This window comes from Barbus barbus, assembly GCF_936440315.1.
Source record: "Barbus barbus genome assembly, chromosome: 33".
NCBI lineage: Eukaryota > Metazoa > Chordata > Actinopteri > Cypriniformes > Cyprinidae > Barbus > Barbus barbus.
Window position 1 is genome coordinate 28,460,870 of NC_136761.1, and position 121,331 is coordinate 28,582,200.

General features: G+C 37.3%; 1 protein-coding gene across 1 annotated transcript; it reads left to right on the forward strand.

Annotated features, from left to right (window-relative positions):
* The first annotated feature begins 6,143 nt into the window (after window positions 1-6,143).
* On the forward strand, window positions 6,144-106,136 carry fat4 (FAT atypical cadherin 4). The gene is made up of 17 exons (XM_079390216.1): window positions 6,144-11,349; window positions 47,167-47,298; window positions 52,369-52,630; window positions 53,257-53,607; window positions 59,318-60,240; window positions 64,710-64,884; window positions 84,902-85,082; window positions 86,417-86,667; window positions 86,757-91,112; window positions 92,383-92,487; window positions 92,746-93,053; window positions 94,977-95,062; window positions 95,967-96,146; window positions 96,445-96,569; window positions 98,681-98,898; window positions 99,963-100,224; window positions 102,447-106,136. Exons 1-17 carry the CDS (start codon window positions 6,244-6,246, stop codon window positions 104,336-104,338), a joined length of 14,913 nt encoding a protein of 4,970 aa, XP_079246342.1. The 5' UTR covers window positions 6,144-6,243; the 3' UTR covers window positions 104,339-106,136.
* The last annotated feature ends 15,195 nt before the right edge of the window (window positions 106,137-121,331 follow it).

The following is a 121,331-nucleotide window of genomic DNA, read 5'->3' on the forward strand; positions in this document are numbered from 1 at the left end:
GCAAGAGATACGACACAATGCAATAACCATCTTGACTAGCGTCTGAGAAATTGTGAATTTGCGCAGTGTTTGTGAGCCCAAAGGCAGGGGGTTTGAAACATCTGTTCAGAAGGAGTTCTGAAAGTTTGTCTAAGTCTGTCAGCCACTTCATCCATGTCCGACATTCCTTTTCATGGATCTCTTCGTCCCAATCTTTCTTCTCTTGGCAGAGATCTCTTAAAATGAACTTGATGGGTAGTAGGAGTGGTGCCAAAGAACCCACTGGGTCATACACCGAACTGACTACAGATAAAATGCCCCGTCTTGTGCATGGCTTGTCCGGCAGATTTATTTTGAACCTGAAGCTGTCAGAACTTGTGCACCACTACATGCCTAATGCCCGTTCCACTGGTAACTCATCATGCTCCAAAACGAGATCTTTGACTTTAGCTGCTCGTTTAGCTGCCTTCAAACTGTCGTCCACATAGAAGTTCTTGAGGACTGTCTGTGTGGCTTCTGGGGTACTCTTTGACGCTGCATCTTCCGCTGTTCTTCTTAAAGCATATGACGCGCAACTAGGAGATGATGTAGCACCGAACAAATGCACACACATTCTGTACACTTCTGCTTCCACATTCAGATTACCACCTGGCCACCAGAGAAAGCGTAGCATATCCGCGTCCGTGTCTGGAATCCACACCTGGTAAAACATGGACTCTATATCTGCCATCAGGGCTACAGGCTCCTGTCTCAATCTCAACAATACTCCGATGAGGGTGTTAGTTAAGTCAGGCCCTTGCAACAACTGGTCATTTAGCGACACACCTTGGTAAGTTGCCGCACAGTCAAAAACGACTCTGAGTTTCCTCTTTTTTTGGATGGTAAACCCCACGGTGTGGAATGAACCATACTCTTCCATCACTGCGAATCAACTGTTCCTCTGGAATCCTTACTGCGTAGCCCTTTTCCAGTATGTTGTCCATAAAAGCCTTGTACTCTTGAAAGAAAGCTGAACTTCCTCTTCAAAGAGTTAAGCCTCTGTTCAGCAATAACACGGTTGCATGGCATCTTCACCTTGTCATCCTTCAAAGACAACTTAATGCAGAAGTGACCATCCACGAGTTGAGCTGATGTTGTCACCGTATGAATGAACTGTTTGTCATGTTGCGACTGTTCTCGTCTGTCTTCACATCTTCTTTCTGGAAAATCCGCATTGTAGTGCTTCATCAGCATGTCTTCGACGCTTATTACAGAAACACGATTGACAAGGAAACTTTGTCTTTTGTCATCATCTGATTCCTTTTCTTGGCATCTGCTGATTGGCCCATTGACAACCCAGCCAAGAGCTGTCTTCACAGCATATGGTCCGTTGTTCTGGCTATTAATAATCTCCCATGGCTCCATAGCTTTGTACGCGTTGACACCGATGAGCAGACCAACTTCTGATTCAAGTGTTTGGAGATGGACTCGTCTCAGGTAAGACCACCTCTCCATATCTTTTTTCTGTGTGATGTTGGCCTTTTTTGCAGGTGTATCTGGCTAAGTATACACATTGGGAAGCTGAATGTAATCTTGCTCCTCTAAGCCACACACCTCCAGATCTGTAAGATCATAGCTATTCACTTTCTGTTCTTGCGATAGAGTACGAAGCAGGAACTCTGTCTTTCTGCCCCATATATTCAACTTCTTCGCCAATTCTTCAGTGCAGAAAGTCGCTGTACTTCCTTGATCCATGAAAGCATAGGTCTTGATTATCTTTGTGTCTTTCTTGTGTTTTATCTGCACAGGTACGATGGGAAGAATACACTCATTGTTCCCGGCCCCAGTATGGTTACCTTTTCTGCACCCTGCAGACACAAGAGCACTTGTAACTTCACTCGTACTTTGTGACCTGTCGTCCGCACTGTTGTTCTTTGATGAAGCATCTTCCTTAACAACATGCAAGATAGCTGGGTGCTTGAATGAACAATCTGGACAAGAGCCCCTAAAACAAAGGCCATTCTTTTTCAAGAACTGAATTCTTTCTTTCATAGGCTGCTCTCCAATCTTGTTGCATGCATTCAGTGCACGATTCTTCTGACAGTAAAGACAAGGACTTTGAAATACACTTGTTGACTTGGATGCAAAAGGTTTCTTCTCAAGTTGTCTTTTACTGACATTATTTTCAGTAGCAGACACATTCACAGCAAAGCTGCTTCTTTTAGACTCACTTTTTCTAATGCTTGGTTGCCTTTTTGAGTTGTTCTGACTACTTGAAGTGGAGTCCAGGATATCTCCAAACAGCGGGTCATTGGCAACCTTTGCTTGTCGGTACACATATTCCACTAAATCAGGAAACCTGGCTCTTTTACTTGTTCTTTCTTGAATGTCATAAGCATAACTTCTCCATCTTTCTTTCAGTTTGAATGGAAGTTTAGATAAAATGGACTTCATGTTGGTAGGATTGTTCATTTCGTCCATGTAATCCACATCATTTATTGTGTTACAACATCCAACCAAGAACAAAGCAAAAGTATTCAATCCTTTTCTGTCTTCCGGCCTTATCTGAGGCCATTCCATAACCTTCTGGATATAAGCTGTAGCGATGGTCATTTCATCTCCACGATCAAGCAGTTCTCTGGCTTCTTTATAAGCTCTGTCGGGTTTCATGTGCTCACAGCTTCGAATGAGATCAAGTGGCTCTCCACTCGTGAACTGTTCGAGGTAGTACAGCCGGTCCTGATGACTGTCTGTTTTACTGTCGATAGCATGCTCGAATGCCCTTATAAAAGATCTATAAGTCAGAGGATCTCCTGTAAATGTGGATATGTCTTTTTGTGGGAGTTGAGACAAATTCTGTTGTTTAATGAGCATCTCAGTAACTTTGTTTTGATGCTGTAACACTTCGTGCAGGCTATCTGCAGAAAAATCAGTGCGATCATGATGATTAAGATGTGGCGTGCTGCTGACAGCATCAAATCTTGCCGATGACTTTCTTCTAACTGAAGCACCAACTTCAGTGACTGGCTTTGGATTGTATGTAAGGGATGTCTTACCAGCTCCACGACGCACATGATCATCTACACTGTTGGCTTCTTGTCTACACATCAGGGGTTCAAATCTGGGTCCTGAAGGTAGCTCTGATACATCACGTTTAAATTAATGAAAATCTTCAAATTCTTCGTACACCTTCAGTTTGGCGTCTTGAAGCAGCAAGCTCAGTTTCAAGCTCCAATTGCTCTTTTCTTATTCTCAAGCGAGTTTCTTCTTGTTCTAGTCAAATGCAAAGGGTTTATGTAGTTAATTAAGCTGAATTATTCTAGGCTGATCTGTCTTCTATTGGTTTTAGACATGTACACTTATGTACTTATATATATGAGCTGTAGAAAAACACTGGAGAACCACATGGAGCTGATTCTGAGTGACGGATCATTCCTGTCTCTGTGAACAAAGTCTCACTGTAGTTCTGTACAGTAAGTGTTTTATTCAGCATCATGTCAATATATCAGCAGATCAGACTCTCTCACACGTACTGACCAAACTGTGTTTCCTCACACAGAAGAGCTCAACCCCTGAGAAACACAGGAGAACATTCACAGAGAAAGACAGGGGGGAAATCCAGGGGAAATTAAATGGACAATTTAAAGGCTGAACGTATGTTAACCAAACACAGGCACTCATATATCACACTCCTCACACACAGCACTGGATCTGTGTTTCACAGACTGAGGACTCTGAGCGAGTTTGGTTAAACTCTGAACTAAACATGGGAGACCGGGGCATGTTGTCACACTTTACACTGCAGTGAACATTTCTCAGGATGGGTTTAGATCTGAAAGTCACTTTCTTTTGAGAAAAAAATATATAATAAAATAAAATATTATTATTAATAATAATAGTAATATTCTAATAATTATATTATTGCATATTTCAGAATAAGTAAATAAATAACTAAATAAATACGTAAGAAAAAAATCTGTTTGGCTAAATAAATAAATATAGCTTCCATAATAAATAACGAAATAAATAAGTAAATGAAAAACAAATAAACAAGGAAATAAAAATAGTTTTCATAAATAAACACATAATAGTAATAATAATAATTATTATGATCAATAATAATAATAATATCATATTATTCGAATATTATATTTTAGAATAAATGTATAAAAAGGTCTAAATAAAATAAATAAAAAATATATTTGTATAAATAAAGTTGTCATAATAAATAAATTAAATAATAATTTCTTTGGCTTTTCAGCAAAATCAGTAGCCTATAAACCTTATTGCAGAACAAAAACAAACAAACAAACAACATCAAAAATATTGTATTTAACCCATTGAACCAGCAATTACAGCATAAATACATAAAAACGTGACATCTTACCCTAATACAATTCTGCATTTGTGTATAACCTGACAATAATTAACCTGAGAAAAGTTGAACCTGGGTTTATTCGGTTCCCTTATGGTTCAAGCAGACTTTATATTAATGTTTTGTTTGGGACAACAGACAGAGAAGTTCATTAAGTTAGTATATCACAGATTTGAACTAGATAACATGGAAAACACTGCTAGAGAAAACACACTTTTAAGTAAAACCTTACAGATACTAGCCCCGGCAAGAAAGACAGAACATTTCTTTCAGCAGGTTTGCATGAGAGGTTAGTTAGTTCTTCCCAAAGCGGCCTAATTTCTTATTTTAAATCAATTAAAAGTTCTCCAGCCATCGTCTTCAGATCAGTGGTGAAGTCTCGAAGTCTTGTGTACTTGTTTGTTCCTGAAGTAGGTCAGTGGAGCATCAATGCTGCATTAATGCGCTAAAATTAGGCTCATCAGACCCAGCAGACGCTTTTAATTAAAGAGGAAACAAACATCCAGGCATCGGGCCCAATTAAAAGATCAGCACAAACAGAATAACGCCAGTGGATTGAACTCAGAGATTAGTGCAGATCCGGTTATACCACATCTACAGAGGACAGATCAGCGCCTGCTCTCCGGGGAGATGGGTCATGTGAAGGGGAAGGCTTGTTTCACCAATTAATAAAGGAAATAAAGCCAGTTTGACCGCTGGACTTCATCAGATAACTACTTTATATGACCGCTAGATGGCGCTATGCACTTGTGAATCTGCTTATGAGCTTTCCATTGATAAACTGTTGCATCTGAAACATGTTAATAAACTAATAAAACTCAAGACATTTCCCAACAGAGCATGAGAAACTTCAGACACACTGCAAATAAATAAATAATTATTTTAGTCAAATATTGAAACATTGAAACACACAAGTGATACAGGATAAGATTTACTTAATTTTAGAAAATTAATTAACTCACTTAATGTTTGTTTATTAATTGATCAATTTATTTATCTATCAGAAAACAAGACATAATATGCTAAATAATCAAATCAAAGCAAATGTACCTTGATTTAAAAATGTTTAGATATTTCGGACCGTAAAACAAGTCACAAATAATTGCAATCATTTTTCTACATCTATTATTTATATAATTATTTATTTTTACAAATATACTGAAAAACACATTCATGTATTTAAACTCTTATAAAGACCGATACTAAAGAAGGTAGGCATGTAAATGAGGGGTTGGTGTTATTGTGGCACATAACGGTACATTCAATACCTGCAGCGCAGCTCTGGTATAATATTCAGTGTACGCGATGATTGACAGCCGCCTCAGCCAATCAGCACCCGAGGAGATGACTTTACAATAGAACTGGGAGCCAGAGAGGGGCGGGGTCACGCACGGAGAGCCAACAGCAGGACAGGAGGGCGGGAGTTTTCTCATCTCGGGCTTTTGTTCTCTGTCAGGACAGTAAAGTGAAGTTTGGTCACCGTTATTCCGCGGGACATCCCGTATCAGAATCACAGGGATAACATTAGAGCTGCTTTATTTCCTTGAGGAAAAACTCTCAGGAGGATTTAATCGTAGCGAACTTTCCTTTTCCTCACAATGGAAACTCCATCATCATCTTCATCATCATCATCATCATCATAATGATCCTGAGAGGAAGGCGAAGTTTTGCTGGATGAATTCTGACAGGATTTTACAGCGAATGAACCCTTTCTCCTCCCTAAAACGGATATTTAAGGATACCCCCGCGGATCTACAACTCTCTTTAGGAACTCTTTACCTCAAGTTTGTTTGAAACGGCAAGCGCGCTTTGGATACATTTCCTTTGATCGCCGCTTTTTTTTGGATACAATGTTGCAAATCTGAGGTGAATGTATCAGGTTCGGAAAAACCCTGACTGGATCTGTGATCATGGCGCTTTCAGGTAGATCTCTAGACACTTTGCACCTCATTTTGTTCGTTTTCTGGACTTTATCGCGCTACTCTTTATCCAGTCAAGTTCGGCAGGAGTTTGAGGTTCTGGAGGAGCAGCCGGTGGGCACATATGTGGGCACCATCGACACCAAACCCTCTTTTACGTACAGATTCAGCGAACACCACAAACTTTTTTCCATCAACGCCACGACGGGCGTCATCTACACGTCCTCCGTGATCGACAGAGAAGTTCTGCCTGGTAACATCATTAATGTGGTGGTTCTGTCCAGCCAGCCCACTTACCCCACCGAGGTGCGCATCGTGGTTTTGGATATTAACGACAACGCGCCGGTGTTTCCTGACGCGTCGATCGTGGTGTCGTTCAAAGAGGACGCGAGCAGCGGGCGTCAGGTGATTCTGGACACCGCAACAGACGCGGACATCGGGACCAACGGAGTGGATCACACCACCTACAGAATCATCAGCGGGAACGAACAGCGAAAGTTTCGCCTGGATATCACCGTCAACCCGAGCGGAGAGGGCGCTTTTCTGCACTTGGTCTCCACAGGAGGGCTGGACAGAGAATTAACCCCCTTCTATCAGCTCCTCATTCAAGTGGAAGACAAAGGAGAGCCTAAAAAGTTTGGGTATCTGCAGGTAAACGTCACCATTCAGGATATAAACGACAACCCACCTGCTTTTGACCAGGATCATTACCAGACCAGTGTGTTTGAGGACACTGCCATTGGCTCTAGTGTTTTGCAAATAACAGCCACAGATCTGGACGAGGGTGCAAATGCTGATATAACATATGTTTTAGATGAAGGAACTCCTTTTCAGATAGACCCTAAGGCTGGGACTGTGATTATAAAGGAGGGGTTGGATTATGAGACAAGGAAGGAGTATTCCCTCACTATCCATGCAGTAGACAACGGCGTCCCTTCTCTCTCAGGCAGGTCAGAAGCGACTATAAAACTGCTTGATGTGAATGACAATGACCCCATAGTTAAATTTCGATACTTCCCTACCACAGCCAAATTCGCTTCGGTGGATGAGAATGCACAGGTGGGCACTGTAGTGGCACTATTAACGGTTTCTGATTCAGATTCATCTACAGCTAATGGTAATATTTCAGTTTCTATACTTGGTGGAAACGAACAGAGACACTTTGAAGTCCACAGTTCACCCGTCCCCAATCTGAGCCTAATCAAAGTAGCCAGTGTGCTCGATCGAGAGCGGATCTCCTCCTACAACCTCACCGTTTCAGTGTCAGATAACGGCAGGCCTGTCGCTCGCTCATCTTTTGCAAGTCTGGTTATATTTGTGAACGATATTAACGACCATCCGCCCATATTTCAGGAAGCTGTGTATAGGGTAGACATAAGGGAGGACATTCCTAAAGGCAGCTACATTAAAGGGGTCTCAGCCACAGATGGAGACTCCGGGCAGAACGCCAATCTCCGCTACTCACTGGTGTCTGGAAACAGTTTGGGCTGGTTTGCCATCAGTGAAAACAGCGGTTTGGTTACCAGCGCAGCAGAGCTCGATAGGGAAATAGCTTCTCAAATAGTGTTAAATATCAGTGCCAAAGACCAAGGCCTGCAGCCGAAAATTTCCTACACTAAATTAATAGTGAACATCACCGACGTTAACGATCAAGTCCCCACTTTCACTCAAAGCACATATCACATTTCATTAGTCGAGCATTCGCCGGCCGGATCCGAGCTTGTGGTTCTGTCTGCCACAGATTCGGATCTTGGTGCCAATGGCACGGTCCGGTTCTCATTTGACCCTGAAACCCCCGTGAGCATTCAAAATAAGTTCAGGTTAGATGCAATATCAGGCCGGTTGAGTACAGCCACAGAGTTAGACAGAGAAGAAGAGAGCTCCTATCTGCTGCACATCAAAGCCACAGATGCAGGAACGCCCCCCCTTTACTCCATCTGCAAAGTCAACATCACACTGAAGGACGTTAATGATAACAGCCCAGTGTTTTACCCCGTGCAGTATTTTGCCAATATTAAAGAAAACGAGCCTTTGGGATCATTTGTGACTAGTGTAACAGCTTCCGACCCTGACCTTGGCCGTAATGGCACTGTAAAATATGCCATCTCTGCTGGTGATTCATACAAATTTCACATCAACAGCAACTCTGGTAAAATCACGACTTTAGTGCCACTCGACAGAGAGGAGAAAACCGCTTATCAGCTGCAGGTCACCGCAACGGACGAAGGCGGTTTGCGCTCAAACACACAAGCTATAGTCACAGTCACTGTTGTAGACACGCAAGATAACCCTCCCGTGTTCAGTCAGAAAGAGTACAGCTTTGTTATGTTTGAGAACGTGGCCGTTGACGCCATTATTGGCAGCGTGTCGGCCACCACGGTAGATGTGATCACAAACATCACTTATTTGATCGCATCGGGGGATCAGCGCGGTCTGTTTGCTATCAAAGGCAGCACAGGGCAGATCACAGCTTCAGGTCTGATAGACAGAGAAGAGCAGGCGTTTTACCAGCTCAGGGTGATTGCTAGGGGTGGGGAGGTCACTGGGGAAGCGTTAGTAAATATCACAGTGAAGGATTTGAACGATAACGCCCCTCATTTCATTCACAACGTCGAGCATGTCAGCGCTGTCGAAAACTGGGCCACTGGACATCAAATATTCCAAGCTAAAGCTTCGGATCCTGATGAGGGGACCAATGGTATGGTCATATACAGCCTTAAACAGAACCCCAAAGGCTTATTTCATATCCACGAGAGACATGGATTGATCACCCTCACTGGCCCCTTAGAAGTCACCACTAGCTCCTACCAGGTGGAGGTCATGGCCTCTGACCTTGGCGTTCCTCAGCGCACCTCCAGCCTCATTCTCACCATCAGCGTGTACGACGTTAATGACAACGCACCAGTTTTTGACCAGCTTTCTTATGAAGTCACCATTCTAGAATCTGAGCCGGTTAATAGTCGCTTTTTTAAAGTGGAGGCCAGCGATAAAGACTCTGGACTCAATGGGGAAATTGTGTATGACATCGTAAGCGGAAACATAAATGACATTTTTGGGATTTTCCCTGATGGGCAGTTGTATATTAAAGCAGATTTGGATAGAGAAGTTCAAGATCGGTATAGTTTATTAGTGGTGGCCAAAGATAGAGCCGTTGAGCCGCTGAGCGCTAGTGTTAATGTGACGATTCTTCTCGACGATGTCAACGACAACCGTCCGCTTTTCAACAGCACAAATTATGTGTTCCACTTCGAGGAAGAGCAGGAGCGAGGCTCTTTCGTCGGGCTGGTTTTCGCTGAGGATAAAGACTTTGGGCCGAACAGCGAGGTTCGTTACTCCTTTGAAACGCCGCAGCCAAATTTTGAGCTGAACGCTATTTCGGGCGCATTGACTAGCACGCTGCAGCTTGACCGCGAATCTCTTATGAGACAGAGAGGTGCCGCAGTGTTCAGTTTCACCGTCGTATCCTCCGATCAGGGCCTTCCCAAACCTCTCAAAGACCAGGCAAAAGTTCAAGTGTACATACAGGACATCAACGACAACCCACCCAAATTCACCAAAGACATTTACCAGGCCTCAATCTCAGAATCCGCCCAGAACTTGATGCAGCTGCTCCGAGTCTCGGCCTCAGACATAGACGAGAATAAAAACGGCCTTGTTCACTACGACATCATGGAGGGAAATGAGGAGAAACAGTTCAGCATTGACAGCACTTCTGGTCAAGTTACTCTAGTGGGAAAACTAGATTACGAGACAACACCCTTATACTCCCTCAAAATCATGGCGGAGGACTCTGGGATTGTGCCTCTTTCATCCACTTGTGTATTGAGCATCAGTGTTCTGGATGATAACGATAACTCTCCATTGTTTCACAAAACAACTCTCACAGTGGATGTGCTCGAGAACATGCGGATTGGAGAGCTGGTCGCCTCCATAACCGCCACAGACTCTGACTCTGGATCCAATGCCGACATCACATACAGCATTTCTGCCACCAATAACCACGGCACTTTTAGCATCAGTCCCAACACTGGCAGCGTTTTCCTGGTAAAAAAACTGGATTATGAAACGCAGTCCCTATACAAACTCAACGTCACAGCCAAAGACAGCGGGAGGCCATCCAGGTCTTCCTCTATTCCGGTCATCATTCACGTGAGAGATTTTAATGACAACCCTCCTGTTTTTACACCGGGTGACATTTTCAAATCCATCCCTGAAAACCTCCCTCTGTCCACTTCTGTCATGACTATAACCGCTCACGACACCGATGCCGACATCAATGGCCAGCTGGAGTACTCCATCGTCATTCAGACTCCTAGGGGTGCGCATTTCCGCATCGACCCTGCATCTGGAGTGATATTTACGAACAAGGAGATCGACCGAGAGTTCTCCAACCTCTTTGAGCTGACCATCAAAGCGACCGACCAAGCCGTGCCGGTCGAGTTCCGCCGTTTTGCTCTGAAAAACATTACCATATGGGTGACGGACCAAAATGACAACGTGCCCATATTTATCTCCCAGAATGCCCTAGTGGCAGAATCCAACATAGTAATCGGTTCTATTCTGACAACAGTAGTGGCTTTCGACCCCGACGAGGGTGCCAATGGAGAGGTGGAGTACGAACTCGTGAGGGGAGATTCAGATACGTTTATCATGGACCGCTACAGTGGAGATATCAGACTCGCCTCTCAACTCGTTCCCTCAAAGCTCATCTACAGTCTGACTGTGTCGGCTACGGATCACGGCACAGATCGCAAGACCTCAAGGACGGAGCTGACCATCATCCTTCAGGGTACGGATGGCCCGGTCTTCTCCCAACCCAAATACATCACTATTCTAAAGGAGGGCCAACCGCCTGGAACCAGCGTCATCTCTTTGGATGCCTCCAGTCCTCGTGGCATCGGCACCAAGGTGGAGTTTTTTATTGTTTCAGTCAGGAGCGGAGGGAAAGCCGCAGGCCGGCTTTTCACCATTGGCCGCCACTCCGGGGTGATCCAGACAGCTGCAGAACTGGACCGGGAGCAAGGCTCGGACCTCTACTTGATAGACGTGTACGCCATTGAGGCCGACGCCAGCCGGCCCAGAACGCAACATGCAGAGGTGAGTAATCACGTTTCTTTTTACTTGGGGGGGGGGGGGGGTGAAGGGAGGTGTCAGTGATTTTGATGGCTCTTGCATATTGTGCGAAAGGAAATCTATGGGAACATATTCTGAAACATGTGCTTAAGTCATTTGTGTGAATGTGGTGGAAAAACCTGAACGAGTATATGAGCGAGTGTTGGATAACCGTATGTGCATTACTAAAGTTCCTGCTTGTTTTTTTCCCCCCTGTTCTTTTTTAGACGATCTGGGTTGTATTAAGTATAAATTGCTTTGCACTTGAGAATGTGGGCTTTGTTTTTTGGCAGGCTAGCTGTATTGTTTCAGCTCGGAGAGAGTGCAGGCCTTAATCTTAGAGCAGAGCGCTCGCTGTGCAAAGAGAGGGGAACCCTGGGTAAAATGCGCAGCTTTACGTTCCTGATGCGAATGAACTAATCTCTCTTATCAGCAGCGACAAATTCAACAAATCAGACGCCCAGACAGCATGATTGCAGATATTAATAACATGAAACCACAGGATGGAATTGTTTGTTTCTTTCTTATTGTAATCGTTTTCTGGCCAAGGAAAGGCAGGGTGAAAGGGAAATGAGTGGTGGAGATCTGCGTGTGGGTCTCAGATACCTGTCCCCCGCCGAGTAAGCGGAGGAATTAACCGGGGTTTGAACGCCCCGGGCGATGTCGGTGCAGGGTGGTCCATGAGACCCTGCTTTGTGCCACCAGCTTTGCCTGAACAGGCAATAAGTGACCATTTAATTCAGCTGACCCTCTAAGTCTCAGTGAATAGAAATTTCCTTTCAGAGGGGGTTGAGTGGAGTAAGAGGAGGAATCTCTAAAAGTGAAACTTAATCCGCACGTTCAGTTGGTACATTGCGACACATCTGCGTTGCTCCCGCTAAACTCTCCCTCGAGGGATAGAGTTAAACTCTCGGCTGCAGGAACCAGATGAAATTCTACACTGGGCTTGTGGGTTTGTGTGCGCAGGCCTCTGCTCAAATGAAAAACAAATGTGATTCTATATATGTGTGTGTTTTGGAAATTTCAACTGGAACCAAAAATTTTATATTATTACAGGCTTGATGATTCGCGTTTATAAAGTGGATTTTTTTTTTCGTTCTCTGCTGTTGTGATGAAATGTGCTTTGTGTTAGAGTCTTGAAAATAGCTTCCCGAGAGGCGTTGCTCTCCATTCCGAGAGAAAGAGAGTGAGCGTAATTGAAGCCAAAACGGTTTGGGTATGCTTTGCTTTGTTTTGTGAGGGGTGTCATCGTTTGTGTCAGCTAACGGTGTGCTGAAGTAACTCATCTGAGGCTGTGTGAAAGTGTCCATGTGAAGTGAAGATCAAACTGTACAGCAGTGACAATGAAAGCAGATGTGGGTGACATTAGAGCTGCTCTAACTCTATGTGTGTGTGTGCGTGTGTGTATGTGTGTGTGTGTGTGTGTGTGTGTACCAACTTAACCACATTTTGGGGAAAAATTAGGTCCTCGATTGTAAGTTTTTTTAGAAATGTAAAAATGCAAGACATTTTCTGTTAGGGTTGCTTTGCAGAATGTATAATTAGCTGTATATAACATTAGAAGTCTATGCAATGTCCCATTTGGAAGTAAATGTGTGTGTTTGTGTGATTGTTTGGCTTCACAGTTTCAATGCAAAATAACAAGGAAAACATACTGATCATCCCATTTGGAAATGAAATATATTGCCTTGTATCAAGAGTATTATGTTACATATAGATATACATTTCTAATAGGTTTCAAGTATGTTCATATGATAATATATTTCATACATGGGAATTTAATATATGTATATTTTGTTTGCATCTGACATAAACTAACCTGTTCTATAGTGACCCCACAGTGCTTTTCTGATGCTCTCTCTCTCTTTCTCTTATTTCTGTCTGTCTGTCTGCTGCTGTAATGTATGTGTGGTTTCTCTAAAATGACTGATTTAGGGCTTATTACTCGTCTCTCTCTTCTTCCTCTTTACTCCCTTTCTCTCTTTTCTCGTTGAGCGGTGGGAGGATGGATGTACGCATCCAGATTCCTCTCTGAACCATCTCTCTCTCTCTAAATGTTGTGTATTATTCTAACTCCATTAGCACATTTTTAACCCTAGTTTTAAGCATAAATCCATTTCAGAAAATAAATCTTAAATTATTTAAATTGTGTATTTTTCCTACCTCAAAGGCAAATTGTTTTATGTATAAATCTAACAACACTTTGTTAGATTTATACCTAAAACAATTTGCCATTGATGTAAGAAAAACACACATAATTTAAGATTTATTTTCTGAAAACATGTCTTATGCAATTAATCTTTCCTTTAAAAACAAATACATATTTAACGGCAAAACAAGACAAAAACACTGATTTAGTGATACAAGCATCTGCTAAATGCATAGATGTTAGTCACATCTTTATGGTTTTATCTGTAATTTCCTTTTTTCATCAACAATTTCTGTTGTTCTGAAAGAGTCTTTGATTCATTTGTGTGTCTGTTTATAGTGAAGATATAAATTACTAAAATATAATAGCCAATAATTAATGCACAAAGTATGAGGAGCATAAATGTCCCCCATAAAACATCCAGACAGAGTTTAGAGCAGCTCAGGTCATTTGATGAGAAATCTTTGAGACTTTGGTATCTGGAGAAAAACTGAGCACAGAATTGTCTTACCTTCAGTTCATGAGTTGGAATTTGAATTGAATAGGCCACAATCCACAGGAAGTTGAGATGACAGGAAGCCTCGCACAGCTGATGCATTCTGGGAAATGAAGTGTTTTTCCACCCTGCTCCACTAAAGTTTTCTTTTTTAATTTTTTAAAACTTTCAAACAAGGCATTGTTGTCTCGAGATTTATAGTTTGTCTTGATAAATTTAGCTTTTTAGTTAAAAATAACAGTTGCATGAATTTCTTTGATTTTCAGTTCATTTTAATTCTGCTTTTGAATTGCAGTCCCATCCATTTAAATTCAACAGTATGTATTAAACTTATCTGAAGTGTTAGAGATTTGATCACATCACTATGAGTATTAAAACAAATGATGTATTTTTGTCTTGTTTTCCAGTTCAAACATCAAAAGATTCTTAAATCAAGAAGCATTAAGTGAGAAAACTAAGAGAGAATGAAGTGAGTTTATGAATAAATCAAGAACAAGTTTCTGTCAGTGGTGTCAGAAAGATAAACTTTATTCAAATCAAGATGCATTTTACTGGAGATGCACAACGACTTGAGATATTTAGCCTGGTTTTCTGAAAACTGTATTAAAATCAACTGAAAAATGCATCAAAATGAAGTGTGTTTATGCTTAAAACAAGAACAAATATCTGTCAGTGGAGTCAGAAAATTAAACTTAATTCAAGGACAAAACTAGATTATTTTTCTGGCCTCATTGAAAGATATTTGATCTCGTTTTAGGCCAAAACTGACTCAGTTTTGATCAGTTTCTCAGAAAACAAGACTTGATATCTCAAGTCATTTTGCATCTTTAGTAAATGTATGCGGATTTAGGAAGGTTCAGATATTTGTACTGGAAATCAAGACAGAAATCCTGCGGAAGAACATGATGTTTTGCCGTGCAGTGATGGTTGACTTCACTAACGGCAGTAAATCTAATATTGTCTGGATCTTTCTTACATGTGAACTGAGAAATGAATTAGTTTGTTTGCGCTCATAGAAACGGATGTTTGCTGTAAGAGTCTGATTTTAAAGAGTTGGAGAATGGTGGTCGTATGCAGACAGCAGCGGCAGCCGCATGTGTTTGTGTGTTTGGCTGCGTAATTGAAAACAGCTGCGTGTGTTTTTGAGTTTTTGTGCTACACTTTTACAAACTCAGCATGACTGTGTCTTTCTGCCTGTCTGTCTGAGTGTGTGTGTGTGTGTGTGTGTGTGTGTGTTGACGGCTGACAGTGATTTATGGGTGTGTTTGTGGCACTAATTGTGGGTCAGGCTTCAGGAAGTGCCTTTGTGAGTAAATTCAGTCGATTGAGTTGATTTGAGTTTAAGGGACTCAAAAGCTTCATTGACACAATATGAAATAGGAAAGCGCTTGAGGAAGAGATGAACGTGTTGCACCGCGACACAGACCCGTGCAGGTGAAGAGACAAAGATCACATGATCAGAATACAACTACTTCATAAGTGACATTTTAGTACTGTTTAGAATACTATTATGGTGTGTTTTAATATTTAAATTAGCTTTGATTTTAATATTTTCATTTTAAGTTTTAGTAATTTTGTGACATGCTTTGTGCTGTCATTTTGATCTTTTTTTATTATTTTTTATTTCAGTTACTGTTTTTGTATTGTTTTTAATTAGTCGCAAATGCAACATTTCTGATTTTCGTTTCAGTTTTTAAGTTTCAGTTTTGTATCGAGGGTAAACGTGCCTGTTAAGCTCACCAAAATCTACGTTGAGACATTTTTAGTGCTCAAGATATTGGTTTCGGTACAAAAAGTTATGTTAAAATAAAATATTAATCTCTCACAAAAAACTATATAATTTTATTTTAAATGACAAAATAATTTTGATTACGATATACATCATTAAATGCAAAAAGTCTGGCTGTGCTTAATGGTTAGATTTGTGTATCCTCTAAACACATCATGTTTTATTTAAAAAAAAAAAACCTTTTGAAGAATAATTGAAAAATGTTTTATTTGAAGGTACAAAGTCAAAAAAATAAATAAATACACTAAACACTAAAATCAAGCGAACAGGGCATTCGATTTGATCAGATATATATTCATAGTGAGGTGTCATCTGAGCACTCTGCAACATCTAGACTAGTCCACGTTCAGCTTAGTAACACATATTCAAAAAATAGATAAAACACACCAATAACACATTTCCTTCATGGGGATGAACACAAACAAAGAGCACATTTCTGTGTCTGCACTAGCAGTCGTTTAGTGTGTGATGCCCAGTTTTACAGGAGGTCTATAGCAACTAACACATCAACTGGTTAATATATTAAATAAATAACACATATTTGTTTCTTTTTATAATCTGAGCTCAAAAATGGAAGTGAGCTGAATAGGTATGTTTACCCTAATATTTATATTTAATTTAATTTTATTTTAATTAACAAAATCTAATTTTATTAGTGTTAGTTAATAACAACAACACTATCATAATCATTATTCCATATTTTGAATCTGAACTAGGGTTGAAAGAAAAAGAAAATCTAATTACAGTTTTTCTGATAAAAATAGAAATTGTCTGCAGAATTCAACTTTCCACAAATCATATTGCATATTTAATGCATAATTGTTTGCAAATGTAATGCATATTTGTATAATTAAATAAAAGTATTAAATAAGAATGTTTATTATTGCAATAATGCTTTTGTACTGTACAATAAAACAATGAGTATTTAATAATAATTAAACATTTTATTTTGATTAAAAGTTTTATTTCAATGAACAAAATAAATTTTGTTATTCTAATTTGATTATGTATCATTATACATAGTTTATTTAATATTTGTAATTAATTATAAAAATAAGTAATAAATATTACTTTTTCAATGATACTTTTGTAGTATTCCATTTAAAAAAAAAGATTTAATAATAATAATAATTACTATAATTATTATTATGATGGGTGACCTTTGTGTAATAAAGCCAGATTCACTGTAGATGCATCCTTGAGCCCTGGAAATTATTATTATTATTATTATTACTATGACCTGAGACACAGAAAACACCAGATCATGAGCCGCTCACGTGTAAATGAACACAGCACTGAAACACAGCGTGCATATGTTTCTTTCACTATATTTCAGCCATATTGCAATTTCTGTTTTATTTTGATCAGTTGCTCAGCCCTAATATGAGCTTGTGTTCAGTCGGTCCTTCGAGTTTATGAATTATGAATTGACAGGCGTTTGTGTGGTTCACAGTGAGACGGCCGGGAGTGTTTGTGAACTCTGTGTGTGTGTGTGTGTGCATGTGTGTCGTCTCTGCGTGTCGCCTTTGTGTGTGTGTGACAACTGACAGCCATGTGACTCCAATCATGACATGCTTATTATTTCCCATCATGCCTCTCTGCAGGCAGAGCCACGGCTACCAGATGCATGCTAACGTCTCCTCCTGAGGTCAGACGATTATTTATTTATTTTTTTACATCGTTCTCATGTTTCCATTCACTGACATATGAAGTGTGTCTGTCAGGTTTAATCATAACACATTTGGATACATAAAAATGTCTAATAAATACGTCGTTTTTAGTAAGAGAATGGCACCTTGTAAATACTGTCAAAATACACATTATTTATTTATATTTCCAGATGTTTTACATTTATTTTTAGATATTTTGACCTAGGAATGTACGGAGTCCCATTAGGTGTATATTTATATATAAATATATTTAGCCTTTTTCTCATATCACTCACACTTTTGGGACTGAATTTTGTTGATGAACCATTGCAGGATGAAAAATTATCACTTTTTTCATCTGAAAGTGGACGTTTAAGCAAGTTTAAGCAAGTAAAATGAATTTATTTTGTTTGAAAACTTTTCAGAGTAATATTATGTTGTTTTGTTAGAAATATGTAGGTTTCATGAATTGTGACTGTTTTTGAGCAATCATGAGTTAAATTCCATTCATTCCAGTGGAGTTAAAACTGGTAATCCTCAGATTATATGCTCTTATACATTTAAAACAATGATATAATCAATTAAAACGTCTCAAAGAAATATATAAATATTTTGCATCATAGTTGTTTTTTGGTGTTCATGTGTAATTGTAAATTTCAAGGAATTTCTCTTTTTTTAATTGAAAATAATGGGTAAGTGCAGTAATAACAGCAATAAAAACTTTACTAAAAAAATAAATAAAAATGTAACTTTTACTAATAAAAACTTTTCTCACATTCACTCACTCAATTTGCTGATTAGATACAATATGGTTTTAGTTGAAAAATATGAAGTTGTTTTGTAAAATAACGATTCTTGGGGTTCAAACACACAGATTATGAATGCATTATCAGGTTTAAGCACTTAAATTAATCTGATTTGTGAGTGGTAACGTGAGACGCCTCCATCGTAACGCTAGCTTTTCATCCTCGCGTCCGGATCGGTTTACACGTGACGCTTGCTGAACCTGATCTCAGACCTGCTTCAGGTGTTTTAGGTGTGTGTCGGCTGTTATTGCTCATCTGGAGCTGATCTGTCGCCTGACCCGTCTGCCCCGAGCATTACGTGTGTGTGTGACTGTATTAGCCGCTAATGTTATTTCAGCGTTTGCATAGTCGCCAGGATTGTGTGTCTCTAAATCCTTCAAACAGCCTCGAAAAATTAGAGCTGGAGCGAAAGAAACCTGCTTACAGATGCTAATGTCTTCCATATGGCTCTTGGATGTTGAATATGAATTCTCAGGCGGCTCGCTCAGATAACTTAATATCGCTGCATGGCTACAGCTCTGTTTGGAGGGTTACTTCAGCCCAAATGGAAATTCAGTCATTATTTTCTCACCCTCGTGTCGTTTCAAACCTGCATGAGTTTCGTTCTTAAGTCAATAGCAGAGGGAGATCTCTGAGGTGCTTTCGTCAATCAAAGATTCATTATTAAAGCCTCAACAGTAGTTTTTATGACTCTGCACTAAATCCCTACTTACACTTTTATGTTGTTATTCACTGAAAATCTTGCCTTCTGTTCATGAAATAATTGTGGAGATGCGTCACGACAGTTTTGATGATACATGCATATAAGATTTTCAACTACAGCGTATAAGGAAAGATGAGTGCGTAATGACATTTCCACACAAAACTAGTAGTTTTTTGCGTGATGGTAATGAGAATTTTACTTAATTGAAATGATTTCTTGAAAATAATGCACTGTAAAACATGATTTTTTGAAGTTGTAAATAAAACAAAGATGATTGGAGTATGCTTTACAATTCAGTGTGCAACTTGCCATTTCTTTGTAATTGTTTGTGAAATTTACTAGAAATTTCTGAATTAATTTCTTTCAGTGTGTCATTATGCAATAAAACAATATTTTGTAGAGTCTCAGCAGACTTTACTTTGTTAATAAATAGGTTTATATTCTTTTTCCTTTTCACTTACATTCAGCTAAACATCTTATATGGACATTATAACCCAGGGTTATAGTTAACTAATAAAGTCTTATCTTCCGGCCCGAGCATTTAGCAATTATTAATTATGTTTTATTTTCATTACGTCTTATTGCTTTCTTTCTTTTTTATCTTGTATCTTAGTTTTATTCTCTGTAAAGAACAGTGGGCAACTCCTGTTGTGTTTATTTGTGCTATATAAATAAATTAAATGAAATAAACTAAAACTAAAACCATAAAAGAAAAAATAATCGTTAACCAAAATAAAATATTTACAAAAAATATAACTTATTCTTTTTAGCTGCTTGCCAAGACAATGCTTCTCATTTTCATTCAGTTTAACTTACTAAAATAACTTAAAATAAATTTAAAACAATAATAATAATAATATTAATGACAAAACCACAACAACATTATTCAAACCTTAACTAAAATTTAAATGTAAATAGAAATAGAATAATACACAATACATAAAAAATATTAAAATATACATTTATGCATTTTAGAAATATAAAAACTAATTCTAGAATATCAATACAATATTTTACAATATTAATAAAATGTAAATAATCTAATAGTATGTAATTGCACTTACAGTAAGTAACACTGTTCTGAACAACATGAGGGTAAGAAAATGATGAGAGGCTTTTGGTTTCTGAGTGAATTATTCCTTTAAATGTTGACTGGAGCGTTTGTTCTCAGCAAACATTAGTGTTGGACGTTGTTCCCGTGGTCTGTGTGTGTTTGTATGAGAGGCTCTGATATTGAATAGGGAGTTTCTGTGTGAGATGTAGATTTAGACGTGTTTATTTGTATCATTGTGCTGTTGAAGCTGAATGGCTGGAACAGAATTAGTTTGTGTTGAGAAGCAGCTGCCAGAATGTGTTTTCTGGTTTTAGTGAAATCGTCCCTCTGTCTTTGGGTTTATGGAGCAGTCGCCTTTAATCACGTCTCATCATAAACAACAATATAAAGTTAAAGACTGAAGGCATCTTTCATATTTCATAATTCCAGAGATGTTGATGCGTTTCATCTGTTTTTCCGGCTCGTTACGACTCTCTTTGGGGTAATTATGACGAGCTTCATTAGAGATGCTTTTTATTTATGATGTTGTTTGTTGTTAGTTATGTGCATAAATCAGAAACTCATTAATTACACAAAGCCGATGGAGAGCGGAGAAACCCCAGGACGTCCTGCAAAGAGTTTGATCTTCATCCTCACAAGATATTCTCAATCCCCTTTCTCGCTCTTTCTCTTTGCGTGAAGGGTTATTGTGTGGGGTTGTTATCCCGTTTTACGGATCCTCAGATGTCCATTCATTCTGTCCATGGCGTTTTCACGTAACACATTTAGAAGAGAAAACAATGAGTTGTTGGGTGGGAAAGAGTCTATACTTTAAATGTTATTTTCTAAATGTTCTTGACTTTCTTTGATATTTAGGACAACTTAATGTATATAGTGACCATAAAGCTCCATATTAGTACTATAAACTTGCAGTAGTTATATGATAGTTTGTGCAAATAATCTTTCAATCTTTACAAAGCTGATGCATGTAAGAACTAATGAAGTTTCCTTCGCTCTTCCTTTTTACATAAAACATATGAAATATTATAGTATGAAATAAACAATTACAATAAAACCTCTACATTGCAAAAAAAATGATGTTCTTCCTCAGTATTTTTGTCTTGTTTTCCTGTACAAATATCTAAACATCTTTAAATCAAGATACATTTACTGAAGTAAAATGACTTAAAATATTAAACCTTGCTTTCTGACAAATTAGGTGAGTTTCTGCTTAAAACAAGAACAAATATATGCCAATGTGCTCAGAAAAATAAACTTAATTCAAAAGGAAAACAAGATTATTTATTATTACCCCATTGGAATATATTTGTTCTTTTCTTAAGCATAAAGTCAATACATTTTGATATTTTTTAAATCAAAATTAAGTGAGTTTATAATTAAAGCAAGATACAAAATATCTGCCAATTTGGTCAGAAAAACCCCAATTGACATGCTTGTTTGGTATTTTTTATTTCTATTTTTTTGACGATTTCCCCCAAAAAATAAAAACAATAATAATCTTATTTTGCTTCTCACGTAAATTTCTCCTAATTATAAAATTTTTAGATATTTTACTCAAAAATAAGACAAACATATGTTCAGAAATTTTTGTTTGCGTGTTATGTGAACCACAAAGTTATTGTGTATAAGATTTGATCAAATAGCAACTAACATTTCAATCTATTTATCAATTGCATACAGTGTCATTTTAGTATCATTGCTATACTATTATATTTTGTGTTAATAATTTAAATCAGAATATCTTTTAATATTTTCTGATTTCATGTTCATTTTAAAGTTTTAGTAATTTTGTTGTGTGTTTTAGTCATTTGTATACATTTTTGTTGTATAGTTTTTATTAATTTTTATTTCAGTTATTTTAGTACATCCAGTTAAACTAAATGAAAATGAGAAACTAGCAGAAATAAAGTTTCTTAGATTTTGTGTCAGATTCACATTTCTTATTTCAAATAACGAAAACATGTTTTCAGTTTTAGTTAACTAAAATAACTCTGATTGTGTATAAACAGTAATGCATTAATCATGATTGTCTTTAATATTCAGAAAGGCTAGATGTGTTTAATTGGAACGAATCCAATTAATTGAACGGGAGCAGCGTTCGTGAGGCGCGTAGCATCTAAAACTTCCCACTGGCTCTTCCAGCACAAAAGCTCTTGCGTTTCAGTCAAATTCCTGCAATTTTCAGCAAATTAATCTTTTTTTTAAGGCGAGAGCATCGAATCTCCGTCAACAAGTCTTTAGAAAGTAATGCTCTTAGCAGGTCATTAAGCTTTTTGAGTGTGTAACGGCGGTTCGGGGCGAACACTGAGCGCTTCTGTGTCCGCTCTCTGATCACTGACACTTTAATAAAGTCGTTTTAAGTTCAGCCGACTGAATTTTGCACCTTTTCTGCCGTTGCCATGGCTCCGGGGAAGCGAGGAGCATTCAGCGCCGTCCGCGAGCTTTTACATGCAAATGCGGAGAGAAATGCGCGCAGAGAAAGAGCTTTCAGTCGCTCGGCTTTTCTCTCAATCGTCTCCGTCTGACAGCAGCGAACTAAAGGAGCTCTTAAAGCGTGAAAAACGCCTTACATCTCCTGTCCATCTCTGGCTCTCTCTCTCCTCTGGGTCAGAAAGTTGCTCTTGATGTTTGCTCTTTAACTTTCCTCGCATTCCCGCCATATTCACTTCCTCTTCTGGGCAGCCAGATAAAGAGGGAATGCGAGAGGAGAACTATGTCAAATCGACCACAATCACATCATTTACAAGTGAACTCGCTCTGAAGGAAGGCGTTTCGTACGGGAGAGAGAGGTGAGGAGAGGTGTCAGGCCGCTCCGGACGGGTCAGAGAGAAGAGCATGATGGGAAAAAGATGGACTACTGGGAACTGAATGGGGAGAGAATGAGGGACCAAATATATACGCTTCATTCTACAATAAATGCTTGCAGAGCAAATTTTCATTAATTATTCCATAAATAAACATAAAACTTAAAAGGCAATATTAATGGAAATGTATTTGATTTCAGATCAGACCATTAAAAAAATGTCAACATAATAATGTCAACATTATTAAAAAATCTATTTTGTTGGTTAAGACATTTCAACTTAAATTATATTGAACCTTATAAAATCAACGTTATTATAGTAAACTAAAATCATGAATAAACATTTTTGTTACTTGAAATGAAATAAATGTTACCTGAAATAAAATAAAATATAAAAAACAAACTTTTCTTTTATTTCAGCTAGTTTCCAAGACACCATTTCTCGTTTTTTATTTAGTTTACTACTAAAATAACAAAACAAAAGAGAGAAAATAACTGAAACTGAAACTAAAACATAAATTAATAAAAAAAATAATATAACATATTTAAAAACAACAAAAATTCTAAAAATTCTAAAAACAAACTGCACAATTTCTAAAATTTTTACTAAAATTAATATTAATATAAATTATATTATCTCATACTAAAATAACACTGGTTAAAGTAATAGAGAAACATATGCTGATTTATTGATCACATCATGTAACCATATTTATTTAAATACAAAAAAACAAATTCTGACCCCATTAGCAGATTTTTGTTAGTTGTTTTATGCTTAAACTCACTAAATTTCGATACATTTATTCAGAAGACGAGACTTAATATCTTATGACATTTTGCTTGTTTAAAGCTGCAGTCCATAACTTTTGGCACTCTATTGGTTAATAAACAGAACTGTGTGCATCTTGTAGAAGAACATTGTAGCCGGAGCTACTTCTCTCTGTTTATGTCTATGACGAATCACGCAGGTACCGGACTACTCTGCAGCAGTTCCACCAGTACCAGTCTGAAATAGTCAGAATATACAAACTTATTATAGGTGTACTGTAGTGACTCAGGATAAGCCAAAAACACGGTTTGGAAAATGGACTCATGATGTACTCGCTTATTAATTTGGGAAATTTTGAACACAATAAAGTTACAGACTGCAGCTTTAAATAAATGTATCTTGATTTTAGAATGTTTAGATATTTGTACTGGAAAACAAGACAAAAATAGTGAGGAATAAAATACATTTTTGCAGTGAATTGCTCAAATTCCTCAAAGTTCTGATTATTTAGAGGTTTAAAATGGAATTAAATGTCCCAGATTCAGACTTTTGGACCCGCTGTATGTAGCCTGTAGTGTGTGTGTGTGAGAGAGAGAGAGGCATGTATGGAGGGCTGATGTGTGTCTGTGTGAATGGAGGGGGACACGAGAGGGTGCAAACAAAGGCGTTGAGCTGAACACAGGCCCCAGTGTGCTGCTGCATGTATGTGTTTCTCTTGTAAAGTTTAAGTGCCACTTCCCCCGGTCAGCGCTGAGAGTGTGTGAGTGTGTTTCTGTGTTTGTTCTCAGAGGGTCGGAGTGTCGCCGGGGCGACCGACTCCACCTCGACAGACACTTTATCTATTTGCATCTGTAGATTTCAATTCCAATGCATATCTTTAAAAGTTTTTTCTGAACTTCAGCAGCACTTTCAAACACCAAACTTTACAATTTTATTCCCATCTATATTCTGAAGGTTTTTACTGAGGGGTTTGTTCATATTTCATTCACACTGATATATACAACATTTTATTCCTAAAAACACTGTGAAAATGCGTATCTTTAAAGGCTGTGAATTTGTTTCTCCACTTTAGCAGCACTTACATACACAAAAATCTTACAGTTTTATTCCTATTTATATTCTGAAGGATTTTACTGAAGGGTTTGTTCATATATCATTCACCTTGTTTTATTTGAACACTTTATCTATTTGCTTCAGTAGATTCAGGACGTTTTATCAAAATTATTTTTTTCTCCACTTCAGCACCACTTACATACACCAAAACTTAGAGTTTTATTCCTCTCTATATTCTGAAGGTTTTTACTGTTCATATTTTATTCACACTGATTTATATAACATTTTACTCTTAAAAACATGGTGAAAATGTGTTTGTTTTCTGTCTGTTGACAGTATTTTCTGATTTATGGAGTGATAAAGAGAGGAATCCAAAATCCCCTCTGTAAAAAACTTTAACTCTAACATATCAACAAAATCAACCAAGAATTTGGAACCTTTATTTATCCAAAGTTGTTAAAATTCTAAAAATGTATTCAAATTAGCGTATTTTAATTGGCATATTTAAACGTAACATTTCATAAAACTTGTAATACAAAACAATTGTCTTAATGTACTGTGATTAATCAACTAGGGAACATTAAGTTAGTTATTTTTTACCCTATTCCCCTCTAGTGTCTTGTCTTATTAAAAGGTAAAGCAATGATTTTTAAAAATAAATATTTACCACTTTTTTTTTTTTTTTTTACAACTCAACCTAGAAATTTGCACAACTTTGTGAAGGTGAAAGGAACTTTGGTACAACATTTGGACAAGTTTAAACCAATACTTGAGTGTCTAAATAAGGTTAACTAAACAACTTTTGTTAGAAATGTGTTTAGAGTATTAGAGTTCAGTTCTAACAAAATAATAAATTGACTCTTCTTGCTATTAAAAAAAAATCTGTCTACAAACTACCTTTTTCCAATTGTGTGAATATTTTTTGCAAGTTCTTTACAGAGCAAATGATCTGAGCTGCTGTCCACATTCATTATAGCTCTTACTGTGACTCGTTTGTGCGTTTTAATTTCTCCAAGGGAGTTTTAGGAGAAACAATTTACAATTTTGACACTCTGCCGTCATAACCCCACTAGACCTCTTGGGACGCTTCTTGACCTCTGAACTCCTGGGGTTGGAGCAGGAAGCCACCCTGACCTTTGACCTCTGAGCGAGAGTGGGCTGCGTCCTGACGTTGAATAAGTTATGGCTCTCAGAAGAGCAGCTTGAACTCCAGCAGCGTGTGTGTGTACGCATGTGACTGTAAATCGCTGCGAGGGTGTTTGATCTCCACTGGAGCACCAGGGAACCTGTGGGACAAACGCGACGCTCGTATCAGGGACGGACCCACGCTGGAATGTGCTGATCCGACCAAGAATCAATCACATTAACACCAGCAGAAATGGGTCAGATGTCCTGAGAGAGCCAGACCATTTCCAGGTGGAGGATTCGTTTCATTTGCACACATTTGTTCAGAGATATATTAGTCTAGGGAAGAAAAATAAATCTAAATATTTATCTATGTGCCGCAGGGTTATTAATGTTAACTAAAACTAAAATAATAATAATAAAAAAAACATAAAATAAACGTTAAATGAAATAAATTCTAATATAAAAACACATTTTATTTCAGCTAGTCAAGGCAACATTTTTATTCAGTGTAATTTGATGTACTAAAATAAACTAAAACTTAAAAAGTATTTAAAAAAGGCATTAAAAATGAATAAAATTACAAAAACGCAGCAAAATTTTGACTAAAATTCAAATGGAAACCAAAAATATAAAAATAAAAACGAATTCAAAATTTATTAAAAACTATAATAGTAACTCAGTTAATAGTAACTAAAATGACTTAAAAGGATGTTAATATGAACTTCATTTCAACCTTACAGTCATATTGAAAACATTTCCATTTCATTTATTCAGAATTTTGAATCGTTGTATGAATCAGAATTCATTGGAATCAACCGTTCGAACTGATTCACTCTTTTGCGGCAATTTTGGTTGCATGGTCAAATGCGCAAAAAAGTTAAATTAGCAACTTTGATCTTATTTGTAATAACAAAGCTAAAATAAGATAATAAAAATATCTATATGTTTATTGTTATCATAAAATAATATAAAGCAGCCCTATAGAAATGAATCAAACTCACCAACTCTAACAGTATTTTTGCTTGTGATGTGTAAATCACGTCTGATTTATGTTCTTATACTTGTGTGTCACGAAACGAGGAAGCATCACAAAATTAGTCGACTAATGACATGCAATCAGAGCAAAATTGTAGGCCAGATAAAAAGTGCATGTCACAGTACTGTTCAACAGAATGCGCAGTATATCTCCCTGCAGTCGTAAAGATCACTGAGACGGTTAAACTAAAGGCCTGCAAGTACCATAAATCCATCCAGCGGTGGAATGAATTCAGTTTTAAGACTTGCTGTAAATTGTTTCAGTGTTGCACAAGCATCAATTGTAAAAAACTCAAACTAAACTAAACTAAACTCGATTCAAAGCAGTGGCTGCAATTCTGTTCACTCTACAGCTGCTTTCACCTCATTAAACTCTCTTGTGTGTGTGTGTGTGTGTGTGTGTGCGTGTGTGTATGTGTGTGTATGTGTGTGTGTGTGCGTGTGTGTGTGTGTATGTGTGCGCATGTGTGTGTGTTTCTCTTGAAGAACAAGGGAAGAGGAAACAAAGGAGGAGGGAACAATGTGAAAGGATTCCTCTTGAATGGACGGGTCTTTCACAGCGTTTGGCTCTCTGAGAGCGAGTCTGATCCAGACGTGAACTATCACTCACACAAACCGAAATAAGACGAAACAAGACATGAATATGCCTGTGCTGTCATTTAAGGAAGTGTTTTGTATAAACAGTTATCAGCGTTAGCCTCGTGGCAGCAGCTGCACGTATGATTTTTCTGTGAGGTTATGTTTGATTCATCATTATGAGACGTTTGGATTACACTGCAAACAATGATGTCGTCATGTTTTATATTGTTTTCTAGTATAAATATCTAAACATTCTTAAATCAAGATTTTCTTGAGATATACAATGGCGTGTGATTTTAAGTTATGCTTTCTGAGAATTTTATTAAAATGAAATGAGTTTGTGCTTAATTCAAAGGGAAAACAAGTTTTGTAGTTTTACTCTTGTTTTACGCATACACACTTCATTTTGATGTATTTTTCAGAAAGTAAGACTTATCTTGCCGTTTTGCATCTTAACTCTTTCTCCACCAGCGTTTTAAAAAAAAAGTTGCCGGCCACCGCCAGCATTTTTGATTATTTTCACCTAAATTTGACGGCCCTCTGAATATTTTTACAATATGTAATCATCCTTAAATCAGATATATTTACTGGAGATGGAAAATCACAGAGATATTAAATCTTGTTTTCTGAGAAATTAAATTGAGTTATTATTTAAAACAAGAACAAATATCTGCCAGTGGGGTCAGAAAAATAAACTTAACTCAAATAGAAAACAAGTAGATTTTCTTATATTTGTCCTGTCTGCTGTCTGTGATGTCACATGACATGTGCAGCGCAGCTGATTGGCTGAAAACCCTGCAGTGAAGCAGATGAGCACTGACTGTATTACATCATTCTGAAAGGATTCGTTTTCTCTGGGAAACGTCAAGAAGAGAGCAGCAGAAGAAAGACAGATTTGGGGCCTTTCAGCATGCATTAGTGTTAGTTTTGCACAGAAACTATTAGCACTGGTTGTGTGTCAGTGGAGTTTCGTGCGTTCGCTTTCGGCGAGTGTTTGGACTCAGAGCGTAAACACACGACGCATTTGAGAAGATCTCATTCCTGCCAGATCCTAAACTGATGGAAACCACTCGCAGCTGAGATGACGTCAGGATTTATACGACTGTATCTGTGATGAAACACAAACACGCACGTTTAGCTCACGCTGTTGATCTGCTGGAGTTCATTGCTCTTTTATCAGATCTGTTATAAACAGATCAGTGTTTTACTGTAGTACAAGTGCGGTAAATTGAATACAGTATGGCTGAAGTACTGAAAACCTCTGTTTACTCCATTACAGATGTGAAAGCGGCCCTCAAAAAATATTTGGACAAGCGTTGTGGATTAGAAAGACAGCGCAAGTGAACTTTTAACACAAAACATTAGACGAAAAGTTTGAAATAAGCTGTAAAAAATGTAGTCTTTGTCTTGTTTTCCAGTACAAATATTGAAAGACACTTAAAGCAAGATACATTTACTGGAGAAGCATTAGGTGAGAAAATGAATAAATCAAGACCTGTCTGTCAGTGGTGTCAGATAGATAAACTTCATTCAAAGGGAAAACAAGATTATTTTTCTCACCCTGCTGATAGATATTTGTTCTTGTTTTAAGCATAAATTAAATTCATTTTGATACATTTTTCACAAAAAAAAAAACAATCTGGTCACTTTGCTTCTCCAGTAAATGTATCTTGATTTAGTAATGTTTGGATATTTGTACTGAAAAACAATATAGATATACTGAGGAAAAACATATTATATATGTTTGGCTTGAAATGCACTGCAAAAAAAATAAAAAAAAATCGAAGTTGTAATATGTGAATATAACAGGTGGATATGTTGTCATTCTCACACTATAATACTGAACTGATTTCAGTGATTATGAGATGGACACTTGCTTCTTGCACTCTGTTGCACTTTTGCTTTAAAAAAGAAATTTGGATTTCATTTGGTTTAATAAAATATTCTTTAGTAAAATGTTGATTTTTTTTGCGTGAAATGAGTCGTTTAGATTAATCGATTAATCAAAAAATGAGTCGTTAGATTAATCGAAATAAAAATAGTCGTTAGTGTCCGCCCTAAACTTAAGTGTTCTACCAGTATACTCTACTGAAATAGCTGTACTGCAGTGTTCTTCTTAAAAGAGGACAATACTCTCCCTCGTATCATTCCAAACCTCCATGACTGTCTCCTGTGAAACACAAAAGAAGATATTTTGAAGAACGCTGAGGTTTAAACAACAATGGACTTTAATTGTACGGTATGGACAGAAAACACTGAAATATTTCTCAGAATATCATCTGTGTCATCAGGGTTTGAACAGCGTGAGGGAGACTATTTTCATATTTAGCTGAACTGTCCCTTTAAGAAGCAGTAGAAAACACTTTGGTCTGATTGTCATGTGATTGTTGAATGTCTTAAGTGCAAGTAAATGCTTCTCATTTATGGGTGAACTATCACCTTAAGTACTAAAGATAAAATGAAGCAAGTGCTTTTAATGTTAGGTTTTTATCGTGCGCATTTAAACTGCATGGAGTCAACCCATAATCATGACTTTATTTTTTGTCAAAATGTTTGACTTTTTATTTAAAGGAATGAAAGGATTTAAAGAGAATAAATAAAGTGAAAAAGAAAGAAAAATAGTTGTAGGAGATTTCAAATCTATTGTTAAGTAATGCATTTGAACAATTAGCAAATTATGTTTTTTATTTAAAACAAAAATCATGCAAAACTTTTATATGTGTGCCTAATATGCAAAAAATGGCTCTTTAAATGTTTTTTTTGTCTCGTTGCATTAAATGATATGAGCTGTTTTTGGATAATGGCACTAACTTTGCAATATTTGCAGTTATTGAAGTGAATTAAATCAACATGGAACTGATTGAAGCTGCTTTGAATCGATCGGTGCTTTATAAAGCGCTGTAGAAATAAATGACTTGATTTCAACTCAAAACAGTGTCAGAAAAATCAAGTAATTTGCAAAAATATAAACATCGCTGGATTTTACTGTCAGTTGTTTAACATTTCTGTCATAAAACAGGCGAATATTAAATGCCTGCCTTACATCTCCACTCTTTCTCCATCTTTGATTGGTCATCTCAGTGATTCTGACGCTGACGTGTGTTGTTGTTATCATCCTAACAGCAAGCAGAGACGTGTGTAATCAGGAATATCAGACTCTGAGGGTCAGTTTGTCCAGATCTGATGATGTTTTCTGTAGTTTATCGTTATGAAGGACATGAGTGAGACCTCTGAGAGAGACAGACGCTCCTTTATGAGGTGTGCCGCGTCTCCGGTGGTCCCTGAGAGACCATTATTCCAGCCATTAGAAGAGACATCGGTAATTACAGCTCACTGTCCTGAGAAAGAGCGCCGGGGTTAATAACACACACACAGAATAGAGATTCACCCCAATCACACACACTCACCCCGTCTCTGTGTTTCCAGTCTGTCTTTGTGTCAGGATTTGCTGCGTATGAAGTTAGACTCTGGGTTTCATTCTTTGGCTGTAATTACAGGGTTTATTTGAGCAACAGGATCAGAGCGTCGCATGCTTCAGATGCATTTCACCGCCACATTCATGAATCAAACATAAACGCAGTCAAAAATCTCATATATGTGAGCAGCTGCTGCTTTCATGAGACGCAAAACCATCAGAATCTGTTCCAGAGATCAGACCATTTATACCGACCGTGTCCTTAAAGGGACAGTCCATCCAAAAAAACATTTCATCATTTAACAGATGATTTAGAGCTGGTAGAAAGTACTTTTCAACTGTTTTTTGTTTTGTTTTGTTTTGTACTCAAACTTTCAGAAGTTTGGGGCTGGTGAGATTTTGTAATGTTTATATAAGAAGTCTCTTCTGTTCACCGAGGCTGCATTTATTTGATCAAAAATACCGTAAAAATTGTGAGATATTTTTAGAATGTAAAATTGTTAAACTGTAATGCATTTCTGTGATCTGCAGCTGTATTTTCAGCATCATTACTGCAGTCTTCAGTGCCACATGATCTTCAGAAATCATAATAATATACTGATTTACTGATCAACAAACATTTCTGATTATCATCAATGTTGAAAACAGTTGTGCTGCTCAATATTTTTGTGGAAACTGATATATTTCATTTTTCAGGATTCACAGATGAATAGAAAGTTCAAACGAACAGCATTTATTTGACTTAGAAAATCTTTTGTAACGTTATAAATGTCTTTACTGGCACTTCTCATCAATGTAATGTGTCCTTGATGAAAAAATCGATTAATTTCTTTAAAAAGAACAACAACAAACTTTTAAAAGCATGTGCGTGTCCATTTGTTTGTGAAGAGTGACTGAATCACTGTGCTTCTTTTCTCTCTTTATGACAGTGACTTTCAGTCTTTCTGAATCTTACGGATGAGCACGGCTATCTCTCTCTGATGCCGGAGTGTGTGAATGGAGGTCTGATGGATGGAAACACACACACACACACACACGTAGAGCTGTTAAATACTGTGCATTAATGAAGTCTCCTCTCTGAGAATGTCCCATCATTCCTCCCCCGTCCGACAGCAAACGAACGGGAATAAAGTGGAGAAAAGAAGGGCCACTTCTTTGCATTTCTATAGGCCTGCCTCGCTTTCATCAGCCGTCTCTCTCGCGCTTTAATCTGGAGGATTTATGCGTGAAGTAAAGACTGATAACTTGTGTGTGTGTTTGTGTGTGTGTGTGTGCAAGTGTGTGTGTGTGTGTGTGCGTGTGTGTGCGTGTGCGTGTGAGTGTGTGTGTGTGTGTGTGTGTGCAAGTGTGTCTGTGTGTGTGTGTGTGTGTGCGTGTGTGTGCGTGTGTGTGCGTGTGTGTGCGTGTGTGTGTGTGTGTGTGTGTGCGAGTGTGTGTGTGTGTGTGTGTGTGTGTGTGTGTGTGCGAGTGTGTGTGTGTGTGTGTGTGTGTGTGTGTGTGTGTGTGTGTGTTTCCCCATCACTGAACCCAGACTCTGTTTTAAAGTTCAGACTTGGGTTTCTGTTCCAGATCAGACTGAACTCTTCTAAGCGTTTTTCATGCAGACTCACAGATGAAGTTTTTGCCAGACCAGCTGAACTCCTTAGGCTGGTTTTAGTTATTTTTCATAAAAAAATATTTTAGTTTTCATTAGTTTTTGTCTTGCTAACACTTCTTGTTGTTTGAACCTCTAATAATCCAACTTTAAATATGTGTATCTGTATTTTTATTCAGAGGAACCTGCATTAATTTATTTCCATTATTAAGATTTATATTTATTAATGTGCATATATCAATTGTTTAATACATATATATATATATATATATATATATATACGATAACATTTCAGGTATTTTTTATTTATATTAGATTATTATTTAATATTTATTATTATTGATGAAATATATCAATACATAAACTTATTTTAACAGATTTATCAGAGCACTGTGTGTGTGTGTGTGTGTGTGTGTGTGTGTGTGTTTTAAATTTCAGATGAATTTTGTTTTGAAAATTATTGTGAAATTGTGATTGGTGCATGAAAACATTTATACATAGATTGCATGCACAAATTTGGGCATACACATAGTTAGTGTATTAAATGAGACACAAGGTTTTGTTGTTGTTTGTTTGTTTTAATTAGCAGGCAAAATCTACTGTTTACTTTCATAATCTTTAATTGGAATGGAATGATTTTCCATTTCTGCTGACAGCCCCTGAGCCATGCAAATTAGAATGCAATCTTAACCAATAATCCTACATATTTAGGCTGTTTTTAATAAACTCATATTCAGATCTGACTCTATTCTGATCTGTAATGCTCACTTTTAACTATTTACATGCATGCATTTGGCAGTTTACGTTGCATTCAATGCATGCCTTCGATCAGTTCATGCATTCTCTAGGAATCAAACCCCTGACGGTGGTGATGCATGCAAGATCTACTGTTTGAACTCCTTGCATTTTCCTGTTTTGAGTCTAAAGTACATCATTTTATGGAAGTAAAATGGGTTTTGAGCGTGCTGCGTGTTGACTCTCTATAGATGCATGGATCGTGAAGCAGATGTGAGCGTCAGATCTGGAGATTCTCTCTGGTTTGGTGCCAGACTGTAATGCGACTCGAGTGTGTTTTACTTGCGCTGTTCTCAGCGCTGGAGTGAGTTTCGTGCGACTGACCAGACTGATTCAAAACATTAATAATCAGGGCACAGATGATCGACGCCCCGCTGGAAGCGACCGTAACAAAGTGGAGCTTTATCTTTGGCGACGGAGGTCAGACTGATGACGAGGTGTGATACTGACAGAGCCGTGCTGCCGCCTCTCTGGAAATACAGCCATTTAGAAAGCGTTTGCTTTATTAGCCCAACACATGGCTCACATGCTGCTATTTGTTTGGCATTTCAGAAATGTCTATCTCAAGCTGTTTTCCTCTATTCTCGTCTCTTGCTCTCCCATAGGAAGTCACTTTAACATCTCAGATGTTTCTCCTAGACAGCAGGGAGCAAAAGGAGAATTTGCTGAACTCAGAGTTTTAGAAGAGATCTCAAACATTTCTCAAACTCTGCTCTTGTGTGATTAACAAATTAGCAAAGGCTGACATTTATTAACAAAAGAAAAGCTTTGGGTATATAAAATTTTTATTATTAGTAGTAGTAGTACTCAATTACGTAATTATAATATTGTTGCAATGTTTATTTTGTTTTTTATTTCATAATTGTAATTTTTATTTAGTCATTAATAATAATAATAATATTTTAATCATAATATTGGTAATCATAATATTCTTATTTTGTTTTTATTTATTTATTTATTTTTATTTTTAGTGATGATAATATTAATAATATTAGTAGTAGTATTAATATAAATATATATATTTTTTTTAAATACTCAATTTTGTAATCATAATGTTTTGCAATAACATTTATTTAGTTTTATTTAGTAATTTTTATAATTTGATTTAGTAATAATAATGTATTATTATTATTATTTATATTAATAACCATCACATTGTGGCCAAATTATGCAGCCCTACAAACAAGCACAGCAAACCTGAACCTTTTGAAATGTTTTTTTGTTGTTGTTGTATTTTTTCCCTGCAGAAAAATTGCAGATTTTTTCCTATGCTTTCTATACTCTTACTGGATGATAACTAGGGACTCATTTTTGTGCATTCTATGTTTAAAGAGAATCATCTGAGACAAAGTTGACACGCAGATTAAACACACTGCAGAATTATGGTGTTTCCTGAGTCTTCCTGAGCTTTGAGAGCAGCGTGTGAGCGTCTCTCTCTCTGATATATAACAGGCTCGTGGAAGTTTCTGGGCCGCTTGATTCTTCATTCCTCTGAGTCTTTATTCAAATCCACGAGCAGCTGCCTACTGAGGGAGCGTCCCAAACCAGTCTGGATCACACTCCACTCAAAGAATCTGTAAGAAACTATCAGTAGCGTTAAGACAATGAAGATACACTCATGAGATTGTAATGCTGTCTAGGTTTATGAATCTGCAGTGATTGTCGAGCACTGGCCAGCGTCACAGAAAACAGACGAGGAGCCGTGGTTTGAGCAGAAGGAAAGCAGAGGGTAAAAGCATGCATTCGGCCGCCGCTGCCAAACACAACAGCAGAGGAAGGTTCAGCATAAACAAACCTTCCCGTTTTTCCTCCAACACTCTTTTCTTTCTTTTCCTGCTTTATTCTGCGTTCTTTTCGTGCTCTGTCGAACCCAACAACAAACACACACACACACAGCGATGAGTTTTACTGCCATAGTTTGTGTTGAAAATCCTCAGTCTTGCTGTTTATGACTGCGATCGCAATCATGCATGAACAAAAATGGCCATCGTGCAATGATATGCATGTAAATTACTATAGTACACTGCAAAAAATCTTGTTCTTCCTCAGTATTTCTGTCTTGTTTTCCAGTACAAATATATAAACAATCTTAAATCAACATACATTTACTGGAGAAGCAAAATGACTGAAGATATAGTGAGTTTTTGCTTACAACGAACAACTGTCTGCTAATGGAGTCAGTAAAATAAACTTAATTAGATGCAAAGACAATTTGTCTGACCCCACTGGCAGATATTTTTCTTATTTTAAGCATAAACTCACTCAATGTTTTGAGGATAATGTGGTCTGACTTGGAGTTACTCAAACTCAAGTAGAAATGAGGCACATGCAGCGAAATCTGTGTGTTTGGATTGAGCTGTAGGTTTAGTGCAAGCTGCAGTTAGCCGTGATTATTACCTGTGTGTGTGTGTGTGTGTGTGTGTGTGTGTGTGTGTGTGTGTGTGTGTGTTTGTGTGTGTGTGTGTAATTGTTGGTTATTCAGTTGTGTTAATTTTCTCGTTGTCATGGCAACAGTTACAGAAACACACAAGCACTCACACACACACACACACACACAAACAAACACACAAACACAAACAGCCTCTTTGTTGGGAAACACAGACTAATGTCACAGGAAGTGTGAGTTTAAAGCCTCTTTCCCACCGTCAGACGTCTGAAACTCAGAGTGGATTTATATTAATGGAGAATCAGAAGGTAAGCTTATTTTTAGTCACTGTGTTCAAAACACACACTGCTCATTTGCAATTCAGAATAAAGACTTAAATCTTAAGTGATGTAAATAAATATAGTCATGTCATTTATTTACAGCTATATATAGATTTGTGCATTGATCAATGAATCAGCAATAATAATAATAATAATAATACAAAATGCCTGTTTAATTCAAAATTCAGACTTCAGTTTTATGGGAATTAAAATGAACAATACTTAATGAAATTGCTGTCCTACACACATTTATGCATTTCTTTAAAAATGTATTTGTTTTAATTACAAAAATGCATGTCTAATTCAAAATGTATGCGTAAATGTTTAGGGGAAGTAACAATTTAAAATAGTTAATCAAAGAGCATTTATGTAAAGGTATGTATAAATGTGTGCATTTCTAAAGTAAGTAAGCAAATCAATCAATCAATAAATCATGCAGGTGTCTAATTCAGAATTCAGGTTTAAATGTTAGAGGAAGTAAGTATTAAAATATGTATGCATTTATGCACAGGTATATGTCCATTTCTATGAAAGAAAAAAAAAGCAAAATAAAATAATTACATAATAATAAAATAATTAATAAAAGTAAAATAACTACAAAAATATGTAACAAATTAAGTTAAACTATTTTCATAAATAAATCACAAATGGGATTGCATTGGAATAATCATGTGCTCATTTTGAATTGAATTGTGTTTTCAGCAAGAGATTTTTCTTTATTAGAAACTAAAGCAGCGTCTCTGAGCTGCCGTCTGATGCAGAGGAACTCAAAGAAAGACGTCAAAGCCACATTACAGGTCAAATAACGGATGACAGCACTGCACTGAGGTCAGGTCACGACCCCGGGGTCACGAGCGCTTCCACACCGTCACCTCTGACACGACAAATCACCGGCTTCTGACCTCCTGACCGACCCCACATCCAGAGAGAGAGAGACACAGAGAGAGAGAGTTATAATGTTATAATGTCAATGTGCAGATGTTCTAAACCATTTTCTTTGTTGTCTCAATGCATTTGGCAATACAAAATTAATTTTTGTCATGCCAATAAAGCTATTTGAATTGAATTGAGAGCCACATGCACACAAACAGAGAGAGAGAGAGAGAGAGAGAGAGAGAGAGAGAGGCGGGTTTTTATGGCTGACTCTGAAAGAGGTTCACACAGATTGTTCTTCCTCATTCACTTTCACTGAAGCAAACGTGAGAAAGACGGGAAGAGACTCACATCTATGGCTTACTAATGATCTTCAGATGATGAAGACACAATGAGAACAAAACCTCTCTTTCTGAGCTGATTTGAGTTCTGACCCGGTCGCAGGAGGAACACACTCCACACATCTGATTCAACATTTAAGTTTTAAGTTATAAAAACATTGAAAATAAATGTTTTTAATCAGAAATATGTACTATAAAGTCATTTTAAATGTCTGCTTGTCATTTGTACAGCGATGTTTTTCGGTGATTCTGTGATCAAGTAAAACTAAATGGAAATAAGAAATGTTGGCAACTGATGTTTTTAGTTTTTAATTTGATATTAGTTCATGTTTATCTCAACTCCTCTGACACTCAGTGGTGCATATTATTAAAGTCAATATTAAATGTGTTATAGATGTTACTGTGAACAGTTCATCTATTCATATGTTTCATGTTTTGACCTCATGATATTTAATCAAAATGTCACTTGATCTTCTGGACAATCATTAGTCTTTGTTCTTGTAATGAATGCAGGACTCCACTTAAACTCCGCCTCCACTTTTGAGAGCCACGCCCCCATTTCTCAACATCCAATCAACAACTGATGCACAGAACAAAGTCCCGCCCTAGGTGTTTGTCTGTACTGATAATTGATTGATGATTGATCTGCAGAATCCAGTGTAGCAGCACTAGAGACGACATGAAACAGCATCTGCAACAGTGTTCATTTTGACAGGCGTTTTTGATTTAGTCTTAGTCTTTATCTTGAGACGAAAATGCTTAATAGTCTTAGTCACATTTTAGTCATTTGTGTCTTTCATAGATTTAGTCAATGAAAAGGCATTGCATTTTTGTCAACTTTTAGTCATAACTTTTAGTCAAACTGCAGTTACCAACATTTATTTTGATAGCTATCTTTTAGTCTTCAAACAAAAATAGTCATTAATTCTTCTCTCTTTAGACCAAATCAATTAAGCTTATGAGAAATTTGAATCAAGGATTGAATTTGGAAAAAACTTGAATAAATGATGACAATTTTTATTTTGGGGTGAACTATCCCTTTAACACTGAATACTTGCTCATATGTAATATATATATATATATAATTTATATTTTAGCCATTTTAAAAATGTATTTGGCAACTTTGAGCAACTTTTGATAAGTGACTCAGACAATAAAAAGGCACACATTTTCCATCCAAATACACAAAAAGAGGAAACCACAGATGCCTAGCAGTGCACACATCACGTGAATGAAGTTATTTGCTATTTGCAGTTGTTCAATTTAATAATTATAATAATAATTGAATAATTGTTCATTTATGATACACTTTGTTAGTAGCTTGTACCTGCGATACTTGTTCAGTTAGTGCACTGCACTGTAAAAAAAAAAAGCCAACTTAAAAATTTTATGCAACCAGCTTCAGCAGATTTTTGAGTTTTCTCAACTCAAACGTTTTAAGTTTATGCAAAAGTTGAGAATCTCCTACAAAAATAAGTTGAGAAAACTCAAAAATGAAGCTGGTTGCCTTAAAATTTGAAGTTGGCTCAACTTTTTTTTTTTTTTTTTTTTTACAGTGTGTAAGAAAAATGGAAAACATACTAGTAATTTTCCAGGATATTATCCATTATCATTATCCCTGTAACCCGAAAACACAATGCGTAATTAAAAATACAGGTAAAAAAACGATATGGAAAATTCTTTCATATTAACAGTAGATTGTGTCCTATTCTGACAGACTTTTCTTACAGTGTAGCATACTAACTAACTACTAATACACTGCTTAAAGCATAATTGTTGAGAATGTGTCATATTACTAGTTTACTATCAAAAACAACTTAAATTGTAATCATTCAAAAATGTGTAAGTGTTCAATAATTCAATGTATTTAAAAATGCAATTATTTATATTTTAATATTATATTATGCATATTATTTTACAAACAAATCTAAATGAACATATGTAAAGTATATTTTTAGCTGAGATTTGATGTGACAATTTTGTGCAATGACATCATCACACAGTGACATTATAACATCATTTAACAACTTTTAGCAACAAATCGACCTTCCTTTAGCAACTTTCGCACCTGTTTACGTACACTTAACAGCCATAACCAACTGTATTTACGTGAGATACCCTACACGATAAACATTTGGACTGCTGTGTGTGTTTGAGAACTGATGGCGCTGTATGAGAACTGAAGAAGTGGAGCGGGACAGTTAGTCTATAGGATGTATTTTGAATGTCCAGTAGTCCTCAAATAACATTCTAGTCCCGTCTCGTCTTCTTAACGAAGACGCGGCATACATTTCATCATAGTTTTTATCATCAGATATTAGTTTTAGACCGTCAACGTCTCGTCTCAGTCACAGAAAAAATGTTTGTTAATGAATATTTTTCGTCGTCGTCTTCGTTGATGAAATTAACACTGGTCTTCAACCCGTTTTACTTCAGCAATGTGATGAACTTCTGAATGAAACTATATTTAATGACACAAAAGGAAGGGATGGACTGGACTTTATCCATGAGGAATCAGTTAGATGGGAAACATGCGTCTGCTGAAACACTGACTGAACAGTTATTAGACGCTGAACTGAAGTGATTTCTGAGCTCGCTGACGTCAGCCGGGAACGAAAGCTGGTTCAGCAGCAGAGAAATCTGATGAAAGATCATGTGTTATCATACATAGATATTATTTTCATTTAATGTGCACTGCAACGTAAACAGCATGTCATCGGTGAGTGTGTGTGTGTGTGTGTGTGTGTGTTTGAGTGAGAGTGTGAGAGTCTGTTTGTGAGTGTGTGTACATACGTGTGTGTGTGTTTGTGTGCTTGTGTGTGTGTGTGTGTGTGTGTGTGTGTGTGTGTGTGTGTGTGAGTGCTTGTGAGTGTTTGTGTGCATGCGTTTGTGTGTGTGTGAGTGTGTGTGAGTAAGTGTTTGTATGTGTGCGTGTGTGTGTGTGTGTGTGTGTGTGTGTGAGTGAGTGTGTGTGTGAGTGTTTCCTGGTAACCAGCAGCTGAAGGTGAGATGCAGTGAGTTTGTGTAGGTAATCAGATGAGGGAGGAATATAGTTATTGAATTATCAAGTGTTTTCTTTGCTAAACTGAAGGCCATGAAGCACTCGTCTTAATGAAGATTAACGACTCCATTCTGACGAGAAACAGATGAGCCTCATTGTCTAAAGTTACTAAAAGAAGCGTTGCTCTCTTTCGCTGCTTTCCGTCTCACTCGTCCCTCCTGTCTCTCTCTCTCTCTCTCTGTTTTCCATGAATAGTCTCAGTGAGGGGGAAACTGTCTGTTTGGCAGAGCTTCGTTGAGAGTCGCTCATGTTAAACGCATCAACATTTCTGCTCATTTTCCTCGTCTGAGACTGAACCCAGATCAGCTTCAGCGCCGCTCATCGACACAGACCCAGAGACCGAGTGGAATTTCATGATTTGAGTCGAGCGTTAACCCCTCGAGTGCTTCAAATGCTCTTCAAACTGGTTGTACTGCTGTGATGTGATGTTTGACTGCGTGAAATGCAGGATGGGAGTTGATTTTGTCTGTCAGGAACTGATTAAACATTGAGGCGGATTTAGAAAACTACTGTGTGATTAAACACCAACCTCTGGGATGATTGTTCATTAACCCTATAAAACTACTGGATTCTATCTGATTTCTGTCGTTTGATTGATAGTTTAGAGTGTTTAAGCTCTTTTAGTGTAATTATAGAAACGTCCATAAAAACGTGCTGCTTTTTGTGTCAAATCTCGACTGATTTTGATCAAGTAAACATCAGAATATCTGCAGTTATATTTCCAGATAAAGCAGCTCAGCTTATATTGGAGATACATACATATTACATACATATTATTGGAGATACAGAGCGAAGACTGATATTCAGATCATTTTATGTCAGTATCTTTTTATTTTTGTGACATACTGCGAAGTATGGTGACCCATACTCAGAATTCGTGCTCTGCATTTAACACAGCAGTGAACACACACACACTGTGAACACACACAGCAGTGAACACACACACACACACACACACATACAGCAGTGAACACACACACACACACACACCGTGAACACACACCCGGAGCAGTGGGCATTTATGCTGCGGCGCCCGGGGAGCAGTTGGGGGTTTGGTGTCTTGCTCAAGGGCACCTCAGTCGTGGTATTGAGGGTGGAGAGAGCGCTGGACATTCACTCCCTCCACCTACAATCCCTGCCGGCCGGGGGCTCGAACCCACAACCTTTGGATTACAAGTCCGACTCTCTAACCATTAGGCCACGACTTCCCCATCTGTATGGACTTCCCACACATATCTGCTGAGATCTCGTTGATTTACATTACAATAATCAGAATTTCATCATATAAATATCAGCATATATGCAGCAAATTGCATATTTTTGCTGTTTGAGTCTCTAAATTTAAAAAGCTGTTTTTCCTCCATATTCTCACTATATCAGACTATATGAGCCATAATAGGCTAATACATCAAGTATAAAACACATATGCAACTTATGCGTATAGATTTAAAAAACATGTATATATATATATATTATGTCTAAAGGCTCAATAAAATTATTAGATTATTACACGTGTTCAGGCTTTACAGGGTTGAGACTCTTTGACTGTTTTCTGTTTTTGTGTTCATCTGAATCGGTTTTGTTTCAGCAGGTTATTATTGTAAATGTTCGAAATGCTTCACATGATTTAAGATGCACTGATATCAGACAAAACCACATGAAAACGCACAACTGTATCTGAGAAACATAACCAACACAAAGCTTGTTTTAATGTGGTTCACATTTGAATTCATCACAGTTTATCCTCAAACATCTGAGCGCTCGTTTGATGGAGTTTGACGGACAGGAAGGTAATCGGATGGAAATCAGATTAATTGGATTTCTGAACATTGTTTGTCAGGGAATGTTGAAGCAGAAATGACCGTCTTTGATTCTCCGCTCTGAATCTGGACTCTTTGATTTGTGCTCAAAGACGCCAAACACTCACGTCTGCCAAAGCCTGTCTTGTATTTTGGCTCTTGTTCCGGAGCGTTTAATTTTCTCGCGCAGTAAACGCGTTCTGCTGTCGGTGAAGTCATTTCATTTGCGCGCAGCACCTCGCTGATGATGAGGTGTGAGGACGTGTGCGTTTTATCACCGATTCGTGTTCTTCACATCAAACGTGTGACCGCTGACCTCACGCCGTGACATCATCAGCAATGACATCATGTCCAATCAGAGCGCGCGTCTCCTGAGTGACCTCTGAACTGCTCTGCTTCACTCATTAACACAACGACTGAACTCACGCAGGCAAACCAAACTGACTCTGAGTTCTCAGCATGCTAAAACATTCACACTGCACTGATTGTGACACAGGATGGTTTTTTATTTGACGGCAAAATCAAACTCAGTATAATGTGTTCAATTCTGATCTGAACCATTTTCATGTGTAAACAAAAATTAGATGCTTTATCTCAAAATGACTTGTGTTTGTTTGGTTAATTTGCATATGAATCGTGAAATAGATCCAGTTGGATAGATTTTTGTTTTTTACTCTTTATTGAAGATTTGGTTTTAAAGCCTGTCAAGAAAATGAAACACTTCGAATTCCATAAAATAACCTCATGCAATGCAAAATATAGCATACTAAATGTTACTATAAAATTAGTTTCTATTTATTTATAAAACATATAAATAATAATTCTCATTTATTGTTAAAAATAGAAATGTCAAAGTAAAAGTTGATAAAAAGCCATAAAAAACATGAATTATGTGAATATATTTTTAATATACATATTAATGCAAATATAAATGCATGTATTATTTTATAGTAATATATAATTGCATGGTGTATAAATTATTAGTATTATTTAATATATAAATAATTTATGTTTTTATTGAAAATTATTAGTTATATTTTCATGAAAATGTAAAGTTAATTTAAAAAATACATCAAAATAAGCAAGCTGATGAAAAGCAATTAATTAATATTGACTTAAATGTGAATATAAAAATATGAATATACATATTTATGCAAATATTATATCTAATTATATAATAATATTTAATTGTATAATTTTTTAAATAATTATTATTTAGAAATAATAAGGCCTAATTATTATTAAAAAGATCTGTTTTGACGGCTATGAGGAGCATGTGGTTTATTTTGGATTTAAGCGTAAATCATAAAAATAGTTTGCAGGGTGAATATTGCCAGAAAGAATAAGAATTATTGTCAAAATGAAGGATCAATTAAAGCTATTTTGGTCAAAACAAACAACTTGACTAGATCGCTGAAGTGAGGTGAACTTAAACTCACCTTTCTATCTGTAACTCCAGCCAAACACTACAACACACGCGAGAGACGGCCGTGTTTAATAATAGAGTCAAACAACCTGGAACTGAGACGCAGAGCGCTGAAACTCAATCTCTCTGTGTGTGTGTGTGATGTATTTCACCTGTGTGTGTGTGTGTGATGTATTTCACCTGTGTGTGTGTGTGTGATGTCTTTCACCTGTGTGTGTGTGTGTGTGTGTGTGTATGTGTGTGTGTGTGTGTGTGTGTGTATGTGTGTGTGTGTGTGTGTGTGTGTGTGTCTTTCACCTGTGTATACTCTCATTAGACACAGGTTTTTCCCGCTCTTCTCTGTTTTGCGCGGCCTGTGTTTGATGCGACTCTCTCAGGGGATTGTGGGTGAAGTAATCTCAGATCAGCGGGTGCAATTATTCCTCGTCCCTCGTGAAGATGCTGGGGTTATTTACACTTCAGAGTGAACGAACACAGCGTAAATATTCATGTGTGTTGACTTTAGCACGTCCCGTGCGGGAGGAGGACACATAGTTCTTCTGCTGTTGCGTTATTCTTGGCGTCTGAACGGCGCGGATCACGCTGCTGAGAAAACAATCAGCTCTTCACCTCTGAACACAGGTCAGAGTCGCTCCGGCCAGAGAACCCTCTGCTGATGTTATTTCTGAACATTCAAAACATGCAGCATTTAAATGTTTAAACGTTTTCTTTCTTGATTATGTGAACGTTAATTGGAACGTTACATTTAGTTATTTTGCAAACATTATGTGAACGTTACTTTTGAATGTTCTTTAAACGTCTTAGACAAACGTCCAACTAAAATGTTTCAGTAAAACGTTCCATGAATGATGTATAAATAACGTTTTTGTAATGTTTTGAGAACACTTTTAAGGATCAGATCATTTTGGATGAACGTTCTATTAGTTTTTTTCAGCTGCTTGCACACATTTTCAAAACTTTACCTCTTTTTTCTCAAATACACACAAATCCAAGAATTGCACACAAATACAAAATACCTCACATCTCTTGCAAAATGAAGCACTGCATTGAAAATATCACAAACACATCTCAAAAGCACACATTTGCAAACACCTTTGCCATAATATTAATTCCTGTTAGATTTGTGTGTTTCATAGAGAACTGTGTTGTGTTTTGCAAAAAGTGTTTCATGAAATTGAAAACCGAGTCAAAGTCTGAGAATTAGTGTCTGGTTTTGTAGATTTGGTTTGTGCTTCTGCTGTTTGAGTGACAGCTTTCAGAAACTGTGTGACAAGGAAAGAGAGTTTGTGTGGAAGCAGCTGAAAAAAACGAATGTTACTGGAAGAACGTTTGTTCATAATGTTGAGAGAACATTGGCAGAATGTTGTGAGAAGGTTCCCTGTTGGCTGATAATTGAGCTGATTGATGTATGTTCGTCAGGGGAGCGCACTAATGAGGAACACGCTGACTAATGAGGAATACTCATCTCACGGTGGTTTGTCTGCAGGTCAGACGCTCCTGACTTCAGCGCTGAGTTCATTATATGATGTTTTTCAGGATCCACTAAACACCTCCATGCAGCGTTTCCATCTTCTGTTCTTAAAACAAAAGACGAGCAGGAACCCAGAGAGTCCAGAACAATGATTCACACTCTTCTGTGTGTGAGTTTCCTGAGTGTGTGTGTGTGTTTTGTGTGAGTTTCCTGTGTGTGCGTGTGTGTGTGTGTGCGCGTGTGTGTGCGTGCGTGTGTGTGTGTGTGTGTGTGCGTGCGTGTGTGTGTGAGTGAGTGTGTGTGTGTGTGTGTGTGAGTGTGTCCTCATATTTCTCTCTGATTCTGCTCACAGCTGAGATCTTAAGCTCTAGAGCTAAACTGAAACTCTAGATGAGTCCAGATATATACAGTATATGCAGATATGGAGATCTTTGATTATGAGTTACATCACAAGTTTGTGTGCTATTCATACTACATAGCAGGGTTTCCCAAACTGGGGTGTGTAGGTTGATGAAAAGCTAATAATTAATTAAATATTAATACTGAAAATATACTATATTTAATATACACCTAATATAAATTTGTTCATGTATTATTTCATAGTAATATATAATTGTAAAATATATATACTTGTCTATGATTATTTTATAAATAATAATACATTATTATACAATAATACAATAATAATACATATTATTATTATTAGTAGTAGTAGTAGTAGTAGATTTTCATGTGTTCATTTAAATAAATTGTTCATCAACACCAAATATTCATTTAAATAAAATAACAAATCTAGAATTCAGTTTGCATATGGCTTTGCATGCTATTCATAAACTGTACAGTAAAGTAGTAGTATAGACACAAATATGGAGGTTGTTTTGGACACGCCCCTCGTGTGGTCATGTGATCCGCTGGTCACCTGACAGACTAGTCTGTAGCTACATCGAGCAGCCATTTTGATGGATTATTAATTTGACTGAATATTTACAGACGGTTTATGAACCTCTGTTTTACTCCACTGATGAATCCTGCGTTTGAATGAGATGAATAACATCAAGCAGTGAATACTCTCTCTGTGTTTTCTGAGCTCATGGCTCTGTGATGGTAAATGCAGCAGATATTAAAGTTCTTCATCTGTGGCCACTGTGCTCGTCTGGTTTCATGTGTTTTAACTGCAGATGTAATGGTGTGTAAGTTATTGAAATCTTACTGAATGTTGTTAAACAGCTTATTTCTATATTAATGCTGCATTCATGTGTTGATGGAATTGTAATTATGAAATATGTTGTAATTGCAGGATGTCAAGCAACATTTCACTTCTTAACTAATCATAACTAAAGTCAAAAATCAATCCATGACTGATGAAAGGAAAAGGCATCACTATAATACAGTAATTTACTGCACTGAAAAATATTTACAATTTTTACTCAGAAATACTAGTAGATTTCATAACTGCAAGAAATGTCAAGAGATTCATGAAATTAAATGTGAAATTTGTAAAGTAGAAAGATTGAAATAGTATTCATAGTAGCTTTGAAAAAAAGCACATTTTTGCTGTGTGTATATTTAATTGCAAAATATTGAATGGTAAATAAATGCATGGCTACAAAAATATCAATGCATTTATGAATTTGACAGATTATTTTATCCAAAGTGACTTGCATTGCATTACATTTGTTAGTTCATGCATTTACTGGGAATCGAACCCATGAGCTTTGATGCAAGGAATGTTGAATGTTAACTGATTTAAAAAAAATATATATATATTATTATTTTAATGTAGGTAGTTGAAGTGCTACAAGAAAAAAAAAAAAAAAAAAAATAGAAAAATTAAGGGGAAAAAAACAAAAAAAAATAAAATTGACAAAAATTCAAAATATTAATAAATACTAGTATAGTATATATCTCAGTGATACTAAAACAACACTGGTTGAAGACACCGCCAATGCTGATTTTACACAAAGTTGCAACAGTCAGCTTTGTGCTTTTATAACATTTCAGTTTCTGAAAAATGACATGAATGTTGTTTTATAGCCTGAAACTTGTAAAAATGTATATTTCTTGCATTTAGCAGATAAGGAAGGAAGACAGACAGTCAGACAGACAGACAGATAAAGAAATAAAGAAAGGAAAAATAATTAAAAATATGATAATATTTATTGAATTGGTGTGTTTTATCATGGTGTTGCCATTTGACTCCTGTTAGGACAGATTTGGATGTAAAATGATGGTAATTGATTTCAGCTGTGGGTCTCTGTGTGAAGATCAGGATTCTGTAGATGTTAATGTCTCTCTGTCTCTGTCTCAGGTTGAGATCACTCTGCAGGATGTGAATGATAACCCGCCGGTGTTTCCCACCGACTCGCTGGACATCACCATCCAGGAGAACATCAGCGACGGCTTCAGGATCCTGCAGCTCACGGCCACCGACGCAGATGAGGTACAGACCACGGCTGTCACTCGTGATGACTGATGTGATGATGATGGCTCTAGCAGGTGTGTGGGCAGAGTCTGTGTGGCTCCGCCCCTGAACGCTGCAGCGCTAGATTGATTATAATCACACAGGCCAGAGGAGGACTGATGTTCTGTGACGGTATTCAGACTCTGGAGCTCATTTCCAGTGATCTCGTCTCCAGATGAGCCGTGCTTCCCTGAGAGAGCAAGCGCTTAGTTCAATCTGAACTATTAAACACTGCGACGGACTCACATATACAGACAACTAATAGAGTCACAGCCGTGAGCTCTGATTGGCTGATCGCTATTGGACAGGTGGCATTAGGGGGCGGGGCTTCTCATTAGAGAGCGGTTTTAGCTAAAACTAACTCATAAAAAACTAATTAAAAGGATGTTTTACTTCAAATAAAATAAACATTAAATTAAAAAAAAACTAAAACTTGAACTAATTTTATTTTAGCTAGATGCCAAGGAAAAAATTAATTTTCATTTAGTTTAATTTCTTTAATTTTTTCTGCTAAATGACTAAAAGTAAAAAGTAAAGACCATCGACTCTATCGTGCGACAAAGGATATAATTTGATGAACTAAAATAACTAAAACTGAAACCATTAAATAAAGTTGTTATTAAAAATAAATGTTAACAAATAAAATGTGATTATTAATTGTAATTTTAATATTATTTTTAAGATATATATATATATATATATATTATTTCAGTTTATGTCATTTTTAAATTCAACAATCTTATATATAAAATAAAGTTGCCAAGGCAAAAATTCTCATTTTAATTTAGCTTGTAACTTGGTTTACTAATAACAAAAAAAAAAGGAAATAAATTGGAAATGTAAATAAAAAATATGTATACAGACATTGTGATTTCAGCATTAATAAAAATAACAATTACTGAAACTAATAAAAATGAAAAACTAATTCAAAATACTGATTAAAATAATTAAAATACTTAATCATGCACATCACTGCAAACGAGTAAATGAAATCAAGCTTTTTATATTACAAACCAGCGTGTTTATGATTATGATAATAAAATATGATAACAAATAACCAGTTTTCATCAAACACCAAAACAATGTTTTTGTACAGGAAAAATAGTTTAAAGTAAGATGGATAAGACAATAATCAAAGAGCCTGAATATAAAAGATGAATTCTTATAAATATTGATTCATTTAATGATTAATTTGGCAGTTTACAATTGACATTAATTATTAAATGTTTTAAATAAGTTAGATTGCTTTAATATAACTGTATCAATATATTATAAGTATAAATCAGACCAGGAGGCAGAGTTGTGATCCGTGATTTTTTTTCGTCTCCTGTTGTTCGTCAGTGTTTTTAACTGAAAAGCTCAAACTGAATGTGATGTTGGCACGCTGGGCAGGATGTTTGGGCTGTGTGACTGGAGTCCAGGGTTATTCCTGTCCTGATCTCTGCCCACATCCGCATAGAGCGGCCAGAGCTCCAGCTACAGAGAGCGATGCTGATAACACCTTCTGTGAGGGGTTTAGCTCGTTGCTAGGGGCTTCTGGTGTAGCTAGGCAGTTGCTAGGGGGTTTTGGGTGTTGCTATGCAGTTGCTAGGGAGTTTTGGGTGTTGCTATGCAGTGAGTGTTGCTATCACAGTTGCTGGGTGTTGTTATGCAGTGGGTGTTGCTATGCAGTTTCTAAGGGGTTTTGGGTGTTGCTATGCAGTTGCTAGGGGGTTCTGGTGTTGCTAAGCAGTGGGTGTTGCTATCACAGTTGCTGGGTGTTGTTATGCAGTGGGTGTTGCTATGCAGTTTCTAAGGGGTTTTGGGTGTTGCTATGCAGTTGCTAGGGGGTTCTGGTGTTGCTAAGCAGTGGGTGTTGCTATCACAGTTTCTGGGTGTTGTTATGCAGTTGCTAGGGAGTTTTGGGTGTTGCTATGCAGTTGCTAGGGGGTTCTGGGTGTTGCTATGCAGTTGGAAAGAGTGTCTGTTTCGTCCTTTAATGTGCGTCGGTGGGATTTTTCACCTGTTTTATCATCCAGCAGGTGAATATCACCAAATACATACTCATTGCACGAAACATGGATAAACTATGCTTTAACCTTCATTAACATCCAGAAGCCAATTATACAGCATAATCATGAAAAACATGAGCAAGTTCACATCATTATTGTAATTTAGCTGATCTTTTTATTTTTAAAAGCTTAGTTTTAATTCTAATTTTAGTTAAATTTAATTTTAGTAATTGTAATTTTTTATTATTTGTAATTTTATTACGCACTTTTGACATTTTTATTAGTTTAATTTTATATATAGTTTTATTAAATTTAAATGAAATTATTTCAGTTTTTAGTTCAGTTTTTGTTTTTATTTATTCTCTTTTTAGTGCTTCAATGTAAACCTATTTTAGTTTCTCATTTACATTTTTTTTTTTCATCTAATATTTGTTTTATTTATTTTCAGCTTATGTTTTGTTTATGTTTTAATTTTAGTTAAAGTTTTAGTAATAAATTTGTTGGGTGTTTTTGTCTTTTTTTCTTAGTTTTTCTTTTTTTATATATGCCCATGTTGTTTTTAGTTGTAATTTTAGCTATTTTAGTACACCAGGTTAAGATAAATGAAAATGAGAGATGCTGTTTTGGCAGTGAGCTGAACTGGTTTTATATGTTATTGTTTGAGTGAACATGTATTTGATATCAGGTGATGAGGCTGTAGTTGAGGATAATGCGGTCGGTCGGTCAGAGGAAGCAGTTTTCCTCGTCTCTCAGATCTCTCTCTCTCTCTCTGAGTGAGTTTCCGTATGTCGTTCGGAGTTCGCGTCGTTCGGTCGCTGCAGATCCAGTTCTGAGCGTTTAGCGGCCGCGGCCGGAAGAGGGGGCGGCTCCAGGTGGCTGATGGGAAATCCAGAGATCTGCTCTGATCAATGGCAGCAGCAGCTCAGGAATCACATTCACTCTTTCTCCTTGTGTTTCTCTTTCCAGCAGAAGGACGACGAGAGTCGGCGCTTTTCTCAGAGAAAAACACAGGATTCAGAGGATTTGAACCACACAGAAACTCTGAAGAACATGTTCAGCTCATATTATATGAGCTGAACAGGTGTTAGGGGATATATATATATATATAGAGAGAGAGAGAGAGAGAGAGAGAGAGAGAGAGTTAACTAAACAAAAAATTTTTTAAACCAAAACCATTAAAAAAAGCATATATATATATAGCCTAAAAATTAAGCCTACTTAAGGATCATTGTTATTTTAGAATTATTTATATACTATTATAGTTTTCATTAATATTTTGAACAAGCTGTTTTTTAATATATTTTCAGTTTGTATTGTTTTGTTTCATTTTTAATACATTTGATGTCTGTGTTCTAGTTAATTTTTAGTTTTTATTTATTTCCATTTTTATTATTTTTTAGTGTTAGTAAGTCTTCAGTTAGTTGCCAAGGACACATTTCTCATTCATTCATTCAATCATGTATTTATTTTCTTATTTATTTATTTATTTATCTAATATTCACATTTAATTTCAACTTTATTTAATATATATATATATATAGTTTAGTGTAAAATTAAAGTAAAATGTTTTATCCATTACAGTAAAATTGATGAAAAATCAAATCATAATGCAAAAGAATTCCCAAGAATATGCTTTACCGTATTGATTTATCACACTATCTCCACAGCGCTCTTAGTTTGAGACGTGATGCTGTGGTGTTTCTGTAAGCGGATCCTGATCTGCTGCTCTTTGATGTGCTGTCGTCTCTGAACTCGTATTGTCCTGCGCTCAATCGTGGACGTCCCGATCTGTCGCTGGCGTTATTCTCTGCTCGTCAGGATCAGATGTGTAGCGTCTGAGAGCCGCGGGTATCAGGGGATCCATTAGCTGGATTTATAGAGGAACCGTATATCCGTACAGTTCAAAGAGACGCCTGCTGTCTCTCTCAGAGTCTCTCTCTCTCTGTCTCTCTCTCTCTCTCTCTCAGAGTCTCTCTCTCTCTCTCTCTCTCTCTCTCTCTGTCTCTCGCTCATGTGCTGTATATGTGGGTTTGTGTTTCTGGCTGCTGATGTCCGTCAGCTCCAGACTGCAGATCTGACCTCAGGAAACTCAGCACCAGCCTGGAAATGAAATACTTTGCACTCTCACTAATTGGTCCTGTTGTAATCTGAAGTTCATGTGTGACGTTACGCACAGACATTTGTTTCAGTATTTAACACACCATTTATTTGAGCATTATTTATGTACTTTTATAGTTCTTAGTAATATTTTGAATTAGATTTTAATTTTATATTTTCGGTTTTCATGTAAATGTTATTTTTAGTTTAGTTTTAGTTTTTTTTTTTTTTAGTTTTTTACATTTTGTTATGTGCTTCTGACTTTTTAAATAAGTTTTAGTTTAAGTAAATATTGCTATTAAATATTACTATTTATTAATATTAATTTATTGTTATTTCAGTTTTAGTTTGTTCATTTTTTATTTAATTTATCTCTAGTTAGAATTTTGCAGACCATTTATTTTAGCATTATTTATGTTATATTTTCAGTAATATTTTGCTTTTATATGTTTATTTTTCATTTGAATTTTACTTCATTTTGCTATGCTTTTGACGTATTATTATTATTATTATTATTTTTTACGCAATGTTGTTTTTTATTTATAGTAATTATTTATTATTATTTTTTTATTTCAGTTTTGGTTTTAGTTTTTATTTCCAGTTTAATTTTTGTATTTTTAGGTACTTTTTTATTGAATAGTACTCTTTAGTTATATTAATTAATATTATTATTATTATTTTTTTTTTTTTTCAGTTTTGTTTCAGTTAATTTTATTGCTTCGATGTAAACTTAATTTAGTAAATTGCCAAGGCAGCATTTCCTATTTTCTTTTGAAGTTTTTAATTTTAATATTTATAATTTATTTCAGCTTTATTTCGGTTATATGTGTGACATTATGTACAGACATAATTCTTTCAATCAAAATGAAGCAAGTTTTTGCTTAAAGCAAGAAAACAATGTCTGGCAGTGGGCTTGTTTCCCGTTTGAATGAAGTTTGATTGAAGCTGTGTTTGTGTGCAGGGAGCGAACGCTCTGGTGACGTATGCCATCATCAGCGGCGCAGACGACAGCTTCCGCATCGACCCCGAGTCCGGCGAGCTGACGGCCATCCGGCGTCTGGACCGCGAGCGCAGATCCAAATACTCGCTGCTGGTGCGAGCCGACGACGGCCAGCAGTCCTCCGACGTCCGAGTTAACATCACGGTCAGCGACGTCAACGATCACGCGCCGCACTTCTCACGCAACGTCTACTCCTTCGACATTCCCGAGGACACCTGTTCAGGTAGGAGACACGATAACAGATCACTCAGTTCTGATCGCTGTCCATTAGGGTGCAAACCAATTACACGCGATTAATCGATTCAAAATAAAAGTTTGTTTACATATACACTATATTGACAAAAGTATTGGCACCCCCTTCTAATGAAAAGGTTTGACTACTTTAGTAATTTCCATGAGTACAAATCTTAATGTTTAAGCATATAATGATATTCTAGGGAATTGTGTGCTTCTAATTTTATAGCAACAGTTTGGGCAGGACCCTTTTCTATTCTAACATGACAGTGCCTCTGTGTATAAAACAAGGTTCAAAAAGACATGATTGATTCAGTCAGTGTGGAAGAACTTGACTGGTCTGCAGAAAGCAGCTGAACACCTCTGGTGTGACTTTAAATGCAGACCTTGAGCCAAAAACTCATCAGGAAACACCAATGACTTGTACATATGTGTACAGTCATTTTAGACACGTCCAAAACTGTTGCAACAGAGATGGAAATACAGATTGATTATTTTAAATAATCAAGTTGAACAGCAGATTTCCCAGTGAAAAACTACATTACCCATGATGCTAGTAATCATAGTCAATACTGTTGCATAATCACTCATTTTCTGTTGTTGTTTTCCATCGAGGTTCGATCGTGGCGGCGATTCTGGCCAGCGACTCTGACTCGGGATCAAACGGCGAGATCACATACTCTATAGAGGAGGATGATGAGGATGCCACCTTCCTCCTGAACCCAATCACCGGTGTTTTTAACGTCAGCCGAGCGCTAGATTACGAGTCTCAGCAGTACTTCATCCTGACGGTGCAGGCCCGAGACGGAGGCGGTCTGTCCAGCTCTGTACGAGTCTACTTCAACCTTCTGGATGTCAACGATAACCCGCCGCGCTTCAACAGCTCTGTCTACAGCAGCTCTGTCCTGGAGAGCATGATTCCCGGAGCAACCGTACTGAGCGTGAGCGCCGCCGACGCCGACCACGGTAAGACGCGTCGCAACTCATAACGCATTTCTGAGATCTGCCTGAGCTGCTCGCAGTTCCCTTCAGAAAAATATTGGGTAACACTTTATTTTGATAGTCCACTTTAGACATTCTAATAACTATAAGTAATTTTGCAACTACATGTCAACTAATTCTCGTTAATGTGCAACTACGTGTCAACTAGTTCTCGTTAATTTGCAACTAAGTGTCAACTAGTTCTCGTTAATTTGCAACTGCATGTTAACTAGTTCTCGTTAATTTGCAACTGCATGTCAACTAGTTCTTGTTAATTTGCATCTGCGTGTCAACTAGTTTGAGTTAATTTGCAACTACATGTCAACTAGTTCTCGTTAATTTGCATCTGCGTGTCAACTAGTTCTTGTTAATTTGCAACTACGTGTCAACTAGTTCTTGTTAATTTGCAACTACGTGTCAGCTACTTCTTGTTAATTTGCAACTGCGTGTCAACTAATTCTTGTTAATTTGCAACTACGTTTCAACTAGTTCTCGTTAATTTGCATCTGCGTGTCAACTAGTTCTCATTAATTTGCAACTACGTGTCAGCTACTTCTTGTTAATTTGCAACTGCGTGTCAACTAGTTCTTGTTAATTTGCAACTACGTTTCAACTAGTTCTCGTTAATTTGCAAGTGCATGTCAACTACTTCTCGTTAATTTGCAACTACGTTTCAACTAGTTCTCGTTAATTTGCAACTACATGTCTACTAACTCTCAAGAGTAGACTGTTAGGGTAGGTTTAGGTTTAGTAGAATAAATTGACATGTATACTTGCAAAGTTTCTAATAGTCATTATGTTGTATGTTGTGGACCCATCAAAATAAAGTGTTAGAAGATATTAAGCAGACAGTCTACTAATACTCTAATGACTGCTAGTTGACATGTAGTTGCAAAGTCACTTACTGTTAGTAGAATGTCTAAAGTGGACTATCAAAATAAAGTGTTATTGGGTAACACTTTATTTGACGTGTCCTTGTTACATGTTACATGTACTTACTATTATAATTACTATTAATTATGGATAATTACATGGAAGTAACCCTAAGCCAATCCCTAACCCTAACCATATAGTAAGGACATATAGTTAATGAATATTACTCAGTACTTACATGTATAGTTTCACTGTAACAAGGACACTTTAAAATAAAGTGTAACCAAATGTAGTGCACTGTTGCTCCTCAGAGGATATTGCACATGCGTTTATGGTCCGAATAACATGATACAAGCCTAAAATATTTACTTGAGATTTTAAGTAAATTTTTCCAAAATACAATTTCACGGGTACAAGTGTTTTATTATTATCATTATTATTACGACTTCAGATAGTATTTATACATTATTATGGAAATGTTTTGTTGTATTATTTGTTTATTTATTTATTTTCATTTTACAATTTTATGATTTAATTAATCATTAGTTTTTAATCAACTTGCAAACCCCAGTTTCATTCACAGTTACAGGTTTTGTTATTTTTTATTTTTTTATTTTATTGTGTAAATATTTTGTATATTATTTTAATTTAACAACAATTTCATGGGTACAAGTGTTTTATTATTATCATTTTAAATTATAATTTTTTAATATTATTTATACATTATTATGTAAATATTTTGTTGTATTATTCATTTGTTTATTTTATTTTGATTTTTAATTATTTATTTTCATTTTACCTTTTTATAATTTAATTAATTATTATTTTTTAATCAATTTGCAAACACCAGTTTGGGAAACCCTGCTCTAATGGACATAAAAATACATACGATATTACACACAAATATTGGGTAAAAGTTTTAAATAGATTAAAATCCTTTTAATACTTTTTGTATTTGAAACATTGTTTAAAATGTATACAATTTTGCATCCTGTTTGCTACTTTAATTCAAATTCAGGTTGAAGAGTTAAGTTAGCTTGTTGTTCGTCTTTCAATTCTCAAAAAAAATAGTTTTGCTTTTTCTTAATTAGATTAAAAATGATTTTCAATCAATCAATAATAATTTTATTCCGGTCCTCACAAACAAATTTTCACAAAATAAATCAAATACATTGTTACCTAAATAGGAGTAGGCAGAAGCCTTGCTTATTATGCCTACCCTTTATACATAATTAACTGAATGGGCAACACTTTTCACCAAATTAAATAACACAAAATAAACAATGCAAAAAAAAAAAAAAACATTTCCCAAAATGTACAAACATAATTCAAAACAAACATAAAAATAAACACTTTTTTAAACAATACAACCACAATTTAGTTATACGGAGTCATATAATTATTATTCACCTTGTTTTTATACATTTTCTCATATGGGCAAAGTGAATAGCATACTTTTAGTTCCTTATTACATTTATTCCATAGATTTACCCCTTTAACAGATAAGTGCCTACTTTTTGCATTAGTTCTTGCCCTTACTTTTTTGAACATATACAATCCTCTTAAATTATACTGACTTCTCTTATTTTCTAACCTCTGATTACAATTTGGAAGTAAATTATTATAAACGTTGTACATTAACTGTGAAGTATATACATCAACAAAATCGAGACATTTTAATGCATGTAAATTAATAAACAATTTATTTGTTGGTTCGTAATAATCAACCTTTTTAACAATCCTAATTGTTAAATCTTTCTTTTGTAACTTATATTTTGAATTTAAGTTGGTTTTATATGTGTGACCCCACACCTCCACACAATAAGTAATGTATGTAACTATGAGCGCACAATACAATATATATATATATATATATATATATATAAAGTTTTTTTCATTCAAAATATGTTTTTTTTCTATTTAATATTGCAATGGATTTAGACATTTTTGTTTTTACATGATTAATTTATGATTTCCAACATAAATTTTTGGGTGTTATAATTTATCATAAATAATTTTTGTGCACTCTTTCTATTTCCTCATTATTAATCGTTAGTTGCACTTTGTTACTTTGTCGATTATTGAATATTATAAACTTTGTTTTACTTCAATTCAGTGAAAGTTTATTATCATCAAACCATTTTTTGAAAACCCTCAATTCTATTTCCACTGTATTCAGAAGCTGTTCCAAACTTTTCCCAGAACAATATAAATTAGTATCATCAGCAAACAAAACCATTTTTAATACTTTAGACACTTTACAAATATAATTTATGTACAGCACAAACAACTTAGGGCCTAGCACCGAACCTTGCGGCACACCACAAGTAACTTTCATTAAATCTGATTTAACATTATTCATTTGTACAAATTGATGTCTGTTATCGAGGTATCTTTTTACCCAAGCAAAAGCTTTCCCTCTTATACCATATCTCTCCAGTTTCATCATTAATAATCCATAATCGGTAGTGTCAAAAGCTTTTTTTAAATCTAGGAACATAGTATATTCATTATTATCCATTGAAGAAGAAATCTCTTCCACCAGTTCCATCACAGCCATTGAGGTCGACCTGTTTGTTCTAAAACCATACTGATGATCACTCAATAATTTGTCTATAAAATTATCAAGCGTACGCACAAATATTTTCTCGAAAATTTTAATGTTATTTACGCTATTTTCTACAACAGTATATTAATTTAAAATCAAATTTTAGTGTAAGAATGTTGACAAATGCTAATATTAAAGAAATAAAACACTTTTTTATTGTATTGAATTAAATTATTAATTGTAATTTTCTTTGCCACTTTTTATTGTGTTTAAGAATATTTCTACCGTTTTCTACAACAGTAAATTAAATTTAATAATTTAATATCATATTTAAATGTAAGAATGCTGACCAATGCTAATATTATAGCACAAAATAATTTACTCTACTGAATGAAATTGTTTTTAACAACAATTATGTGGTTGTCTACAACCGAAAAGTACCTTTGTTCATTTAAATTCAGCATATTTCAACATATTTAGACTCAGGCTAGTCTAGTCTAGTTCAGACTGTGGTTAGTTACAGGCAGTGTTTGGGTGAATCTCACAAAATCATGTCTGGTTCATATCAAAATGAATAAAAAGAAAGAAGAGCAGATATTTAGCACAAAGAAGCTGCAGGCTGGATTCTGAGCCTCACATGTTTCTGTGAGATCCATGTCTCAGACTCTAATGTGGTTACGCTGACCTACATTTGTGCCTGTGGCTTTTCCTCCCGCTCTTCTGTAAGCGTGTCCGTGAGCACACACAGTCCTCGACGCCTTTCTGACGATATGAGAGCGGGACATCATTGTTAGAGCCTCCTAACCCCTGACCTCTGACCCCTGCGTGTTTAGTAAACGGGGCCAGTGTGGTTCCACATGAGCGGCCAGCATTACAGACGCTCAATTAGAGCTCATTTACTGTGAACGGAGCAGATCCGTATCACACGCTCACTGTACTGTAACACGTCTGCACAAACACACTGTTATACTGCAGAGATCCCTCTTCACGCTGCGCTGTTTTACAGTCAAAGCCAATTAACTTTTATTTCAGTTTTATAACCAACTAACAACACAATGCTCAAATGTAGAGTTTCTCAAACGTTTTGTCAGTTTAACTTATTTACTTGAATATTTAATATTAATATTGAATATTTACTTAATTATGTAATATTTTTATATATACTTGATTATTGACTTCATATATTTGGTCTGATATTTCAATTATTTCTCATTTGCATGTTCACGGTTCTCTGATGATACTTTTGTCAATATAGTGTATATGTAAACAAACTTTTATTTTGAATCGATTAATCGCGTGTAATTGGTTTGCACCCTAATGGACAGCGATCAGAACTGAGCGATCTGTTATCGTGCCTCCTACCTGGACAGGTGTCCTCGGGAATGTCGAAGGAGTAGACGTTGCGTGAGAAGTGCTGCGTGTGACCATGATTCGTATTTATATACCATTATCATTTTAAATAATATTTTGAATATTTTGTATTTTTATATTTTTTTGTTTGTTTATTTAAATTTTTGTTTAATTTTTATAATTTTTGTGTATTTTTATAATTATCATTATTATTATTATTTTCTATTTAGGTTTATTTAATTTTTATTTAATTTCAGTGCTTCAGTTTAAATATCTAAAACGTTTTATTTCAGCTAGTCGCCAAGGCAGAATTTCTCATTTTAGTTTAGTTTAACTTGATGTGTTAAAGTAACTAAAATATAAAATGTATAAACATCATATAGATAAAAACAAAACCTACTAAAAATTACAAAAAGAACACATTAAAAAAACTGCTAAAATTTTAACTAGAAGTAAAATAAAAAGCACAATATAAAATAAAAACTGATTCATAATATCAATAAAAACTATAACAGTGGTTATATATATAATGGTTTTTCATCTAATATTTTTTATTTATTTCAGTTGGTTAGTTTTAGTTAATGATAACAACCTTGATTGTAACATACATAACATACAAGTTAACAAATAAAATATTAGTTACAAATAAAATAATTAGATTTATATAATATTATTTTATTATATAAATATTATTAATTACATTGTTATGATTTAATAAATCATTACAAATTTCCCATTTTGGGAAACCCTGCTCATAAAAATGCATATCCACACAAATATTGTTATTTTTAAGATATACAGTTATCGGCAACAGTCATTTTCTGTATTTTGCCACTTTTCAATGTTTTTAAACATCGTTTATGTTTTCTACCACAGCAGAGGGGTGACCTCTGATTAAATATAATAACACTAGTTGTTTTCCAGGGCCGAATGCGGAGCTGCATTACACGATCGCTTCAGGAGATCCGCAGTCGCAGTTCACCATCACAAACGCCGGCGTCTTACAGACCAGGAAAGCTCTGGACCGGGAAACGCAGTCGTTTTACAACCTCGTCATCACCGTTAATGATCTGGCACCGCCTCCAATGACCCGCTTCACCAGCACCACGCAAGTGTCAATAATCCTCCTAGATGTCAACGACTGCCCGCCCACATTCACATCGCAAACCACAGCGTATATTCAAGAGAATACGCCGGTGGATACGCTAGTGTTCACAGCGCAAGCAACCGATGCCGACAGCGGCCCCAACAGCTACGTGGAATATTCCCTCAAAGGGCCTTTTGGAAATAAGTTCAGCATCGGGAACATCGATGGCAGTGTGATTCTGGTTGGCGAGCTGGACCGCGAGGAGATGGCCAATTACTCGCTGACCATCGTGGGTACGGATAAAGGTGAGCCGCCGCTTTCCTCCAGCATGGAGGTAACGATGATCGTGCTGGACGTGAACGACAACACACCTAGCTTCTCACAGAACATCTACGATATCGAGATTGAGGAAAACACGCTCATCGGCGCCGACGTCCTGCAGGTGTTTGCCAGCGATGCCGACGAGGGAACCAATGGCCAGATACGCTTCTCTATCGCCAGCGGGAATGCCAACTCAGACTTCCGGATCGACTCTGTGACGGGTGTGATTTCAGTGGCGAAGCTGCTGGATCGCGAGACACGCTCGGTGTATTCTCTGCTGGTGCAGGCGGCGGACCGCGGCAGCAGCCCTCGTGTGGATCGTGCCACTGTTAACATCGTGCTTTTGGATGTAAACGACTGCACACCTGTGTTTGAGCTCTCGCCGTACAGCGTCACCGTACAGGAGAACTTAGGAAACCTGCCCAAGAACATCCTACAGGCAAGTACACGCATTTATGCTATTGAAATTATTGCATTTACAATCATGCATTTCGCAGATGCTTATTTCCAAAGTGATTTATGAAAAAATAACTAGTTAGAAATTGACATAAACAGCCTCTGAGGTCACATATTTGGGTTATTTTTGGTATTCAGTGCCTTTTGGACATCATAATATTTTGAAAATCAAATACAGTTTTTAAAACAACTTTTTTGTGATTGTGATTGGGGGAAACACTTGAGAAAATATATTTGGAAAAATGTAAGCATTTATGAAACAATCTATGAAATAGAAGACACAAATGTTCAAGAACATATTACAGGCAAGCACACAGAATTTATACTTTTGAAATTATCATAAATATGTTTAGAATTGTGCATTTAGCAGATGCTTATTTCCAAAGTGATTTATAAAAGAGGAACTAGTTGGAAATTGACAGTTGTGTAATCAAAATTGGGAGAAATACTTGAAAAAAATATTAGCGTTTGTGAAACTAAATCTATGAAATGGAAGACAAAATGTCCAAGCACGTCTTACATTCAAGTGCTATCAAAAGACATTCAGGTGCTGTCCAAGAACATCTTACATGTATGGGATCAAAATTATCGTAAATGCCATGTTTCAATATGAAACTGTAGATGGTGCAAGCTTCACCTGTGTAGAAACCTACTACGGGTTATTTTATATGCTATTTTTGCAGCAGCAGTATGTCTTAAATACTCACAGCAGCGTATCGGCGTATGCATTGGCAGTAGCAAGTTCAAGTTGTACTTGCTTTGCAGCAGCAGCAATAATCTACAACTACAGAAATAACCAGCAGCAGCAGCATAGCACACCAAAATACATTACCAAGACCAATTACATTAAACATTGTCATAGCCATCACCATGCTAAAATCTTCCGAGAGTTATCATGATAGAAATACATTTACAGTCATGCATTTAGCAGATGCTTTTTCCCAAAGTGACTTATTAAAAAGGGACTAGTCAAAAATTTTATATATACAGCCTCTGAATTCATATATATATTTGGGTCATTTTTGGTATTTGGTGCCTTTTGGACATCAAACATTTTTAAACAATTTAAAACAAACTACTTTTTTGTAATCGTGTTTGCGGGGACACACTTGAGAAATTATTTTTGGAAAAGTGTAAGCATTTATGAAACATCTTACAGGCAAGTACCCTACATTTATGTTATCAAAATGATCGTAAATACATTTACAATCTTGCATTTAGCAGACGCTTTTTCCCAAAGTGACCCATGAAAGAGAAACTAAAGAGGCAGAGTTTTCTAGTCGGAAATCAGACATAAACAGCTTCTGAAGTCATATGTTTGGGTCCTTCCTGGTATTCAGTGCATTTTGGACATCATAACATGTTGAAAATCAAATACAATTTTCAAAACAACATTTTGTGTAATCATGATTGGGAGATATTTGAAAAATGATTCAGGTCAAGATCAGGCAAATTAATGTAAGCATTTATGAAACTAAATCTATGAAATGGAAGGCCAAAAATGCCCACCCTGTTAAGGACAAACAAGAGTTTAAAAATGATTTAAAAAATGAGTTCATGATCTTTACCAGGGACACAGAAGCCACCGAATACAAGAAATGACCCAATTACAACTGGAAGACTCAGAAACTGAGTTTTTGATTTGTCCGGGACACAAACTATAAACAGTGACTGTTAAGTCTTGTTCATTTTTCCCACAACATTTACATTGCTTCCTCTTTCTGTTACAGTCATGTATATTTATATATCTCAATAACCATTTGATGTATTTTACACAGCGTTTATTTGACTGAGATTGACTAGATTATTCGGTGAATGTTTATACAGTTGTAAACAAATGTGACGTTACAATTTGTTCAAAATCTGTTGGATATTGTAAATCCAGTATCTAGATATCTTCAGTACATTTTGGCTCTATTAAGATTTAATAGGCAAGAATGAACCCATTGTCCGATGCGACAAACTTGTAATTACGACTTTAGTGGGAAACGTCTGATAGCTTTAGTTCATCTCATTAGATTGGGCAGCTTTGGTTCTACATCATTTATAATTTTTGCTTGAACATGCAGAAATGAGAGACCAAATTTCCAGCACAAAGCACACTCTGTAACTGGAAGGGCTTGCGTGTTTGACGGCGCAGCTGGAATGATAAATGCTGGGCGTGAATTGGGCTCGGGCTTTCCAGCGCAGGGTGACCGAGTGTAAACGCAGAAAGTAATATGCCATGGCTAAATGACATAGTGAGGGTGGTCTTCAATGTCCGAGTCAAAACAAACCTCACCTGAGAGGGAAATGAGCTGGAGTCACGGCTCCTCAGGTGTGCCAGCGCCAGAGTCTCACGCAAACCAACACTGAACGCAAACAAGGCATTTTACAGACCTAAAACACAGAATGAGACCTGTGTGAAAATGAGCAAAGTCCACATGGAATCAGAATTGCTAACTACCAGGTAACAAATTCAGCTTATAAAAACATTGTAGGAACTTTGCTTTTTGACATGTTTTGAACATTATTTAAAGATTACAGAAACGTTTCTTACAACATTCTAGTAACTTTATTTTCACCCAAAATATAACATTATTTGAACTTTTGTTTTAAATATTATAAGAACATTAAAATACCCAGTTTTCTTGTTGTGATTATAACATTATTTAAAGGTTACAAAAACGTTTCTTAAAATGTTCATCAAGTACAAATAACAGCATAAGGACGTTTCAAGAATGTTTATCGCAGAACCTTTTCTCTCAGAATTATGAGAATCAAATATTAATAAAGGTATATGAACATTCCATAAATATTACTTTAACGTTTACTTCACGTTTTGTCCTAACATTTCTATGACTTAAAAAACATTAGTGAAAGTTGTGAGAACGTGGCTGGGTATACTAAAGCTGTTTAGTTACAAAAAGCTTGAAGATCTCCTGCAGATGCAAACTTGTCACCTTTTGGTGAAATTTGCCATTTTGAATTCAAAATAGATCATTTGTGTGATTTGTGTAGATTTGACTTCTACACTCACAAGTCCTCAGCATACAAAGCATAGACACAATGTAAATAAGAGGTTCATTATGCAGCGTGAAGTTACATTCATTGATTATAATGCTCACTTGTATATAATACATTCAATTTTAAGTTTTGTTTGTCGTGCTTTTAAGAGGACCAACATGTACATATATTGCAATGTTTCAGGAGTGACAAGCACGTATAATTAAGTGAGTGAATCTGAACTATATTAGGGTGTGAGATCGCCATGAATGAAAATGAGAAATGTCTTCTTTAATACAGCTCTTACTGCACAACTCTAGAGTTAAAAGCATAATGAAGTGTTTAAAATATTACATCTTAGTCACCCTTTTCACCCCTGATGATCTCATTCTGCTCAAACAAGACAGATTAAACCAGGTGATGTGCTGGTCTAAGACGGTTTAGCTGGTCAGCCACCTGACGAAGGTCCTAAACCTCCTCTGAACCATTTAACAAGACCTGCTTGATCTGTGGAAACCAGATCAGCAAACGGCCCTTGGGTAGTTTAATGTTATTTTTTTTGTTTTATTTTTTTTCAGCAGGGTTAATAGCATTGTTAGAAATGAAATGTATTATAAATGAAAATGAGAATTGCTTTCTTGGAAAGGGTTTTTTCAGAGCAGGTCATAGTCAATGAATATCACACATTTATTCCAAATGATTGCTTATGGTGTACTGTTGATGAATTATGCCCATGTTTACTTGATGGTGTTTATATAATAATATGTTGTAGATGGTTGTAAGATGCATATTTTAGCTCCATTATTTTTGAGCAGCTGGAAGTAGCAAAACAAAGATATTTCAAAATAAGAGTCCTGGTGTACTTCAGACGTGTTTATAATTAAAAGTCCTGAATTTTGTTCTGGATATTAATGGTATTTTGGATGCACAATAAACTGTATCTGGCATTTAATTCAACGTTTTGGCTTTGAATATGAGATGACATGACTTGTTTTGAGATTTGATGGGTTTGTTCAGTAGGGACTGGTACTAATTTTATTTCAGTCATGACAACTCTCGGAGTGATTGGCATGATAATGTACATGACAATGTTAATGTATTTAGTCTTGGTGGATTAGATCTGCTACGCTGCTGCTGCTGCAGAGCAAGTACCGAGACTTCTACTGTCAATACATCCACAACATGCTGCTGTGAGCATGTAAGAAACACTGCTGCTGTAATATAACATGAATAACCCCCATAGCATACATGATCACCCCGTAGCAGATCTATACAGGTGGAGCTGGGGAAGGTGGAGGGTTTCTGAAGCATGCTACAACTGCTGCCACAAACATTAGCTAAGTATTTGAATGTTGATCAGCGAACTCATTGGCTACCGATACAGCAGAGAACCAATCAGCTGTGACATGTGATGATAATGTCATTATGTCATACTGAGATAGATGCCAGAACTTTGTATTTGTGCAGGTGGTGGCCCGTGATGACGATCTGGGCACTAACGGTCAGATCAGCTACACCCTGAACAACGGGAACGATGCGGGAGCATTCAGCCTCACATCTGGTGGTCAGCTGAACTTGATACGAACACTGGACAGAGAAACTCAGGACAAATACACGCTCATCATCACGGCGCACGATGCAGGTAAGATTGTTCAGATGCTGTGCAACGAGATCGGTCCACTGATTAGTCGAGTTATTCTATCTCATTGTGAAAAGTCACATGACTTTTTTGATGTGCATGGTGGAATTTATTTGGTAAATGTGTTTTCATCATAGTTTATGCACATTTTTACTTATCAGATAAAAGGTTTATCCTACTCAATTGAGCACATAAGTTTTTATGCATATTTTTTTAGAATTTATGCACATCTTGGTGTTTCCATCCAGTGTTTTATTTTGTATGTGATATTCCAAAATGTGCATACAAATAGATGGATGGAAACATAGCTACTGACACAGTCAAATCACGGCATCAGAGAAGTGCTGTTTTGGCCAATGATTTCAGCTTCCAAAACTATCTTGAAAATTGCAGTTTCGGCCCAATATTTACGCACTGCAGAAATAGTCATGTTCTGCCTCAGTATTTTTTACTTGTTTTCTAGTATAAATATCTAAACATCCTTAAATCAAAATACATTTACTGGAGAAGCAAAATGACTTCAGATAGTAAGTCTTGTTTTCTAAGAAACTGATCAAAATTAGTTTTCGCTTCTACCAATGGGATGAGAAAAATAAGCTTGTTTTCCCTCTGAATTAAAATGTATTTTTCTGACACCATTGACATATTTTTTCTTGTTTTAATCATAAACTCACTTCATTTTTATACGTTTTTCAGAGAGCAAGACTTAATATCTTCCCTTACTTTATTGATATTGATATACATTCTCATAACGCTGAGAGAAAATGTTCTGAGATCAATAATCTCAAAATGTCCTCATGATGTTATTTGAACTTGATGAACCGTTTTTTTGTAGCCTTTAAATAACATTATAATCACAACAAGAAACCTTGACATGTTAACGTCCTTAGTATATTAAAAAACAAACATTCAAATAACGACATTTTAGGGAAAAGCAGAGTTAGTAGAACATTCTAAGAACATTTTTTGAAAACTTTTGTTGTAATCGTGACAAGAAAACTGGATATTTTAGAAACATTTCAAAGTAATGATGTTCCCACGTTTTAACCTAAATTTGTTACCTGGGTCACACCATTTTCCTACTCCAGTAAATGTTTCTTAATTTGAGAATATTCAGATTTTTCTACTGGAAAGCAAGACAGAAATACTGATGAAGAACATCATTTTTTACAGTGTTGTTGGCAGAATTTCAGTGCATCACTACTGTCAGTGTGTGAGAAAACATGCCCGAGGTTGATTTCAGTCTTGATTTGGATTTTTATAAGAGTTCAAACAGTTTTGAAAGAAATGTTTGCTTTCGCAGATGCATAATTATTTTGGATGATGAGTGCATGTTTTGTGTTTTTTTGTGTAGTTCAGTGAAAAGGAGCCATGGTTTCAGAACTTGTGTGTAAGCAATTAAAAAATAAATGTGAGAAAACATGCCTGGGTTTTAGTTGGGTCTTGATTTTGGGATGAAATATGACTCAGAGAAGTTCTTGACAGGTTTCACCCATATATTGTAAAGTAAGTTTGTAGTAAATATTGAACTTTAGTTGATCTGGAGCTGATGTTAATCTGAGTTGTTTGGAAGGTCCTGATGTGTGTGTGTGTGTGTTCTGGTTAACTCCAGTTCTCTGGTCTCTGGTTAACCCGTCTGGGCCGCCTGGTGCCTGTCGTCCATTCCTTTGAGGTCACGTGATCTGCTGTAATGACAGGGATTTGCCCTGGACTTCGACGAGAACTTTTGACAATAAATACTGTCCGGAATCTGCCAAGAGCAGGAAACAGCTCTGGAGCGCAAGTCAAACGATGACTGATGTTTTGGCCCGGACACAATCTGCAGACGTTTTTCACATTTTCCACACCGGTTTCAATAGTAAATCTGCTGAAGTCGGGTTTAAACGTGATCAGATGTGTTAATTGTGACTCGCAGATCTGCTTTATTACAAAATTGGTTAAGAAAATGAACAATTTCTTTTTATTTTATGGCTGGAAAAAATGGTTTAGAATGGTTTTAGACGGTCTGAAATGTCCTCAAATCCCCTGTAATGTTTTTTTGTATGGTTTAGTTACACTACCAGTCAAATGTTTTTGAAAAGTAAGATTTTAAATGTTTTTTTGTTTTTTTAAGAAATCTCTTCTGCTCACCAAGCCTGCATTTATTTGATCCAAAATACAGCAGAAACAATAAAATAACTGTTTTCTGTTTGAATATATTTTTAAATGCAATTTATTTCTGTGATGCGCAGCTGAATTTTCAGCATTATTTCTCCAGTCTTCTGTCACATGATCTTCAGAAATGATCTTCGGCCGATTTTTGGCATTTTTTAATTAATCTGCATCGGCCAGAGAAAAACCCATATCGGTCGACCTCTAATAATATATATATATATATATATATATATATATATATACACATATATGAAGTGAAGTGAAGTGACATACTTCCAAGTATGGTGACCCATACTCGGAATTTGTGCTCTGCATTTAACCCATCCAACGTGCACACACACACACACAGCAGTGAACACACACACACACACACCGTGAACACACACACACAGACCGTGAACACACACACACAGCAGTGAACACACACACACACACACAGCAGTGAACACACACACACACACACACACACACAGCAGTGAACACACACACACACACACAGCAGTGAACACACACACACACACACACAGCAGTGAACACACACACACACACACAGCAGTGAACACACACACACACACACACACCCGGAGCAGTGGGTAGCATTTATGCTGCGGCGCCCGGGGAGCAGTTGGGGGTTCGGTGCCTTGCTCAAGGGCACCTCAGTCGTGGTATTGAGGGTGGAGAGAGCGCTGGACATTCACTCCCCCCACCTACAATCCCTGCCGGCCGGAGACTCGAACCCACAACCTTTGGATTACAAGTCCAGCTCTCTAACCATTAGGCCATATATCTCTAACCATATACTGACTCCCTGGATCTTTCTATTCAAAGAATCCTGAAAAAAAACTAATTTACTCAACTGTTTTAAATATTGATAATAATAATAATAATAATAAATGTTTCTTGAGCAACATATTATAATGATTTCTGAAGATCATGTAACACTGAAGACTGGAGTAATGATGCTGAAAATACAGCTGCAGATCACAGAAATAAATTACATTTTAACAGATATTCATATAGAAAACAGCTGTTTTAAATAGTAAAAATATTTCAAACTTTTACTGTTTTTGCTGTACTTTGGATCAATTAAGTGCAGGCTTGGTGAGCAGAAGAGACTTCTTTAAACACATTCAAAATCTTTTGGCTGGTAGTGTAGCTATAATAACCCCGGTGATTAGCGTGACAACATCAGACTAAAACACAGTAATGAACTATAATGCCAGTATTTTGTCTGCACCGATAGTTATGGATAAATAGTGCTGTTATTGAAAAAGCGAGACTATTTTAAAACAGCTGAGCTACTGGCACAGAGAACATTCACAGTTTTCTTCTCTAAAAGCAGCCTGAGCAGATCATGGATCCAGTTTAGGCCGGATCGCACAGATCCGCAGCAGCATATATGTTTATCACAAATAAAGCGTGATTAATGCTGCAAATGTTTACTTGTGTTTGTCTCTGTTTGCGCTGCTCTCTGCCAAAAATCTCAGAAGTCTCCTCCAACACTCGCGAAGCAGAAACAAACTCCCTAAACGCCGCAGAAAGAGCTCATTGTGCGCTGATCGTGAAATATAGAGCCGGAGCCCGTCTGAAACGCTCCTGGAGCAGCCGAATGATTTTCCCAGTCCTCCTGGCTTTCCAGTAGATTTGTGATTCAGATCCGAGTCGCTTCATCGCCACGTTCAGCAGACGGCGGCGGAGGAAGCCATTATTCCTCGTCTTCTGATCTCATCAACCTTTAGGCTTTGTTCACCGTGTGAACCGTAATAATCAGCTTTTATTCTGGTTATTAAAGCTCATTCTGTAGAAACGTTTTACTGCCACAGGATGGAAACTGTAAGAAAGGGAGGCTTATATCTCACAGTTCTAACTTTTTCTCAGAATTGTAAGAAACACCCAGAATTTCAAGAAAAAAAAGTCGGAATTAAGATAAAAAGATGCAATAACTTTTTTTTTTTTTTGTGGCGGAAACAAACAAAAAAGTAAAAATTCCCAGATATAAACTCAGAGTTCAGACTTTCTCACAGTTTTATATCTCACCATTCTGACTTTTTTCACAAAACTGTGAGGAAAAAAAGAGAGAAATAATTTTGAGAGAAATTTTTTAATTTTTTTTAATTTGTGTAATTTTTCACTCTATGCTTTATCATTGTAATTTGTCCCTGACATATAGCTACATTGTTCTTCAAGATTTTTTGTTTGTTTGTTTGTTTTTGGTAATGATGTGTAATTGTTTGTCATTAAATTCTTCCCGTTTTGGTATGATTTGACTTTGATATGACATGCTTTTCAAGCATAACTTTCACATATCATGTTGCATTGGTGTTAGCATAAATAAATGTATCCAATAAAATTTATTGGTATTAGTTAGTGTTTTGTTTTATTTTTTTTTTATTTTTTTTTATTGATTGTTTTTATTTGGCATTATTTTTATATTATATTACATTTTATTTATTTATTTATTATTTTCGAGATGTTCATTGTAATGTTTTATTTAATTATTAGTGTTTGGAAAACCCTGTGGTGGTTTATTCTTTATAAACGGTCCAAATCTTGTTTCTGTGCATGTACAGTATCATGTGAGTTCCTGTTCCCAGCGTCACATGTACATGACAGGAACTGAATATTAGAGATTATAAGTGATCGGCTGACAGGCCTGATGTCTGAGTCTGGATTTCTGTAGCTCTTCTGGAATGAACGCCGCCGTGCTCCACTTCTCAATTTTCTGCTTCTATAGTCTTGACCTTTAACCTCGCGCTTTTCTTTGTCCCTAGAAATCTCCACAATATCTTTCCATATGATCTCTGTCTCTCTGAAGGAAAGCTGGCAGCGCTGGGAGAGATCTTGGCAGGCCGGAGTCATTATTTGGAAATGTGTGTTTTTCTGCTGAGTGTGGCGGAGAGGCCAGCAGTAAAAAGGTGCTTTACAAGAGAGAGAGAGAGAATCGAGGGCTTATTCTGCGCGCCGAGGAAAGATGTTGGCAGCGTTTCTGAGGAAAAACATGGACAGCTTGGCAGATAACTGAGAGAGAGAGTCACATGAGATCTCTCTAATATCTCAGTAGCTTCTCCTCAGCAGCATCTCATCTAGAGTTTTACTGTAGATTTCAACATGTGCTCAGTTTCATTTAGAGACAGCCAGGGTTATCATCGTTAACTAAAACTTGAACCATAAAAAACTTGAATATATAAAATAATAATATATTAAATATATAATAATAATAAATATTAATATAATAAAAAATATATAATAAAATAAAATAAATAATGTTTCAGCTAGTTGCCAATTCATCTTTAAACTCATTAAGCTAAAAATAATAAAACTAATTAAAACTTTTGACATTTTTTAAATAATCTAATAAAAAAATATCTTTAACCAAAATTACAGTGAAAACAAATATATACAAATAAAATTACAATATAAAAGAATTTAATTGCATTAATTGCATCCAAAATAAAAGTTTGTTTACATAACCGGATCTTCACTAATAGAAACACACCACTGATTCGGTCCAAACCACTCATTTACAACTATAACACACACACACACACAAACAGTTCTCTCTCACACACACACACACTCAAACACACATGTACAGTTCTCACACACACACACACACACACACACACACTCACTCAAACACACATGTACAGTTCTCACACACACACACACACACACACACACTCACTCAAACACACATGTACAGTTCTCACACACACACACACACATGTACAGTTCTCTCTCACACACACACACGCGGCGGTCTAAGGGAAGTTTATCAAGTGCATGTGAACATTCCTGAAGGAAAGCGGAGCTCGAGCGGCTCGGAGCGACTCCAGCTCATTGTTAGGGGTGTTTTTCATCAGATCTGCAGCAGTTCATCTGAGGAGACCTTATTTGGCCCTGATTCACCTCCGTAAAACCCCAACACACACAGATTTATTAGTTTAACTGAACACAATGCAAAAAATGCATCTTTGTCTTGTTTTCCAGCAAGAATATTCATAAATTGAGTTAAATGTTGTTTTAACACTTACAGTCACAACACATTCTCTAAATCTCAGATTTATATCAGTTGTACTCAGGGTTTATATACTTACAGTTTTTTTGGATTGCTTAACCACGATTTTCAAAACAGGCCCCGTGTTTTCAAAACACTACACACAATTAGCACAACCACACACACACAATTAGCAAAACACTGCAGATCCTTTGCATAATTAAACACTCTTGTAAAAACTATACACTTCTGTTTAAAAACCACACTTTGTTACCATATGAAACACACATTTCACATTTTACTATACTCTGTTTGCACGAGTTACACTCTGCTGTGATAAACCTAAAACACTTTTAGCACTTCTGCTTCCCTATGATTAGAGTAGGCTACCATCAACAAAGTACAAATATAAAGTAAATCCACCAAACACTACACAAGACCAATGTTGCAGACTGAAGAAACTCATTTATTTCTCAACACGCCCAAAATGTTGACATGGAGATTCATAATACTGTAACAAAATGTCACTTTACGTACTGTACTGTAAGTTTACTGTTACAAAAAAAAAAAAAAAAAAACTAGACATTGTCTCTTCGCCTAGCTGGATCTGGCCAGAGAATTTCATCAACATCGCAGGCAATGTTGTCATTAGCAAGACACCTTGGAAAGAAACGTCTTGATGACGAATCCATCCTTGCATTGCTGCTACCTCCATCTGGTCACAGGCCTCCTCCATGGCTTGGATGAGGGGTACCTCAGCCTGGAGACGGAGATCATATACCTTCCACCGCCATGCCGAGAAAAACTCTTCTATAGGGTTGAGGAATGGAGAGTATGGTGGAAGATATAGGACGGTGAAATGTGGATGTTGCTGAAACCAGTTCTGAACCAGAGCAGAGCGGTGGAAAGACACATTGTCCCAGACAACAATGTATTGCATATGATCGATTTGATTCGCTGCTGTTATGTTGTGCAATTGGTCCAAGAATGTAAGTATGAGTGCTGTGTTGTAAGGGCCCATATGGGCATGGCGGTGGAGGACCCCATTCTGTGTAATGGCTGCACAGAGTGTTATATTACCCCCACGTTGCCCTGGGACATTGACTATAGCCCTGTGGCCAATGATGTTTCTTCCCCTCCTTCGTGTTCTCGTCAGGTTGAACCCAGCCTCATCTACGTAAATGAACTCATGCTGGATCTCCTCTCCATCCATTCGTAAAACTCCCTGAAGAACAGTGTCAGGCAAAATTGTGTAGTTCAGTGTAGATCTAGTATACATATTACAGTACAGTAAAAGATTATGAGACAGTATGCAAGATCACACTGCTAAAGTGAATACATACCTCTGCATAATCATGCCGCAGTCGTTTCACCCTTTCGGAATTGCGCTCGAAAGGCACTCGATAAATTTGCTTCATTTGAATATGTTTTTTTTTTAGGATGCGTGCCAGTGTTGATGTTGAGACCTGATGGATATCGTTGAAACTGGCATGGTTATTGACAATGTTAGCTTGGAGCTGATTATAGCATTAGCTGAGTGTTATAGCATTGTTGGCCCAAACCATGTTTACTATCTCCCTCTCTTGCTGTTCTGTGAACATAGGAGGCCTTCCCCCTTGTCGTTCCTGACCCTCAATCCTATGTAGAAAAAAAAAAAACAGTATACAATAGTACAGTAATTTCACAGGAAAAGGTAACAGAAGTGCTGATACTGCATAGAATACAGTACTGTAAGCAGTTACTGAAACCGTGCAGATGTTTTTGATATGGTGATATTTTTACAATACCTATTTTCCAGTCGAAATGTTCTTATCACACTTGCCACTGTGTATCGGCTTAGATTTGGCTGTACTCGCAGTCCAGCCTCCCTCAGCGTCAGGCCGTGGTTGACAACGTGGTCAACCAGTGTTGCGCGGATCTCATTTGTCAGATTCAGTCCTCTTTGAGCACCTTCTTGTCCTCCTCTTCCTCTTCCTCTACCTCCAGCATGGCCTCCATCTCTTCCTCTTCCTCCCCTTCCTCCTTCCCGTCCTCCTCCTCGTTGTCTTACTCTTTCTCTGACTCTTTCCATTGTGCTTGAAGACCGATGAACTCACCTGCTGCTTTTTATAGTGCTTATACACCTGATTGGTGTGTCTACAATTAAGCAAACAAGTGTTTGCACACCTGATGACTGTGTTGAACCAATTGGTTGGACGGTGCGGTAATTTGACAGTCAGTGCTTTGGTATTGCAAGGAAGTGACTTCATGATAGATTTTTGTGTGTAATGTATGTTAAGTGTGTTTAGTGTTTTGCAAATCACTGTGTGTAGAGTTTTGCAACAAGTGTGAGGTTGACAATGTGCTTATAGTTGTGCAAATATGGGCTGATGTTTTGCTTCTTGAGTGCAAGGTTTTGCTAATAGTGTACTACTTTTAATTTTAGTGTGTAAGCAATCCAAAAAAACTGTAACTAAAACCAAACACTTTTGTGTTTTTGTTTCTTGAAATGAACTAAATGTTAACTGAAAAAAATATAGGAGGGATACATAAATGTTGCTACTCATTTTCATTTAGTTTTATTTAATAACTTTATGTACATAATATAATGATTATAGTAACTTAATGTAAATAACAAACTAAAACGGAACCAAAAATTATATAAAAAATAAGCTATATAGATATTAAAATATGACAAAATCACAACAGATTAAACTAACAATTTGAAAAAGGAAAATATAAAAATAAATAAAAACTAATTCAAACTTTAAATATATAAATAAGAGAAATATATATTAAAAAAATATAAATACAAAAACAAAATATTTAAAATAATTAAAAAATATAATAAAAAACTATAATAGTATCTCAGTGATGCTAAAATAACATTAGTTGTATTTGTTTTTTGCAGTGTACATGAACTGTTATGAGACACACTGTAAAAAAAACATGTTTCAACTTAAATTGCTTTAAAGGGACCTATTATGCCCCTTTTTACAAGATATAAAATAAGTCTCTGATGTCTCAAGAGCCTATGTGTGAAGTTTTAGCTCAATATACCCCACAGATATTTTTTTACAGCTTGTTAAAATTCCCACTTTTAGGGTGTGAGCCAAAACGCTCTGTATTTGAGTGCGTTGCTTTAAATGCAAATGAGCTGTTGCTCCTGGAGAAGAGGGCGGAGCTTCAAGAGCTCCAGCATTAGCAGTGCTAGCCTTTATAAATAAACATTCTACTATTAATACAAGCCTGTTATCTTTACAGAAAACTACTCTGTTTCAAAGTCAGTCATCTGATTGTACTGTGCATAATAAATTCACGTTTATGAATTACACAGACGGGGATAGCTTTAGCAATTAGCCTTACAGAGTGCCAAGAAGCTCTTTCAGAAAGACAATTTGGAAAACAAACGCATGATACTTAGCCTGGAGCTGACGTTCGTGCATGAAGCATTGGTATTAATTCCTAAACATATAGGGGGCTTTACAGATTTTTTCCGGGATATTTATTTCGAAAATGAACTTTAACCACAGTGTCCTCGGCTCAGATGGGAGGAGATTATGGAGACTATGTTCATTAGTGCATCCCAAAACACAACACAAAGCCTCTTTGGCGCTGACAGTGTATTATCTCCAGTAATGGCGGACCGCTTCTCACTCAGGGCTGTGTTTATGCTAATAGAGCAGGGAGTCACTAAAAGGCAGGACTTTTTCCCCTCGGTGACGTGAACAGAGGGAGAATCTGAAACGGCTCATCTGGAGAGACTGTTCATCATTTATTGGTTTTATAAAAAAAAAGAGTTGGTGGATTTTTAACATTATAGGCTGGTTTTCACACACTGCAGCCACACAACTGTGATCAAACACATTATAAAAATGATTTTTGCATAATAGATCCCCTTTAAATTGTAAGTTTAGTCAACTTCAGAGAAAGTTATTTAATAATATATTTGAGGGTGTTATTGTTAATGCAGCAGTGAATTTAAAGGCACCATAACAAACATCTGAGCTAAAGGAGAAGTGCCAGTCGCTCTGCGTCACTGATGGAGAGACGGATGGGTTCTAGTCTGAGTTCTGGATTCGGTGCCAGGAGGAGACAGAGCAGCTTTAAACCACCTCCAGCCATTAATATTCTTTATCTGCTGAACGAGGAGACGGTACAGAGCAAACACATGAGCTATAGGGCCCTGAGTGTGTGTGTGTGTGTGTGTGTGTGTGTGTGTGAGTGAGTGAGAGAGAGAGAGAGAGAGAGAGCGTGTGATCGTTCTATAGGCTCATTCTAAGGGATTTGTGACTCTTTAATAAATGTGACCAAACAGTGTGTGTGTGTGTGTGTGTGTGTGAGAGAGAGAGAGAGAGAGAGAGAGAGAGTGTGTGTGTGTGTGTGATCGTTCTATAGGCTCATTCTAAGGGATTTGTGGCTCTTTAATAAATGTGACCAAACAGTGTGTGTGTGTGTGTGTGTGTGTGTGTGTGAGAGAGAGAGAGAGAGAGAGAGAGAGAGAGAGAGTGTGTGTGTGTGTGATCGTTCTATAGGCTCATTCTAAGGGATTTGTGGCTCTTTAATAAATGTGACCAAACAGTGTGTGTGTGTGTGTGTGTGTGTGTGTGTGTGTGTGTGTGTGTGTGTGTGAGAGAGAGAGAGAGAGAGAGAGAGAGAGTGTGTGTGTGATCGTTCTATAGGCTCATTCTAAGGGATTTGTGGCTCTTTAATAAATGTGACCAAACAGTGTGTGTGTGTGTGTGTGTGTGTGTGTGTGTGTGTGTGTGTGAGAGAGAGAGAGAGTGTGTGTGTGTGATCGTTCTATAGGCTCATTCTAAGGGATTTGTGGCTCTTTAATAAATGTGACCAAACAGTGTGTGTGTGTGTGTGTGTGTGTGTGTGAATGATGTTGAACACTCTTTTATATGCGAGTGTTTCCCAGAGCTTCTCTTCCTCCTGCTCTCATTCTCAGGTTTCTTCTCTCTCGCAGCGCATTAAACCCTCGGCGGCCAAATCTTTCATTTAAACATCAAGAGCCATGAATGTGTCAGAATCACTCGCTTTATAAAAGCTCTTTTACTCCAGCCTTTCTTTATCGTTCCAGCACATCATATACAGCAGCCTTTGGACGCTTTCAGACACTTTTGGGCTCTTTTAAAACAAACAAACTATTTGTGGAAGTAACTTCAGGTCTTTTTTAGGTGTTTTTGCGATGGCTTTTAATCAGTGCTGTTTGCAGTGTTTGCTGAACTCTATACCTCAGGGATGAAGTTGTCTGGGATTCGTCTTATTTTAAACATGGATGTGTTCTTGACTGTTTTCACAGTTTCCGGTGTGTTTATTAGTCACAGACAGACGTCAGCATGTGGAATCGGTGGAAGTAAAGTCTGAGCACACCTCGTCTGAGGAAGTGGAAACCACTTATAATCTAATTGGGTCCATTTTTCATTCAGGACTCTTGATTTTCAGACATGCAGATGTGTATTAATGAAGTGTTGAGATGAATCAATCTAATGCAGTTTACAGGTCTGCTTGCTTACTTACTTTACTTTTGTCATTTAGCAGACGCTTTTGTCCAAAGCGACTTACAAATAAGAAAAAGTAACTAAAACTAAAAGTTACAACTCTATAAATACTATCTACCCACATATTTAAGAAAATAAAGAAATTAAATAAAATTAACACATGCATATAACAACATTTCAATAATAAATATATAAATGAATAAACTAAAATAAAAAGTGATACTGTGTATACTGTGTGGAAAGTGATATGGTGTGTGGAAGCAAAGTCAGTCTGAAAGCAGTTAGTCAGTGAATTATTAGACTGTTTTCTGTTTTATTTTGTGAGATGCCTAAAATCTGCTCTCAGACGCCACAACATGGTACATCTGATAAGCAAGAGAGTATTTACCATATACGTGACCCTGGAGCACAAAAGCAGTCATCAGTAACACAGGTATATTTGTAGCAATAGCCAACAATACCTTGTATGGATCAAAATTATACATTTCTCTTTTATGCCAAAAATCATTAGGATATTAAGATCATGTTCCATGAAGATATTTAGTAAATTTCCTACCGTAAATATTATATCAAAACTTAATTTTTGATTAGTAATATGCATTGCTAAGAACTTCATTTGGACAACTTTAAAGGAGATTTTAGTTTTTTTGTGGTCCAAGGTCACATATACTTTATTTTTACTATATATAAAATTGCAAAATTTTACATGATAATGTAGTTATAAATATATTGATATAACTTAATTTATATAATTGTATTTACATATTTAATTTAATATATTTAAATAATAATATACATTCGTGTGTGTGTGTGTGTAAACAATGTACGTGCAATTTATACAATGATTTTATTATTTAATTTTATATTAAGTGTATTTTATTATTGTATTTATACATAAAAGTTACAGTAAGTTGTATTTTTTGAAAATAAAAAAAGTGACATTTTATTTTTACATTTATAGCAGAACAAAGTTGTTTAATTGTTTTATAAAGGTTTGTGGTATGATTTAGGCAGTGTACAGTATTTGTTGATGTGCTATAGAAATAAATGTGATTGATTATGAGTGTTTGATTGATGTGTTCGAGAGAAGGAAGCGTTTGTGAGCCTGCAGTCTTTGTTCTTCCTGAGTCTCTCCAAACACACAGTTAATAAAGCAGTAACAGGGCAACAGATCCGCTCTCGCTCAAACATCTCATCCCAGAGTGCACTGCAGCTTTATTGACCATCTCTCTCTCTCTCTCTGTGCATCTGAAGCGGTTCAGAGTTTAGTTTGGAGTAAATAAACTGCCCTGTATATTCACCTCCCATTCATCCTCACTACTCCACTGAGAATCTCAACATCCACTTTACATGTTAAAAATGCAGAACATTTTCTTGCAGCGTTTCTCATTGTCATTAGAATTAACTTCATATGAAGTCTATGCTGAGTCATCATGTGCTTTCAGTGATATGAGCCACACCAGGGTTATTATAGTTTACTAAAACCATAAAAAACAACCTTTTCATTACTTAAAGTAAACTCTAATTAAAATAAAATCTGAAAAACATTAAACTTATTTTATTTCAGCTAGTTTCTAAAGCAACATCTCTCATTCCAATAAATAATATACACACACACATATATATATACATATATATATACACACACACATACATATATATATATATATATATATAAATAAAAGTGCTGTCAAACAATTAATCGCATCCAAAATAAATGTTTTTGTTTACATTATATATGTATGGGTACTGTGTATATATATATATATACACATACATGCATGTGTTTGTATTTATATATACATAATAAATATACACAGTATACACACATTATGTAAAAAAAAAAACTTATTTTGAATGTGATTAATCTTGATTAATTGTTCGACAGCACAATTTTATAATTTATTTAAATTATTTTATATTATAATTTTATTTGTTATTTGTTTTCACTGTTATTTTGGATGCTATTTTTGAGTTTGACTTTTATAATGGATGTGATTAATCGTTTGACAGTCCTTATATGTATATAAATTTGATATAAGTAGCAATTTATATAAAAATAATATCTAAACAGCTCAAATTAAAAAGTGAAATAATAATAAAAAAATAGACATTTTAAAAATATATACATAAAATAACAGCAATACACAACAGAACCACTAAAACTAACTAAAATGAAAACTAATTCAACATATTTATAATAGTGTCTCAATAACACACATGCAGCAGGTCAGTATAATGTGGCTCATAAGCGGCTTACGCGACTCCATATGTTTGTGAGTTTGTGAGTTTACAGCTGAATTAAGATGCAGCACACGCTTGAATGACTTCCAGAGCGAGAACCGGGACATCCATCGCTGATCTCTGAGTGACTACAGCCACAGAATCAGAACCATAAATTAAATGTAATAAATTATATTTAGATTATGGATTATGTATAAATCTCAATTAAAAAAATAAAAAGACTCTTATGACTGGTTTTGTGGTCCAGGGTCACATATGCAAAACACCTCACATCTCTTACAAAATGAAGCACTGCATTGAAAATATCACAAACATCTCAAAAGCACACATTTGCAAACACCTTTGCCATAATATTAATTCCTGTTAGATTTGAGTGCGTTGCATTGAGAATTGCATGTTGTGTTTTGCAAAAAGTGTTTAATGAAATTGAAAACTGAGTCAAAGGCTGAGAATTAGTGTCTGGTTTTGTAGATCTGGTTTGTGCTTCTGCTGTTTGAGTGACAGCTTTCAGAAACTGTGACAAGGAGAGAGTTTGTGTGGAAGCAGCTGAAAAAACACTGTAATGCTTATTTCAAGTAATGCAAATTTTTTGGTTTTAGTTAATGATAATAACTGGCTGAAGCATGCTCTTAAAGTGATACTCTGTGTTTCTTTGTGGATTGTGGGAGGAAAGTAACCTTAATCTGTCACTGCATCCGGTGAGGAGTTTAGCATCATAGATAGCTGCATTGTGTTTCTCTCTCTCTGTCTCACACACACACACACACACACACACACACACAACACACACTCGCACGAGTCCTTCAGTTCATAATCTAATCTGAAGTCAGACGAGGACAGTGCTGGACACAAGTGAAACTGACCTGATGTGACCCGTGTGTGTGTGTGTCTGTCATTTTTCACCTCAAAATCAAAAGAAAAGATTACTATATTTTGCATAAAGAAAAAGCCTATTTTTTTAGACTTTAAGATGTTTATATTGTTGAATCATTTCCATTTATCCTGCAGAAATGTGCATTACTCTAATGCAAGAAAAACACGGATTTAAATTGTAAAAGCATTTATACAATGGTACTTTTTGTAATGATTCACTTTATGACGATTACAATTAAAATGATATGAATGCGGTAATATTTCACTGTAATTTGGTTAACAAAAGAGAATAATCGACTGAAAATAGTGAACGAATTTGGGAGTAAATGTGAGAAACCATCATAAATAATTTCACTTCTACACTTTAAAAAGCAATTTTTTGAAGTTAAAAATAAAAATAAAAAGATTTTTAAAATATGTTTTACAAGAAAATGTTTTTTTCTGATTCAGAATTTGACATTTAATTCAGTGTCCTACATGCCATTTCTTTGCAATTGTTTGTGAAATATACTCCGGCAATTTCTGAGCATTTCAAACTTTTTTCAGTTTATAAATAACATTCGGTTTCCTTGAAATACAAGAGCATTTCATCATTTCTTTTGATGTTCTGGTGAACCCTGAGCTGCACATGTTCTGCTCATGAGACTCTTTTGTGTGTTTAATTGGATTCATCGGTTTTCCTGTAACTGCAGTAAATATGACAGAAAGAAATAAACAGAAACAGAGAGAAACTAACATTCAGAGCCCAACACATCTGCAGATCTTCACACTGTCCTGCCACGCTCACATCATTATAATCATTGCAGTTATTAGTGTTCACCGTCTGTTTGATTGTGTAATTTGTAACTAACTGCATGACTCTTACTGTACATTTCCATCATAGTCACCACTAATAACCTACTCCTGAATATAATGTAGAAACTTGACATTTTCTGTAAAACTGCTTTTCAACGATTTGTATTGTGAAAAGTGCTATACAAATAAACTTAAATTGAATTGTAGTTTGAGAGCTGTGTGATTATGGGGAGTTTTGGGGTGATTTACTGATGATCAAACCGCAGCAGGGCCGCCTCACACAAACACACACATTCTGAGCTGAACTGCTGTCAGGTCTGAGCTTCATGTGCAGGTCTCCTCCAAACACTCACCCAAGCTCCTGCTCGTAAACAGGCAGTGACGTCACTTCCTGTAATCAGAGAGGAAGTGGCTGGATCTGGTCCAGCAGAATCCTGGAGAACAGGAGCAGATCCTGAAACAATGCAGCTCTGATTTCACTCACAAACACCCAGAAACACAAGCTTTTAGGACTGTGAGATATGAAATATTCAGGATTTTAGGTTCTAATCAATAGTTCAGCTCAGCTAACAGGATGTTCTGGCAAGGTTCTCTCAAAGTCATGAACAAACGTTCTTCAAATAACATGAACAGAACGTTTGTTCAGAGTTGTCTGGTCTTTAGTAACCATCTCAGAATGTTAGCACAAACATCATTTATACAGCGTTCATGGAACTTGTTTTATGAAACATTTTAGTTGGACGTTCACGTAATAGATCACATTTGTCCCAGATATCAAATTTAGGTTATAGAAATATTTCAAAATAATGTTCCCACAATGTTTTTAAAACATTGAAAAGCCCAATTTTCTTGTTGTGATAACATTATTTAAAGGTTACTAAAACAATTTTTACGACATTCTGCTGACCTTTTTAACCAAAATATGTTATTTGAATGTTTATTTTTAATATTCTTAGAACATTATTATTTTTTTTTGGATTATAACATTATTTAAAGGTTACAAAACCATTCTTAGAATGCTCGTCAAGTTCAAATAACATCATAAGGACATTCCAAGTTGATCTCAGAATGTTTTCTCTCAATGTTACAAGAATGTGTAAACAGTATTTTAAGAACGTTTTCCTAACATTTGTATAACTCTTAAAAAACGTTGTGATAAAGTTCCCCGTTTTCCTTTTCTCCGATGTATGCATCCAAGCAAAAACTTTTTTTTTTTACACATTTAAAAAAATGAAAATGTTTTGGACATTCTGAACATTTGAACATTTAAAAGTAACATTTTAATTACTTAATAGGAACCTTCTCAGAACTTATTTAACTCTCTCTTAAACAGTTATAAAGTGATGAATTTCTTAGTAAAACAGAATATTACTCTAAATGTTGAACAGTAGAAAAATTACACGGTCAAGGAAATGCATAATTCAAAATACAGGTAAAACACCTGTGAATAATCAATATGGAAAAGAGTGTAGTTGATATTGATTGATTTAGGCCTTTATATAGTGCTTTATTGTGCATTGCTGTGAACCCAAAGCACTTTACAATCATATGAGAGGTCTCTCCTCATCCACTCCGCAAACATTAGTGGTTTCGCAGGGTTTGTGTGCCACAGGTGTAAATGTTGGCAATACAAATGAAATTGTTTGTCTTGCAACTGGACGTATTAAATCGGAGACAGACAGATGAAGAGAGATTTTGATGTGCAGGAACACAGATCTGAACTGATCACATTAACCGGATCAGACGTCTGATTACTGATGAGTAATGGAGACCTGTCATGTTCACACATACCTGCGTCTGTCTGTCTGTGTGTGTGTGTGTGTGTGTGTGTGTGTGTGAGTCAGTGTCTGCGACACTCTGCTGATTCTTCAAAACACACTCCATCAATATGAGTAATCAATACAGAGGTTAGACCGCTGCGTCTCACTGCTTTTTCCATCGTCTTGAGCATGAGTGTGACATTTGTAAGACTACGTGTCAAGTTAAAAACTTCAGTTATTAAAGTGTAAATGTTCTTCATTTTTGTAATGTCTGTCAAGGTTTCTTGCACCAAAAATAGCTGTAAATTATTTGCACATCATCATTCATTAAAGCAGCTGAAGTTTCTGAATGCTGAATAGGCTTTATTATGCAAATAAGCGTGATCATGTTAATGAGCTCATGGTTTTTTTTTTTTGGTTACATTTTACAATAAAATTTCATTCAACTTGAAGTATTATTAAATAGTATTTATTAATCTTATTTAATTTCAGCATTTACTAATGCATTTTTTAAATAAAAAGTTGTATCTGTTAATATTAATTAATGGACCTGAATTACATGGACTAACGATGAAAATACATTTAGATAAAGTAAATATGTGTGCAACAGGATTGTTTTGGTCTTAGGCTGTGTGAGACAGCAGACGTTCTCTCTGGATCCTCTCATCAGACACAGGTCACATTGTTTCAGCTCTGAATGAGACAGACACACACACTCACACACACTCACACACACACACACACACTCACACACACACACACACACAGAGACATTTCCTTATGCTCATCAGATAAATGCTAATCTGACACCATGCTAATCTCTTTGTCTTCGCAGTGAGGATGAGGCGATTAAAGCGTGTGCTAACAGCTTATTAGCATGTGTTATTAGTTACACTAATCTGCTGGAGGCCTGCAGGAACAACACGCTCTGAAAAACGCCTCACATTGCTTGCAGGCCAGGGGAAAATCTGCAGCCATTTTTCTTCTCTCTGCCTTTTGTTTTTACGAGCAGGATTTTCTGCCGCGCTGTAGAAGTGAACAATGTTATCAGAGGCTGAGTTTATGCACGGAGCAAATTCATTTTAATCACGTTCATTCGTGGCGAGAGGGGGCAGATGTTTGAATCACTTTACCCCTCGGTGCTTCTTGTCATCTGCTAGTCATTTAACACAATCTCCTCAGACCCATCGGACTGCTTCTCGTCACTGCGGCCTGATTTCTGCTGAAAGTAGCATTCTTTCTGTTTTAAACAGCAGGATTGCATCTGTAAAGCGTGCCGCCCCCTGCAACGATCCCTGTATATTTAAAGATTCCTGAGTGTGTGAGACGCAGTGAGTCAGAGATTAGCGCTGGACAGATGGTACCGACTCCAGCTCGGGATTTCAGCAGAGATGTTTCAGATGGAGAAGTTAATCTGTGCTGCTAGAATATCAAACCATCTGTGTTTAATGAGTTAAGAGGGTCCAAACTCAACTCGTCACACCTGCCAAAGCCCAGTGATTCTTAGCAGTCATCAAACTGTATTTAAGTTATAAAACAAGTTAATTTATTTAGATCTTTAATGACTTGAGACTTTTTTTAGGTTTGCATTCATTTCAAATTTTCTCTCATCAATGTTCTTCTGTTTTCTGCTATAAATGTTTTTCGTGTTGTTTTTTTTATATATATATATATATATATATATATATATATATATATATATATATATATATATATATATATATATATATATATATATATATATATATATATAGAATGTTGAGTTTTGAATTTTGTGTTTTTGAAAATTCAGTTTTGATTTTAGTTAGTTTTGCCTTGGCTACTAGCTGAAATAAAATGATATAAATATTTTTTTCATTTAATGTTTATTTTATTTAAAGTAGCAAAATAGTTTTTTAATTAGTTTAGTTTTAATTAACTAACCCACAATCATGCAGGTCATTGTGTCTCTTTCATATTTGAGATAAGACTGAATAAAACTATCTAAAACAAAAATCATAAATTTGTTCCTAATATTTTTTTTATTATTATTGTACATTTTGGTGGCATATTCCTCATGAGTGGGTGTTTAAAGAATTCGATTAAATTTTGATGGTAAATCTTTCTCTAAGGTAAAGACGTGAATTTTGACAGAAATTTTGGTAACACTTTACTTAAAGCCTGTATGTATAATGCATTATAAAGAGTTATTAAGGGGTACACTGTAAAAAAAATCAACAGTTGAGAAAACCTAAAGGTTTAAGACAACCATCTTCAGGAGATTTGAGTTCTCAATTTTTTGTTGTATAAAATGAAAACAACAAGTTGAGAAAACTGTGGTTACAATTATTCATGAGATTGTACAATGCATAATTAATACATTGAAACATTAAAGAAAACATTACTTTTATAATGCATTATACATAAAGGCTTTAAGTAAAGTGTTACGTAATTTTTCTGTAGGAGACGTTTGTGTGTGTCTGATTTAAATCACTCATTTGTTTACATCAGTGAGTGTCAGACTCTCATTCTTACTCTTTATGATGTTACAACTTCTAACAAAGTTACCAGCAAACTAGCGCGTAATGTATTATTTGCAAGCCAATCTCTTACAGTTGGCACTTGGCGAGTGTTAATTTTGGACCCTGGAATTTAGTCAGATTAACATGTGCAACACAGACTCATTTCTGCTTCACACACATATATAGATGAACTTTCTCCTGTGTTTGTAGGAACGCCATCTCTAAGCAGTTCTGGTACCGTAATGGTGCTGGTTGGTGATGTGAATGATAATATTCCATCATTCAGCTCAATGTCTTTCCACACAACCATTCCTGAAGATGCGCCCACCGGAACGGACGTCTTGTTGCTCAACAGCTCAGATGCTGATGTAGGACTCAATGGAGTGATCAGGTACGGCACACATACACAATACTATACATTGAAGTCAAAATTCAAAAGTATAGTCTCTTTTTGATTGGGAGACATTTTTTTGTAATTTTGTCCTCAAACTTTTAGCGACACACACACACACACACTACCTGTTAGTCATGTATCTCTTAAGTGCCCCTGCATGAGCTCACGTGGGGGCAACATGTTCCACTTTCCTAAACACATGCTAATGAGGATGATAATGAATTATGACAGACAGATCAGAGCCCAGTGGGGGGCAGCGGGACAGTGAGGGGCTTCGGTTCTTAATTCACAGAACCAGCTTTATGCATCGACACAACATCATAATTCTCACCGATCTTGAACTGGCGTGAGGCGGACGATGCGTGACTGTGGGTGATGTTGTTGTCTTTTCACCAGGGTTGTTTTTCACACTTTGTTCTGTAATTTGTGGAATTCCTGTCTCACTCTCTGAATTTGCCATGTGTGCATGTTACTGTCAGAATGAGTTTGTGTCACGGGCCCCGAAAATGAACCTCACTAAAACTCAAAGCAGCATGGGAACGGCTCAAATCGGGTGTTTTTACTGATGCACAGCTGAGAAAACATGCTGCGGGAATTATGAAAGGATTGGAAAGATGAATGAAGAATTAATCTTCCTGCCACCCATATGATAAGATACTTGGCGAATAGACTTCTGAATTCTTTCTTAGGAGGAATGTTTCTTGGAGCAGGTGTCGACACTCTGCAGACTGAAATATGTAGCTTTCCTGTAGTTTATTGCCAAGGCCATGGGTTTGTTTCCAGGCAAAGCAGGCACTGATAATATGTGTACCTTGAATACAATGTTAGTCACTTGGAATGTGACCCTGGACCACAAAACCAGTCATAAGTGTTTAAACATAATCTGAAAGCTAAATACATAAGTATTCCATTTATGCATGGTTTGTTAGGATAGGACAATATTTGTCTGAGATAACAACTATTTGAAAATCTGGAATCTAAGGGTGCAAAAGAAAATCTAAATATTGAGAATAGCCTTTAAAGTTGTCCAAATTAAGTTCTTAGTAATGCATATTACTAATCAAAAATTAAGTTTTTATATATTTATAGTAGGAAATTTACAAAATATCTTCATGGAACATGATCTTTACTTAATATCCTAATGATTATTGGTATAAAAGACAAAATTATCATTTTGACACATACCATGTATTGATGGCTGTTGCTACAAATATATCCATATGATATACTTATGACTGGTTTTGTGGTCCTAGGTCACAAATGTGTGTGCGTAGTTGACAGATAGCATTGTTTGGTCTCCATGTACAAATTGTTGTGTTTGTGATTTACAGTTACAGTCTCAGTGGTGGGGACGGTCAGTTCTCCATCAACCCTGCCACTGGCCTGATCATCACCAGCTCCTTGCTGGATCGAGAGGCACGGGCGAGTTACCAGCTGCTGGTGGTGGCATCGGATGGTGGACAGCCCACACCGCTATCCAGCTCTGCCACAGTGTCTGTGGTTGTGGCCGACATCAATGATAACCCTCCACGGTTTCACCATCATCCATATGTTACACACATACCTGCTTCTACTTCCACAGGTGTGTCCTCTATGGCAGGGGTTCATGGTTTCATTGGGTTTTGGTCTGTCTGATCAGTGTCTAATCACTTCTGTTCTGTTTTTTTGCAGGCTCACTGGTCTTTGCGGTCACAGTAACAGATGAAGACTCTGGCTCGAATGCTCAACTTCACTATTCGCTCACTGGACGCAATTCAGAAAAGTTCAGGATAGACCCCATCAGAGGTGCCATCACTGCCAATGAAAAACTCACAGGAAGTTCAGAGGTCACCTTCACGGTCCATGTAAAAGATGGAGGCACCAATCCCAAAACAGACAGCACAACTGTCACGGTTCGCTTTGTTACTGGAGGAGACTTCCCCCATATTAGAATTAAGGAGAAATCCTTCACCTTCCCAGAAAACCAACCCACCAACACTGTTGTGACTAAGGTGACCGGATCTTCACCCAGGGCAGGTTCTTTATCGTACTACATTGCAAGCGGAAACCTGGACAATGCATTCCACGTAGATCAACTTTCAGGAGAGCTGTCTATCAAAAAGCCTCTGGACTATGAGAATATTGAGAAGTACGTCTTGTGGATAGAGGCCCGTGACCAAGGCTTTCCCCCTTATTCAGCCTATGAGAAAGTAGAGATCGCAGTTCTGGACGTTAACGACAACCATCCTACTTTTGAGCAAGAGCCGTTTCACGCTGAGATTTTAGAAAGCCTCTCACCTCAACGTGTGCTTATAGTGTCAGCATTTGACCAGGACAGTGGACCAAACGGGCAACTGGAATATGCCATCATTGAAGGCAACAAAGAAAACAGCTTCAGCATCAACAGGGCAACTGGTGAAATCCGTACAACACGACCACTGGATCGAGAGAAGGTCGCTCAGTATGCTTTGAGAGTGAAGGCGACGGATAGAGGCAGCCCTCCTAAAAGCACGGCAGTGAAGGTCTTAATCAACGTGCTGGATGTCAATGATAACGCTCCCAGATTCTCCAAAATCTTCAGTGCCACTGTACCTGAAAATGCACCAGTGGGCTTCACGGTTACTCGAGTAACCACCACCGATGAAGATGCAGGAGCTAACGCTATAAGCCAATACTCCATTAGCGATGCAAGTCTTCCCTTCATTATCCACCCCAGCACAGGAGACATCACCATCAGTAGGCCGCTGAACAGAGAGGACACGGACCACTATATTGCCAAAGTCTCAGCACACGATTCAGGATGGACTGTTAGCACAGACGTCACAATATTTGTGACAGATGTGAATGATAACGCTCCAAGATTTAGCAAGTCGTCATATTACCTGGACTATCCTGAGCTGACAGAGGTCGGATCCATTGTGACTCAAGTCTCTGCCACAGATCCTGACGAAGGTTTCAATGGTAAAATATTTTACTTCATCAGATCTCAAACAGAGTACTTCCGAATCAACTCCAGCTCTGGTGAGATCTTTGTTAAACAGCAGCTCAGGTATCAAAACTCCAGTGGCCACAGTAATGTCAATGTGAACCGTCATAGTTTCATTGTCACCGCTTCAGACCGAGGCATCAGGCCACTCATGAGCGAAACTACAGTTATCATAAATGTAGTTGACAGCAATGATAGCCCACCCACGTTTGAATCTTCCATTTACTTTACCCCTGTCACTAAAAGCGTAAAGGTCGGCACCAGACTAATCAAAGTCACAGCCCATGATCACAAGGACTTTGGCCTGAACTCAGAAATAGAGTATGCGGTATCTGGAGGCAACAGTTCCAACAAGTTCCGCTTGGATAAACAAACTGGATCAGTCACAGTAGCGTCCTCACTCACCGCAGACACAAATAAAGTTTACCTGCTTGAAATAACAGCAAGTGACAAAGGGAACCCTCCTCTGTCCGCTAAGACAACAGTCAAAATAGCTGTTACAGAAGAGAACCATCATACTCCAGAGTTTTCACAGAACCAAGTAACAGTCACCGTGTCTGAAGGTCTGACTGTCGGCACAGCCATCCGCACACTTTCAGCACGAGATAAGGACAAGGACAAACAAATGAACGGCCTGGTTATGTACAACATCTCCTCTGGTAATGACGATGGCTTGTTTTCAATTCACATTCAAACGGGTGTTTTATCCCTAGCAAAGCCACTGGATTACGAGACAAAACAGAAGCATGAACTCAGAGTTTCTGCAACAGATGGCGGGTGGATTGCCAAGACAAGCTATGTTACAGTTAATGTCCTAGTTACTGATGTAAATGATAACCCTCCTGTGTTTGACCCTGTTGAGTACTTTCCAGTCGTACAGGAAAATGTCCCCAGTGGCACCACTGTGGTAAAAATGAATGCAACTGATAAAGACTCTGGGCCAAATGCCCTGATGGCATACGTCATTCAGTCATCAGACAGTGACTTGTTCATAATTGATCCCAACACAGGTATCATCACCACACAAGGTTTCCTAGACTATGAAGCTAAACAGGTGTATCACCTGACCGTCAAAGCCTTTAACGTTCCAGATGAAGAACGGTGCAGCTTCGCATATGTTAACATTCAGCTGAAAGGTGCTAATGAATATGTCCCTCGTTTTGTGTCAAAGCAGTACTACTTTGAGGTTTCAGAGGCAGCACCTAAAGGCACAGTCATTGGGGAGGTGTTTGCAAGCGACAGAGACTTGGGAGAAGATGGCATAGTGTATTACTTGATTTTTGGAAGAAGCAGAAAAAGGGGTTTTAGCATTAATAAAAAGACAGGCCAGATCTATGTCTCAGGACCACTTGACCGTGAAAAAGAAGAAAAGATTTCTCTGAAAGTCTTAGCTAAGAATGCAGGAAGCATAAGAGGGGCAGATATTGATGAGGTGCTTGTGAACATTACGATTCTGGATGCCAACGATCCCCCTGTATTCACCCAGGAGCTCTATGATGTTCAAGTGAATGAGGGACTATCCCCTGGAGGCCTGGTTACATTTGTCAGTGCTGAGGATTCGGATTCTGTCCCTAGCTGGAGCAGATTCACCTATGCCATCACTGCCAACTATGAAAAAAGTACCTTCACTATCAACTCTCAGACAGGACAGGTGTCTGTAGCATCAGAACTGGACCGAGAAACTGTCCCTGTGTACAACCTGACCGTCCTGGCAGTCGACTCGGGTTCTCCAGCTGCCACCGGCAGTGCCATTTTAATTGTGACCCTGGAGGATATTAACGATAATGGACCAACTTTGGAGTCTACAAGTGGGAAGGTGATGGAGAACCAGAGGGCAGGAACATCTGTGATGATGCTTAGTTCAAGTGATCCAGATCTTGCACCAAATCAAGGACCGTTCTCCTATAGCCTCGTCAGCACTGGAGCAGCATCTAGTTACTTCACCCTCAGTCCAACTGGAGAGCTGACCACCAGCCGAGAGATAGACCGAGAGCAGATAAGTGATTTCTACCTCTCTGTGATCATCAAAGACTCTGGTATTCCTCAGATGTCCTCGACAGGAACTGTCCACATCAAAGTCAATGATCAGAATGATAATCCCTCAGAATCTCGCTCCGTAGAGATCTACGTGCATTATTTTGGAAATATGTTCCCTGGAGGATCACTGGGGGTGGTAAAGCCACAGGATCCAGATATACAAGACACGTTCCACTGTTCTCTGACTCCACCAGCGGCTGTCCTCTTCAGCATTCCCACAGGAACCTGTGACCTCCTGTCAAACAGTCGCTCCACAGATGGCACATTTGATTTATCAGTTCGTAGCAGCGATGGTGTCCACGACGCTGTCAACAGCCATGTGCGCGTTTTCTTTATCGGATTCAATAATGCCACAGTGGACAACAGCATCCTGATACACGTCGTCTCCCAAAGTGCCAGTGACTTCCTTACCAATCACTACCTCAGTTTCCTGCGCATCGCCAATTCACAGCTAGCTGGCTTGGGCACTGGAGTCCAGATCTATGGGATGTTTGAACTAAACAACAGCACTTTCCTGATGGCAGCTGTCAAGCGGGGTCATGGGCAGTATGTCAATCCGAGTGGAGTCACCACTTTCTTCCAGAGCATCAAGGAGATTTTGCACAGACAAAGTGGAGTTAAGATTGACTCTGTGGACTATGATCCCTGTTCCCACAATCCGTGTCAAAATGGGGGAAGCTGCAAGAAGCGGCTGGGTGTTGGCCCAGACATGAAGACGGAGGAGAGTGTCCCGGTCATCCTCGTCTCAAATCGCCCCCTACAGCCATACGCTTGTAACTGCAGGCCAGGTTATGCTGGCGCCCTCTGTGAAACTGACATCGATGAGTGCCAGCCGACACCTTGCCACAATGGAGGAACTTGCCACAACTTGGTGGGCGGATTCTCTTGCTCCTGTCCAGAAGGTTTCACTGGGATGGCTTGTGAGAGGGACATCAACGAGTGCCTTTCGAACCCCTGCCAGAATGGGGCACTATGCCATAATTACCCCGGGGGCTTTAACTGCCTATGCAAATCTGGATTTGCAGGTACTGTCTGTCATCTATTTACTTTTTACCAGTAACACAACCACAGCTGTTAGGCAAGGCACATACATGCAGCTTGCACACAAGTTTGTTATTGTTTTAGGCCAAGAAAAATATTTGCTTTAAGTAATTGGAGGGGTGTTGTAACCCAAGCATACAGTGGCCATTGCCAAAAGCAGTTTGCCGTTAGGTTCACAGACTGGGAGGTATCAGCCGTGATGCAGATCAACTTGTCATGTTTACTGTAATGAAAGTAGATGATTAGATTTTCACCCTAATAAGGACACGGCCGTAAACCACCTTCAGATTTCACCTGTGCTGTGCAGTTTAACTGCTTGTATACTCTAAAGAGGTCTCTGAGTTTAAGGACCATCTGTCTTTGTTGGGTCCATTTTAAGATGGCTTAAGTCGGAAAAAAATTGTATTAGCATTTGAGTTAGGGTTTTTAAATGCAGAGATCATTTCTAAAGCTAGCTAGCTCAAGCCATTTCAGAGGTTTTAAAATCTGTAATGATGTCATAATTACAGTGACTGTAAAATCAGTTGGTGTATGAGTATGGATCTGTCTGTAATGTTTGCCTTCGAATAAGCGTCTGTGACAGCCTTAGGTTGAATCGGCTCTGTTTGGGCAGGTGTTGGCTGTAGCTTTTGGACATTGTTTTAAAAATGGAGCCGCAAACAGACGTTTTGTTTCAAGCGTCATTATGATTCTTTTTTTTATTCTGATCATAACAAATGACTGCAGTGTGTTCACATCGGAGGCCCCAGATAAATGGGGCTGCTAGAGAAATACACCTATTGACTTACAGTAGTGTGCATGCACTCTAGCTGAACCCCGCACTTCCTGTTTTGCTAGTGGTGATGGAGTTTTCGTTCTTCATGCCATTTTTCTCAGAGCGCTACATAGAGGGAGCAGAAAAGGAAAGATCTCAACTTAAGTTTATGCTTGATCATTTGTATGTCCAGTCATTCTGTTTTTGTCTTAGTCTTCAGTATATATGTGTGTTTTATATCAGCACCTCTTTTATGGGTCTCCCAGAACCAGTGCAGCTGATGCACCTTCATGACAGACTTTCACCTTCTCTTTCTTAGAAATGTGTGTCCGTTTACAAGGTGTAAGACTTTGAGCTGTTTGTATTTGAAAGATAAAGTGCACAAGAGATGTGAGAGAGAAAGAAAACACAAGGGATTCTGGGAGCCCCATGTGAGAACAGTCATTTTCTTGTGTCATGCTCACCTCATTGTTTTCATTGGTGTCGTTTCATGAATTCAGGGAAAGCCTGTGACTCCATCATCAATTACTGTGAGTGTAACCCCTGTTTTAATGGGGGTTCCTGCCAGAACCGGGTGGAAGGCTATTACTGTCACTGTCCTTTTGGTAAGTCATCATTTCAGCCCCGGTACCAGTTCAAGGTCCTTCAACTGCTGCTATTAATTCTGGACTGTGTGTGAGACTGTAATGCAGAAACAAACGTGTTGTAGATTACAGAAAATGAACTGCAGTGTGAACTTGTCCATTGACACACAATGTGGTAAATGTTCAACCGTATTTTTTGCGTGTTGTACCATGGATGTCATTAATTTTTCACTGCATTCTTACACCGCAGGCATACAATAAATCACTCTCCCTTTGCAGGTGTGTTTGGAAAGCACTGTGAACTGAACAGCTATGGATTTGAGGAGCTCTCTTACATGGAGTTCCCCAGCCTTGACCCCAACAACAACTACATCTACATCAAGTTCGCCACGTTGAAGGAAAACGCCCTGCTTATGTACAATCATGACAACCAGACCGGCGATAAGGCGGAGTTCCTGGCCCTCGAGATCTTAGAAGGCAGAATGAGGTTCTCGTTTAACTTGGGGAGCGGCACTTACAAGCTCATGACGACCATCAGGGTCTCAGACGGTCAGTTCCATACGGTCATCGCCAGGAGGGCAGGAATGGTGAGTTCTTTCGATCTGTCTGCAAGGAACCTTCAGATTGGTTACGAAGATGTTTTACTCTGTTCTTGCAGGTTTGGTTTAAAAGTGTTTGTTGGTTGTGTTTTATTTATGCATTCTTTTCTGAGATGTCAGTCTAAACTCTTAACTCTTCTGGACCTGCTGCATAAAATGTCTCCGTAAATGGCTTGTAAAAACACTTCAGCACGGCATTACTGCAACACCTCAGCTGTGTGTGATTCGACTAATGTTCCCTGAAAAATAGGCTGTAAGTCTGTTGTGGGCCTCACTGAAGGCCTTAGAGTAGAGCCGTGTGTCATGAGAACCCAGCTCCTACGGTGCAATAAAGAGAACCTGATCGGTGTGTTTGGAGAAGCGGATGTGGGTCACTTCTGTGGTTCTGTAGGGCCGTTTTCTTTTTTCTTCCTTTTCTTTCTAGACGTGAGCTTGAGCAGATGTTAAAGTCATACATGGCCCCTTGTTTTCCCCCATGGAGAGAGCTGAACTCTGACAGTCAAGGGTACTTTTGTTTAGTTAAGATGTCCTGGTTTACCCCACAGCCAGATGCGTTGGATTTTGGCACGCTGTCTCGAGCTCATGGTTTTTTTGTTTACAGGAGAGATGGAGTTTATCGAGAGCCGGTCTACGGCCACGTTTTGGCTGTTCACTTGTTTCTGCATTGTGTGTTGCAACTTAGATGGTTGATGGATTATAAATAGAAAAGTAGAAATCTGCTTGCACACCCACATGCAGCATGTGTTTCCAAACACTGTCCAAAAAGCAGCTCAAAGCCAAATCTATTTAATACACAGACTCTGAAAATGCTCTTTGACCCCAACTGGGTCCAGTTTCAGATTTTCAGACCAATGCAGTCTAGTCGTACATTTTTAAATAAAAAATTCTGATCACGACAAGAAAACTGGACATTTTAATAAGCAATGCTACATTTAGGGTGAAAATAATGTTAGTAGAATGTTGTAGGAAACGTTTTTGTAACCTTTAAATAACATTCTAATCACAATCATGAAAACGATCAATCAAGAAAACTGGACATTTCAACGTTTTAGAAACATCTAAAAGCAATGTTCCCACAATGTTTTTATAACCTAAATTTGTTACCTGTGTAGAAGTCCACTGCTTAATTTTCAAAGGTAACAAGACAATTGAATTAAGTTCTGCTGCATGAAATTGGTTTTGAGACTCGTTTCTGAAAGCAAATGTTTCCTCTGCTAGAAATGCTTTGCAGCGGTGTGCGACTCCTGGAAAAGGGAGTGCGCTGTGGTCTGGTTTAGTCTTTTTGAAGTGCAGGGAGGGATTAATGCGATGGCCAGACGCTCGAGCCGCGCAGGAAGTTGTCTGTATCAGAACTTAGAACAGCTCCAGCAGACAAACATGTCTTGTTTCCATTGTTAGTGTAGGATTTTCTTTTTATGGGCTGAAATTCCTCTATAACGGAAGTGAAGTGTCTGTATTATCTGAACGTTGAGGTCGTTCTGTTGTCTGATGTCAGTCCTGCTTCTCAGTGCCTCTGTACTCTTTGCACCTCCTCCTCTGAGATGTTTTTCTCCCAAATGTCTGCACGGGACTCATAAAGCACAGAGAGGACAGGACAGATCACTGTAGAATGTCTTGCGGTAATTTATTCACCAGCATCTGGGTGTCGTTTTTCCATGTAGTATTCTGTAGGCTCAACAAAATACTCAAACTTGACAAATGCGTACAGGTCATTTTATTTATGTAATTTAAAGCACAAATACATTCCAAGATGTTTCCATTTTGATTTAAAAATTCATATGAGATTGTTATTTCGAGATGCAAGAGTAGAGTGCAGTAAAATAAAGACAGAATTTGTATTCGAGACTGTCAGTCTCAACCAGTTGCACACAAACATCATACTGACCTGATTGTCTGTCTGTTGTGTTAAAGGCGGCGTCTCTCACTGTTGACCTGTGTGGGGAGGAACAGGAACCGGGATACTGTGCTGTCAGCAATGTGGCCGTTCATACTGACTGGTGAGAAACACACATGTACACTCATTATAGCATCTCTTTATTACTGTATGTCCCAATATAGAGCGCAACAGTGACCACATGCCAAGTGGCCTGGGTTTTGAAGTTATTTTCACCATTCATTCTCACCACAGAGTATGAGAGGAATCACAATATTGCAAACTTTGACTATATAAAGTAAAAAATATTTTTAAATAAATGTTTATTAATAATAAATTTATTAAGATCTATTATTAGATTAGGCAGATTATTGGTACATTTCGCTTCAAAATGTGGGTCTAATATTATTCACAATATTGCAAACTTTGGTTTAAAAAAGATATTAAAGTGTTAAAATATTGTAAATTAAAAAACTTAAAAGCTTAAAATATAAATAAAATATATATAAAATGTATATAATTCTTCATTGATATGTGGTAATATATTTCTTTCATTAAAATATTAAATGATTGGTAAATGTGTGGCTGATCTCACTTCAAAATTGTGGGTAGTTCTTTAAATGGACATTTAAAGCATTTAAATATTTTTTTGAAATCACGTCTACATTGCAAAATTGATTTTCTTAGTATTTTTTTTTTTTTTTTCTAGTACAAATATATTTTCTTGAATCATGATGCATTTACTTCAGAAAAAAATTACTTTAGATATTAAGTCTTGTTTTCTGGAAAATTTACAAAAAGTATTTGCTTAAAATAAGTACAAATATCTGCTAATAGGGTCAGAAAAATAATCTCAATTCAAAGGGAAAACAATATAATTTTTCTGATCCCATTGACAGGTATTTTTTCTTGTAAATATCACTATTATTTATCGATTATATTTATAGTTTTATCGTTAGCAATGAAAGTCAGTTTCTCTTCTGGAAGCCGAGTGTTGTGCTGTCTGATAGTGTTGTCTCATCTCTCAGGATTCTGGATGTCCAGCCGAACCGTCTGTCTGTTGGGGGTGTTCGTTCAATCGAAGCCCTCCTGCATCGTCGAGGTCAGGTGGCCACACATGACTTTGTTGGGTGCATCATGGAATTTGCAGTCAATGGACGTCCACTGGAACCGTCTCAAGCTTTGGCTTCACACGGCATCCTGGACAGGTCTGTCACCAAACACACAAACATAAAACGCGAGCCATGTCACTGAATGACAGCTCATTTGGCTCTCTGGACATCTGTGAATGCAAAATGAAAGCTGGCTCCAGCTCCAGCTTAAGTCTTATTTTTGATGGCTGTGTGAAGTTTCTGGAGCAGGTTGAAAAGTGTTGATTTTATTTCAGGTGGCTGATGCTTTGAAATGAATGCAGCTTTTTTGCATATATGCTAATGCTGGCGTCATGGACTCTTGTGTTGCTGATGTGTTCCCCGCTGAAGGTTTTTGTGCATCTATCGTCCACAGATGCCCCAGGTTAGCGGGTGCGTGTGTCACTGAGCCCTGCAGACATGGTGGGACGTGTCTGGACATGTGGTCGTGGCAGCAGTGCCAGTGTACAGAGGGTTTCACTGGACCCACCTGTGAAAAATGTGAGTTTTTGCTATCTGGAATGATTCAATTTTATATTTTATTAACTATTGTTCATTCATGCATTGGTCAATTTTGAGATTTTGGGTTATGTCTTCAGACTATTGGAAAGGAAATACACAAAATACACACTTAAGTGTTAATTTTATTGCATTGTATCTATTTGCATCTGTAATTTCAATTATTTTTAAAGAGTTTTTTCTCTGCTTCAGTTACTCTTACAAACACCAACTTTTACAATTTTATTCCTATCTATATTCTGAATGATTTTACTGAGGGATTTTTTCATATCTCATTCACACTGATTTATACAACATTTTACCCTTGAACACATGGTAAAAATATATATCTTTAAAGCCTGTGAGTTTTTATCTCCACTTCTGCATTTCATACATATACCAAATCTTAGAGTTGCATTCCTTTCTATATGCTTAAGGTTTTTACTGAGGGGTTTGTTTATTATTCATTCACAGTGATTTATACAACATTTTATTTCTCAAAACGTTGAAAGTGTATTTATTTCTGTTGACAGTATTTTCTGATTCATGGTGTGATAAAAAGAGAAATCCAAAGCTCTAATATTTCAACAGAATCAAACATTTTGAACCTGGCTATATCCACATGTTTTGGAAATGTACACAAATGAGTGCATATTTAATTTGGACAATGCCTCCATTTGTATATTTAAATATAACATTTCAGAAAACTTGTAATAAAAACTGTTTTGATTTGCTGTGATTAATAAACTGAGAAAACAGTTTTACCTTATTCACCTGTAGTGTCAGTAATACTTTGAAAAGCGTGACTCCACCAAAACATAAATAGTGTGAATATGCAATTAGTAATACCTTGCTACGTGTACTGCGTTAGGCTAACTGAGACTTGTCATAGCACTTGCATATCATTGCTCATTTGTTAATTTTGATTGCTTCCATTGTCCTCATTTGTAAGTCGCTTTGGATAAAAGCGTCTGCTAAATGACAAAATTTAAGTGTAAATGTAAATAATGTGCAGAGAAACAAAAGAGGCATGACATGAGAATCAACCAGTCAAAAGCATGTCGTTTGGTTTCTATATGTGCTGCTGAAATCACATTGGTCCAGAATCCTAGTCTACATAACAGTGTGTTAAACACCAGGCCCCGTATTCTTAAAGATTCTAAGAATCCTTTTAGAGAGCTCCTAATTTAGCTTAAACATTTCTAACTAGGAGTCTTAGCTTAAAAGTGATTCAGGACCAATCTGAGAGCAACTCTGAGAGAGGAAAAGACAAAAACTTTCATCTTAGTGAGGAGGCGGGGCTGACCCCAATGCTAGCTATGACACGGTCTTTTGAAGACTGTGATTGGTTGGTTGTCAAGAAGGAAATAAAAGAGCGCTTTTAAGAGTAGGGTATATTATAAGCCTTCACTTTGAAATTACAGGCGTAATTTTTCCTGTTTATATATATATTTATATTCTTTATTTTTTATTTAGCATGCTGTCATACTTACCGTATTTTATAGGAAATTAACAGAGACATAGCCTAATAAGTGCTGTAACAGACCCAAATCATCACTGCTACATAGTTGCATTTTTCCAGTTGCCAGATATGTTAATGTAGTGATTACGTCCATTTCTGGTGCTATGGCATTTCTGCGTGGTGTCGGAGATGTTAGCATGTCTTTAATAAGATCGGTCACAAACATGATCCCTGCACGATCTAATGTGTAGCGTCTTATTAACTCATTGTCATGCTTTGTGTGCAAAACATTTCTTCTCCCTCTTCATGTTTCGTCCATTTTCTCCGCTGCTAAAGAAACTCTTAAGCCCTTGTCCGTACTCTTAACAATTTTGGACCTTAAGACCTCTTTTAAGAGTTAAGATGCCTTCTGAATTACTTTTTTTATTTACTAGGATCTTTTCTATAAATTGTAAGAGGAAACACTCACATTTCTAAGATTTTTCTTAATTTTATTACTAGGAGCAACTCTTAGCACTAAAAATTTTCATGAATACGGGCCCAGATATTTTATGTAAGAGTTATGAATTGTCACTTTTCTCTTCATCGCATCACAATATGCAAAGAGATCCTTGATTGAGTCTAAACTAGAGTCCTTGTGTGTTTCTCTCAGACATCACTGCAGATACGGCTCTATCTCTGGACGGTTCAGGTCGTTTGGACTATGGCTTGAGTCAGACTCGCAAGAGAGATGTGTTGTTGGCACGAGCGCTGCAGGAACCCGGCCGACCCGTCCCGGAATACAGCAGCCTGGAGCTGAAGTTCCGCACACGCAGCGGCTCTGGAACGCTGCTGCATGCACAGGAGAGCTCCAACTACACCACCGTCAGGGTAAGTGTTCTCTGGGCTCACGGCCAACTGGCTGAACTCGCTCCCCCTCGCCTCTCCGTCCACTGCAGCTGCTGACGACTAGTGAGGCCTCAGAGAGCTACTACTCAAAACCGTGCAAACACAAAGACACAACCACATTCACAGTATCTCACAGCACAATGTCGCACATCTCAGATTTGTTCTTTGTTCAAGACGGATTTTCCATTTCCAGATTTTGTAAGTCTGTAAATCATTTTCCCTCTCCACTGCAGTTCTTTTCTGTTGCCCCTTCTTTTTCCAAACAAGATCATTTTTCCATTTCGGTAATGAATCAGTCAGATTAGCACATGCATTACATAGCTCTGTTACAAAATCTAGTGAGCTGCCTACTTTGGCCAACAAATTTGGCAATGTAGTATTACTTAGTCATTTGAATTTAATTGAGATGTTAAAAGGTATCATAAATGCACTTCACATGCTCTGTTGTTATAGTATTATAGTATTTGTTTTTCATTAGCTTTTATTTTTATATATTCAGTTTTCATTTATAATAAATTTAGTTTGTTAATTTTGTTTTGTCATTTTTGTTTTTTGTTCTATTCCTATAACTTTATTTTTCCGTTTTACTAATTTTTGCACTTCAGCTTCAGCTAATTTCAGTTAAGTTTAGTTTAGGTGCTAAAATGTTTTGTTTGTGCTTTTGTCAGTTGATATTATTTAAATATTTTTTTTTAGCATTTTTTCATTTTAGTTTCAGATTTAAGTCAAATTTTAGTAGTTTTAGCAGTTTAAGTTTACAATAACATTACTGCTTACTGAGATTGCTTATTTTTGTCAAATAATTTAGCATCGCATATGGGTCCTTTAGCTAGAAGGCAATCCCAGAATGCGCTTGGGGGAAAAAAACAAACCAGCAGAAAAATCAAACTACATAAATTTAAAATATTTGAATAAATATTATTCTGTCTAATTAAACTAGGGTTTGAAACAAAGCTGATAGTCTCTGATATGAGGCAACGCATCACACGATGGATTAAATCCTGCTAATAGATTACATTCATTGATCTTCTTTCTCTCTGTCTCAGCTGAAGAACGGTCTGCTGCAGTACGTGTCTGATGCTGGTGTCGCTGGTAAGGTGGAGAGGATTGTGGGTGATGTTGTTCTGTCCGACGGTCAGTGGCACACACTCCTGCTTCAGAGAAACGGGTCATCCACCATTCTGCGGATTGACGAGTCCAGCTCGAAAGTCATTCTGCACAATACACAGGACTTCGGAGGGATCGATGTGCACACACTGTCTCTTGGGGGTGTCCCAGCCCGACCAACACAACTGAAAACCAGCCCAGGTTAGTTCCCATCAGTCCACATTCTGTATAACTGCTTATAATGATGGCTATAAGTATCATTATAAAGCAAGACTACATTGCAAACATCCCAGTGACATTTGTACTATAAGCTGTTTTCAATAAAATATGTAAATATTTTAATCACCAGAAATGACACTGACATTTCATTTCAATTTTAGCAATGAGAAACGTCTGACTCGCAGGCAGTGAATGTGTCATAGTTGGCGCACTCATTCATATTTTCTGCACGAATGAAAACTTGGGAGTGTTTTTCCTCTACGAGTGAAAGTGACAGGAGAAAGTTCAGAGAAAGTGTGCGTGTTTGTGTGCTAACTAGGTTAGACAGTGGGCTGCCAACAGGAAAGAATGTCTGAACTTTCCTCTGCAGGACCTACACAGTGCAGCAATCCACAGAGCTGAACTATTGTCCATTAAAAACAGTCACTTGTAGATTCTTCAGACTAGAGCACTCACAGAGAGAAAAGACACACCGTTTAGCTTGCGATAAGACTGGAATCTTTATTAGAGCTCCAGACAGGCTGAGCAAGATGTGTTCAGTGAAGTCACATAGGAAAGGGACTTTTTTTTAAATCTTTTTGTTTTTCAAAGAAGTATCCTTCTTTTTTCCTGAGAAATGAACCAGTAATCTCACTTGTATCTGTAGTTTAGAAGAGATCCCAATGAGCTCAGATTTACCAAAACTCAAAAGTCACTCCGTATGAACATCATCTGAGCTGCTATCCACATTACTATTGTCAATTATTGACTAACATTTGTCCGTCTCAGATGTTTCTCCTGAAAAATAAAACAAAGTGAACTCTTACAAAGTCAAATGAAACCTTACTGAGGAACCTCTGAGCAAAAAGATCACCAGCTGATGTTCATATATGGTCAAATTGAGCTGTTGGGATGTAACCCACTCTTTACTGGCAAAAATCTAAATATCAAATGAAATTATCCAAACTATTTTAAGGTAAACATGTTTTGTGCACGTAAGGTCATGCCATTTCTGATTTCAAGGGCTGGAAGAGAGAGGATGAGAAATTGAATTGGGCCAGTCTGCTTTTTCCCTCTAATAAACAGAACCAAATGTTCTGTGTTTGAATGGGGCATAAATTCAATAAACATCTATTTACATTGTTGACGGTTCAGTGTTAAGCAACATGATAGTGCAGGTCTGAATCAGTGACATCAAGATTTTTCCCAGATGGCGTGGTCTTAAAAGGTTAAATTTTTGGCTTGCAGGATACTTGTGTTGAAGAGAAGAGTCTGTTTCTATTCCCCCTGATGTAAAAGCGACGATTTGTTGATGTGTATCCCAGGGGGAGAATTTTGTTCTACATTGGCTGATGCTACAGCAATCAGAAACCCAAACAAATTGTCTCCCTGTGTAGCGTTAAACTAAGCAATGTCCATTTCTTCAAGTCAGTCTCATTTCTTTGTCATGTTGGGGAAGCTCTTGTCTCTCACATAGCCAAACGATTGACTTGCAGCGTGCATTTTGTTGCAGTTTGCAGCTTTTGTCCAAAATCTTTCCACTCAGGTTTGTTTGATTGGCATAAAAACAAACCATAACAATGTGACAAGCAATTTGGGTGTCCACGCTAGACGCGACAGAATCAATCAAATATCACAGCGAATCAGAAATGTTTGTGGGCGGGCTCTCTCTGAAAGCGCTCTGCACTCACATCGAAATGGATGTTTATAATCTAATTCATAAATATTAAACCTTTTTAACATTATTAAATGTACATACTGAGTGACTGATACCATCTTTGTTTTGGAATACACTTGTTGGTTCATAGTGAGTCACAGTTTTAATGTACATCTTTGCTTTTATTTATTTTCAAGATCTGAGGTAAACTATCTTGTGTTGCTTTCAGTATGGCTATAAAAGCCACACAATGACATTCAAACTCATATTAGACACGTTTAACTTTGAATAAAGCACAGAATCAGTACGTGAGATTATCACTGGCATATAGTTTGTATGTTGTTGTTCCAGCCTAGGACACAGCCTAGGTTCTAGTTAGGACAAAACCTCTGATTAACAGAGGAAAATACATTTTTTTGCATGTCACGGCATCAATAAATGGCATGTAGTTAGGACATAGTGTTACTGACCACATTTTATCTGCTATTTAGGAGTGTGTGCATTTCAAAGAGTACTCAAACCATTTCTGAGATGATCTGAGTTAATTCTCCTTTCTCTGTGCTTCTAGGTTTTGATGGGTGTTATGCCTATGTGAAATATAACGGAGAGATACTCCCCTTCAGCGGTGAACACAAGACAGTCTCCATCTCCAAGTCTGATCCCTCTGTGAAGATCGGCTGTCGTGGCCCTAATCTATGTGAGAGTAGCCCATGCTGGGATGGGCTGATGTGCGTAAACCAGTGGTACACCTACCAATGTGTCCCACCAGGCGACTGTGCCTCGAACCCCTGCCAGCATGGCGGCAGCTGCGTGCCCGGCGCTCGTGGAGGCTTCATCTGCGCTTGCAAGGAATTCTACACGGGCAGAGTCTGCGAGAGCCTGGTGGCCTGTCTGGGAGTCCGGTGTCCACAAGGTACGGAGTGTAAGCTGGGAGCCAACGGAGGGTTCACCTGTAGTCCAAGCGCCACCACTGAGGAAGTAGTTCTGCCCATCTGGGCGGTTCCTGCAATTGTGGGCAGCTGTGCGACTGTCTTGGCGTTGGTGGTTTTAAGTCTCATCCTGTGCAACCACTGCAAGGGCCGCAAGAAAACCAAAGTGCCAAAGGATGAGAAGGAAACAAAGGAGAAAAAGAAGAAAAAGAAAAAGAAAGGCAGTGAGAATGTGGCATTCGATGATCCGGACAACATTCCGCCTTACGGAGACGATATGACAGTCCGGAAGCAGCCAGAGGGAAACCCCAAACCTGACATCATAGAGCGAGAGAACCCTTACCTGATCTATGATGAAACCGACATTCCGCACAACAACGAAACCATTCCCAGCGCCCCCTGTGCTCCATGTGCAGGACCAGAGGCTGATATGGAACACTACGACATTGATAACGCCAGCAGCATTGCTCCGTCAGATGCCGATATCATCCAGCACTACAAACACTTCCGTAGCCACACTCCCAAGTTTTCCATTCAGCGCCACAGTCCACTGGGATTTGCCCGCCAGTCCCCTCTTCCTCTGGGTGCCACAAGCTACACCTACCAGCCAGCTTACACCCAGGGGCTCCGCTCCACCCCTCTCAGCCATTCAGCTTGCCCTACTCCCAATCCCTTGTCACGCCACAGTCCAGCACCCTTCACAAAGCCGTCCTCCTTCTACCGCAATACTCCCACCCGTGAACTCAACTTGGCACGGCGCGAAGGCAGCCCTCTCGATCTCCACGGCGAAGTGTGCCAGCCTGGTATGTTTAACTATGCCACCCGGTTGGGTAGGCGCAGCAAGAGCCCTCAAACCATGGCGGGCCACGGCTCTCGGCCAGGGAGTCGTCTCAAACAACCAATCGAGCAGATTCCGTTAGAGAGCGGCCCACCTGTGGGGTTGTCCATAGAGGAGGTGGAACGCCTCAACACACCTCGACCCAGGAACCCCAGCATCTGCAGCGCCGATCACGGGCGCTCGTCGTCTGAGGAAGACTACCGTCGACCACTTTCTCGCGTCCGGAACCCTGCGGATGGCATCCCAGCTCCGGAATCCTCCTCCGAGAGCGACTCCCATGACTCCTTCACCTGCTCAGAGATGGAGTATGACCGCGAGAAACCAGTTTCTTACAGTTCTCGCATGCCCAAGCTCTCGCAGGTCAACGAATCGGACGCCGATGATGAGGATCACGGAGGGAGGATGAGACAAAGGCGATACTCCAGCCGACGTGCGGAGGGTGGGCTGGCCAGCGGCCACAACACTCTATCGGAGTATCAGCACCACACTTTACCCCATAAATTGGGCCAAGGGTCCAATAATTTCAACTGGGACAACCTACTGAACTGGGGTCCGGGGTTCACCCACTACGTGGATGTTTTTAAAGACTTAGCACTGCTGCCCGAGAACTCTGCTGCTAAAGACATCGAAATGAAGAGCGGCGACGGCTCCATCACAATTCTGAATGAGGGCGAAGCCGAGCAGTATGTATGAAAAGCACTGAGTCCTTGGGCCTCATTTATAAAGCGTGCATGCACACAGATTTGATCTTAGAGTGTGTGTGCGCTTAAATCCACGCCAACGCTCATATTTGTAAAAACTGCCTTAGCGTCACGTCAGGATCTGAGCAGACGTACGCCCTTTTTCTTGTTGGAGTAGTGCAGGTTTTTGAAAATGTGAGCTGTTCTTGCAGCTCGCTGTTCTAAATTAAAGGATTTGGACAATGACTGATGAGCTTTTATATGTTAATGTCATTAAGTAGGAGTCAAAACCATTCAGTTGCGTGCAAGTTCAAGATCATTCGCGATTCATAGATTTCACATCTGACAGAAGTGTACGAGCGTTTTCTGTGCGTACGCTCATTCTATGAATCACATGTACGCATATTTGAGAGATGATCGTAAGATCAAATTTAGGATGGTTTGTGCGCAACATTTTATAAATGAGGCCCCTCACCTCTTCGCCTTCAGAGACTGGAGTCAGGAGCCGTGGCAAAACACATGAAATACTGATCAATTAAGACGAACTTAAATGCAGAAAGGCAGAGCACTGATTCAAAAGACGAGCACCAAACACCCTTCACAGAGTGCACACTAGGGGTTGCACAGACTAATTGTTTAGTTTTGCCATTAGTTGATGTGTTGGGTTGACTAGTCATAGATTATGCAAAGGTGCATCCCTGTGTATCTGCATGACATTATCATCATAGGGTACTGGCCAATTATATAAACCCAGAGCACATTGTAAGTAAACCCCTCTGATGCTGTGTAACGACCGATTTTGTTCAAGTGTTGCATTGAACATAAGCAGCAAAGACTGCTGATGCCAGATGCCGCATTATGAGTCACTTATGTTAAAATAAACAGCAATCCACTGACTAGTAAACGAATAGTCGTGCAACCCCTTCCTACAAACACACCAACCACACAATGTCTGGAAGAGGAAGCTGGGAGAGGTGCGGCACACATATGAAGTGAATCAGTTCTGGTCCATCTGTCTGATCTGACTGAGATCAGAGTGCTAAAATAAAGTTGGTCATAATGAAGGGTCGTGGTGACCCTCCGGTGCTGCAGCCCTGGAGTCTGGGCTCCGTCCATTTGGCTGATTTTCCTGTGTGTTGGTGCTTCGACCTCTAGGAAGCACATCCATGAGCTCGGTGTGTAGAGCAGGGCCGTATTTGGCCCCGGTTCTGCACGTTCCAGCCAAAATAGAAAGAAAAGCTCTGGAACCGTCCACCAAGAACGGGTGTTTCTCATCCTGAATAACTGGCTGCCGTCTAAAACAACAAAACCTCCAGATATGAGATTAATCAGGCCTCTGCCTTCTGGATATTTGAGGATTTACATTTAGGAGCACGAACACTATGACTTTGAACGGTGGTTTGTATTGGTGTATTGCAGGTTTCGTACAAACACGCTTGACCCGTCTAACGCAATGCCCACCTGCTATGAGACTATGAACTTGTGTACATTTTGTATTATTGTGGAAGCTCTTGGAAGCCGATGTTCTCTGTTGTTACATGTTCTTTGTTGTTGTTGTTGTTTTGTTCAATGTTTTTAAAATGAACTGTTTCTACTTTTTTACTGTTTATTAACTTAAAGGTTCATCAGCGTTTTTATGGATATTTTTCATATGCTGGAAATGAGGTTCTTACTTTCAGCGGAAGTAAGATTGAACTTCTTATTTTTTACATTTGTTACTTATGTAACATCAGTATTTTCCACTATTTTGATAAAACTATAACAATGTCTGATTTATGTGTAAAAGCCAATAACAGAATAAAAAAAAATATTTATTTAAAAAAAAAAAAGTTAATTTCATTTTGAAGTGATTAGACTAAACTGACTGAAAGCTGGATATCAAAAGGATTTTTTTTTTTTAAAGTTTCATTGCATTTAACCATAAATGACTCTATTTGTGGACAGAAAGTAATTGATATGAATTGAATGAAGCATTTAATAGTTCTGAGAGGATGAAAACGAGCCCTGACGCAGGACAGAAAAACTCAGTGTGACTTTAAAAATAATTGCTGTAGTAATAATATTTAATTAAAAGGTGACGCGCAACAGCAGCACATTTCACTGTAAACTGTTTTATGAATCTGTCAGTGTATCTTCAAGAAGAGGCAGGTTCAAAAAGAACTGATGCTTTAAATTAAGATTCAAAAGTCTGGGTGACAATTTCTTCCAAAATGGAGAAATTCTGGCAAATGTAGCTTTAACACTCTTATAAGTTAGGATGTGTGTAATGAAAAGAGACACATTTAAAGTGAATTATAGTGATTTAAAACTAGAATTGAAGAAAGCAAAAGATCTGCGTTACTGAAAGCTCCATGAGCGGCGGAGCTCCTGAGGGATTTTGCTCTCTGCTGTTGTTTACAATAGCAACACACAGCTGATTTTACACAAACTTACAGGAAATGACTGTGAATAAACCATCACACATTCCATAAACCAGCGTGTCACTGATGCTGCGGAGGCGGTTTTGGGCTACTTTAAAACTGTTGCTGCGACTGGATTTTTTTCCTGTGGTTTTGAAGTTTGAACAATGACAAATTTTATTACATTTATATTCATGCAAATATAATGATTATATAAACCAGTTTATGTCCTATGATGTCAAATTGAAATAACATCGATGTTTGAACTTTTTGAAAAGTTGCAAAAGTTTTTTTTTAATGCAATTTTTAAAGCTTTTGGAACACAATCTGAAGAATGCATCATTTAAAGCCACTTAATGAATCAAACCGGATCACAGACAATCTCATAAAATCCCTTTTCTGTAACAAGAAGTGTCATGAAAGCGTTTTGCTCATTAACTGTGAGAACCCTGTTAAAACTTCCCGTCAGAAGCAGACAGATGAAGTTTAATATGCCAAAAGGTTTTTATAAGAGAACATCTTTCAGGACGGTTTCAGAAAGTTATCTGACACTGTTTGTGCACACCCTCGATTCTCTCTGGAACGTTGTGAAGTCTGTATCCGTCTGATTCCCACAATCTCCCCGACAATCGCATCCAGCTCCTGTCCATATGTGTGAGGACACTTCTGAGGACGTTCGAGTGCCATCTGTCAGAGCGATTCTAGGCTGCTTTGAATCTCCACTGGCCAAAGAGACTGACACAGAGTTGAGTCTTTAAAAACTTTATCAGACCACATCGGCGTCCTGCCATTATGTACCAAAGACAATAATTACATAGTTTGATCACACACATTAAGTTTCGCTGTGGTTTATTTTCTAAACGTCTCTCGAGTTCATCAGTGAAGGTGAATCTGTGGTTTATTAACCAGCACAGACTAAATATTGTCCAGACATGAGATCATGTGTGTTGATTCAGGCTGTTCTCAAGCATTTACATCAGTTTGAACTCCATTAGAGACACTGAAATAATGAACACTGACGCTCCAGCAAAGCACGACTCGACCAGCACAAAGTCATAAACTTAGACCACCGAAACACCCCTCTCATCAGCTGATTTTGTCCTTGAATGACATGATCAGAAGTATGTTGTTTTCTTTATATGTGACCCTGGAGCACAAAACCAGTCTTTAAGTCTCTGGGGTATATTTGTAGCAATAGACAACAATACATTGTATGGGTCAAAATTTTTGATGCCAAAAATCATTAGGATATTAAATAAAGATCATGTTCCATGAAGATATTTTGTAAATTTCCTACCGTAAATACATCAAAACTTCATTTTTGATTAGTAATATGCATTGCTAAGAACTTCATTTGAACAACTTTAAAGGAGATTTTCTCAATATTTAGGTTTTTTGCACCCTCAGATTCCAGGCCCCGTATTCTTAAAGATTCTAAGAATCCTTTTAGAGAGCTCCTAATTTAGCTTAAAAATTTCTAACTAGGAGTCTTAGCTTAAAAGTGATTCAGGACCAATCTGAGAGCAACTCTGAGGGAGGAAAAGACAAAAACTTTCATCTTAGTGAGGAGGCGGGGCTGACCCCATTGCTAGCTATGACACGGTCTTTTGAAGACTGTGATTGGTTGGTTGTCAAGAAGGAAATAAAAGAGAGCTTTTAAGAGTAGGGTATATTATAAGCCTTCACTTTGAAATTACAGGCGTAATTTTACCTGTTTTACCGTACTCACTCTCACTCTCTCTCGCACACACACACACACACACACACACATTATATATGTATATATATTCTTTATTTTTTTATTTACCATGCTATCATACTTAACATATTTAATAGGAAATGAACAACGACACAATAAGGTTCTGAAAGTGCTGTAATTGTTTGTATGATGCTTTTGCTTATAGAAGTTTGTGACAGATCTTCGCTGCTACATAGTTTCATTTTTCCAGTTGCCAGATATGTTAATGTAGTGATTACGTCCATTTCTGGCGCTATGGCATTTCTGCGTGGTGTCGGAGTTGTTAGCATGTCTTTAATAAGATCGGTCACAAACATGATCCCTGCACGATCTAATGTGTAGAGTCTTATTAACTCACTGTCATGCATTGTGTGCAACACATTTCTTCTCCCTCTTCATGTTTCGTCCATTTTCTCCGCTGCTAAAGAAACTCTTAAGCCCCTTAAAAGTCCTCGTCTGTACTCCTAACGATTTTGGACCTTAGACCTCTTTTAAGGGTTAAGATGCCTTCTAAATTCCTTTTTTTATTTACTAGGATCTTTTCTTTAATTTTAAGAGGAAAGAGTTTTCTTAGAATTTTGTTACTAGGAGCAGCTCTTAGCACGAAGATTTTTCATGAATACGGGCCCAGATTTTCAAATAGTTGTCCAAATATTGTCCTATCATAACAAACCATACATCAATGGAAAGATTATTTATTCAGCTTTCAGATGATGTATAAATCTCAATTTTAAAAAATTGACTCCTATGACTGGTTTTGTGGTCCAGGGTCACATATTATAAAATAGTAACATTATACATATTTATGGCCACATTAAAACTAAAATATACTCTGAAGTGCTCTGAAGGTAACTGAATGTCACTCATTCAAAATGACATTTTTACTTTTTAAAAGTGGCAAAAAAGACCTCAATTTAATTATCAGTGACTAAAGAGTTGGATTTCCATCTATTCCTCACTTATATAACTTCAGAAAGACTTTGATTATAGTTCATATGAAAGCAGGAACATGAGAACTAATGAAACGCAGCACTTGAATGCAGTGTAGATGGTGTTGTATAAAGACTTCTCACTCACAGGCCTCAGTTAATAAGGGAAACCAAAAAGCTGAGCATGAACTCAAAAATCACTTCTGAAGAGTCAAATTAGACTCAAACAAAATAGACAAAAGTGGTAAAATTATATTAATTCAGAAAGGAAAAGACAGTAAATAAGAGCTGATTTCTGAGAGAAACCAATTCCTTCAACACTCTCACGCCGTCCATCTAACACTGAGCTTTATACTCAACAACAGCTGATTGAAGCACAGGGAGAGAGGGGCGGGGCTAATTATCACTGCACACAGCTGATTGAAGCACAGGGAGAGAGGGGCGGGGCTAATTATCACTGCACACAGCTGATTGAAGCACAGGGAGAGAGGGGCGGGGCTAATTATCACTGCACACAGCTGATTGAAGCACAGGGAGAGAGGGGCGGGGCTAATTATCACTGCACACAGCTTATTGAAGCACAGGGAGAGAGGGGCGGGGCTAATTATCACTGCACACAGCTGATTGAAGCACAGGGAAAGATGGGTGGAGCTAATACTGATTGCCTCTCTTTCTACACCTACTCATCAGATGATCAGATGATCATAAGTTCTGATCTGAATCAAATGATTCGCGATCCACACTTCGAAGACCCGATCCGAATCAAATGATTTACACTACGTGATCCGATTGGAGTACTTCGAAACAGTGAATCATTTTGCGATGCAATGGTTTAACTGATTCAAAATTTTGAAAAGCTCTGTTTCAGCCATCACTGCCTGCTTTTCAAAATAATTACAAGTTCATTACAAATCATTACAAGAAGTTCAAAAATGAATGGCTCTTTTGATCTGGTTTTTGCGAGTGAATCGCTTAAACTGAATGATCGAAGTCACAAGTTTGGACCAATCGGATCAGTTCCAGCGTCAATGATTCACTCAATTGAATCGGTTTATCTGTTCCTCTTTCCACGTCTTCAGCCATGTTTACTGTCAGAGCTACTACTGGCTTAGCTCGCTAGTTTTATGGCAATTAACTAAAATAAGCAAAAAAAGTATGATATTTAAATATAAACTATCACTTTCTCCATTCCATAGATAATACCCAACAGAAATCTACGACATATTCAGGTGAGCTGCCTATTGAAAATACTCCATTACAATGACAAGCTGCAGCATGTTGGCAACAGCAAGTGTTTATGTAGGCCTAACTCCAAATATTTTTTTATTAAATATTTATATATTTTTTGACAAATGAATATTGCAGTTGTACTGATAAACAACTGCAGGCTCTGAGAACAGGGTCTCCAAACAGTCGAGCATCAACACGGGCCTTCATGAGCTCATGCTGCTAAAACAAGCAGAAGAATCCTTGAGCTCCGTCCATCTCGCTCTCTCGAGTCTTTGACACATTTTCGTGCATATTTAAGCAAAGACAAAAAATCCTGCACGGTCGACATTCCAGCCTGTGAAACAGGAGAATGCGGAGAATACTGGGCTCTTGGCAGTGGCTTTAGACGACATTAATTTCCACAATAACATTCATTGGCTAATTGTGTGTCTGTGCCGGTGAGTGGCGTGTTTAGCCGCGGGCTTTTTCCCATGCTCTCGTCTCTTTTCTCCTCCTCTCGTGCATTCATCTGTCAGCGACGGTCCCCGCCGGACGGCCGGACTCAAAGCTTTGCTCTTCATGCTAATTGTCCCTCAATAGGATCGTCTCCTCCCACTGCCATAAAGCAGCTCACACACACACTGGAGTCCAGCTCGGAGTCGGTTCGGTCCTCACACGCGCTTCTGGAGTCCAACTGCAGCAAACACAAAGAGAGTGTTTGAGAAAAATGAGAATGGCATTAAAAATGTTTGCACACAAACAATCAGAAAAATCCCACACATATATGTGACCCTGCAGCACAAAAGCAGTCTTAAGTCTCTGGGGTATATTTGTAGCAATAGTCAAAAATACATTGTATGGGTCAAAATTATACATTTCTCTTTTATGAAAAAAATCATTAGGATATTAAGTAAAGATCATGCTCCATGAAGATATGTTTGTAAATTTCCTACCATAAATATATCAAAACTTCATTATTGATTAGTAATATGCATTGCTAAGAACTTCATTTGAACAACTTTAAAGGAGATTTTCTCAATATTTAGATTTTTTTGCTCCCTCAGATTCCAGATTTTCAAATATTGTCCTATCATAACAAACCATACATCAATGGAAAGATTATTTATTCAGCTTTTATATGATGTATACATCTTAATTTTGAAAAATTGACACTTATGACTGGTTTTGTGGTCCAGGGTCACATATTATATATTCAGAGTTACTTTATGTGGCAAATAACTAATGCATTCTATTAAACAGAAACAAGTTATAGCATAGGAATCATATTATTTTAAAAGTAATACAAAAGCATATTATTTTTTAATTAAATTGTGAGCTACTCGCCTATGCTCGGATGCAAACAAATTATTAAATTTTCTCACAAAATGTGTTTCTCTTTGCTAAGACTCAATAAAGGTCATTATAGGAAACTTGTTTTATCCATCTGACAATTCTGACCTTTTTTCTCACAATTTCTCACATGTGCGATAAAATAAAAGATGCATTTACGTTTTTATTTCATGGCAAAAACTAAAAAAGCCAGAATTGTGAAATGTATAATTCTAAGACGAAAATCAAAATTGTGAGCCAGAAACTTGAGAATTGTGATCAAAAGTCAGAATTTCAAGGGAAAAAGTCAGAATTGTGAGAGATAAATTTGTAGTTGCATTCTTTTTTCCCCCTTTTTTAATCACATGGTGGGGGAGAAAAACTTCCATATGTTACAGAAAATAATGGAAATAAAGGAAATCGCACACATTTTTTATCATTCATGTGTCAGTGTTTATATTGTATATCATGTTTGTGCAAATGTAATACTGTAAGTTAAACATGTAAAACCTTAAAAAGACAAATTGCCCATGTGTGACAGCTTTACTGTGTGCGTATACACATATGTATGATAGTGTGTCATTGGGGAAACAGCCTGTAAAGCACGTCTCATTCGGTCCCTCTTGACAGCTGTGTGAAGTTAACAGCGTCTCTAACAAACCGTGGCAGTTTGGGTAATAAAAGCCCTTCAGAAGTGAGAGAATCTTCACTTTAATGGGTTAAACGGGTGAAGAACACTCATGGACTCTTGTAAACTCTGTTAATTGTGTTCGTATAGACCCCGGGTGTCTGCAGGGCCTCCGCGGGCCCCAGAAATCAGACTAGAGAGAGACACAGAGTGCTTTTGATCACAGACTCCAGCAGAAAAAACTCAAATGCACCCAATTATTGAGGCATAAATAAAAAGTTTAATTAGCATCAATTGCTTCCATATTGTTGCTATTTCTGTGTCGTTTTCGTATTTAGAAACGCCGGTGTTCGAGGATCAGAACATTAGCTTCATGTTTGTTTAAATTATGATTGAAATGCTTCATTTTATAGTGAAATTGCAGTTTAATTAAAACGGGGGATAAATATTTTCTTTCTTGTTTCCACGTCCACATCTGCTGCTGTTGTTTTTTTGAGGAAGTGTGTGTGAGTTTGAGCTCAAATGAAGTGTATCTCTGTGAGATTCTGACGTCACTCAGACATACAGACGGGTTTATATGAGTCTCCATGCATTTAAAGCTACTGTGCTCAGATGTTTCTCATTGAGGGTTTTCCTGCTAGCACATGTCACCGATGCCTTGTTCTTTGTGGACAGATGATGGAGAGAAAATGGACCGAAATAATTCTACACTTTGGAAACCACTTCATGTGTTTGTCTTCTGCAGCATGTTTTCTTAACAGAAACACATCTGAGATGTGGTTCATGTTCTGTGATCTCTCTCTTTTGATTCTTCATCCATCCTGATTTCGGTGATGGTTTACACACAAAAAAACACTGAGAAAGCCACCTTAGAAACCGCTTAGCAATGCCCAGGCAATCAAATACCCTACAATCATGCAAAAGCCAGAACACACTCTTTAAAAAAAAAGGTTCAAAAAGGGGATATTCACAATGAATTCCATAGAAGGACCATTTTTGATTACTAAGGACCATTAATAACTCTTCCTCCAGTGAAAAAGTGCATCTCCTGTCGTCTCTTGCATCTAAATCCAGCCACATACTTGTTTAGAGCTGTTTTGGCTTGTAAACGCTGCTTGATCTGCAGATTTCTCTCCTGATTCAGACCAGAACACTTGCTTGCACAAATGCTGGATGTGTTTAATCTTTTGTCTTCTCCAGATGTTAACTGATGGACTGGAGTGGTGTGGATTATTGTGATGTTTTTATCAGCTGTTTGGACTCTCATTCTGACGGCACCCATTCACTGCAGAGCATCCATTGCTGAGACACTGATGCAGAGACACATTTCTACAAACCTGATGAAGAAACACACTCATCCTGATCTCAGATGAACTGAGGGGAGCACGTTTTCATTTTTGTGTCAACTATTTCTTTAAAAGTATCATTTAATTCTATTCACATTCTAAGTGTGAAGAACATTTTAATAACATTTTCCACTATAAAGAATCTTTTGTGTACAGGGATGTAAAAACTGTGGTCAGATGTTGCTCAACCTGTCCCAGAATTCAACACTCTCCCAGACGTTTCACCCTCCTCGTCACCTTTTACGCCTTTAGTTCAACCCGTCCTTCAGAGATCTCTTCTCCCACACACTTTAAAAACAAAACTCACATTTCAGCCCCGATAAAAAAGGCAAAGAAAAACAGGCCGCCTGCTTTGTTCTGTCTTGTGGGTTCAGCTTTGTTGTCATTACATGCCTTAATTCATGTAAGTCCAATTTATAATCAGCAGTTCCAGAAAGGAAGGTTATAATAATACGCTATAATTCTTTTCTCAACTTCGAGTGTTTTCTTTGGTCACTGTTGATGTCACACAGCCATTAAAATGCCAAACATGACTTAATAATAATTTCCATCCAGAGCGGAGCAGGGAAACACTCGGCTGGCAGCGTCTGACCCGAGGACGCTCTTCCTTTCACGCAAATACTCTCAGAACGGCTAAATTTGGTTTCAGGAACACACAAATGACCATTTCCCTCCAAAAACAAGACTTTTTTACTGCAGTATATGTGTCAAATCTGCTGCGGTTGTCTTTACACTGCAAAAAATGGCTAATTTTCCGCAGTATTTCTGTCTTGTTTTCCAGTACAAATATCTAAATATTCTTAAATCAAGATACATTCACTGCAATGCAAAATGCATCAACAATTATGGATAAAACAAGAAAAAACATTAGCAAGAATATTTTTATCTATGAGGTATTGATTTGATGCATCAATTGCATCAATATGAAAGATAGATAATTATTCAGAGGACTGAAGATGCCAGCTACTACTTTTAAAATTAAATCTCAACATTAAAAATAAAAATAAAAATATTAAGCATTAAAGTCATTTATGTATAAAGATTTTGTAATTATAAACTTTTTTATCATTTTCTTTCTTTGGATGTGTTGGAGACAATGCACACACACACACACACACACACACATATAATATATACACTCACCTAAAGGATTATTAGGAACACCATACTAATACTGTGTTTGACCCCCTTTCGCCTTCAGAACTGCCTTAATTCTACGTGGCATTGATTCAACAAGGTGCTGAAAGCATTCTTTAGAAATGTTGGCCCATATTGATAGGATAGCATCTTGCAGTTGATGGAGATTTGTGGGATGCACATCCAGGGCACGAAGCTCCCGTTCCACCACATCCCAAAGATGCTCTATTGGGTTGAGATCTGGTGACTGTGGGGGCCATTTTAGTAGTGAACTCATTGTCATGTTCAAGAAACCAGTTTGAAATGATTCGAGCTTTGTGACATGGTGCATTATCCTGCTGGAAGTAGCCATCAGAGGATGGGTACATGGTGGTCATAAAGGGATGGACATGGTCAGAAACAATGCTCAGGTAGGCCGTGGCATTTAAACGATGCCCAATTGGCACTAAGGGGCCTAAAGTGTGCCAAGAAAACATCCCCCACACCATTACACCACCACCACCAGCCTGCACAGTGGTAACAAGGCATGATGGATCCATGTTCTCATTCTGTTTACGCCAAATTCTGACTCTACCATCTGAATGTCTCAACAGAAATCGAGACTCATCAGACCAGGCAACATTTTTCCAGTCTTCAACCGTCCAATTTTGGTGAGCTCGTGCAAATTGTAGCCTCTTTTTCCTATTTGTAGTGGAGATGAGTGGTACCCGGTGGGGTCTTCTGCTGTTGTAGCCCATCCGCCTCAAGGTTGTGCGTGTTGTGGCTTCACAAATGCTTTGCTGCATACCTCGGTTGTAACGAGTGGTTATTTCAGTCAAAGTTGCTCTTCTATCAGCTTGAATCAGTCGGCCCATTCTCCTCTGACCTCTAGCATCAACAAGGCATTTTCGCCCACAGGACTGCCGCATACTGGATGTTTTTCCCTTTTCACACCATTCTTTGTAAACCATAGAAATGGTTGTGCGTGAAAATCCCAGTAACTGAGCAGATTGTGAAATACTCAGACCGGCCCGTCTGGCACCAACAACCATGCCACGCTCAGAATTGCTTAAATCACCTTTCTTTCCCATTCTGACATTCAGTTTGGAGTTCAGGAGATTGTCTTGACCAGGACCACACCCCTAAATGCATTGAAGCAACTGCCATGTGATTGGTTGATTGGATAATTGCATTAATGAGAAATTGAACAGGTGTTCCTAATAATCCTTTAGGTGAGTGTATATATATAATTGTATATTTTTATAGCTTATTATATAATGTAGTCTTTTTTATGTATCATAATTTATGATTAAAACAAGAAAAAAAATATTAACAAGGATTCAGCATGAAAAAGAAATAGGCTTTTAATCTATGAGGTATTGATTTTATGCATCAATTGCATCAATATGAAAGATTCAAAGATTCAGAGGACTGAAGATGCCAGCTACTATTTTTATGGTTGCATAAAAAATAAAATAAAAAAAAAAAAAAGTAAAAAATAAATAAATGAACAGCATTAAAAAATAATAATAATAATCATTAACATTGTTTATGTACAAAGATTTTGTAATTAAGTATTGTAATTTAAATGTATATTTTTATTGTTTATTATTAAAAGTAGTCTTGTTTTCTAAAAAATGTATCAAAATGAATGGTTTAAAGCAAAAATAAATATTTGCCAATGAGGTCAAAAAAATAATCTTGTTTTCCCTTTGAATTAAGTTTATTTTTCTTACTGCACTGACAGATTTCACATTTTTTTTCTTGTTTTAAGGATAAACTTTGGGTTTTCCCCCCCAAAAAACAAGACTTAATATATTAAGTCATTTTCGTTTGTCAAGTAAGCTAAATCTGTCTTGATTTAAAAAAATATATATATTTGTACTGGAAAATGACAAAAATATTACATCAGAAATTTTTTATTATTTTTTTTGCATTTGTAGCGTTACCTGAACCATCAACATAACACCAGAACTCTGTTCACTTTAAAACACGTTCCTGGTTTAAATAATGCACAATAATGCCATTATATTATGGAAGATTATTATTTGAAGCGCTCCATTTTTGACGTGGAAATAAGTCACATAATGGAAGTAAACGGGTTGTTTTATATTGACTGGCCGACGGATGAACCGCGTGATTCTGAGCTGCTGTCATATTCAGTATCTCATTCTTCATGAGGTTTCCTGTATTTCAGGAGGTCAGCAGATGAAGGCAGAAAAACACTGGGCGTTTAATATTGGGGGTATTTGAGCGGTTCTTCTCTCTGGGTTCGGCTGCTTTTGTTTGAGGCCACACACTGCGGTCCAAAGCCTTCATCACAGTTCTGGAGCCCAACCTGAGAAACAGCAGCTGGAAACACTCAGTGAACTCCACGGCTCATGCAGCCAGCTTTACAGAGATTCACATGACAGTATCCTAATAAAAGTCCCTCTCTCTCCTGTTCTGTCTGCATGTCTCTCGCTCACACAGGCCTTTTCATGAAGAAAACTCAATCTCGGTCTCTGTGTCAGGATCCGGCTTTATCAGACGCTGAGGTGGGTCTTAAATTTCAGCTTTTTTGATCTGAAATCTGGCATCTGAATGACAAAAGAACTTCAGTCAAAAGCAAACAACATACAGAACTTATTTTACTTTAGTAATGTGACATATTTCTAAGATAAACAAGACATTTAATGAGCTCGAGACTCTTTGTGTCTGAGGAATAAAATGGATGTGCATCTAATTGGATGAATAGAAAATCACACAATGCATGAAAAATAATTTTGTGAAATGCAGTTTAAAAAGCACAACACATTAAAACATTTTCCATCTAAATATTTTGTAATTATAAACTCTTTTCTCAGCTTATTGTTTTGATTCTTTGGATGATGTGTTTGAATGCATAATTCATTTTATATATATATATATATATATATATGTGTATGTGTGTGTGTGTGTGTTTGTTTGTTTTATTTTCATCATATTTTTGTACTTTAATGTGTATTGTATATTTTTTATTGTACTGTCAGCATATTTTCTATTGTATATTCCTATTGTATTTTTTATTTATTTTTAATCATATTTTTTATAAAATTTGTTTTATTTTTATTGTTTGGTTTTATTTTCATATTTTTATTCGATTTTTATTTTCATCGTATTTTTTGTTCTTTATTGTGTTTTTGTTGTCTCTTCAGCATATTTTTATTTTCTGTTGTATATTCCTGTTGTATTTTTGTTCATTGTATGTTTTATTTTCTATTGTTTTCGTAGTTTTTGTTTTCATATTTTTCGTATATTATTATGTTTTTTTTTCTAATTTAGTTTTATTACAGTTTTTTACAATCACTTTGCTACTATTTTCAGAACCTTGATGTCATTTTTCCCAACTCTAGACACAAAACGGTTATCACTTGTAACACAGGCTGTCTAATGTTCAAAACATTGCATTGTGCATTCACATCTTTAAAGAAATCTTGCACTATCATTGGTTCAAAAAACAAATTTACAATGAAATACCATTGAAACATAACTATAGATCAGCCACACACAAGCAACCGATAGTTTCACTATGTCATTGTTCGTACAATCATTAAATATTGTAGAAGAGAATAGGTGATACAGGTTTCATTATGGTACTACATGTACAGTAAATCTCTGTAAAAGTACTGCAGTAGTAGAGAGAATACTACAGACACAGTGGAATCATTGAACAAAGTTTGTAATATATTGATGCAAAACACTACAGTACAATCACAACATAGGTTTATTTGAATCAAAGCAAAATACAGTAATTAGCTATGAAATCGAAAAGAAAAGACAGTACTGTAAAACATCAAATGCAGTGTTCCTCAACTTGCTTGTACTGTAAGAAACTAAACAGGAGTGATTACTGTACTTCTACATTGTCATCAACTCTGTGTTGTGGATTTGGCCACAGGTTCTCATCTACATCACAATGGATGTTTTCATTAGCCAAACATCTTGGAAAAAACCTTCGGGCATGGCCAATCCAGGCCTGACACTGGTCTGCTGTGATGTCATTGCAGGCGTCATCCATGGCCTGGAGAAGAGGGACTTGTTCATGAGGGTGCCTATCATGAACCTTCCATCTCCATGCGGAGAACAATTCCTCAATCGGGTTAAGGAAGGGAGAGTATGGGGGTAAATACAGGGTGGTAAATTGTGCATGGGCCTGAAACCATGCTTGCACCACATGAGCATGATGGAACCTGACATTGTCCCACACAATGACATAGGTCACACCTTCAGCTCTACAAACCTGATCGAGCTCATCAAGAAAGGTGACAAGGAGAGCTGCATTATATGGTCCAGTATGAGGTCTGCGTCCCACCACACCATCTTCTGATATAGCCGCACACATGGTAATGTTGGCCCCACGTTGTCCAGGTACTTGGATGGTTGCCCGCTGGCCAATGAAATTCAGACCTCTCCTCCTTGTCTTGGCCAGATTAAAACCTGCCTCATCCAAATATATGAATTTGTGATGGTCGTCATCAGCATCCAGCTCCATCACCCTCTAAAAATACATTTTGGAAAGAGATTTAGAGATTACTGTACAATGTAGAATTTTTGGGAATGTTTTTACAACAGCCATCTTGAAACTGAACTTACCTGAACATACTCAGTCCTCGTTTGCTTCACTCTGTCTGCATTTCTTTCGAAAGCCACACGGTATAGTTGTTTTATAGATAGCTGGTGCCTTTTCAGTATGCGTGCAATAGTCGGCAAACTTATGGATCCCAAATTGTTGAACATGTCTTCATTGTCCAAGATATGCTGGCGAATTTCTGTAAGGCGAATATCATTTCTGGCCCGAACCAAATCGACCACAGCCTGCTCTTGTTGGTCAGTTATTCTTAGCCTCTGCCTCCACTATTTGGCCTGGTCACAATTCTACAGGGAACATTAGAGTAAGAAGACACTTGGTCACATCACCTATTCTGTGATACACATTGGTATGCAGTCATTTGACAATTGAGAGTAGCATAATGTTTAGTGCATGCTGATAACTTACCGGTTTTCATTGCGGAAAGTTCTGATTATTGAGGCCACGGTTGACCTTCTGAGGTTTGGTTGTATCATTGTAGCCGCCCCAGTCGTTGTCATTGACAGTGCAGTACTGTCAATACTGTAAATAGTCTGAAAAGGTGGTACAATATTTGGGACCATAGAGACAGTGTCTGATGAAGCATTATGATAAAATATTAGGCTACATCCATGGATATTGTAGTCTAATTGGTTCATGCTCCACGCTAATTGGTGACAATGAATCTCGTTACAGTATCTTGAAACTTTCATGATTTAAACATGGAGGATTGTTTGTCTGTTTCCATACAACTATGCATTAAGAGTAATGCAACAGTTACTTATCATTTTGAGCAGTTGTATCAATTGATAGTTAGATTATTGTAAGGAAATGAATAGACACTCGTTTGAAATGTAATGTGTGAATTGCCTTTTGAAATAATAGTACTTTGATGTTAAATTGCGTCATATTGAACAGGTGATTTCTGTTGAATGAACAAATGATCTAAGTTTTATGTGTATTGTATCCAAGCAATTGAGAAAAGGGTTAGAGTTTTGAAAAATGTGCATTTTGATCATTGGTTGTGAGTTTTGTGTCTAGAGTTGTGAAAAATGACATCGAGGTTCTGAAAATAGTAGCAAAGTGATTGTAAAAAACTGTAATGATGCAAGTTACATGTGATGTCAAAAAATGTTCTCATTGTGGTCAATGCTAAAGTAAAGGGAATATTTGGCTCATGCCTCTTGAATCGCCCTGCTGCCGGAGAGCCTGCTTTCTTTGGACTGGAGCTTTTCTTTCAGATATACTTCACAACGCGTGCGTGCTTCTCCGTGGAACGTTTCACTCTTTATGTGTGGAAAAACATTATAAAGGAATCACTGTTTAGTAAACGCAGGCTCTCTTCCAAACCCTGAGAGCTGCTTCGATAAATACTGCCTTCAGCCGTTCACACAGCATGTGTTTCGCGTTTATAAATGGGAAATGCAGTCTAGAGATGCGTATTTTTATCTTTTTTTTTACTTTGAACTTGAGCGCTGTGTTTTAGAACATCGTGTAACAACGCTTTACGAACGACTCATTAACTTATTAAAAACATTATTTATAAATATTTAAAACATTTTATTTTTTTTTTGTTATGTGAACGTAAAAGACAATAAAATATAAATTTTTATTATTTTTCAAACATTATGGGAACTTTACTTTTGAATGTTCTCTGAACCATCTTAGAAGAACATCCAGCTAAAATGTTTCAGAAAAACGTTTCATAATTGATCTATACAACA

Bases quoted from the DNA above. Each gene is read 5' to 3' on its own strand.
- fat4 (XM_079390216.1), top strand. From the start codon at position 6,244: ATGGCGCTTTCAGGTAGATCTCTAGACACTTTGCACCTCATTTTGTTC. The intron at 52,631-53,256 runs GTAGGAGACACG...TTTTCCATCGAG, and splicing joins TCCCGAGGACACCTGTTCAG to GTTCGATCGTGGCGGCGATT. The intron at 60,241-64,709 runs GCAAGTACACGC...GTATTTGTGCAG, and splicing joins TGCCCAAGAACATCCTACAG to GTGGTGGCCCGTGATGACGA.